This window comes from Plectrocnemia conspersa, unplaced genomic scaffold (genome assembly GCF_051122295.1).
Source record: "Plectrocnemia conspersa isolate PC_06_02 unplaced genomic scaffold, ASM5112229v1 ptg000004l, whole genome shotgun sequence".
Lineage (NCBI taxonomy): Eukaryota > Metazoa > Arthropoda > Insecta > Trichoptera > Polycentropodidae > Plectrocnemia > Plectrocnemia conspersa.
The window spans coordinates 20,210,511-20,354,689 of NW_028277168.1; the positions used below are offsets into that span (position 1 = coordinate 20,210,511).

At 31.4% G+C, this 144,179-nt stretch overlaps 12 protein-coding genes and 1 long non-coding RNA gene across 18 annotated transcripts; 7 read left to right on the plus strand and 6 right to left on the minus strand.

The window, feature by feature from the left end:
• Nucleotides 1–14,738: 14,738 nt before the first annotated feature.
• Nucleotides 14,739–18,625, plus strand: Tdh (L-threonine dehydrogenase). Its single transcript, XM_088185031.1, has 4 exons — nucleotides 14,739–14,882; nucleotides 14,957–15,481; nucleotides 18,086–18,352; nucleotides 18,413–18,625. Exons 1-4 carry the CDS (start codon nucleotides 14,765–14,767, stop codon nucleotides 18,535–18,537), a joined length of 1,035 nt encoding a protein of 344 aa, XP_088041157.1. The 5' UTR covers nucleotides 14,739–14,764; the 3' UTR covers nucleotides 18,538–18,625.
• Nucleotides 18,599–21,504, minus strand: LOC148236223 (DNA primase large subunit-like). Its single transcript, XM_088185026.1, has 3 exons — nucleotides 21,069–21,504; nucleotides 18,953–19,855; nucleotides 18,599–18,892 (listed from the first exon to the last, which is right to left on the minus strand). Exons 1-3 carry the CDS (start codon nucleotides 21,406–21,408, stop codon nucleotides 18,678–18,680), a joined length of 1,458 nt encoding a protein of 485 aa, XP_088041152.1. The 5' UTR covers nucleotides 21,409–21,504; the 3' UTR covers nucleotides 18,599–18,677.
• A 1,038-nt stretch (nucleotides 21,505–22,542) lies between these two features.
• Glg1 (Golgi apparatus protein 1) lies at nucleotides 22,543–28,685 on the plus strand. Its single transcript, XM_088185011.1, has 7 exons — nucleotides 22,543–23,303; nucleotides 25,637–27,330; nucleotides 27,404–27,551; nucleotides 27,667–27,893; nucleotides 27,962–28,145; nucleotides 28,223–28,329; nucleotides 28,413–28,685. The coding sequence occupies exons 1-7, from the start codon at nucleotides 22,595–22,597 to the stop codon at nucleotides 28,575–28,577; spliced, it is 3,234 nt and encodes a 1,077-aa protein (XP_088041137.1). The 5' UTR covers nucleotides 22,543–22,594; the 3' UTR covers nucleotides 28,578–28,685.
• A 2,852-nt stretch (nucleotides 28,686–31,537) lies between these two features.
• On the plus strand, nucleotides 31,538–37,430 carry LOC148236225 (carboxy-terminal domain RNA polymerase II polypeptide A small phosphatase 1-like). The gene is made up of 4 exons (XM_088185034.1): nucleotides 31,538–31,716; nucleotides 36,275–36,558; nucleotides 36,630–36,965; nucleotides 37,125–37,430. Exons 1-4 carry the CDS (start codon nucleotides 31,548–31,550, stop codon nucleotides 37,290–37,292), a joined length of 957 nt encoding a protein of 318 aa, XP_088041160.1. The 5' UTR covers nucleotides 31,538–31,547; the 3' UTR covers nucleotides 37,293–37,430.
• A 2,899-nt stretch (nucleotides 37,431–40,329) lies between these two features.
• Nucleotides 40,330–51,310, minus strand: Als2 (Amyotrophic lateral sclerosis 2). 3 transcript variants are annotated; one of them, XM_088185002.1, is made up of 9 exons: nucleotides 48,062–51,310; nucleotides 45,864–46,195; nucleotides 45,580–45,794; nucleotides 43,187–43,517; nucleotides 42,893–43,122; nucleotides 42,645–42,824; nucleotides 42,344–42,531; nucleotides 42,118–42,281; nucleotides 40,330–42,058 (listed from the first exon to the last, which is right to left on the minus strand). In XM_088185002.1, exons 1-9 carry the CDS (start codon nucleotides 51,132–51,134, stop codon nucleotides 42,011–42,013), a joined length of 4,761 nt encoding a protein of 1,586 aa, XP_088041128.1. In that variant the 5' UTR covers nucleotides 51,135–51,310; the 3' UTR covers nucleotides 40,330–42,010. The 3 variants fall into 3 exon arrangements, 2 of the variants coding, with proteins under 2 accessions (XP_088041128.1, XP_088041129.1); XR_015809427.1 differs by lacking the exons at nucleotides 40,330–42,058; nucleotides 42,118–42,281; nucleotides 42,344–42,531; ... (2 more) ...; nucleotides 43,187–43,517; nucleotides 45,580–45,794 and adding an exon at nucleotides 46,775–46,901 and having other exon boundaries at nucleotides 45,976–46,195; XM_088185003.1 differs by lacking the exons at nucleotides 40,330–42,058; nucleotides 42,118–42,281; nucleotides 42,344–42,531; ... (3 more) ...; nucleotides 45,580–45,794; nucleotides 45,864–46,195 and adding an exon at nucleotides 46,694–46,901.
• A 1,845-nt stretch (nucleotides 51,311–53,155) lies between these two features.
• Mpp6 (M-phase phosphoprotein 6) lies at nucleotides 53,156–53,984 on the plus strand. Its single transcript, XM_088185046.1, has one exon. It carries the CDS (start codon nucleotides 53,225–53,227, stop codon nucleotides 53,741–53,743), a length of 519 nt encoding a protein of 172 aa, XP_088041172.1. The 5' UTR covers nucleotides 53,156–53,224; the 3' UTR covers nucleotides 53,744–53,984.
• GrlHz (Gustatory receptor-like Holozoa) lies at nucleotides 53,971–59,224 on the minus strand. Of its 2 annotated transcripts, none has more exons than XM_088185028.1 (8): nucleotides 58,887–59,224; nucleotides 58,748–58,822; nucleotides 56,276–56,442; nucleotides 56,018–56,204; nucleotides 55,781–55,956; nucleotides 55,541–55,721; nucleotides 54,439–54,651; nucleotides 53,971–54,371 (listed from the first exon to the last, which is right to left on the minus strand). In XM_088185028.1, the coding sequence occupies exons 1-8, from the start codon at nucleotides 59,088–59,090 to the stop codon at nucleotides 54,126–54,128; spliced, it is 1,449 nt and encodes a 482-aa protein (XP_088041154.1). In that variant the 5' UTR covers nucleotides 59,091–59,224; the 3' UTR covers nucleotides 53,971–54,125. The 2 variants fall into 2 exon arrangements, with proteins under 2 accessions (XP_088041154.1, XP_088041153.1); XM_088185027.1 differs by having other exon boundaries at nucleotides 54,439–54,654.
• A 1,676-nt stretch (nucleotides 59,225–60,900) lies between these two features.
• On the minus strand, nucleotides 60,901–63,883 carry l(2)34Fd (nucleolar protein 10 lethal (2) 34Fd). Its single transcript, XM_088185016.1, has 11 exons — nucleotides 63,670–63,883; nucleotides 63,351–63,611; nucleotides 63,149–63,289; nucleotides 62,874–63,082; nucleotides 62,577–62,805; nucleotides 62,377–62,503; nucleotides 62,078–62,246; nucleotides 61,766–62,006; nucleotides 61,557–61,691; nucleotides 61,239–61,489; nucleotides 60,901–61,164 (listed from the first exon to the last, which is right to left on the minus strand). The coding sequence occupies exons 1-11, from the start codon at nucleotides 63,733–63,735 to the stop codon at nucleotides 60,948–60,950; spliced, it is 2,046 nt and encodes a 681-aa protein (XP_088041142.1). The 5' UTR covers nucleotides 63,736–63,883; the 3' UTR covers nucleotides 60,901–60,947.
• A 1,730-nt stretch (nucleotides 63,884–65,613) lies between these two features.
• LOC148236230 (protein crossbronx homolog) lies at nucleotides 65,614–69,726 on the plus strand. The gene is made up of 6 exons (XM_088185035.1): nucleotides 65,614–65,787; nucleotides 65,992–66,164; nucleotides 66,238–66,302; nucleotides 66,366–66,466; nucleotides 68,209–68,396; nucleotides 68,465–69,726. The coding sequence occupies exons 1-6, from the start codon at nucleotides 65,734–65,736 to the stop codon at nucleotides 68,721–68,723; spliced, it is 840 nt and encodes a 279-aa protein (XP_088041161.1). The 5' UTR covers nucleotides 65,614–65,733; the 3' UTR covers nucleotides 68,724–69,726.
• Nucleotides 69,401–70,476, minus strand: LOC148236231 (UPF0598 protein CG30010). The gene is made up of 2 exons (XM_088185040.1): nucleotides 70,309–70,476; nucleotides 69,401–70,234 (listed from the first exon to the last, which is right to left on the minus strand). The coding sequence occupies exons 1-2, from the start codon at nucleotides 70,420–70,422 to the stop codon at nucleotides 69,719–69,721; spliced, it is 630 nt and encodes a 209-aa protein (XP_088041166.1). The 5' UTR covers nucleotides 70,423–70,476; the 3' UTR covers nucleotides 69,401–69,718.
• Nucleotides 70,477–72,278: 1,802 nt separating this feature from the next.
• Nucleotides 72,279–77,903, plus strand: kat80 (katanin p80). Its single transcript, XM_088185014.1, has 15 exons — nucleotides 72,279–72,395; nucleotides 72,676–72,806; nucleotides 72,875–73,208; nucleotides 73,954–74,152; nucleotides 74,233–74,383; nucleotides 74,455–74,623; nucleotides 75,475–75,600; nucleotides 75,680–75,748; nucleotides 75,869–76,004; nucleotides 76,070–76,369; nucleotides 76,432–76,588; nucleotides 76,651–76,773; nucleotides 76,851–76,963; nucleotides 77,040–77,114; nucleotides 77,527–77,903. Exons 1-15 carry the CDS (start codon nucleotides 72,362–72,364, stop codon nucleotides 77,774–77,776), a joined length of 2,367 nt encoding a protein of 788 aa, XP_088041140.1. The 5' UTR covers nucleotides 72,279–72,361; the 3' UTR covers nucleotides 77,777–77,903.
• Nucleotides 77,904–97,852: 19,949 nt separating this feature from the next.
• LOC148236233 (protein big brother-like) lies at nucleotides 97,853–111,043 on the minus strand. Its single transcript, XM_088185041.1, has 4 exons — nucleotides 110,711–111,043; nucleotides 104,136–104,315; nucleotides 98,783–99,007; nucleotides 97,853–98,713 (listed from the first exon to the last, which is right to left on the minus strand). Exons 1-4 carry the CDS (start codon nucleotides 110,882–110,884, stop codon nucleotides 98,600–98,602), a joined length of 693 nt encoding a protein of 230 aa, XP_088041167.1. The 5' UTR covers nucleotides 110,885–111,043; the 3' UTR covers nucleotides 97,853–98,599.
• LOC148236234 (uncharacterized) lies at nucleotides 106,589–107,366 on the plus strand. 3 transcript variants are annotated; one of them, XR_015809430.1, is made up of 5 exons: nucleotides 106,589–106,726; nucleotides 106,795–106,838; nucleotides 106,920–106,984; nucleotides 107,084–107,184; nucleotides 107,256–107,366. It is a non-coding gene; the product is annotated as an uncharacterized LOC148236234 (long non-coding RNA). The 3 variants fall into 3 exon arrangements; XR_015809431.1 differs by lacking the exon at nucleotides 106,920–106,984; XR_015809429.1 differs by lacking the exons at nucleotides 107,084–107,184; nucleotides 107,256–107,366 and having other exon boundaries at nucleotides 106,920–107,057.
• Nucleotides 111,044–144,179: the final 33,136 nt, after the last annotated feature.

The following is a 144,179-nucleotide window of genomic DNA, read 5'->3' on the forward strand; positions in this document are numbered from 1 at the left end:
TAGGTCGAGGGAATCAGAAATCGAATGCATTTTCTTGTAAATTTTCAAGTCATCTGCATATAATAAAAAATCTGAATGCTCTATTGCTGTTTCTATGTCATTAATGAACAATAAAAACAACAATGGACCCAAATTGGATCCTTGAGGTACTCCAGTAGGGGTCTTATATCGTTCTGAAAAGGAGTTATTATACTTGACGAATAATTTGAGAATAGATTTATGAGATCTTCAGAAAACCCGAAATTAGATAACTTTTTTACAAGTAAAGCATGGTTAACTTTATCAAATGCTTTTTCAAAATCTGTGTATACGACTTCCACTTGTACACCAGAGTAGAGTAGTATAATGATCAAATCTCCAAACAGCAAATGAATCACTTTCATAAATCGTGTTTTATATCTGTGTTAAATAAATATTTATTACATTTTAAGAATTGAGTATTCATAAGCATGCAATAATTCATAGGTATTAAATAAAGCAAGCCAGTAATTTGCAACGTTTTCGCAGAAACGTAAAATATTCAACGAAACAGAAAGTATGTTTTTCACCTATATAATGTTACTGTACTATAATTTAACGTTAGCCAACGCGGAATTTCCAGATATTTTATTTATGATGTTTACATATCAAAATAATAAGTATAATACCTAATATGATCGTGATAAATATTTTACATGGAAAACTAACTTTACATTAGGATTTAAAAAAAATATATTAAATTATGTTGTTTATAAATCACTAAGTCCAATGTGTAATAGTTTTAATGTTGTATCGCCAATCTGAATTATGTTTGAATACCAGGACAGATTCTTCCTGCTGATCTCTTATGAAAATATAAGACAACAACTATATAGGTTTATGTATCAAGACCCTCGGATTTTTTAATCAATATATTGTAATTTATTAAGAACTAAAAATAAAACTAACCGTTTTCTTTAATCCAAATATTCGAATACCATATTTTACTATTCGTTATATTAATATTTGTCCAACTATTCATTCATAATTATAGTTTATTAAAAAAATGAATTTCTAAAAACACCAAAAATCAATCAAATCAGTTGTGTATTACAACAATGAAAGTAGTCATTTTGTTTCAATGTACCGATGGATTATCAACAGCCAGATTGTGCCCTTTATAATTTAGTGAAATTGGTATTCTTATATTTATGTTATTTATAACAGCAGTAGCCATATTTACTAATAGTCGACAATAAAAATTTTAATTTACGAAATTCTTGAAATTCCTCATATTTCCGAACTAATATTGTGCAGCTGTGGACTATTTCAATGACTAGTATAGATTTTTTATATAATTTGTATTTTGAAGTTAGTTATATAACTTTGTACTGACTTATAGCTTGGAATACTTACTGCAACATTTAAAATTAAAATAAATAGTCTTGATACTTTTTATTGATTTCTTACAACATTAGTGTATTAACCTGTATTCATTATTAAAACTGTATTTTTATAATTTTTCATAATTTATATACTATTCTAATATAATATATTCGAATATTTTATTGTTTACTATTCAATATTCGAACTCTAAATTTAATTAAGACAAACATGTGTCGGGGTTCTTCTTGAAACTCGCACACTTAAACACCGTAACCACAGTAATAATAATGATGAACGTGATAAGAGACTGTAACTGAACGTACCACCACAGTAGCTCTCGTCATGTTCAAAGGGGAAAAAAGGGAACAAGTGAAAACGTTGTAATTACCAACCGATGCAGAGAAAAAATATTGCTCTATTGCGTAATGGTCTCGGAAACAATATGTCAATTAAAACCGTTGCATAATTCGACTTTTAAATACGTCCATCAGGCAAATGTCACTTTCTAGATGCGTGGACATACTTCGTTGGTCGAATAAACGAGTGCAATAATTAGCTAGATGGTCGCTGCATGGTTTTGATTCGCCAGAAAGTTTTCACTACATATGATATGGAAGGCCGGTCTCCAATGGACTAAGAGGACCATCAAAGCGAGAGAGGAACGAACAACGGACTCAGAGGACCATCTACTGGACATCATTCCCCCACCAGCTTCTCCACCAGCACTCGGAGAAAAGCGATACTCGCCCACTTATATATTATATATAATGTAACATATCCAAATCTTTTCAACAGAACCAGCAAAATATCAGTCCTTTAGTTTTCAGAATGATAAAAAAATACGACCTTTCGCAATAAATATATTTTTTTTAATTCCAGTTAATATATAAATTTACAACTGATATTATTAGGTTGCATTATCATTAAATTTGATATACTTATATCTAATGAGACTTCAAGGTTTTAAAGGAATACTGAAAGATGGATTTTTATTGATAAATGCCAGATGCGTACGGTGAGATACGTTCCCTTTCACTCGCTCGCGTGTTTAGTGATGAGGGTGAGTGAGAGATAAGGGCGTGTGTTACATGCGTTCCGCACGCCTACTTCTGCTCACTCACTCTTGTCACTTAACACGCGAGCGAGCGAAAGAGAATATATATTTTTATTATATTACTTTTGCTCTTTTTAAAGATAAAATATATAAAATAAGTATTAAAATATTCGCACCAATGAAAAAATTCCCTACTCGACAAAATATACCTTGCTTGATTATTGTATGAGTCTCATGTGCAAATGTGATACAAAAAACCGCAAAATTAACAAAAATAAATAAAATCTTCGACGAATATAAAAATATTATTTTGAAAATTTCTATCAATGTTACACAATCAATAGTGTTAAACAATCACGGACCTGCTATTTTCGCCAACCTCGAAACATTTTGGTAATGTGACATCACAGGGTATTATAATTTATGCTCAACATGGCCAGCGTGTTACAATCGCCCATTCTTGGTGGGCAAAAAAATACACCTCACTAGCATAACCATCGTAACTGGTCTCGCACCGATGCGCTGCAACTTCGAAACAACAAAAGTGTTTTTTGATTCAGTGGAAAGAGGCGAATCGCAGCTAGTACACAGAGCATGGTCCACTGACACTAACCATTGTGTGTCGGCTTTTGAGCTCTCTTTCACAACCGTAGTCCAGCCTAAAGATTTCTATCGAGACAGGAAAGGACTTTGGCAACTGCTTCCTACCAGAAGAAACGAGACGAGAGCGTTTCTTAACTGAGTCCAGATCGTTAATGGCCATTTTTTTTATTAGCGGCGATTCGCTACACTTTAGCCAAACTGTCAGTACTCCATTTCCACGAGGAAATTTGGAAATTCAATCAATTATGTTCAGTCAAAATATTTACGAAATCAACACTAAATTAATTTAAAAAGAAAAACAATATTTAATATACTTATTCCACATGAAAAGCTACACCATTTTTATATGATATTCTAAATTTCGAATCCGGTTTCGTCAGCGTTTTGTTTCCATATATTTATTATAATATAACATTTCAGCAACTGTAATATGCGTATTGTTAAGCCGAAGGTAAAGAAAATTTGTAAAAAATTTAATTACTAGGAATGAATGAGATTTCGGAGTTAAACATATTCTTCACACAAACCGCTCTACTTGCTCAAAATTCCTTAACAGCATAATATCGCTACCAACATTGCGGCTTAATTTGTGGTGCAGTAATCCACTTAAATTCAACGTACTTAAAAAATAAACATGATAACTAGTAGTAAAATTTTCGTCTACTGTCTTAGCAATTGAATAAAATAAACGATCTCCAACTAGTGTCATCTCTTTATTTAAAAAAAAAACAGTTTCAGTACAAATATGGCTCGTTTATAAAACTATTATTTGTAGGCATTTAAATATTTATTATAAAAAAAGAATTACAAATATATATATGCATTTGTTGTTTTATTTTAATAATTATCGTTCTGTAAAAACAAATCGCTTTTATTGAGTTTTTAGTGAAATAGAAATTTTAAAATCAGGTGAGTCAAACACATATTTCTAAATATACCTAATTTATAACTATTAGAATATCGAATAGTTAACGATAAAGTATTCGAATATATTTATAAGGTTATGAAGAATCGAAAAATACGGTTTGAATAATGAAGACTATACAATAATATATTTATATATTACCATAAAATTTTGAATAATGAATACTATACAATAATATATTTATATATTAAAAATATCTAATTATCTTTACACTCTACATTATTTAATACTTTAAATCGGTGTATAGTCTATATTACTTAATTCAATGGTATAGTCGGTGATTTATACCTGAAAGGCCTGGGTTCAAATATCATATTAACCTTTGTATTTTTGTATTTCTATCGTGTCTTTGAGATCAAAAATGTTGGTTATTATTATATAAAAATAATTCTGATCGATTTTTAGTAGGTTTTCTTGATTTTCCTAATCTCACAGATAAATTTTGTAATTATTAATTCAAATGGAACTTTGGCGTACATATAGTGTATATAAAATTATTTAATAATTAGCTATCTCAATGATATAATTCCACAACTTCATACAACCTTTTTTGCTTAAAAATAAATTTGCACGAATATTTTGAAATGTTTTACAATCGCTGCATAAAAAAATCGTATGTACGTTTCAGATGTTTTAAAATATGCATGCTTTCTTTTAAGTTTTTAGTAGAGGTCGGACATATTTGAATGGCAAAAATTGTTTACAATTTTTCAACTACTCTAATCGATATTATTTTTGCTATTTTAAGATCTACAATATTATTCATAAAGTAAGTAACCGATCCGTGTGGGAATCGGCAGATAGCAAAAATATATGGGATCTTTTCACAGATTTACGCCATAAAATTTGTCTGTCGGCAAACTTAAATCGCGTTTTTTGAATAATCAAAAGAGGTTTTTTATCTTTATATTCTTCGAAATATAAAAATTTAGTAGCAACAGTTGTTATTGACAATTTTCTTTAAAAGCGCAAAATTTCATCGTAACTCAACGCTATATAATCTTAGTATAATGATCCGTTTTGGCCTTTAGCGTCCAATAATATATATTATTATAATCGCATGTATTATTTTTATTTAAATTTCTCAATAATTCTTGAAAAGTGACTATGAGATTTATCATTTCTTGATAAATTAAAAACGTCGAGAAACCAGAATGTCTAAAATAAAATTTCAGTCATTTAGGGTGGATTAAATTATTTTATTCTGTGCTCTTTTTTTATAAAAACGCTTTTGCGTCATAGTTTGAACAGCTGGAACAGCAATACGCTTGTGAAGGCACTGAACGACCTTTGATTATGGTCCATTTGGCGATTCATTTACCTAATCCATCTCCGATCGTCACGCGCATCAGCATAACAAAATGCACTTAGTATGTACCAAATCAAAAATACTAATATTTGCGATAAGTAACACTACTAGCAATTTTTGTACTTTTATGCTACTTTCAATGTTTTAATTTAACTATCTCACAGCAACACACAACAGACCGTATAAAAATTACGATACGTTAAACGTTTAAGATCACGAAGTTTATATAATAATTGTAAAAACATTTTCCATTGATAAATGAAATATTAAACATAATTTTTTTCCTTCTGCTTCTCTTAAAGCTTTCGTATGAACATATTGTAATTTTTTGCTACATAGTGAGAATTATTTTATGATTTACTCGTAGCTATAATCTTAAAATGTATTATAGATTACAAAATTTAAAAATGTGCTTTCTTGTCTAAATTTAAGCATTGTGTATCGAGAGAAAATATTTAATTGAATCAAAGTTAAACATCGTTGCATTAATAAATCTAAATCGTTAGAAGCCGTTGACTTTAAAGAAAGTGAATGCATGCATTTTACTTTTGATTGCATTCGTGTTCACATACGTCTCGCTAAAAAAGATTGAGAACATGTTTCGTCAAGAAAATGTTTCTCAATCATCGTTATTGTTTTGACACATACACTTTTCATTGTTCTTGAGTGGATCCGTGACATAATGAAACGCTTTGACAGTACTAACTCGGTTAAGTAATCGAATTCTTAAAAGTTAAACATTGTTATAATATATTTATGATTATTATCTTTTTTTAAAGTTGTATCTATATAGAACATGTTTACATTTACATTTTCTTAATTACATGATAATTCTTGACGCGGTACGTTTAACGTTACAAATGATCTTTTCTCTTTTGACATTAATAATAAAAAATATAGTAAACAAGGAAATTATTACTTCTTGTATCCATTTCCTAAAATATATTCTTGGACAAAAGTGCGGATATAATTTTTCAATACAATGAACAAACTGCTTTCGTTATTTATAATAATATAGAAAACAATGGTTATCTATGTTATTAACACAGCTTTGCAAAAAAAATTACATTCTTATTTAAATCAATTAGCTCAAATTCTAATTAAATAATGGCACGTCGTTAAGCAAATAAGTAAATAGTATGTGTTTTTAGATTTCTGACGTAAAAATGCGTCACCAAAAATGAATATATAAAAAATACACTACCATTAGACCTTTCTCTGACAATGTAGTTAACGTGAAATAACCGAGAATTAATTGGTGAGAGTGATTAAATAACAGACTTATTTATATTCAAATGAGCGATATATGTACATATATATTTTTTATGAATTCATTATATTTGAAGTCAATTATAGTCAAATTAAATTCATTTTTTAATGTTTTAAAATCACAAAATGAAGATTAATCTATTGTCATTAAAATGCATTAATTACATTTTAATAATCCACTTCGTGATAATAAAAGCCCAGACAAACAGCGAAAGTTACCTCTGTGCCAAATTTTGCACGATGCACAGTTAAGGTTTTAATTAATTAATATTCATCAGATACGCATGCCTAAATGTGGATGTGGATATGCGGTTTTAATGTTTCATATGATAGCAGTGAAAGTGTGTACGTGTAAACGTACATATGTTTATGAAACTGTAATATATTTTATAATTATTATCGTTGATCTACTCGTTTTTTAAGAGCTGGGTGCGTCGAATGACCTTGTGTAAATTTACATATCTTTTATTTATAAATTTCTACTTTGCGTTAATATTTTCTAAAATAAAAAAATAGTTTACCTAGGAAATAAAAATAATAAATTGCATTGCAAAATAGCAATAAATTGTTAGTATAAAATAATAATGTTTTTTTTTTGTCACAAGATGGAATTTTAAAACCGAATTTTGAAAATGCCGCTCTGAATTACAGTATTCCCAGAAATGAATTCATGATTTTTTACAAAAATAAATATTTTTTTCTTTCATCAAGTTTTCGTGCTATTTAATATTAATTTAACTACAAAACTAAATTAAATAAACTAAAATACGAAAAACATTACAGAATGTATAAAAATAAAATATCCACTGAACAAAGACCCGATCTTGCTCATATTTTAGATATAAATTATCTGAAATAAAAAATAATCTCTCACTTACTACTGAACTCGGTTGTATCGGTTTTTAATGGTTGTCTCAATTCAGTGTCAATGTCTTCAGATTTTATATTATATCTTCAACTTTCTCAAGAAATTAAATAATTGATTTTTTATGACAACATATAACGCATTGTCTTATAGTTTATGTCCAATAGTTTTTCCTATATACATATTTATCATTAGAATATGTTTCTATGCTAGAATTTATTTTTTGGAATGTTCTATAAATTCTGCAAATATAGCTAAAAATTTGATGTACTTGTTCCAACTCCAATTTCAGATATTGACTTAATGATGTCTAGTCATAGTACATATGTATATATTTTATGTTACAGTGAATGTTAATTTTTCAGTAAAAATATATTTTCACTAATAGAGTAGACTTTTACTAATTAGGCCAGTGGTTATATATCAAACAATTTATTTCAAATTCACTAGTCAATATTAGTGAAACTATATTGTTAAAAATACGTTCCGAACATTTTGGCCTTAACAGGTAATACGTTTCCCTACTGTTGTTGGAACACAATTTGACAACCAATGAAAGCTTAAAAAATATAGTTAGCTTAAAACTATCATTAGTTAAAGTTGGATATTATGGTTAATTCGTTTAGGCTAGGTTTGGGTTTGAAGATTTTCCTAAGCAACATAAGATGTTATGTATAGGTTTATAATTATAATTTTAAAGCTCGTGAATAAAATTATACTGTAAAAAAAGAAAAAAAATGTGAGGCAATGATAAAGCGCAATGCATGCCAGTGCACATCTCCCCGTGTGCTATGGAGAAATACTAATCAACTCTGTTAAAATATGTAGTGCTACGGGGGATGGGGGGCCCCCTCACCCGGCCGTCACAAGCTGTGTGCCCACCCATAAGGGTTGGACTCGTAGGGCCTTATCACCAGTAACAACAGTGCACGCAATGGATTCAATGTAGTTTATACTTCTGTCCGTTTGCTTGTAAAATATAATTCAAATTTATGAATCAAAGCAATACATTAATTACTTTGTTGGCTTTTTCAAAATCTTTTTCAGTAAATTGGCCATTGATATATTTAACGTATATTATCAATCACTTTCAATCTAAATATTATAGCTAAAGCATAACAAATTATTTTCCCAAGTAAAATATATTTGTATTTTTTTTTGCGGTTAAAAAAATTTTGCCCCAAAAATTCATTATTATGTGACGAGATAAAATTTATATATTATTATAAATATTTTTGATGTAAGTGAATATAAAAATATACACGAGTACACAAAGCACAATTTGTCAATGCCTTTTCCACCTTCCACTGGTTCTAATCAACTTCCTGTAATTTAAGAACAATTCACTTTCACATTTAACAAATATAATTTTATAATGTGACAATTCGCGTTACGTACTGAAGACCCTATTGTTTTTCATATGACAATGTTCATACTTTGCAATACATTGCGTGACCTATTACAAATTAAGAACGTTATGGATCAACCTTACCACTTGTCGCAAATACTGCTTATTTATTTGATAATAGTAGCTTATAGTTAAAAACTCATTCATGCGTTTTCATCGCTTATAAAATAACATGGTATAACTATGCGCATTTAACGTGATAATTAAATAATTAAAAATTAGCATAATGCGCATAATACATAAATATATATAATACGTGAAATCAGATTACGTGACGTTTGTGCGAGTTTTCTAGATTATAATTTCAATATAATTAAATTAAATAAATATGTATGTAAATTTCGAAACAATTTGCCAAATTTATTTTACTTTAAACCAATTTAATATTTTATTATTCTGTGTATAAAATAACTACCTAAAAATTAAGTTTACATGTATAATTACACAGCACGTATAATCCAAATACATATGATGCACTAACATATATTTGTACAGTTGCACGTCTACGAAATTTCATGGACACAAATGGTTTCATATTTCGGTTATGTCGAATTCTTAAATTAACCCAAATATGATCACTGTTTAATTATGCTTATTTTTTTAATATTGCAGCTCAACGCATATATTATTCATTAGGGAATATAAATATTATCCATTTTTATTTCCCACAAAATTCCTACAAGGTATACTGAGATATTTATTTTATTGTTTATTTATTCAAATTGAACTAGCAATATCGCGATCTAATGGATTACCCCAATGTGTCATGATGGTCAAAAAAATAAAACCATCCATACAAAAAAAGATATTTAATATTAAAATTACCTTTTAAAAAACATATGTTATTACTTACATACATACAAGAGATTTTTTCACCGTTTTGGTTAAAGATAGGTTAGTAACAGTGGAACAGTAATATTGCAACTGATCTATAGTTATTTATACACAATTTGTCACCCTTTTTATGAATAGTGGGGACTTTTGTGCATTTTCAATACAATTCCCGCGAGCCGCGTTAACAAGTATACTTGGGAAAGCATTTCTTAAAGTTACTGGTATGGAATTTTCACAACCTAGAGATTCTGGAAGCACTCAGTTTTTGTGTGCCACCTAATTACCGAGGCTTGCATTCCTGAGTATTGTTTAAAGTACCCTATTAAATAACAGAAGTAACGAACAACTCCCCTATAAGCATCCGAATTTTTAACTATCAATCAGATAGTATTGATTTTATTCTCATATAGATACTTACAGCTGGTTTATGCCATGCATATGTATATAATGGGCATTGTATTAACATCAAACTGGGTCTGGAATATTTTTTTATATACTGTATATATTAATTTGTTTTTTTTGCATGAAGAATGATAACCCAAATAATTACACCAATTCGGCCTCTAAAAATATATAAGTTCACCTTGCGTGGCCTAGTGCATAACATTATTTCCTTTAAGAATGAATAATCAGTTCATTAAAATTTTTAACAATTATTACTGCACCACTTAATTAATCTCATCTTTACTCCAACTATATATAATTCAAAATAAAGTGAAGCACTTTTTTCTGTAGATATATGATTGGCTTTTATGTTTTAGTGATTTAATAAAAGTGCGCCTTAATCAGGACTACTATCAATTTCGGAGTTAAATAAAAAAGTTCTTAAAGTTAACTACTGACACTAAATAAATGCTAGGTATAAATCCAAAAAATATATGGTTTTATATAATCAGTGATTTGATCTATTATTATTACAATATATACATTAAATTTGCAGGAAATTTAATTTTCACAGTTCTGTTACAAAAAAAAACAGTGAATCATAAAATTACCCCGAAGTAGATGAAAGGAGGATATTGCATTCGAATTCATTGTTATGTTTAATATTGCTCATATTTCAGCTAATTACAAAATGTTTTGCGATACATTTCTCGCTAAATTATTGTATAATCGAAAATGTTAATGTAATGGATTTTCCGAGATTTTTAATATTGTCTGAGACACGGCCTGAAACATTATAAAATAATGGCTTCTTAAATTGCAGCCACTCAAACACTATATGCTACATCAGTGATGCGATTAAGTTTACTGTTTAACGCTCTCCATGTCCCATGCTCTTAAATTTGACCCAGATGAAAATTGACCTTGATTCTTAGTTTGGCTATTTTGGCATACATATTATTATGCATATTAAATATTCGCTGAAAAGAACACCTTAATACATTTTTTAATACAAATTCATGTATAATTAACCATGAAAAACAAGTTGTCAATAACACATTACGTATTAGTTTAAGAGTAAATAACTTTAACAGTAAACAAATTAAACAGTTATTATGCACAAATGCAACCTCCAGTGCATTTTTCGATATTAGAAAACCATAAATCTTACATTGAAAGTATTCATGCGGCCATGAGGAATAATCATGTTATTTGGTAATTATACCCGCTCCGTTTATGTGAAGTTATTATTTTATTGCGTTTCTTGACCCTATAGGATATTGCAAATTGTTCGCATCATTATGTGATAGACAAGATGATATACAAAACACATTTGTTATACTAACAGGAGTGACGATTCAAAGTGGGACGTCAGCAGATCAGATGTGGGATAAACTCGGACAATTGATTAATGGTTCGGTGAGATACTAATTAAGGTATTTATACACGTTATCCTGTTGTTCAACAGGAAGCTCCCTCAGCCTATGATCTGGGTGGGACGCTGACCTGCCGTACTGTTTAAAAAAAGTTGTTCTGCCTCGGGCGTTTGTAGTACCGAAGTTATGTAGTTGATTGTACTGCAACATTGTTCAACAGTATCCAGTGGTATAAAAATTTGCGCAAGATTAGATTGATGACGCAACAGCACATTAAAATTAATTTTGCACAATATAAATATAATTTAAAAAAATATACAAATTTCGTATATTTTACGTTATTTTAGTCATTCTTTTTTGTAATATATTAAAAACTATACTTAGTACGTATAAATTCCATAAGGCTTAAAAAATATTATCACAAACATCAATGGCGTAGCTAGGGTATGTGCCGCCCAGGGCGATGCTTAAAATTGCCGCCCCGGTTACATTTTTTGCAGGGTCATAAAATCAGCATTTCTTAAAATAATAAATTGGTTATTATTAAGCTCTTGTTATTCGTGGATTTATATATGTTTTAGTGCATTCAGGGTTAAGAACTACACTAGACGATCCCATCGCGAATATGCCGCCCCCAAGCAAATTCCGCCCGGGGCGGTCCGCCCCTTCCGCCCCCCCCCCCCCATAGCTACGCCACTGCAAAACATTATTTCATTTAAAATATATCTATTAATCGTATAAATGTGAAATTTTGAGTTCTGACTTTCAGACTTTCGAGTGAATCTTTAAGTTTTGTTTTATTATATTAAATTAAATTGAAATTCATGATTTTTTAATGTTTGTTTTACAGAGAATAAAACTAAATCTACTGAGCTAACTGACATCGAAAACAATTAAGATAAGCATTCTGGTATATGATTGATTGGTTGCATTGGTCTAGTTTAGGTAAAACTTTTTTTGTAACTCGTCTATAAAATGTAAAATTGACAATTTTTAAAAGACACGTCAAAAAATATCCGTGTTAGTAAGTTTTAAATTGTTGTTTTTGAGATTTTGTTACGTCTTTAAAGCAATTTAAATACCCTCACAAATCAGTAGTGAACATTGTTACTTCAAAGTTCATAAAAATTGACCATTATTGCTTAGGAGAAAATGTTTTAACCATAAATACTTCCGTCGAAAACCTGGGAGTGATGTTTAAGCAGGGAGGGAGATTTATTATGCACATTGCCAAAACTTGCAACAAAACATTGAATATACTCTGCTTTGTTATGCGGAGCGCGTTTCACTTTAACAATTCTTTGGTAATTCACGTTTTATACTATATACTAATTTGTCGCGTCATTGACTCCATTGTCATTGACAATGTGACTCCATTGACTGGAATCTCAGAAAAACAAAGTAGTCCTTGTTTTTGGAGAGGATTCAGATATGGTATTCTTGTGCGTCTTTGCTACAATTCACTGTATTATCGATGTAGCATGTACACAAGCACTTTTTTCAGTTGCTGAAAAGCTCTATATTCTCCATTTTTATCTATAATCATTCTCCACATTTTTTTCATAATATACTTTTGGAAGCAATAATTTTTTTATGTCGTTAATTAATTAAATGTCGGCAATTAATTAAAATAATTATGTCAATAACGGTATTGGCTGTTTTTTCCTCGGTAATACCGGTATTATTGCAATCCACTACACTTAATATGACACTAGATGCTAATATTTAACTGTCTGACTTCTCTAGGACCTATGTATAATTATTTTTATTATTTTAGCAACGAAATTGCACATAGTGAAAACTCGTTTTTTAATATCTTTAACCGCAGCCTCTCCTTCTACATTTTTCATTTCTTCTGTTTCCATCAAAGAGTAATGATGCCATCAGTATCTATAAAACGAAAACTTCTACGGAGTGTTGGAAATGGCATATGAGATTGTATTGCTTGTGAAATTATAAAAACTTTCTGGGGCACAAATTGGATAAAAAAAAACATGTAGCACAATAAGCGGTAATAGTAGTGCTAAAACTAACCAGTTTCTTAGTACTAGCGATTCAATTTCAAGTTCATATTCAATAGCTGTACAACAGTGAATATCACGCCTTCCACTTTTTATCCAAAACACACAGACGCTTTACTCACACAATCGAATTATAGGAGTTGACAACCAGCTACTGTGATATCACATATATTTTATTTTGTGCGAAATACTGAAATATTTATTTTATAGCCGGATGTGACACAGGCGAAAATCCTTGAAATGAGCGTTGCTGAACGAATATTCTTACTCGCATACTTCTCTCTCGCATACATCTGAATACGTAGACAATGCATTCACAAAATTATTGCAGTACGAATTTTTGACGTATTAGTTAACAGCAAACTGTTTTTGGATTCTTTACTCTCACAATTTGTCATAGTGACTTTTTGAAAATTGAAAATGAACTACCAGTATTCTTCTTCTACATCATAAGAAAGTGATAGTCTTGTTGGAACGAAACTAAAGAAAACTGCCCAAAGTTTTTAATTACATTTTTTAAATAATATATAATACGTGTAAAATTGTTATCGACTTCTGCATACACTCGTCGAAGTATGCCGATACGTGGTAGTTTCCTGATAATAACCGTTATTACAGCGCAGGTAGAAACAAAAACAACACACAATCGTATTGTCGTGTGATGTATGTATATGACTTTATTCTTGTGACTCGGCTCTAGCATGCGTGAATATATGTGTGTAAAAATTGGAAGGCATGGCGTTCACTGCTCTACAAAAACTGGTGGGTTTTCATAATACTAAAAGAAACACGACATACACGAGTCGTGCTATTTTCTATATATATTTGCTGGTTTTTAACCCTAAAAACATAATATAAATATAATTAATCATTGCTGAGACAAAGTTAATTTATTAGTTAGACAAAGCAAGTATTCAATTTGCTGTTCCTTGTAGTTTTCTAAGGACTGAAAATCTGTCACAATAGCAACGAGACCAAAGTGTGAAAAAGCTTACTTACCGCACACATAACTGCTTTAATTATATTAAAAATATGAAATGCTCTTATACTATTGAATAAGGGAAAGAAATTACTTCAGAGAGCATATAAGAGATTACAACTATCCAAAGTGTTCAATAAAAATTATGATTAGGGAACGAGTAATCTTGATAAGCAAGAAAAACATTCTCGAGCTGCGAATCTTCGCTTCAAGAAAGTTGAATCAACCGACAAAGCGTCCGTTCATTCATCATGTTGATAATCCCTGAACTGACTGAGATGTATGAACAAGTACCGTGTGGTCCAATCAAGGTGAACGTGCGCTAAACGTTTCGCTAGTAGGGGCATAATCCCACGGTGAGACTGTCAGTCAAGTTCAGGAACGCGACCCGACATGGCCATGAAGGTAATCCAAGTCCTAACCAGAAGATTGCGACCCTTCGCTCCCATAACTGGAAATAGGTTCGCCTCTACGAGCCCCACTGGAAAAAGTCCCAAGATATTAATCACAGGTATTGAATTTTTAATATATTTTATTGTCGATGCACAAAAACGCACTATTCTTATCAACCAAATATTTTCACAGGTGGTCTAGGTCAACTTGGTATAGAATGCGCGAAACTGCTAAGAAATAACTACGGCACAGAAAACGTGATACTATCAGACATAATTAAACCGAGCCTTGAAGTGGCCAATAATGGACCGTACATATTCGCCGATATCCTGGACTTTAAAGGACTTCAAAAGGCGGTGGTCGATCATAGGGTCGATTGGCTGATCCACTTCTCGGCGCTACTGAGCGCTATAGGAGAGCAAAACGTTCCCTTAGCGGTCAGAGTCAACATTGAAGGAATGCACAATGTGATAGAACTAGCTAAGCAGTACAAGCTCAGGATATTCGTACCCAGTACGATAGGAGCCTTCGGACCCGATTCGCCCAGGAATCCAACTCCGAATGTGACAGTGCAAAGGCCTAGGACTATTTACGGTGTTTCAAAAGTTCATGCGGAAATTTTAGGAGAATACTATTATCACAGGTTCGGATTGGACTTCAGATGCTTGAGATTCCCAGGTGTGATCTCTAGCGACCCACCAGGCGGTGGCACCACAGGTATGTGAATATAACTATTTTCTTAATAAATATGTTTATATTGTGAAAGCTTGTTAAAAACGCACGTGATGAGAGATAGACTCGAGACTCTTTCTCTACGTATAATTAGAAGGCAATTATTCCTTTCGCTGAAACGGCGAAAGTGATAGATAATAACGCGGAAGAACATTATCGAGTTAATTTGAGAATTTAGATTATGTTTTAATATATTATGTTCCTTCATGTTAATACTTTAACCTTATCATTGATCAAATGTTACTTGGATAAAAAATAACATAATTGCTATGGTACTATAGTATACATAAAACATGTATAGCGGAATTTAAATCGTTACAACTTTTTATGCAACTTATGAAAAACGATATATTAAACGGTTAGTCAAAAAGTTACAAATCTAAAAACCTGAATGGCCTTGGAATATTATTAACCCTTTGTTGTCCAAAGTTTTTTTAATAAGTGTTGCTCAAGTTCAAACTATTTTGAATGAATATATTTAATTAAATAATTTAATTATCATTAAATATAATAATAAAAAAAAAACATTTCTTCTATTATATATTATATGTAATAAATTTTGTTTTGGCATAATTAACTTTAGAAGTTAAATTTTATATTTATAATATACATAGTATTACATTAATTAAAAAAATATAAAATATTCATTTTAAATTATAATCATTTATTTATTACTAGAATTTTATTTTTTTAAATTAAATGGAATTTTAAGAAATGAGTTTAAATAACTTGAGAAAAAATGTCCTGCCAGTAAAAAACATATGTCCAATACGTGTTGACAAAGGACTCCATAGGGTTAAGATTACGATTATTCTTAAAACTATACCGAGTTTGCTTCCGCATTGAATGAAATAAGTAATTCTTACAGACTATTGCAAATTCCATAATGTTCAATAAGCAAACTTTTTTTAACGCTAAGCTATTATATGATCTAACCATTAAATAAACGTCTATGACAGTTCTGCGAATACTATTACAATCGTTAAATAAAACATATCAAAACAGCGTAAATAATGAAACGATTAACAGCATCATGATTATTAATTATATCATTGTGTATTAACAATATTAGTAAACAGATTAAGGACGTTGTTGTGTATTGTTTTTCCTCTCCAACATTCCACCTGATAAATATTGTACCTTTGCTGTCTGCATTTTTCAATTTTCTTTTGTGTACATTTTAAGTTGTATATATGTTTGCTAATCAGAGTCAAAATGTGAATTTTAAGTAACCAGATACTTATTTTTTATAACATTAATTTTATAATAAATTCGAGCGCTCCGGTGATGTACACTTAGTGTACATTTAAAAATGTTTTAAAATATAGTGGTTTAAAATTTGAAAAACGTGAGATAATCATTATAATATTAGTCATAGTCGAAACAATTAAGCAAATAGTATAAATGTTGAAACCCTGCATTGGACATCTATGTTCACGAACCTAGCAGCCGTCTAGAAGAACGCCGCATTTCTACTACCCCCTCCATAGATATATGGTTTACGCGCACGACTGATATAAAACCTGACTACACACTCAACTAGACTACACGTCGACGCTCGGACTATTACTTCTTCGCTACACTGACTTATGCATCGCCTCCTGTTCGAGCAATCACCTCCAGGACTACTATTAGAAGGATCTATCGACGGAACAGTATATTTTTTTAGCAAAAGTTTATAATAATTAAATTTTATTAGCAAACGTTTAATGTTGAAAATTATCAACTGCGAGTAGATGTTTTTGATGATGTGTCCATATAAGCAGTGGAAGTGCCGCATTCTCTATTTTATTTCCTAATTAAATTAACTCTTTTTTTCCATATATGGATATAGAAAATATAGGACATCATCCATTAGCCACTTTATTGTCTTAAAACTGTTTTTTTACATTCAATACCTGATTTAAAATCAACTTTTCACACTTTTTCCAATACGGAAATACAACAAGCAAGCGATATCATTATGATAGTCAGGAATGAAGCTCGTAGATTTACAAACGCGTAGCAATTTTACCATAATGGATGAAGACTACAAATTCTACACAACAGCGGTTTGAATTTAAAAAATATTATATCCATTGTATATTCACTTTCTTACATTTATATTGCTATAATCTATCGTTGCTATTGTCCATTATCTTTATTCTCGATTAATTTAATTGTTGTAATCTACATGAGACTTTTTTTAGTATTATTATATACTAAAAATGAAATTGACTACTTATATCAATCACAGTGTACGTGAAAATACATTAAAACTATCTACTGAATTACTTTTAAATGTTTAGAATTGTAGCAAAAATAGCAAAGATTTTTATTCTAGTTTTATTAATAGGTTCATGGGCCAACACATGCTCATTATTCCTATGACTATAAACAACGACTTCCTGTTTGAATCCACTATTGAATATTGGTTTTAAGAAGTTAAAACTAGGACCTGTGATATTTTACCTACAATTTCTCCCAAGTTATATCTCACGCATATCGATGTATTATTCTGCTTTATTATGAATTACGATACTGAGTTAAATAGCATACTTATGTACAATTTTTACATAAATCAAAGTTTTAATCATTATTTATTTTTAGATTATGCCATCGCAATATTCCACGAAGCTCTCAGATATGGCAAATATGAATGCTATTTGAAACCTGATACAATGCTGCCGATGATGTACGTGGAAGACTGCCTGCGTTCACTGTTAGAATTCATGCGAGCACCTTCCGAACTGCTCAAACGAAGAGTGTATAACGTGACGGCGATGAGTTTTAACCCCGAACAGCTTGCTGCGAGTCTAGCTAGACACGTGCCCGAATTAAAAATAACATACAGACCAGATTCTAGGCAGCATATAGGTAAAGATTAATCTAAAATATAATTTATTATCAGTTATTTAATATAATATTTCATTTAAGCCGATTCGTGGCCGCAAGTCTTCGACGACAGTGCTGCTAGAAAAGACTGGAATTGGGATCACAAATATGACTTGGACGCGCTCGTGGATAGGATGGTGAAAGATGTTACAACTAATTATATGTAACTCCTTTTTTGATGTGATATTTAATTTTTATACAAAAATGTAAAAGGATATTTGCATAATAAAAGTTTGTAAAAATGTGTTTAAAAAATTTTAATACGTTAAAACTATATAAATTATTTTATTATTAATTCTAAACTAAATTATTGGCTTGATGTTTGCGTCGCTTGTGAATTATCGGATTGTGAACGATCAGGCTGTTTAATATTTCCAGAGAGAACGTTCCTACTCTCTATAAAGTAATGGTTGGGATGATTTATGCCCAATTCTAGTTTGGTGTTATGTTTAATATCAAAACATTTTCCGCACGCTATCTGATAATGTCCTTTCTTCGCCAGTTCCCCTATTTCGAACACCTCTGTAAGAAAAAGATAATATAAAGACGAAAATCAGACAATAAATAAATTTTCAACTTTACCTTGCGGAGGAAATCCGTACGTTAAGAGCTCATTCTTGAGCACATTTGGATCCGAATGCTTAAAAGGACATCCGTGAGAGTCTCCGGGACCGACGTTTCCCGTTATTATCTTGGGGCAACTATAAGCTGAATAGTTTTTTTTGCTGCCTTCTTTGCCATAGTTATATCTCACGCTATATGCGTAAGTCTTTTCGAACTTATCGGGCTCCATTATCTTAGTGAATTCGCCCCTCCAGAACTTGAGAGCGTCGTCCATATTTAAACCGGCCGCTTTCAAGAACAAGCCGTACTGAAGCCTGCCGCCGTGTTTCAAATGATGAGCGCTTCTCAAAGTCTCGTGCAGTCGCCTCATACACGGCGGGAAAGATTCAACACTTGCGGCGTCTATACTTTCTAACGGGAGCGCTGAATCTGAAGCGTCGTAAGTATCGCCCGAGTACGAATCGTGCGCACCTTTCAATATCGGCAATAGTCGCTCGTCGGCTTCGAGTTTCGGCAGCTTGGCGACGGCGGCGGCTAGAGATCCGCTCAAATGAGCTCTAAATCTGGAAGCGAGCGCCGAAGCCAGTTCTTCGCCGGGTACATGAGCATATCCGTCTTTAATAAACACTCTACGGTTCCGAACGAGATCGAGCACCTCAACAAACTTAACTTTATAAAAATCCGCCGAGTCGACTTTCGATCCGGAGCGGGACGGTGTCGATTCGCGGAGGCGATCTTCGACGGCAGCTTTTTCCGCTGCAGACATGGGCTCGTAACGCAGATTCTCCGACTCGAGGAAAAGCACGATTTCAGCAGGCGATAAGGCTGAGAAACGCAAACGAAACAGTTCTAGTTCTCTCGAAACGTACCAGCGTCTCAGTTCTTCGGAGCGACAGTAAACAAGACGCAATGCGAAATGACCTGTTTGAATAAAAATTATAATGTTAAAAAAAAAGTTACTAAAGCTAAAAATAAAGCTTCTTTACAACCATTTTGATATTTTTTACGTATCTTATCTCACGGGAAAGAACATTTTTGTGTCGACCCATTTAAATCTACTGATCGATGAAAGTTAAATATGGTGACGCATGTCTGTCACACCAGGAAATATAGGAGTGGATTATGAGGTAGGGCACACCAAATAGTTACATCAGAGTCAATTGAAGAAAATTGTAACGGACTTTGTCGAGTCAGCGTAGACAATGAAGGATTTTGCATAAGAGATAGGGCTTCCTAACCAGTTAAACCCAAAATCCATTTACCGTATTTTCGGCGATTTTTTAAAAATCAAAAACTATATTTTTTAACTTGATTAACCAGTTTTTTTACGATTATTTTCAAATTAAATAAAGAATATTAATTTTTTGTTAAAAATTATAAATAGCTCATAATATCGATGAACAAATTCCTAAGTGAAGCGACAGCAATAAGACTGCTGTTTTTCAGAAAAACCATTCCAAAGAGTTTCTTTAGGTCATATTTTTTTGTGAAAGGCTAGGCCAATACTTTTAAGCAGTCAGCTGGATACGGCAAAGAACACTTTCACCGTGGATAGCTTCTATAGAAGTCATAAAAAAAATCGCTAGTACTCATTGGGCATCTAAAAGTGCCCATAAGCCTTTGAGCCTATTAATACGGTTATTTAGTTTAATTTAAAGCTGTACATTACTTGAATTTATTAATCCACATAAACAACTTTCGAAATGCTTAAAAATAAAAAAATTCAAATGCGCAATCAGCTGCGGTGAAAGGGTTAATCTGATGATGAGGACGAAATGTATAATTTGAATGTAGATAATGATAAATTTGATAATAATTTTTATTATGAATTGTATTTTTCAGAAATATATATTAAAATAAGGAACTAGTTTTATTATTAGATAAAAAGCTGAGTTAGGAAAATTTGTGTAATGAAATTAATTTTACAGTTTAGATAATATGGTGAACGTTGTAAAACCATTAGATTTTCTGGGTTTTTTACTACTTTTTATATCTGAACAATGCAAATATATTAATAGTATTTTTATTTTTGAAAATCTGGCCACTTTATTATATTAAATATTTTATTATGTTAAAAGAAATTAAAATACAATAAGTTGTGAAATAAGAATTTAGTTTGGTAGTTAGTATTTACCTATACGATCTCGTCGCCTAGCGAGCCATTCCACTTCACTGCCGCCTTTGGGACCGGAAGTCCTCTGACAAGAGCGCAGCGCCTCCTTGAGTCCGTCTCTCTTGAGCCTATCGAGCGCCGCCTTCCTCCACTCTTCCCCGTAGGGCTTCGCCCCCGAGGCGCTAGCCGCCGCCAAAGCGCGAAGCACTCGCACTCGTTCGGCAGCGAGGGCTTCGAACTCGCGGAGCGACATAGGCCCCGAAGGCGGGGCGCGATAGAACTGAAGATCTAACGGTGGACGATCGCCTCCTAGAGTCGTCGCGGCCGCTGAGGCCGCGCGCCTTCGCCCTTGGAACTCCATTGTAGATTCGTCCAAGTCCCGCTTTCGCGCCTCACAGCTGCCAACCTTACGAAACGTCACTCGCAATATTTACTGGTAACACTAAATACACAAATTTACAAATAATAATAATAATTAAATAGCTAGAATTTAAATCAAATTTTGGTCAGAATAAAAATCAATTTTCAGTCAGAATTTTATTAGCAAAATGGTCAAAATAAATATTTAATGGTCAGAATAAAAATAACACATAGTCATAATAAAGTAACTTGCTGCCATAGTCACATATTTTACGCAGGAAACTTGAAGTTAACCTATTTTATTATTTCATTCCAATTGTGGTACTCACATATGCGTCTTCGCTTTTTGAACAGTTATTCATAGATTATATGACGCTGAACAATTACAAGATATACCGAAATGAGAACAAATCAATACAATATCCTTAAAAAAATATAAATTTGTAATTATTAAAAATAAAAATCATGTTTTAAAATGAATTTTGTTTCATTTTGAAATGTTACACTTTGATTAGCATTCACCGCAGTGGTGGTCGTAGCGAAGGTCTAATAGTTGGCGTTGACGAGAGTCAAGATGTAAACGACAGATGCCGTCGAACAGTTGTACCAATCTTAAACGATAACACTATTGTCAACTGAAAAAATCGAATCTGACCATGTGTCAACATAAATCTTATCATTTAATATTAATTCTGACCGATCCGATTTCAATTCTGACCAATTAATAAAAATTATGACAATCTTATATTTATTTTGACCACTTAATATTTATTCTGACCGCTAGTATTCTGACCGATGTATTCTGACCATTTAATATAAATTCTGATTCATGCAATATAAATTCTGACCCGAAAAATACGAGCCATAATATAAATGATAAAACATACAACACTACAGCTCTGTAACAAATAAAGGCAAGAGTCTTCACAAATAATTTGCCTCTATTTCTGTCGTTCAATTACAGTTGTTTTTTCTAAATCTACCGACAGGAGGCGTATGAAATACTTTCATAAATTATTAGCTGTATAAATATTTTAAATGAAATTAAATGTGTAAATTATATTTAATTAAATCTGTAATTCTGTAAAATTTTGCGAGAAACGATATAATGTTGCCATAGGAGTAAAACGTTATTATTGGCTACACCGTCGCCCGTCCGTCTATTTGACGTTCGACCGGCGTTCGAGATGTGGTGGCGTTGGGCCGCGCTTTTGTGCCTCGCGGCCCCCGCGTCTCCCGATCAGCTCCACGCCGACGAGTGCAAAGCGCTCGCCTGCGACGGGAACGCCGGCAACGGCGATGGCCTCTCGCTGGTGCTATGTCTGCACGACCTACCGGCCGAGACTCTGTCCCGGCTGCCGGCCTCCTGCGAGAAAGCCGCTTGGACGAAGATCGGCGAGCTGGCCGAGGGGTCCGCGATGCGACGGGCAGCCGCGCCCCACTGCGCCTCCGAGACCGTCCTCGAGGCTTGCGAGAACAGAGGCGACGAGTACCTCGGCTGTCTCCTGGACTCCAAAGCCGACGTTCGCGGTTCCGCCTGTCGCGCCTTCGTGCAGAAGTTGGAGTGGCTGGCTTTCGGCGACTTCAGACTGGTCGCGCCGTTCGTCAAGCACTGCCAGAACAACGTGGAGAGCTTCTCGTGCGGCAGGCTGAGCAAAGATCGCGGCGCGCCCTTCGGCCAAGGCGAGACCCTGGCCTGCCTGCAGGAGCGCATCGAAGAGCTCGACGCCGCGTGCAAGAGGGAAATATTACATCTGTCCGAATTGCAAGCCGACGATGCCAAACTCGACAGACAGCTGTACGCCGCCTGCGCCGAGGATCGGGCCAGATTTTGTCCCGACTCTTCGGGTTCGGGATCCGCGTACAAATGCCTCATGCTGCACAAATCAGATAGATGTGAGAATTTTATTATGAGATCCCACTAATTTATTCTCAATACAATATCAATTCCACTATTTTATAGTTTCTTCAACATGTAAATAAGCATTTCAACAAAATCTCCAATCATCTTTTATTCAAATGCAGCCTTTTTAGATACAATAGATTAAAATAGTTGAATAAAATCAATCAAACAGATTTTTTTTCTGTGAATAAATCCCATATATTATCTAGTACAATCAAATTTTAATCGCATACTAATAAAATTTAAATGTTTTAAACACTACAGCGTATTTAATGAGCAGCGGTCAATTCGCTATTTTTTGGTGAAAAACAAAGACAAACGTATGTCTAATTGCCAATGAATTCTAATTGGATTCTAATCGGAACAACAATTTATTTTTCATCCGGTTTGTGACCACTGCTTTACGGTCAATTACTTGTTGATATTCGCACGACATAACACAGATTTTTTCAACTACATAAAATGAAAAATGCCCACTCGAAATGTGTACGTAAATTTAAAAACAAAACTTTTTAGATTAAGAACCGTAGATAACAATTCACACGTCTGGACTTTGAGTTTCCAAAATCCATTGATAATTTAACAGATTTTACAACGAATTTTACTAATTTAACAATTCCAGGTAAAATGGTTGCGAATTACCAACTTTTTTTACCGTAATATAATAATGTAAGTATCACTAAGTAACTTACGAAATATAATACTGGAATTTTTATCATTCAAAAAGGCTTCAGAAAATTCAAATCATATTGGACATGACATACATGCCTTTGGACTTTAAGGGTTAATGTCCAAAATATATATATATATATATATTCTCAACATATACAAATATCTACAGTTTTTATGTAATAGTGCTCGCATGCAATCAGCCCATAGATTAGGTATTAAATAAATAATGTGTAGTTATGTAAATATGTATATATAATATTTTTCATGATCTATTTTAAATTACGCTAATGTATTTTAAATGGCCATTAGCTTTACAATTACAAACGACCCATAAGTCCATCACCAGCCTGCGACACATTCTCGATCTCATCATGATATTCATTTTACTGGTATATTATGAGATAATTTAAAAGCTATGCTAAATAAAAAATTTAAATTCTATTTTTATATTATATGTTTTATGTTACGTATCCTTTTTGTGTTTATCACAAATCTGACACATTTCTTCTAAAATCGTCTAAAACTTCACAAAGTCTTGGACCACGTTCAGTTTTTAGTTTTATTTATCGGGCCGCAAGTAATTAAGAGAATATGGAGCTCTTAACCAATCGATCATGATCAACTATTAAATCACAAGATAAAATCTGATCAATTTCATAGATTATTTTTATCTTATGAAACGTGTACTTTTAACTGTAAAAAACTAAAAATGGCAACATAAAAAAAACAACAAATAAAAATAACCACATTGTGATAAATTTTAGGATTTTTTCTTTAAGCCACTAATTTGACTTAAGAAAATTAGTCGCGAAGTAAAAAAATTTCCACCAATAACAATTAATTTTGCACAAGAAAATTGGCCGCAAAGTAAAAAATCCCTTAATAACCACAAATTTATATTTTGTTGGTTTACTTTTAATCCGGCTACCCCACAGAAAAAATAGGTTTGGAACTTGTGATATAGGGATGTAAAAAATAATTCAATGCAATCTTAACTACTTTTATATCTGTATAAAGGTTTTTGAAAATAATTGCCTGACTTAACAGAAATCGTTTTCAAATATCTTGGGAACTTTCTCCATATCTTCAATAAGTCGTCCACATCAGATTTTCCATTATAAACTAGATGCTCGGCACTCACTGCGTAGTCATGATCTTGCCTTTATTTTTCTAATTGTCAATACTGTGGACAATTTTAATACCCGTACAATTTATGCATGTTTTTCTCCATTGTTAATTATGCGAAGAATATCTATTTTTAATTTAAATGTATGCATTTTATGAAAATGTTTTGACACTAGAAACACCTTTTTTCCTCTTCTATGAGGATTTATTTGGAAAAAAATAAAGTGAACTCGCAGAAAAAAAATAATAATAGACAGCTATTTACTAAATGACAATGCTATCTTGTTAGGGTACCTTCATATAGAGTAGAAATATATGACAATCATATCTACGGTTTGCTTTATTGAGAGATGGTTGTAACCTGGACATTTTTATCAGCAATATATGTCGGTCATTAAAAACCACAATCCACTGTGGTAACTGGTTATTAATAGTCAAATTGATAAAAAAAAATTCACACGAGCACAAAACTCGATTCAACTTCAACTAAATTACAATATTTGTTTGCAATAATATTTTTATATTTCAGCCATGTCGAGGCAGTGCCGAGACCAATTGTCGAGGCGGCAAAAGCTGATCGCTCAAGATTACAAAGTCAGCAGGGGACTGGCCAGAGCGTGCAGAGAGGACATCAGAACGTATCGATGCAGAAGAGGCATTTCAGAAGACAAAGATCTTCGATTGGCTCAAATCTTAGTTTGTCTCGAAGCCGTTTCCAAGAATAGTAGTAAAATATCGTCCGAATGCAGAGCGGAAATGATCGATCACAGAAAAATGTTACTGGAAGACTACCGTCTATCTCCGGAGATAATGCACGACTGCGTGAACGACATAAGCAAATTTTGCAGTCCCATAGAATACGGCGGCAAGACTATACACTGCCTGATGGAACACGCGAGGCAAAAGCGGAAAACGGCCAGACTGGACGTGATCTGTCAGAGGGCTCTCGAGAATTTGATCGAGCTGACGGATGCCGGCGAAGATTGGAGAGTCGATCCTGTTTTGCGGCAGGCCTGCAAACCGGTAGTCGACGCGGCTTGCAAAGAAATATCCGGAGGAGAGGGACGAGTGATGTCCTGTCTGGTGGAAAAGTTGGGAAGCGCATTTATGACCGAAGAATGTGGAGCTGCAGTCGTTCAGATTCAATATTTCGTGGCCAGAGACTTCAAACTGGACCCGCAGCTGTACAGAGCATGCAAGAGAGACGCGACGGCTTATTGTCACGCGAAGAAAAGCTGGGCTAACGAAGACGGACAGATGGATCCGGAGAGAGGACCTCTGATTTTACCTTGCCTATACCGATACGCTTACCAAAACAAACTCGACATTCAATTATCGCCGTTCTGTTTGCAAGAAGTGAGACGGGTCATGAGACAGAGAGCCGTGAGCGTCGATCTTCAACCCGAGATCGAAGAAGCTTGTCTCGACGATCTCGCGCTATTGTGCTATGACAAAACGGCCAAAGGCGAAGAGATATCGTGCTTGCAAACTAAACTAGAAACTCTATCCGAAAAATGTCGATTGGCAGTCTCCAATTTCACGGAAGCTCAAGCCGGTCACGTCGAATTGAACCCCGTCATCATGAAGAACTGCTTCAACGTCATGGAAAAATTCTGTCCCACCGTCTTACGAAACGGCAAAGACGAAGGCGACGTCATGGAATGTTTGATATCGCATAAGAACGATCCGACAGTTCGAACGGAGCTCAAGTGTCGCGCAGCTATCGAACATTTCCAGTTGATATCGCTCAAAAACTATCATTTCACTTTTAAGTTCAAAGAAGCGTGCCGTTCGTACGTCAAGCGGTTTTGTTCTCAAGCCAAAACTAAGAGCGAAGTGATATATTGCTTGAGCGAGACCATTCGAAACGACACCATAGACGGAAACAGACACAGCATTCCGAAAGATTGCCGACAGCAGTTGAGAACGCAGCTATTCCAACAGAAAGAGAACATCGACTACGACCCGAGACTGGCCGCCGCTTGCAAGAACGATCTTAAAACGTTCTGTCCTAAAGTCGAACACGGCGCATCGCAAGCTTTGGAATGTCTGCAAAACATTCGAGGAAAGCTGAGTCTCAATTGCCAAAATGCGCTGTTTTCTGTTAAAAAACAAGAGTTAAACGACAATTCTGTAGATTACAATCTTATCACCACTTGCGGTCCAATGATATCGTTGTTTTGCCGTGACACCGACCCCATTAAAGTATTGGATTGTTTAAAGGTAATATATACACTTATTCGTATTGTGTAATTAGCATTTTTATATAGTAACTAATGCATCGAAACGCTTTTAGATTCACAAAGAAGAAGCCACTTTTGATGACAAATGCAAGACTATTGTCGTCCACAGAATGATCGATCAAAATTCAGACTATAGATTTAATCCTGCATTACAAACATCTTGCAAACTAGATATAAAGAAGTTTTGCTCCAGTATAATCGGTAAATCTTTTTTGAAATAATTAGCATCATCGTTCAGTTAACGAAATTTTAATAAAAATTGCAAATGCAATTAAATAAATAATCATTCGATTACGTATTTTTATTTTCGTTAAAGCAAACGAACCTCAAGATAAAGAACTTCAAGGAAAAGTAATTTCGTGTTTGAAGAACAAGTTCCGTGAATCGAAATTGAGTTCCAATTGTGAACATCAAGTCGCATCCGTGTTGAGGGAACAAGCGCTCAATTATCACTTAGATCCTTTGCTCAGTACGATGTGCCATGTAGAAATTGAAACTATTTGTAAACCGACAGATAGTTCCGACACCACAGCCAACGGAGAAGTAATATATAAAAATATATTTATTTAATAATAATTATGTCAATATATTACTGATCTATTATCTTTTAGGTTGAAGAATGTTTGAAACAAGCATTTTTACATAGAAAGATAGCTTCTGAAGAGTGTCGTACGGAAGTGGCAGCCTTGATCGGCGAATCGAGGGCTGATATCCATGCCGATCCATTGTTACAGCGAGCTTGCTCTCTGGATCTTTTAAAGTGGTGTAATCATTTAGAACAAGGCAACGGAAGACGTAAGATCTATATGATCGATTGCTTCGACTATTGTATTTATGTATGACAAAAAATAATTAGATATGGATTTTTTTAGATATAAAATGTCTACAAATGATTATGACAGATGAAAATAAAGAACTGGAAGTCGATTGCAAGACACAGTTGACTAAACGCATGGAAATGTTTAAAAGCGCAGCAATTGTAAGTATATGTATTATTGATCAGAAGTATTCGAACGCTTCGAATAGAATCTAATGGTAATTATGTTTGTTAACATTTTCCAGATCATGGTGCCGGAGGATTTTCAAGATTTATACGATCAAGTAGTCACGTCGCCTGCCAAAAAGTATTTTTTGATTGTTTTGCTTACGTTCGTCGGAATGACGTTCATAGCCGGCTTATTTTGCGGTAGAATCACACGTAGAGCTAAATACATGAAGCGGAAATAATAACCGTCGCTATCCGTCGAGTGCTCCAAATGATTTTTTATATGAGTATTTTTTTGATACATACAAAATAAATTACGAATTGTGATATTTGTAAATTTATACAAAAGACTCGATTAGTTTCTATGAAATATATATATATATATATAAAACTATTGTATATATAATATGTGTGTGAAAAATATTTTAAATAGATTTGTCCATTTTGATATACATTTTATTCGAAAGTGCAAAATGAATTATGTTAAAAGCGTTTTACAAATTTTCTAAATATCGAATCTGTGATTTTTATTATTTTTAATCACTAGAATAACAGTATCGAAATTCTGTTCCTATAAATATTTTCTCGATCAAAAAATTAACTATTTGTTTATATTGTAATTTAAGTTAATATATTTTTATTAATTTGTTATAATTATATTTTAAATATGATATAAGAACCATTTATTTAGGCGCCAGTAGCCATTTTAATTTATTTATCAACCTGTATTTTAGAGTGTTTTTATACTTTTGTATGTTTTATTGTGTAAATCACAGCCAAATCACTTAAATTACTTTGACCACATCGACTGTTTGTTTTTCTTGTCTTGATAAAAATTTGAAATGTTTACATTAATGCATGAAATGCATTTTAATTGTATAATATATTGACAGTTGAAATTAATAAATTTGTGTGAAATCAACATTTTATTTAATTTAATACAAAATTCTGATACTAAATTGAAAACTGTGACTATTATCTCTACGAATCTATAACTTATACAAAATATACAAAATGTCCGAGCTTGACAAGTTTTGTGAATATTTTCAGGTCATCGAATGAAATCGGAAGTCATTTATCTAATGAACTGTTAAACATACTTTATGCTAACCATACTATAAAAAATTTGAATTACTAGATTAAACAAAACCATAAATGCATAAATTAAAATTGAAATCTGTTGATCAGGCTTCAGTTGCGGCAACGTTGTGTTTATAGTGTTTTAAGAATGGCTGTGGCAATTCTTAATCTCGCCGATTGCTAGGTTCATTAACCCTTTCCCGGTCATGCGCGAGTTAACTCGAAAATTTGTATTTTGTGAATTCTCATCTCAAAAATCTGCATATTTCTCAGGAAAAATATAACTTTTTCTGTTAAAAATTTAATTTGTACGAATATTTTTTACGACTGCATTTTTTTGTACCGCTACATAGGAAAGGGTGGATCCGTGACAGACGTTTTTGAGTTATTTTTAAAAAAGTACTGTGACTGGAAAGTGGTTTAGTGATTCATTTTCTATTTTGCGAAAGAAGAAATTTCTATAATTCGCCAACTGGTGTCTGTTTATGGCAACGTTATAAACAGAAAATGGTGATATGAACTTTAAGCAGGATAAAATAATATAGAGAAAGAACGCTTATGATGAGGAATTAAATGTAGCCGTAAGTGTCACTCATTACAAAAAATTGTATTGTTGGGCGTTTAACAATTTGTGTATGTCAATGCTTTTGAACTGTTTTTGTATGCAGCGGTTGTTGATATATTAGGTTATTAGGTAAAATAAAAAAGAGTAGACTCGAAAATTCTATGAATCCTCAGACTCGCCAAATGCACTTACTGCTGTTTAAAATTTTTTCATCATTGCCCTTTATATCTGGACATAATTTTTTTTTCGGTTTATTCATATTAAAGCGAAAATGAGACTTAATGGAGCCAGTGAAGAGGTTTTTGGAAAACAGGCTGTTCGGCAACTGAAAGCAATTACTATGTCAGCTAACACTGTCAAGCGCAGAATTGAAGACATGGCTAAAGATGTCGAGTTATGAAAATAGTGAAAAGCTCGCCATTTTATTCAATTCAACTTGCAGAATCAACAGATGTAAGTAAAAACCAATTCTACTTTGTGAAGCTTGCATACCTGGCAGATATTTTTTCGCTGTTAAATGAACAAAATATATATTTACAAGTGCAATTTAAAGACTTGTTCACGCAAGTAGAGGTAAAGTGGATGCATTTCAAAAGAAAATAATATTGTGGCAAACGCGGTTGGCTAAAAGAGGTTTGGAAATGTTTTTAAATTTTGATGACTATTTGAAAGAAAGTTTGTAATTACCATTGTTAATTTTTTTTGGTCGTTATTATTTAAAAAAAAAAATCTGTGCAAATATCACATCGCTACTGTTCACAGCTTGGGATTTCTTATGTCAGACAGACACACATATTTTCTGTTTTATTGTAAAAATTCTGCTCTTCTTTGTTTCTTATGAAGAAATGTTGGATTTCTTGTAAATAATCCTTATGAATAGATAGTAAGGCTAGAACATTCAACCGATATTCACCAGTCGATTTAAAAAAAATGTTTTTATATGTTTTATAGTTCGGCACCAACTATAGATACAAGTGGCAAAAATAATTTTAATTATTAAACATTAACTAAAATAATTTTAATTATTTTGTCAGTTCGGAAAATATATCTACTAATTTATTATCCTGTATATATCGGGATAAGGCGTTGATGTTGGGTAAATCACTAAAAGTAAAATTTTCATACATAACATTAAAATTTGGATACCAACTTCTCTTTACTTACCACTGGATAATATCTTTTAATATTTTTTTATGTATTCACTAAGAAAACGTTGTCTATTTTATTTTTTTTAGGATTTACAGTATAAAATTATTTAAATATTTTAAATCTGTTGAATCGGTCACAAATTTCATTAATTTTTTTATCCTACGGCCCCTAATTTGGGAAGCACTGCTATATATAATAGCAAATTTGAATACAATTCATTGGTTTCTCAACTTCGCCTCTATTCAACGAAGCCCTTTTTGATGAACTACAATGAAAAATATTACTCGGTATATTTGAATACGAATGAAATATTTATATAATTAAAAGTTGAAAAAAAATGTCAGGTGGGGTAAAAGGAGTAAACAATAAAGTCGGCCATGGCCGCGAATCGGCGGGTCGCGTTGGTAGTTCCGCATTTATGTCGGGACGGTTGGTAGCGCGAGCGCGCGTGTGGCGCCGCCATCTTGTCGGGCGGCGGGCGGGCGGCGGCCCCATGGAGGCCGGGATCATCGCCCAGGCGCCGAGGCCGGAGGAGCGCCCGCCCGCGGCGCACCTCGGCCGTCAGCCGCAGTCGCAATCGGACAGAGGTGGGTGCGCCGCCCCTTTTTATCGGCTAGCGAGTATAAATAAACGACAAATTGCGCGAACGCCTCGACGCCTAAATCGGTCCTTCTCCCGAGGCGAGAAGCGAAGCTCCCTGTCCGCGTCCGCCCTTTGCGTTCACCACGCGCGACGCCCTCTTATTTACGTAACGAAACTGGAAAAACGGAGGCGGCTCTCCGTGCGTTAATTCCCCGTGACGTCACCGGTTTCGCGTCTCGTGCCGATTCGAAACCGCAAATGTCAAATGTGTTCACGCGCTGTCCTCTGGTGTGTTGCCGTGTTGCTGGCTGAAATCGATTTGACCTTGGAATTTCCCAAATATCGTCAAGCGATAAAAGCTGGTCCTAACGCTCGCTTTATTGACCATGCAAATAACTGATATTTTTTTAAAACGCAACGACGCAATTAACCTTTTATTATACGAATACGATGATGAAGCAACTTGTGCGAGTATCATTTTCAAGTCTTCTATTTTATTTTTTACTTATTCTTACTTTCCAGATTTTGTTTTTCTGCTGCCTAATCAAAATTAATTGTGTTTTTGCTTTTTCTATAATATTCTGCTTTTATTTACAAATGCTTTGAATAAGGTCGATCTAATCATTTTTGTTGAAGCTTATAATTTTTAAATATCATAGAGCTACTTTTAACATATGTACAAATATAAAACGATAAGAGAAAAACCATGTCAAGCTACCATAATGATGCAAAAAATTCAGTAAAATTTGAAACAATATTACTGAAAGTTTTACCAATTTGTCTATATTCAGTTATATTCTTTTATTTCGTCGTTTCAACTTCATCATCTAAAATAATTTAAGAAACCAATATCTGAAAACTTAAACGACCAATCACAGGGCACAAATTTAAGAGCACATTATGATTACACGTTAAACGAGGTTATTGCGCACTGACTCTTGTATATTAAACACTTATTTTATGATTATTTTAAAATGCTGTATATTTTAACACTAATGAAATTTAATATTTATTTTTGTATGGTGTGGAGTTTTAATTCTAGGATTGGAATTTTTTCAAACTATTGCTGTAATTAATAGTAAAGCTAACCGTTTTTTATAATTCTGGGATTATAACATCTACATTTTCACAAGTGAGCCAAAGCTACGTATTTACGGTTATTTTTCTTCCTAACGTCTTCTTCGCGCCATCTTGCACTTATGTGTACTTTTGGCCCAATAACTTCTTCAGAATCACTGATCATCCATGTTTTCTACATATTCGCTAGAAGGTGTTTTTTTCTCTTTCATTCATCTTGTAACAATTGCAGTAAAATCACAAAACAAAATAATTACAATTTTGGAGGCGGTAAAAAAATTCTACAAATGCTTTCTTGCAGCGGCAAAAAATAACTAAAATATCCGATGCTCACTTAAAACTGTGCGGGGCTAGACCAAAAATCCCAATATTGGCTACTTGCATAGCAACTACTTGGTTAGTCGTTTTAAGCAAGTACATCTTAGAAAGGCAAATTTCGCCATCGATATACGTATCAATTTTAGTTTCCTTTTTCCCCTTGTTTTATTACTTATGGCCTTTAAACATATTCATTAATTATTAACCTGGGATTTGCCACCAATACTTGGACCTACGGATACCACCGGTTGGGAGTCACTGAGACACTGTTATTGATAAGATGCCTGAGAAACTGGTATCAAAATATGTGACGATGTATCCACAATTTTCATTGTCAACGGTATCAAAGTTGAACAGTCGTGCGAATATCACCACGTAAATCATCCGTAAATGTTAAAAATAAAGAAATTATTGTAGAGGTCATAAAGTTAAATATTTGTTGTTTTTATGAGTAAACGTATTTCACCATCATTTTATTATAATCTGTATTGTTATTTTAAAAATATGTATATTTGGTGATACTAAACACAAATTTATTTTATATTTAATTGGTATGCGATCCACAATTTGCCGTTTACTGATTTTATCATCGTGAATATAAAAAACAACTCATTACGCAACTGTAGTTTAAATTTGACGCTTAGAGAACGGACAGCTATCCAGAAAACAATCCAATTATAGTTGAAAAAAATCTGTTTTGGCAATACGAATTTTCAAAATTAGCTTTGGGGCAGACTAAAAACGAAGAGAAATTGAAGACTGGTGAAAGTCTCGCCACCTCGCTGCGTTAGGAAAGGTTAAAAAGCTAAACAGTTAGTACCACCCAAATTGACTGATAGTTTAAAACGGAAACGCTTGAAAAAATACATTTTTGAAACGATTTATTACCTGTAATAAAAAGTGGATTCTGTATGATAACAGAAAATGATCCAGACAATAGTTGAATGCAGATCAAGCCTCAGGACACGCACCTATGCTATCATTGCACCAAAAGATGATAATGGTCACTGTTTGATGGACCGCTAAAAGAATGGTTCTTTAGTATTTTTTTAAACCAGGAAAATCAATTACAGCTATTTCATATTGTCGTAAAATTCATTATATGAACGAAAAATTAAAAATAACAGCCAATTTTAATAAACAAATATGGATCAATTATACTGCATGACGTCGCTCGACCATATGCATAACAAATTACCATTAGAAAATTTAATTATCCAAATTATGAAATTTTACAGCATCTCTCTCTAACAGGTTTTCACCTATTCACCACATGGAATTATATTTAAGGAATGCGTAAGTAATTTAGAGGTTCGAAAACTTTATGGAAGCAAAAAATCGAGATTTATTTAAAAAGTAGTATTTTTAATTTGGTTTCTCGATAGAATAAGTCCTTAGAAGTAAGTGGAATTTATTTTGATTAAATAAATTTGCAAATGTTGAAAATATCGCATTTGTAATTTCACTTACAAATTCGGCAATTTGCAACTTAATACAGTGAAATCTCACTATAGCGAAGCTCAGGACCAAAGAAAAATTTCGTTATACTGAAAATTCGTTATATTGAATGTAAGGAAGACATATTTTTATTTTATTTTTAATTACCATATTACTACGGCACCAAAATAACCTCTTACAAGATTGAAAGATCGTTTTTTTGTCTATTTTTAAGGATACTGTAATGAACACAATAAAATTTGTTAAAAAAAATGTTTTATAAAAATATTTTGAGGGTCGGCGAAACACCCTAAATGTCGTTTGTAAACGCATCAGGTACACGCCAAGTGAAGGACGAACTGAATTCTGATAAATATTGCGTCAAGTTGTAATGTCATTCTTAAATTCTGATCAAAATATTTCGTTATACTGAGATCAGTTCATTAAAATGAAAATATTGAATGAAGATTCGTTATACTGGGAATTTTGTTATTTCTGTATTCGTTGCATAGAGATTTCACTGTATATATAATTACTGGTTTTTTTCGCAAACAACTTTCCAAAATCTCTGACTTTTTCCGAAGTATATAGCTATAGGAAGTGGAAAACATTACTAAAAAATATATTTATCTTTATTTTAAAAACTGAATTCTTAACCAAAATTATACAAAGTACAACACAAACATATCAAATTAAAATTTAATTATTAATTAAATTGAAATGCAATGTGTGTGTATGTATACATAATATGTGCAAGCGTAATAAAAATTAAAGTCAAACTAGATGATTCCAACAAAAAATTTTTTTTTAAATCCTTTGAAAGTAACATCTAAATACTATATATCATCCACTGAATTTGGTAGAAACTCACTCAACTATGATTATAAAAAAATGCTGGAAAATGACTTAAGTGTATCATTAATTTTATTTTTCAGTTAGCGAGTAGGTCATTGAGAGTTTCGTCCATATGGTAAATCAAAGTCAATGCTAAAACATGCGAGTTAAATCGTCCATGGGGACAATGGATCACATATTTTTGACGAGTATACTCCTTCATGGGGATTAAGCGGTTTAAAGGACTGGACAATTCGTCTATTAGAATGTCATAAATTACCCACTAAAAACTAAAAAGTATACCCAAAAATCGTGAAGGGTGGATTTATTAAGTATTAAACGAGCTCACAGCATAAACACAGAACAGTGGATTTTGTGTGATTGTGTTGTCGATGGAACCAATTGCAAGCGAACCACTTTAATGGATTTGGAAGTCTACATTGACATAGAATCACATTAGTACCAAAATGGATTTCTTGTCTTTCATTTCGAAATTTTGTAAAATCCTGAGCAACCATGCCTTACTTTTTCTGCAATAACCATTCAAATTATAGTCCAAAATACATGGTTCTCAAAACTGACTTGTTAGAAAATCAAAACAAGTCATAAAATAGGTACAAAGACATAGAACAACTTTTTTATTTAAGGAACACGTCTGATAATCGCTTTTTTACTACTACTATACCAATAGTGAATTAAAATATATTTCAATTTAATCCAATAGTTTTCCCATGAATGTATAAAATGCATTATTCTACTCGAGAACTTTCACTTTTACAAATTGAATTGCATAAAATTAACATTGTTTCATAAAAAGAAAGTATTTTTGAGTTATGTACTTTTAGAGAAATTCAATCTTGAAATTTATAATCTATGTTTTTTTCTTGTATATAACAGTTGCTGTAGCTGAACATAATGATAATGAAGCGACTGCCTGCGTTCTCGGGAACACCAGTAAGAAGTCGAGCGGCAGTGGATTCCTGCGATCGCTCTTATGCTGCTGGGGCGGCGGTGGCGGTCGCGGCAAAGGTCCGCCGGCGGCGGATGGTGCGCCGTCTTCGCCTCTCGTGCTCGCCTCGGATTCGTCCAGATGGCTGTTGCCGCCCGTCAGGCATCAAGACATGCACAAAAAATGTATGGTTATAGACCTAGACGAGACGCTTGTACATAGTTCTTTCAAGGTGAAGCATAAAATTTAATATACGATTCGTCCATACGCGCCCCGTTCTAATTCGAATGGTTATTCTTCCAGCCTATAAACAATGCTGACTTTGTCGTGCCCGTTGAGATAGACGGCATCGTCCATCAGGTGTACGTTCTGAAGCGACCTCACGTGGACGAGTTCCTGCGGCGGGCAGGAGAACTCTACGAATGCGTGCTTTTCACTGCTTCGCTCGCGAAGTACGCTGACCCTGTGGCTGATCTTTTGGACAGGTGGGGCGTGTTCAGAGCTCGACTGTTCAGAGAGAGCTGTGTGCTCCATCACGGCAATTATGTCAAAGATCTGAACAAACTCGGCAGAGATTTGAGGAGGGTCGTCATCGTTGACAACTCACCCGCTTCGTATATATTTCATCCAGACAATGCTGTATGTTAACAATTCTTCTTGCGGTATATACTCATTGAATTAAAACGGAAAACTTCAGTGAGATTGTGACAAATTATAAACATGTTTTAATTCGACGAGTAATACTGTTCTATGAAATGCATAATATACATGAATAATAATGGTTTACTCGTTTGACAGATTCCCGTTGCATCGTGGTTTGACGACATGACTGACTCTGAACTATTGAATCTTATTCCGTTCTTCGAGAAGCTGAGTAAGGTAGACAGTGTTTACACGATGTTGTGCAATTCTAATCGCCCATACAATGGGTCGAACACCCCTACCAGAGGAAGCAGTCCTACGTAGCCTTTCATCTATAATGCATACAATTTATATTGAGTGATATAATAATTTTAGACGAAGAATGTTTTGTATAAGTGCCAATTTTGCCTTGTGGATATATATATATATATATACACTATATATATATATATTGATATATTATACTATTTTACACGGTAGTTAATATACTTTTATCGCTAGACAGTGTAATTTTTACAAAACTGGATCAGTGTAATGAAATTTGTCCATCGTTAGTGCAATGCTTTCACGAATCGTTGTTATTGTAAATATATATATTACAATGTGATAAGCAATATTGTTGATGGTTGGTGTATTGATAATATTTGTTTTTGAATTGAAATCGACGATTTTTAAACTTGTTCGATGCAGCCGACGACTTGTCCATTTACATGTTGATTTTTCTGTATCAGTATTATGTGTGAAAAAATGTTTCATTTGCCATAATCGATCCCTTTGGGAAGAACTCTTATAAATGGTGGAATTAAAGAATATTTTTTTATGGAGAACATCTTTTAGAAAAGTAGCGTCCAAGATCGGCAAAAAACTCAGTGCAATCGGTTCATATTCCTGCATGAACAAACCTTAATCTAACTGTATTTTATAATCCTCGTTTATTATTATATCACATAATTATGTACCTGGCTTTGCACTGCGATCTTATAATTTTATCTTTTTTTGTCAGTATATAAAATATAAAGATATGGCACGTGGAGGCTGCTCATATATACGTATATTTAATTTAATATTGATTATATATATATATATATATATAGTTGGCCATTTTCTTAATGTTTCAATGTATCTTCCCTTTGCTTCATAAATGACGTCTTTGTTATATTATTTTACGTCGATCATTCCATTGTTAACAGAAAATGGTGAGCTATGGCATTTTTAATATTTTAAAAGATGTTTATTAACGTTTATTGAAAGAAATATTATTTTAATATATCGACCAGTTGATTTTTTCCGCAGTTATTTGTGTGCAGATAGTTCTTATTTTAGACGCGAGTGCAAAAAAGCGTTGGTCATATTTATTTGTTATTTATTATATTTAATTGCTGATTTTTTTTAAGCTTTTAATGCCAACTTGTTATTGTTGTAATTTTTTTTGTGTATATTTTTTTAAATCGCTTTATAGAGCAAATTTACTTATTTTTCAATGTTATTTTATTTTGAGAATGCTGATAATTTAACAAAATTGGTAATTATTTAATATAATTTTTGTCTTCATATTATAAATACATATAAATTAATATATAGTTTTAAAATAGTCTCGATATGTTGATAGTGATTAATGGCGCATTATATATTTATTCGTTGTAGTATTTTTTTAATTTAATATAATTAGGGATGATTTTCTGGAATGGACAATCGTAAAAAGTACGTTGCCATATTTGCCACGTTGCATCATCTTATCGGGTCGATTTTTTTCAGTAAAATTGCAACGGTGCATGGAAACTGCTATACACTGACAATTTTGTCTATATCAATTATATCAGGGATCAATATTTACCTACTGATTATTTTCTACTATATCTATGTATACATATTGTATGTATATATGCGTTTTAATGGGGGAGTGTAGTTGTATATTTACCTTCTAGGCTTATCAGTTTTTCGCTAAATATAAAAATCTTATATATTTTGTAAGACGCGAGCTAAATCTATATATTATATATGTATTACAATTTTGCTTTTCGAAACGAGTCTAAATTATAGTAATTGGTGAATGTCCGACTGCACTCTGAAATGAACTCTATATATGTATATTTATGCGCTATGATTTAGTGGCCTTATCATATACTTTTAAAAAATTAATATTAATGGTGTAATTTAAAGGAAGAACTGATTTCAAGCATAATAATTATGTATATAATGAATAAGTTAAATGTGTATTATTCAATATGTTTATGGCAAAAAACTTTAAATAAAAAAATAATGTACGCATAACGAAATTGTATTATCTCGCTTGAACTGATGTATCTATATAACTAATTTCACTTTTGAGATGTGTAATAATAATATATTGTATACAAAAAAAAATGTAATATTTTTTACTATGCGCGATGTCAGATTACATTTAATGTTATACCATGTGATTTTTAAAATATGATTATTTTGTGATATTGACGTTCTTTCGAGTTATTTTTTTATATGCCCACACCAACGTAGTATCTCACTCTTGTTATTGGCGACTATCAAGATTTTTTAAATAAGTACAATAGTTGCTATCTATAGTGTGTATGTAAGTGTCTCCACCTGATTTGAAATGCGTCGTATTGTTAGATTTTATATTTATAATTTTAATTACATCAGATCTAGTAGTTACGTTGTCCGATTGTTTCGCTGATGATGATTGTTAACGCGATATGATGATTATATTTTATTTTTTAATTCAGGTACGAGTGGTGCATCTCCGGTTATTTTTTGGCATTCGATGCCCATGCCGATTTTTTATAAAAATGAATTTAATTAAATGTAAATAAATAGTATCACTACAAGGTAATAAAATAATAATTATTATAAATTAACGATGTAAGATGAATAAAATGTAATATTTTTAATTAAACGATACGATTAGGTAGATGTGCATTTGTATCGGAAAACAGCATGATTGTACTCGCGTTTCCCGTCATCGTTCATTCGAACACTACAGCATCACACACACTCACGTTTGCCGTCATTAGGTTTTGAAAACAATGATATATTTGATATGGCTAAAATTACGACGAAATTTTGACCTGTTCTAAGAGAAAATATTTTTTTTATAACGACGATAGGGTAACGTTCTTTTAAAATAATGGAATCGAAGAAAAAATTAATGTATTATATATGAATATGATATATGAAATTGAAACAAAGACTTTAACACTAGATTCGAAATAGCAGCAAAATATCACGTTTAGGTAATATTTACCTATTATAATGAAAATTTGTATTTATGGTGTACATTTTGATATGATGTTGTACAAATGAAGTAAAAACGTTTGGTATGTTATTTTACAGGAATGAAATAAATAGTATTAACACAAACAGCTGGTTTTCTTGATATAATGATAAAACGGTTTTATTATATGTATTTTCTTATATTATACGTTCAATCTTCAGGTACATTTACAAAATAAAGCTTTTCGTGATTTGTTCAAACATGTCAGGATATGTGGAATAACATTAAAAAATGCATAAAATATTGGGTCATAGTTTTGATACAAGTATGTTAATATGGATAGGCCATCTTTTTAACTAGTAATTTAAATATAGAAAAAAAATCTGTAAATAATTTTTAATATGTGCATAATATAACAACTGTCTTAAAATATACATTTTTTAAATACAATAGATAATGAGCACCACAAAATATGGCTATGACTAATCACTAAAGTGGAAAATTGTGAAATATTTCACAGATACACAGTTAAATTATGATTTGGACGCAACTTTAAAAAATCACAATATGTATTTGCAATTAATCACATATTGCCAAATCATATCAATATATAAGTTTTTGTTGAACAATGTGTTCTTGAAAATAATGTAAGGTTTATAAAGTAACGAGTAGCTCTATAATTATACAAAATAACAACTTTTAACAAAAAACTTATTAAGCACAACAAAAGTTCAGTCTAACAATTTGAGATCTAAGATTGTACAAAATGAACGTCAAAACATTGGAGATGTGAGCTTGGATATATTTCGAAAATTGGGAAAAATTTAAATTTCACAAAAATATTAGCGAATAATACAATACATACTATATTTTTTTTAATCTTGATTGCTATCATTCTGCCTCAACAAAATATATTGCATTATAAGAACATATGTAAACAACCTATTTTTTATAGTTTATTCAAAATATATTACAAGTAAGTATACATATCTTTCCCAAATGCAGTGTAATACTCCGTGAAATGAAATTTCTTTTTCCTAATGAAACCACTGGTTGTTATCTCGTTTATTTTAATGTTGATTTTGTAAGAGTAACACATTTCATCGAATTATTTATTAAAAAAAAAATGAATTCCCAAATTTTCCAATGCTCAAATTTCCTGTTTACATCTCGATAAAAATACATAACCTGAATCGTTATTTATCTATTTGGTAACATTTTATTTATAATAAAAACAGACACTTAAAATTTATCACTACAATTCAGTGTTTTTCATACGCTATCTTAACATTAACTTGATCTATCGTCTTTGAATCAATGATAGTAATTTTAAAATACAATCTAATTTAAAATGAGCAACTCTGTTGCAATTTAATATCATACATAGTTTCAAAGCTACCCAAGTATGGTTAAATTCATACACGAGAATCAGATTCATAATTGATAAATTTGGACACACCTAAATAATGGACATTATTATATTTACAAAAATACCGCACAAATGATCACCCCTGTATTTTTTGCCATTAAACACTTGCCCACATAATTAACATTGACTCAACCAAAATCTATAATAATTAATCAAAAATAAATATTTTCTCTTAAAATTATGTTATATCATATATAACAGTAGACGCGACAAGTAAAAGTTACCTAATTTAATGAAATAGAACAGATATGCTTAATGTAAATTTCATGACTCGCCTTTCATTCTTAGTTTTTTATTTAGGTACATATTAACTTATATAATCATTTTATAATAACAACACCTCTTTGGCATCGATATTTGATACTTTTCACACCTATTGAAAATAATATTTGTCTGCAATGAGATTTAATCGCAGATGGTAACTTTCTCTTGCAATATTTGATAATAGCATGCCTGAAAATATAAAACGTGTTAAAATAATCAATGAGAGTGTTTTATTATTTATTTATTACCTTCAACGTAGTGAACATTATGCCGAGCTCTCCGTTTTGCATGCAAGGTTCCAGAAAGTCTTCGATGAAGTGAATCTCCGAACCGAGCTGCAAAATCCTAGCTCTGACGACAACAAAATGAAAGACAGGAAACAGCTCATCCATTGTCCATAGATAATTTTCGCCTAAAGAGATTAAATCGATAAGATATTTATTGATTTAAAATTGTTTTAAATTGAAATCATACCTAATTGTTTCTGAACAACAGTCGTCATCTGCTGGAATGTATTTTTAATGACGCGCAATTTTTCCATCGGCGAAAATGTGGTTTTCAATTGTTGCAACGTGTCGACTGCTTCAAAAAACAGCTGCTCTTTAATTGGAGTTGATGGCACAGACGTAGGCGGCTTAGTGACGTGATCGATCCAGAATTTCCTGATGATTCATAAAATTAAATAAATTAATAGACTAATAAGGCTGGATCAAAATAAATAATATCATACAAGATATTTCAATTGCTATGTAAAATATAATATTTAAATACTTACTGATCAATGCCGAGAAAAGCCATTAGAGTTATGTCCGTCTGTCGATTCCACTTTAAAAGTCGTTTCCAATAAGCGACATCTTCTCGTTGATGATGCAGTGCGTATAACACGTGCAGAGAAGAATGAACTCGCGGAAGCAACAAAGGCTGAACCACGTTTGAAACAGAAACAACTTCACCGCTGTTGATAAAAAGACACGTTATTCTAACATGTTCCATTATCATTTAAGTTTTTTTTTATATTATTACCAATCTAAATCATCATCGTCTTCGTTCAATACTAAGTGTTCGCCTAGTGTCGGCAAGGCCGGAAACAAAATTTGTATGATTGTGTACAATCTAGATGCTACGCATGCCAACTCCGATACGGCATGCGATAATAACAGAGGATGAACTCGCACACCACCGTAAGAAGTGCAAAAAGCTGCACAAACACCAGCCACGAGACGTCCGAGAGGATGAGCAGATAATTCGCATGCCTGTTGCAATAAATATAATGTAACAATTTAATACTATTGCATGATTTTAAATATTTCTACTCACTTTATTCAGATAAGTTTTGATCTCGTTGAACGAGTCCAGAGTTAGAGTCGATTGACCAAATGTAGGAATCATGTTCAATTGCTCCGTGTCCAAGTTAATGCTTTTCATCATTGCACTTTTCGCATATCCGATGCTGCTGTCTTTGTTCGCGTGCGATAGTGACACAGCAACATTTTGCCATACTTTTTTGTTGCTTATTGGAGTCCGAACGTTGACTATGTGATTTCCCAGGGGTGTCAGAATCGAATCCGGTATGCCGATTTGTTGAATGCATTGTCGGAAGAGACCATTCCATTTTTGATTCGGAAGAACGCACAATTTTCCAAACGAACTAAAAAGTATTAATTATGATTAGGGATTGCAATAATACCGGTATAACCAAAATAAAAATCAGGCAATACCGGTATTGACTTTATTTTAATTAATCGATCGAAAAAATAATCCTAATATTGCTCGCATGATTCACCATGTTTACAAATTAGCAAAACTAAAGCATTCAAATACCCCAGCAACTACTGTTTCGATATAATAAATTACAAATTATTTTAATTAAAACACTTCATTCAATATAAAAAAAATATTTTCGAAACTTTTTATAAAAAATATTTACAAACATCAAATCTTTTTTTTTGGAACAACAAATCTAGGACAACGTCATCTTTGACAAATTATCGTCTTTGATCGACTGCTTCTGAATGCCTCCTAAATTTTTATACCAGAGGCTCTTAGAGCACCACTGTCAATTTATTCTAATAAAATATATTTTTATATTACTCATTATTTTTTGTCAGTTATGATTATCCAAAAGAACTTTATGAGAAAGAAGTGTGTAGAAAATTGTAACAGATTTATATGATTGATAATTGTGATATTTTTGTGGTTGAGGTGTGATTTATTTATATTATTTTAATTATTGCATATTTAATAGTTATTTTAGAATATCGCAATAATATTTATTTTCGAAAAGTTTATCTCTCGTATACTTATTAATTTCTATTCATGTTAAAAATAACAATAATTAAATTTGAGATATAAATGTTTATGTAAATATTATAGAATAAATAATCCTTTTAGTCCTAGATAATTTTCCCCAACATTTGCAAATTATTTTGTTGAAAAAATCATTGATTTGCATTTTTAAATAAATTATGTTTTATATGTGTTTTAAAAATTTGAAACTTTTTCTGTGTACTCTCAATGATGCATGGTAATAAAAATCAATAATATTTAGTTGTTTCAACAATAAAAAAAGATTAAATTTTTCATATTTATTCATTTACTATGTAAAAAAACCCACGCATCAACATATTTTAATTATTACTTATATTTAAAATATCATCTAGTAAAATATATCTTTAATTGGTAACAGAAAAAAATAACATTAAAATAGCTTTATTTTCAATTGTAATTTTTATTTTAAAAAAACATATTTCTCGACAATTTTTCAAATACGTTTTCTATTTAAATATAAATATTGAGACGAGATAAAAATAAATTCGTGTATGTAATACCTGCTTTTGTTTTCACTTCGCCAGCCATCCCTATCATAAAAAAAGGAGCGCAGCGGCGCAGTTAATTCTCTGTTACAAAATATAAATACTGGGAACTGTTATGTATCGTTAGACTTGCCTGAGATAAAGCAAATGTGTTCCTAATATGTTGGCATATCGCGCATATCGTACAAAAATATCGAACACGTTAAATTAAATTTTAAAAAATTGCGCCGAAATATCAGCCGTTGGAATTTTGCATAGGTAGGGTGGGCCGATATTTTAGCTTTCTTGGACTAAAAGGGATAATATTATTCCACTTTGATATTCTACCCCAATAAAACTACTTATGTTATTCCTATACAATGAGCATCATTTTATTCTCCGCTTTTGCTTTTAAGCAATCTGGGCATCGTCGTTTTCGTAGTTCTAAACCATGGAGATATTGTTTTCAATAAATAAGATGTACAGATTTCAGAAAAACAAATTATTACACCAGTATTGCAATCCCTAATTGTGGTTAAAGACTCCAATCCGAATATTTGAATACAGATTATTATTAGAATATTTGTCCAACTATTCATTCACACATATTTCTAGGGAAATATTTATAGAATTTTATTATCTAAATGAATATTACGCTAACTTTAAAAAAACATTCTAGAAATACAATTTATCAAAGCAGCTAGTCAATTTTTTCCTCTATATAACATGCAACAGGACATTGTGATTTTTTGGTTTTGCAATATTTATCATATCTTTATGTTATATATGATAGCCTTTAATATTACACCAAAAAGCCGGCGTAAAAACGGTTTTATGCAACACTAATAATAGTAGTTATATTTTACAAGTTCAGAGCATTTTACGCAGATGTGGGTGTTTATTATATAATACACATACCTCGGTTTCGAATTAGGCGATAAGGCTGGATTAGACACGTTCATATGTAATACGGCACTACTTATTTTGACTCCATCAGTCCAAGCTCCGTTCAGAACGCCTTCAATTTTATCACCACTTGAAAACGTTAATGTGCCTTTACCGCTAAAGACACCAGCAGATCTAAATTCACCTTCGTAATGAGTCCCATCTTCAAATATCATAACTCCATGACCCTATTCAAAAATCCGTACATTATTTAGCAAACCGATAAATCTATAACACTTAAGTTGACATGTACTTACCGTTAATACGTCATTAGCGAACACTCCTTCGTAATATATACCATCTAAGGTCACTATAAGACCGCATCCATGCTTCTTATTATCGCTCCAACTTCCGAGATACTTTTCCCCCTTTCCAATATCATCCATGACTCCGTAACCGTGCCGTACTCCTTGCACCCAATCTCCCATGTAAATATTTGCCGTGGCACACGTAAAGTCACCTTGTTTTCTAACGCCGTAACCGTGAGCGAGTCCTTCCTTAAAATATCCTTCGTAAATATCACCAGAGACGTATTTCATGACGCCGAATCCGTTTTGTAAATTATCCTTCCATTGACCCTCGTATGTTCCTAAATCATTAATATTGCGTCAGAACTTTAATCAATTTAGTTTAGCATGAGGATAATTAAAATGAGCAATATATAAAATAGTCATTCTATAAAACGAATTGTTTATGCAACATGCAACACTGTTGGTCAGAGAAGTGAACACCCTATGAATAACTAAAAAAATCCGAAGATTTACCTTACACAAATGCACAAACAATTTTATGGAACAAAGTATTTATTTGAATGCACATGTCTCTTAAAATAATTCCCTGTTAAAGAGCAACTGTTCATCAATGTCAGAAATGTAGATAAACTCAGATAAATTATATGTAAATGTTTAAAATCAGAGACATATCACATTTACTACTTTTGAGTAAAATACAAAAACAAATTATGTAACATAAACCGAGGAGTATTTCTCTTAATTATAAAACGATTTCATTTCATTTCACAGCATTTTATAGCAATGTGGCGGCCAGCACGTGATACAGACGGAAAATATAATGAAACTTCAATAGCACAGCAAGATATAGAGATGGATCAATGGAAATTCTGATAATTCTTCCATTTCCTCAAAAACAAAGAATATCATGTAATAACTGATAATCCGAGCGAGGCTCTGCTCTTGGTCGGTTAAGCTCCTGGAGAACCGGTCAGTATGCGACAACTGGGTGATGGTCATGTGGGCGACATGCTTTTTTTTCGTTTCTGGTAGCTCTCAAAAGTTCTTGAATAAAAAAATCAAACGGTTTAAATAATATTTTATGATTAATTATACACAAATGATAAGTAAAATATATATTATATATCATGTTTAGACCGTTTAATGTTTTTATCTTTTAGCTCGTTTCTAAGAAATATGACTAATATTTTCGTATGTATGTATGTAATATGTAGTTATTCATGGTAATTAAAAAAAATAAGGCCATAGTAATAAATAAAACGATAAAAATAGGATTTGCATTTGTCCGTCGCCGTCGCCCAGTGACAGTATCCGAGAACCGATACCCAAAGTGCTTGCAGAGATCACAACTCCGCAGAAGGTCTGCCACCTGGGCTACGCCCTTAGTCGATCCAACTCCCCACAGGCTACAACTATGCAGAGAGACTCCTATCAACGCTCTCAGAATCGGTAGTCCCTCTCAGAGGCTCTCAGAGGGCCTGTCCTTAACAGAGGGCTTGTGGTACTACGCCTAAGCCCTTTAAAAGACCGATGCCACATTTTTCCACGCAGCAAAATGAAAAAAGTAACTTCTTACCAGATAATGTTTCATTTTGAACCGTTTAGAAAGTTTGTTCAAATAAAAAAGATTAGTAAACATACTAAAAAACGTATTTTAAATGTTGGTTCAGAATATACAGGATTTAATCTAACTGTATTGTTAAATTGTTAATTGACAGCCAAAATATATTTATCAGATTCTTTCAAAATGCCATAAATATTATCGAATATTAAACTAAGGATGAACAAATATAGTTTGGTGATGTACATTCAGTTAAAATTGTTTCAGAATATCGATCTACAGAAGGGTTTTATAGAAAATCATATAAATCATATAAAAGAAAATGATTCATTCTTCAATGATGATGTTGGATCCGACGAGTCTCGCAAAAGTAACAAATGCCAGTATACTGGACTTTGGCAATTAAAGAACTAAATATCGTTTTAAATTTGTTAGAATCTTCTTATTTTTAATTTCTTCCCATATCAATCATTCACGTTTAATTCTAAGTTTAATTTCAATTAAAAACGGTATTAAAAATTGTGATAATATTCTAAAATGATTTTTATGAGCATAAATGATTCACTCAATCGTCAAGTTGAGCTTTGAGTGCTTAATCATTCTTCCCACGACATGTTTCAATTATTCAATGAACTATATTTACCTATATTTGGCATCTCCATTTTTCCGTGTCCGTTTAGTTGATTGTTGTTAAACATTCCATAATAATTTTTACCATCAGGCCACTCCACTTTACCCATACCGTGCATCTTTCCGTTAAGCCATCTTCCTGAATACTTAGCTTCTTTATAAAACTGACTCTTATTCGTGAACGTATAAATCGCTGTTCTAACCAGCGGCGGTTGAGCGCAATGACTTTTGTTCAAGTTCATCTTCACGGCCGACTGCAGAGCTTGTAGCCACTCGTTCTTTTCTTGAGAAGTGGGCGTTATCACCGTGATCGTCTCCTCGGGAGTTATCAAATGAATGCCGTTCTGGACGGAATCGTTATCGGCGACGGGTTCGACCCATAGAGTAGCCAGATTATGCACATTTTGAATACTACCGTTCAAATGTAATAATATATCGTTCAAGAGAACAAACCAGTGAGAACTGAATCGTCCGCAATGGTATAAGGACAGGGGTTGATTTTTTGATTCGCGTATGAGTCGTCGTTCCGGCGTACGAAGCGATTCGATCGTTTTACCAGTCGTTTCCCAAAACGTTCTCGTAGCCTCCGCTTCTTTCTTTTTCTTTTCTTGCTCGTCGTTTAGAGCGTCCCATTTAGAAAGAACTTCTAATAATTTACGCTCAGTGAACGCTTTAATATCATGATTCGGATTGCTGGAGTTGTAGCGGAGGATAGACTGCATCATGCATTTATAGGTGTTCAATCTCATTAACGGATGTAGTAATGCGCATGAAATAACAGCTTCGGCTATTTTCTTCGGGTTTTTCTGCATATTGGACGGTAGTTTATCATTGTACATGTTTTGCAATATATTCGGTATATCAATATGTGTTGAAATTTGATAAAAACCACCAATTGATAATATATCGCTTATGCAACTAAGATATTTTTTATATAATGATATGTGTTCATCGCTGTTTTGTATTAGAGTCGTTTCCACAGCTTTTTTATTGTAATCTGTATACTTCCAGAATGATAAAACGTTAACGGCCGTGAAATACATTATATTGGCATAACTGCTGCAGAGCTTATCGTAAAATTTAGAATCGGAACCTAAGAGATTTGTCTTTTTTAAGAGCGGTTTAATGAGCAGTTGATGTACTAAGATCGTCTCTTCTAAGAATTGTTGCTCTATTGCTAAATCTTGTACTAAAGGACTTTCGTCGCTCGGATGCGGATAGTTATAAAAGCAACTGATAGCCTTCGACGACGTTATACGATTATTAAAATTAAGATCGCTCGATAGACAAGAATAAAAATCTTTGCGTTTTTTCAATTGTTTCGTCTGAACGCAATGTTTTGATTCCGTTAATTTTTTATGTACAACAATCGATTCGTTCAATTTTATTACATTCTCCGTAAGTTCGTTCTCGTGGTTCCCTTGAAAGAATATGTTACCGTTGAGTGTAAATATCAGTGAATGATTTTCTCCGCAAGCTAAATCTCTGGCTCTATCCGTGTTCGTATTTCCTGCGAATTGAATCGGACTGCTTTTATCTTCGTTCGAGTCTGTCGTGACTTGATGCCAAAAGTTCCTACCCCAAATGAAGACTCTCCCGTCCAACGTTAAGACCGCACAATGCGATTTTCCACACGATACTCTATGTATCCCTAAGTTTGCTAATCTAGACACTAAACTCGGCTGCATTCTTTTAATGTTATCGCCAGTTCCGAGTTGACCGTGATCCGCGCTACCCCACGCCCATATCTCGGCGTTCAATAAATTCTGACCGGTCTTTACGATGATGTTTGCTTTATCGTTGATTGCGCTCTGAGAGAACTCCTTATCGCTCACCGTACTGGAAGACATTTGAAGATCGTCTAACTTACAACTAGTTAAAGAATACATGATCGAGTTGAGCTCGTCGCCGTTCAAATTCTCAGCTGCACCGGTATTCTCGTTAGTCTCGCTACTGCCGCTCATGTGTCTCGAAAGAGTGGCTACTTTATCGCCGACAGTTTTAACTCCGACGACGACCAGATTCGTAAGATTAGATACGTTTTCTTTAATAATTCTCGTCGGCTTTTCGGTACATTCTACTAAATAATCTTCGCCTGCTGAAACCCACGAGAGCTGCTTAGTTAAAAATTGTTTAGCCGCTTCGGTGTTAATGAAAATCATATTATGCTTCTCTTCCTCAGATTTTAATAAATTCAACGAGTTATTACTCCTATTTTTTTCACTATCCGTTTCAGATTGCATGTTGGAATCGTTGACAGTTAACTTGCATTCGTCGAAGTGTATTTTAGTCAATTCTGAATCTTCAGTCGAAGAGCTTGAATCTTCAGTGTGCGTTTGTAATACGGCTTGTTTTTCTTGAGCCGCAGAAGCGCTACTAGTATCTTCGCTCGACTTACTCATCTGAATTCCTAGTGGACACGTTTCAATCAACGACAACTGAGATCCGGGAGATGATAATCTACTGTTCCGACATTCCACGCATCCAGAATAAAACACGTCTTCGTTATCGCTCTCGATCTCATCGTCGCAGACGTTCTTACGGGCTACGACAATAGCAAATTTTTCACCAACTGCTGCGTGATACACTGAGCGGCCTTCGAAGAACGTAACTTTGACTGGAGCTTGAGAATCAATGTTTAACTGTGGCATTAATCCGGAAGCCCATAACTGACCGGATTCACTTATATACAACATGCCGAACCCTCCTGTAAATATTGATTTAATTTTGACTTTACGACTGGGTGTTTTGTGGCCGTGTGGACAATTCTCTGCTTCTTCTCTGATGACGATCTCTTGGCGAGCGTTGGTCGCTTCCGGATCGCATTTGAACAACTGCCCATATGAATCGAGATAAAACAGATGCGAGCCGTCAGACGTGATATCCGTCGCGCACACATTATGGATTTTGTCAAATTCTAAAACTTGCACGGATTCGTCCAAATGCGTTTTATATAAATTTAAATTTGTAGTTAAAACAAACAACACATTGTTGACGACGCATATCTTGTACGGTTTTTCAGTGAAGGCCGATTTTTCGGAGATTTCTAAAAAGTTCAATCCTCGCCATAAACAAACGTTCTCCATTATATTTATTTATTTTATACATTTATTTTTTTATCTACACTTATAATTGATTGGCGCGCGTCGTTTATATAAAAAACATTATGCGATCGAATTGTTTAATGGCACTATAAATTATGATTCACAGAATTTAAAAAGGGTTATAAAACAGTCACTATTCGATAAGACGACATTTGAATGACTCATTTTCCGCGGCCCAAGTCATTCATCTGACAGTGACTGTCATCAGGTGTTGCCACTACTGATATTAAATTTACTTTTCACACAAAGTTCATAATTGATTCAATCATAATTGACTGACCATTGCTTTAAATTAGAATATTACTTAACCTTTTCTTTACTGTGCCAAATAAATCCGCTAGTTACTGTGCTGCGTAGAATATACACGTGCAAAAATGAGTGATTTCAAATTGGAATATTCATAAATATCGCTTTAATTATGTATAGGTGAGGTCAACATGAAATAATAATTTAAATTTAATTACTGAAAATAAAAATTCTATAAATCAACACAGAAAAATGACAAAATAAATAAGAAAAACTTGATAAAAATTACTTTTAAAAAATTTTTCAGTCTTAATGTTTTTCCTTCATCTTTGCAGAGACGTCCTTTCAGTTTTTCCCAGAGGAGGGAGGCAAAAGTTGGCCAGTCAGTGATCATCTTTTTAATATTTCGATTTCATTAAGATTCAAAGCATTTCATTTAATGACATCTATTTTTCTGGCCGAATTCAATGAGGGAAATGCCCCCACCTGCATCTCCCACACCCCCAAATGACGTCCTTGGATGGTTGCATAGCCTTTTGGGTTTACTATCTAAATATCTATGTGTTACATATTAAATAAATATATATTTGAAAGTTGTTATTTTCTCCAGAAGCTAATACCCTACATTTCGTTAAAAATATATTTAATTATTTTATTATGATTATGTCAAATTTGGCTAATATTACCGAAGTAGTAAAAGTATGTTCCTGTTTAGAATCTACGACAAAATCAACAAAATCGTTCCGTAACCGTCGCAGTGAAAACGCTCGGTTATCTACGTTTATATTAAGAGTTTTTATAACAATATTACGACTTGCCAAAAGTGAACATCGAATATAGTATACCTAAGCCGAATTTTGACCAATAGGAGAGTGCAAAAAACAATTATCTCTTCTCAGAAGGCAAAAATTCACGTCAAAAGCAATAAAATCCTGCCATCACCGTCACAGTGGGAACGCTCCTTAACGAACGTGTTGAATTTCTCTTGGATAACGAAGACGCAACGGAAATGTTCGAATCGGAATCAGAGGAAAATTATTGCAATTACGAAGCAAGTACTTTTAACGTTTACATTTGCTACTATTCTTTATTATAAAATCAGTAATAACAAATTTTCATTCTTTTTTGCTCTTATCAAATATGCCAAATTTATCGGAGTGTAATGAAAATACAAAACATCCCTATAAGTGTGATATCAACATTTTTTTATGATAAAAAATATGACAGATATATATATATATATATATATATATATATATATATATATATATATATATATATATATATATATATATATATATATATATATATATATTATTTTGCAGAGCATGATCAATAATAAAAGATAAGGGATGAGAGTCGTCAAGAACATGAAACCAAAATATAACGATACCAAGAGAAATATTAGCACAGACAATTTTTTCACATCTATTCCTTTAGCTCAATGTCTATTACAATACGATTTATTTTTTACCGGTACATTGAGGGCTAACAAGCAGGAAATACCGAAGGAGTTTTTAAAGGATAAGTTGAAAGAACTGCATAGTAGTATGTTTGGTTTTGCTGATAACATGTGCTTGGCGTCATGTGTTTCAAAAAAATTCACACGGTGCTGTTGCTCAGTACAAAAGTTTTTAATACATATAAGGAAAGCAGCAAAAACAAACAACCACCGGTGATTGATTTTTATAACAGAACAAAAGGCAGAGTTAATCTAGGGGACAAAATTTAGTTTTTATCTTTTTTAGTTTTTGTATTTTTTCTACTGGCAATATTATTTTGACGTTTGACGTTTGTCCGAACCTCGTGCGTTTTACTGATTGACGATGTCTCGAAGAAAAGAACAAGTTAAATTATCGAAGGGAGTCCTGGAGATGCGTTTCATGAAACGTACTCGTGAGCGATACGAACGCGAAGCAGAAGCTGCCACTGCCGCTACTCTGCTCGCCGCAGTTGGAGCTCAAATAGAGTCTGGCAAAGGACGAGCTCCTAAAGAACCGTCGTTTTCTAAGCTACTCGATCTCACAGACGGACGTTTCTCGTTTAGAGGCATGAATCCCGCAATAGAGCTGCTCATGAATCCCAAAATCGATGAGAAAGTACCAGAAGTCGATATAACAGATAAAGAAATGGCCGCTGCTAAAAATCCCCTAGTTCATTCTATGGCTGCTAAATTTGTTAATAAGCGAGAAAAAGATGATGCCAGAAAAAGTGAGAAACAACAAAATAGAAGAGAAAGGCAGGTTAGGATACCTGATTCAGAATCAGTAGCGAAACCGCATTTCAACGGCGTAAAGAAACAGAAAAAAAGAAAAACGCGCAAATATGGAAAATCTAATGAATGATTATTTTTTATATCTATTGTTTATTTATACTAGTCCAATTTGAATGTATTGTGTTGTATATTATAACACATATTTTATAATATAATGAAAAGGACGTCAATGGGAGTAATAATGTACAATAGCAACATTTTAACGGAATAATTTATTATTTCTTAAATAATGCTAATAAAGTATTTGCTATTCAAATATGTATCTATTTTAATTACATTTAAAAAATTAATAAATAATTTAAAAATTAAAATTCAATTTTATTTCAAAACACTTTTCTAATAATCCATAAATATTAGAAGTTAAAAACATTTGTACTATTAATAATTAATTAAATTACGCACAAACACATATCAATTATCACATTGTAAAACATTTTAAAATATTAAATATATCATATTTCAATATAATGGCACATTCCCAATATCAATATTATTGCACTGATTATCATAAACGTAAAACACAAGTATCTTCCGGTCACCGGAAGTCGAAACAACCTGGCCGACAATTGCAACGATGACGCGTACAAAAGTACGGCGTTCAAATCTTCTTGAGGCGTCTCTTGGTGAAGAAAAGGCCTCACGATGATCTCGTGCCCGACACATTGTATCATAGAACAAGTTCTCGTTAATCTCGCAGCCTTCAAAAAGTAAACAAACTTATGACCCACCGTTTTATGATTGAAACAATTTATCCAAAATACTGACTGAAATAAATGGAATAATCGCTGCCAGAGTCCAAAGTATTTGGTTCAGTATACTTGTGATGCTAATTGGAGATACATAAGAGTTGACTTTATCCAACTTTAATAAGCAAATTAGGCTTGAGAACGTCCAGCATATATTCACTATTAGGAAAAGGCATACTCCGGGCGCTAATACTTCATTCAAATGCCGCAGAAGCTTTTTAAATTCCGCAATCTCCTTTTAGAAAATGAAATTCAATATTATGGATTATAATTAAGGTTAAAGGAAAGAATCTCATAGAAAAAAATTAGGATGGTTTCATACATTTCTCTCACAAAAATTGAGAGATCAATTAATTAGTATATTATTATTTTAACATTATAATTAGTACTAGTTACGTAAAAGTAATAAAATAAAACGAAATCTTCATATGGCAGTTTCTTCTAATACTAAATATTTAAAATGATGGATAAAATAAATAAATATACTTGGATATCAAAACAAAAATAAAAGCCATTTTTCAATCCTGATATACAATGAGCCTACAAATGTATTAAAAAATAAAGATTTTATTTTGAGTAGTGGAAATACAAGCTTTTAAAAAGTATACAAAAATTTGCTTTTTCGTGTAGCTCTAGAACACTTAAAGCCCTTTCTATTAATAATTATTTAACAGATCGATTTTGGGCCACCTGCTGTGTGATAACAGGCAGTTTTTCGAGAATTCCGCGGAACGCAGAGTTATAAGGCAAAATAGTTTTGACTTGTATTGCTACATGTATTATCAATGGTTTTTAATCTGTGCGTTGTTTAAAATCAAAATTGAAACATAGTTAATTTACATCTAATGTGTGTTTTATTTTAGAAAATGTTTAATAGCATTTTAAACTTCAGTCGTCGGTGGGTGAAAACAGTTAATGTGGAGCAAAATAAATGTATAATATAATTTATGGCTTTAGCATGTTAAAAAATATTTGCAATGTTATTTTACGATCTCAGAATTGGATTGCTATATGATAAAAATATTCTAGAATGCTACAATAATCTATTTTATAACAATTGTAATAAAATAAAAAAAATCTAATAATCTTTCCGGGATCTTATCTTTTTTTTAAAAACATACCCTCATCCAATCCAGTGGTGATATTGTGCGAGTCAGTAAGCGATTTCTCAGATATTGCAAATGTGCCGTTAAAAGTTGAGCTTGTAAGCAATAATTCGTTACTATCGTTGCCTCTACCATATCGTGACACAGCGTGCTGATTATGAGTACAATTTTAGCTGATAATTTCCATTTGTAATAACTGAAATAATTTTATTTAAAGCAAATATTACATAGATATTATTTTAATTTGACAAATACTTTTCTCCTATCCATTGAAATTCCACTGTTACTTTAGCTAGCATCAAACAAGTATTAACCAACGATAGTAATATCCATATCAAGCTGAAAATGATGTACAACCATAATATTCTCAAAAGCTTTTTTGGACTCGTATACGGCGTTCCTTGCGATGGAAAAGACGACAATAGAAACACCTGAAAAGTTTCATATTTAACTATATTATTAATCTTTAATAATAAAGAAAATATTACTTACTCTTTCCATAAGATTTTGCAGATGTTCATTATCAGATATTCTAAATAAATATATGGCATATATATAACCAGCGAAATGTAGAGTACTCGGTAGAATGTAACTGAAAGTCGGACTTCCGTAGCATAATTGCTTATGTTCATACGGCTGGTATATTGTTAGATTATTATATATCAATCCTCTATCTCTTCTATAACATAAAATGTTTTAAAAGCATAATTTTTATTTAATAACATAATTTTAAATTAAAGATGTGCTTACCGAAAGCATGACATGTATTGTAAAATGTAGCCTAAACACACAAGTATAGTGATTTGTAATGTATGATAATGAGATAATAACAAATAGAACTTGGAGTTTTGTAATTGATCCAAAGAAGCAGGTCGAAAGCCCATCACAGCCAAAAATCTCAAATATGGATATAAAATCTGAAAATGATAATTATTGTGTTAATAGGTATTCTCTAATTTATTTTAAAATTCAATAGGATAAGCTAATAAAGATACTGAAATTTAATATGTAAGTATCTGTAAAATATCTCTACTGAGTTTAGCAGTTCCCAAATTCGTGAGTTGTGAAATGTGAGAAAAGTATAATTAAATATGTATCTATTATATTTTAATGTAAAAAATAAAATATTCATAATTTCATAGAATGTATATATTTTATTAAAACTGCTGTAATAAAATTTAAATATGTGCCATATTCATAGACGGGTTGAGATGAAGATAGGCTTTAGGCCAGCGTATGCCACGGCTTCTAATTTTTTACACAAACATTCATGCGTGCTAGAGAGTCACAAGAAGAAAGTCGTATACGTCGCACGAAAATATGATTGTGTGCTGTTTTTGTTTCTTACTGTGCTGCAATAATGGTTATTATCGGGAAACTGCAGCATATTGGCATATTTCGGCGAGCTTATGCAGAGGTCGATAATAATGTTACACATATGATATAATATTTAAAAAAATTAATTAAAAACATTTCAAAAATCAAGAAATTTTTTTTTATATAGTGATACAAATTATATACTAATAATTGATATAGATTTTTATAAATAGAAAATATACTTATTTAAAAATACAAGTAATTACATTTAAAAAATAAAAATTCAAAATAAAATCACGGTTAAGTTGTAAGTAAAAATACTAAATTTTTAAAGTTGCACATTTATAAAAGTCTACAAAAAAATATTAAGCAAACAATCAACTTCTTTTTGTACAGAATCAATCAATATCCTTTCTACACATCAGATACATTATTTTTATCATTAATAACTAATTCAGCAATCCTAGGCATAATTGTAGATGATGCAATTCAAAGATATGTCTAATTGAATGCGATTTCAATTTTTGGATTTTATTGACACCATCTTTGATAATGCTTGTTCACAAAGATAGGTTGTTCAGATTGGCAGCAATCTTTTAATAGCCCTTTCACTCAATTATTTTATTTATTAAGTTATTGCTTTTGACGAGGATTTGTGACTTCTGAGAAGAGATAATTGTTTTTTGCGCTCTTCCGATTGGTTTAAAATTCAGTTTTGAAATGCTTCATTCGATTATAATTTATTGTAAGTTGTAATATTAATATAAAAAGTCCTAATATGAACCACAAATCTACTGCGACAGCACGATTTTATTGCTTTTGACGTGAATTCTATACAGGGACGTCGTTCGAGGAGTGGCAGCTTTTAGCAGAAACCATTTGCCCCCCTTTGAATTTGCTCAGAATAATGCTTGACATTTAACGAAATACTATGAATCATAATGAAATCGAAATATTAAAAAACGACCACTGACTAACTAACTTTTGCCTCCCTACCTGGAAAAAGCTAAAATAACGTCCCTGATCTACGAAACAATTTTAAGTGTTCTCTAATTCTTAGTGGTTTCTGATCGTGTGCACACTCACCAAGAAATTTTAAATTTTTTAGCAACATTGAAAAATTTTGAAGGAAATGTTACGCCTTTATATTGATTTTTTGCACCCTCTGAAGTTGGCGCCCCAAGAGACCGCATGTGCAGCGTGCCCCTTGGACCGGCCCTGGTGAATCTTCACCTCGGCTGGAACTCCCTGGATTTTGAGGCTCTAGGCTTCAGCCTAGTTAGCTTATAGGTAAAAAATACTTTTTTAAGTTAAAGATTCATATGATCTAAAAAAGAAGTCTTGATTTTATAGATAAAATATTAAATTAATTACAACTATTTTCATCAAAAAAACCTCACTATAGTCATATGTTGTGTCTATATTTTTAAGAAAGAATAGAAAAATTTCTCACTACACATTCTAATATTTGACTTCTAGAATTTATATCCGAAGTGTTCAACAAGTTTATGCAAAATACATTTCCTTTTAAAACAATTCCGTCTGACAAAAGCTGCAAGAATTAAGTACATTTATGGATATACTTTTTCTATTTCTATATATTATATAAAAAATAAGAAAAACATTTTTTTTTTATATTTTCAATGTAAAACATATTTGTTTTCTTTATATTAACACGGTTGTAATCTTGATATTTTTCTATATTGGTTTAGTTTAGTTTGGTCAAGCAATGTAAATAATATTTATGATACCAGCAGGAAAAATATTTGGTAAACACTGCCTTTTAAATTAATTTTATAATTATTATCTATTAACGATAAAATTTTACAGTAATTAAAGTATGCGATTCTTACATTCCTCAGTATATATTAAGTCTTAACTATAATATCATACACTCAATAATACCTTTGATTTGCAGTAAAATAGAACCGCTGAAGTGCTCATTAATGTAGTATCGGGATTTTCTGTGATTTCGCCAATCTACAATATATAATTTTATTTTTAATTATGTATTAAACGATTATGTACCTTAACTTTAACTCACATCAATACTGTTCATGTCCAAGCTAGACGTAGTCGAATCGCTCAATGGACGTGGGATGTTATCGTCAACATTGTCCTTCTCGTAACTGATTCTCGGTTTGCTAGTTGAACTGCTAGCGCCATTCCCGTAATTGGTTCCCATCGTTTTTACAAATTCATCCTGATTTGAGTAACATGATGTGTTTACACGGGTGCATGCTTTCATTAGATACGACTGATAAGCGTTTAAAGTAGGTAGGTTATATTTATGCTCAGTTAATTTATGTTGAATATGAGAGAAATGAGCCGGTGAAGGCTCTACTAATGACTGCTTTTAAAACAATACAGTACATGGTGACTGATTGTTTGCATACGAGCGGTGCATCAACTTGAAGATAACCTCCATTCACCGTCGAGTGATTAGTAAGAAAAATATTTTATAAATGCTCAATTTTATTATTTATGTGTTATCAATTATATCGGATGTATGTGTAAGTAAACAATATTTTTTATTAAATACAATTTAATAATGATCATCTTTCTATGTTTACTCTTGAGCATTGATAAAGAAATTATATTTTCAATGCTTTTTATATTTTTTAATATTTGAAGAAAAACATTACGACAGCCACATGAGGAATAAGTAGATAAAAACGTTTGATGAAGTGTTTCCATTTGCAATAACCATAGCGGGCTTTCGAAAACCATTATTATCTGTAACAAAAAGTACTTAACCGCAATAATTAGCTTTATATATTTATTGTTATTTGTATCTTTTGTAGACATTTGGTAAGCGACCACAACGGTTTCACATATTAAGATTCACACAGAAGACATACTCTAGATAAGCATTCTTTCCTATGAGTAAACATATAAAAGATTTGACATTTGCTTAGATCAACATTCACCTCAGAGAGCACTACTCGTCTCGTCTCCGACTCACTTATTATTTTATCAACCCTTTCACAAAAAAATCGCCAAAGCTAAAAAATGTCATCAAAAACATCGCCAGTACGCATTGGGTTCCTAAAGTTTCCATGAACATTTGACCCTTGTAAATGGTTATTTTATATAATTTAAGACTAAAAATCGCTTAAATTTATTGAACAATATTATTTAAAGAATTTATGACCTGAAAAGTGCCTACCACATATTAGCAAAATGTTAAATGGCGTGTAAAAAACTAGACGCGGTAAAAGGGTTAGTTTATTTATTGCAATTATTCCACTGCAACATGATAGGCGTTAGCCCAATGCGTACAATAATCAACAAATTCTAAGTAAATAATGAGACACCAAATTGAAATACTGCAGTCTAATATATATGTATATATATATCTTATCAATTATAAAATATCATCTGTCACTATGCACAACATAACTCAATTGTATTTTAATTATATATCACGATATTCATATGTGGGATTAGGAAAATCTAAGAAAACCTAATCTGTGATGATCAATTTGAAATATAATTATATACTGATCACTAATTTCGATCTCCCAGATATGATATAAATTAAAAAACATTGCATTCACGTGGGATTCCAACCAGTCTTGCAGGTATTAGTTATCAACTTATATTGTCTTTTGTGCTTATGCTTTTTAAATATATAAATCAGCTCATCCATTCGCCCTCAGCGTGGCAACAAAATGCCCAATAATTTACTTTTATCATGATGCAATGTAACTGTATGTTTCTGTTAAAGATTTACACTGTTGCTAAAGCTATAATTTTGATATAAATGTGCTTATTATTAAATATATTTTATTTCTCAAGACAATTTTCTGAATAATTGATCTATAAAGTTTATTTTAAAGGTCATTATATAATAATTACAATAATCAATAAACGTTAAATATATAAATGTTATAACGATTCACCTTGATATACATAAATACATTAAGCCTATATGTATGTGATGTTACATATGACCTTAGATAATTTATTAACCAATCGCAATCCATTTATTATTATTAATTAAAAACATAAAAATATTATTTTAGTAATAAAATTATCAATTCAAAGTCATCTTATTTATTTACATTTTTTATTATGAAAATCTCTCAGATAACAAAACAATTCATCTTCTCCCCATCTTCTGCTTAAAAGCCGGTCGACTCAAATGACTCGTTGTTCTGTAGACGTTCTTTCTGTCCTCCTTGTGTTTCTTGTTCTTATCGGCACGATCTTTAATCTTTTTATCTTTGAACATACTAAACTTCATCTCTCTATTTCCACCAAAGCCAGACATTTTGACGTTATTGTTTTCTTTTTTCAATCTATCTCCCAAGGTATTTCTAATGAAAATAAAAATAATTTAATGCAACATGAATAAATATTTAAAAAATGTAGTAAAACTCTCAATTCATACTTATTGACTCTCGTAGATATATTTCGAATCGATTTGAATCCGCCTTTGAATTCTGGATTAGATTTCAATTCATAAAACTTGGGTTCTGATTTTCTATTTTTCCTCTCTAACTCAGCTTGGAGTTTCCTTTCGGAATCAAACTTATCTTTAACGTCTTTCTTCCATGTATGTTCATCGTCAGAACTACTATCGGCATCAGATTCATCATACAATTCATCGTCGGAATTTTTTCTTTCCTCCTCTTCAATATCCTTTAAATAAAAATATTATTAATCATACATAAATGTATAAAAACTGAAAATAAATCAATCAACATACTTCCATAGGTTCTGGCTCCGCAACTCTAACTTTCTTTGCCGACTTAGACATTTTAAGTGTCGATAAAACTGGATTCAATAATTTATATTCGTCGGACTCTTTATTGACTTCAAAATCTGGATTTGCGAAAAGTTCCTGAATAATAAAAAAAAAATTATATTAATATATTTATTAGTAAAAGTTAATACCAAAAAAATAATACTGCATACCTTGAATCTCTGATCTGACAATATATCGTTTGCTTTATTTTTCTTTTTCTTATCGTTGACATCTTGCATCAATTTCGCAGCTAGTTCTTTATTTACTGGTGGAAGATCAGATTTTATTTGCAGTCTAGACGGTCTTTCTTGTTCTATCTTTTCACGTATTCTACGCCTCCTGAATTCTTCAAAGGCGAACGGATCGGAGATTGATTTAGCTTTCTTATATAGCCGCACATCGATAAAGTATCTGTAAAAAATAAAATAAAATATTGCAAACCATAAATTATATATTTTAATATGATTAACTAGATATATTACCCGTGCATGTAAGCTCTCAATAAATTCGTTCCCAACAAATGACTCAAACCCAATGCTTCCAGTTCTTGTTTTGTGACGAATTTATAGTCATCGTAAATGTTTTGTGCTGATGTTGTCTCCAACTCTTCAGTTAGATTATCTAAGAAGGCACACCAGCGTGGAGCAGGACCTTTAAAACAAATATTTTATTCAAAAAAGTTGCTATACTAAGTTATTTTTGAAATGCTTAATTCATCCTCGGGTGTATTTTCAGATTATTTAAGAGTCCATATGATGATAAAACATATTGTATCACTAACCAAGGGATGGAATATAATAAGTCAACATTTTAGGATCTTCATTCGCCATGAATAAAAGTCCAGAACCAGGAACTATGCACAGATTATTCAAGTCATGCGTCGCTTCTATACTCGTGTACTGTTTCGTCTGCATATAAAAATATAAATTAAATCAGAGCTCAATTTAACATATTTCAAATAAAAAAATAAGCACAATATACCGTATTTTTATCCCAAATTTTCAACACTGAGCTATCCATTGAATATATGTAATCCATATCACGATGAAAACGCACATCTTTTATTGGTAATCCGTTCATATGATCCTTTACTATGAGAGGCTTATTGGATCTTATATCGTATAATATAACATGACCTGTCGATGTACCTACTCCTAAATGTAAGCCACCGTGACTCGTCAAAGCTGTGACTGAAGGTATACCATCAAATCTACAAAATAAATAATTCATAATTAATACCATTGCAATCAAATATGTATAAGTAATAATAATCATCACCTATCATCTAAATCTGCACAATGTAAAGCACAATCTAAAGCCGCTTGACAAGAACGTGATCTTGGATCCCATGCTTCTAATTTGCCTTCTTGAGTACCGAATACGACTAAGCCGTTTTCCGGGTTGATAACACACTTATTGATACTAGATGCGTTCGTAACGAACGGTGCCATAAACTGTCCGACTTCTAAATTTAACCGATAAGCTTCCTAAAAGTTTAATAAATCATATAAAAAACATTAACAATCTTATATATTACAAACAAATCTACATACTGAAGAAGCTCCAACAACGTAAACATCGCAAGTTTGCCTATGATAAGCCAAGTCTCTGCCAAATCGAGGCACTCTCGTTCTGTAATGTCTTCCATGTGCAACGTGGAATTCGATGTATCTATCGCATTGTAAGAATAACATCTGAAATTAAAGCAGAGCAATTAAAACCACACTATTAAACTATCTAGCAATAGATGCTTACTTTTGAATAGTCTTCGCTGAGGACTTCGAATGTGACGACTTCAGAATCGAGACACCTCTCAAATTTTAATGATAGATTATTGACTTCGAAACATTTGACTCGTGGTTTGTATATGCCGGTCGCCATCACGTATTGACCGTCCGATGACAATTTTATGGTAGTGCTCAAGCCGGGCATGTTGAAGTCTTGTATGAGTTCTATCCGCCTTCGTACATCCAAATTTTTCTTTAACAATGCACGTCTTTTTCTTTCCGACAGCCACTATAAAATATAAAATTGCATAAGGATCGCCTAGTATAAAAATATGACCAAAACATACTTCTGGAAGCGATTTTCCGGCACTGAGGTTATAAATCTTAACGTTATCAATTTCTGAGACTTGCATATTTGTAAATTAAATACGCATTAGTTTACAAAATTGATTTTAATGTAAGTTTAATATTCAACATAACGCTGTATCGTGGTATACGCATAAAAATAGTTTTAAACTCGAGATAAACACATGTCAATAGTTTAACTGTCAAACGAACAACGTGGGTTATGTGGCCGTAGCAACGATAATTTTGAGCATTATTTTTTTTATATACATATATGTCAATGATATCGTTTTCTGTTCACACAATCCATTCAAGTTTAAATATATTTATTTAATATTATACGCTAATATTACACTTTTTATTAAAATTAGAAAAAGTATACAAAATAAATTTATAAAGTTTCTCAATTTTAGATAATTCTCTGCTGACAATAATTTAAAAATCTTCTCCCTTTTCACTTCTTTCAGAGTAAAAGGGATCAACTTGCAAATCGCACTATTCCAGTTGAAGATCAGATCGGACCTTCATAATGTGACAGTCAAGGGTTTGGAGTACAGAGTAATATATTCTACAAATCTTCAAATCGGCGATCAAAATCCGCCTTTATTTTATCAATGAACATTATGTTTAATACCCTAACCCTAATTATTTTTCATTTCTTTAAAATGTTCTTTGCAACTAGGAAAACATGTAAAAGCATCATTAGTAAAGTTGATTTAAAAAGCTTTAATTTGTTTTTAAATCCATTCAAATAATCGAAATAATTGGAAATATTCTGTCGCTTGCCTTGCAATTTTAAATTCAACTAGTTTAAATGGTTAGTAATATCAGTAATAAATGCAAGACCTGAGAAAAAATATAGAATCATGCATTTGATTTTCAAATTCTCTTGTGTCTTTAAGAAATATGAGTATTTCTTTTTGATTGAAAAAAATACGCTCCAGACATTTTCAGGGTTCAACCAGCAAACATCGAAATGCAAAAGCAAATCGCCAAATGAAGCATACACCTCACTTAATAAATAGCGAAACTTATGATGAGTTAAAGTTGCATTACCTCCTCGTATGACGTTAGATATTTTTATAACTACTTGCATGCCATTGAAATGTTGTAAAAATTTTCCATAGAGGGCTTCCTAGTGAATTATGCAGTGTACTGTTGGACATTAATTATTGTTTTGTTTCAATAGGCCACAAAAGCCGGTTTCAGGCCCCATCATGGTTTTGGTTCCATCAAATCGATGCATGAGTATTTATCGAATGCTCCAAACCTCGTAACGGAGTTTTGAACTTCCTTAAAAATATCAACGCCTGTTGTGTATCGGGATACTGCTTAGAACTAGAAAGTCCGCTACAGCGGACTGGTTAGTTCTATAATATGTTCATTAATAATCGAATTTCAATATACGAACATGATTTTATTTATTAAAATGCATTGATATATTTTTAAATAATTTATTCAAACTCAACCCTATGGTCAAAAAAAGTATTATAATTTATGATACACGCAGAAGTTATTCTTTGTTAGTACTGTTAATAATGATAACGTCCAGATTTTATATTCAGTGAGGTCTATTTTTTTACATATTCCTGTTCGATTGTTGGTGGCTGATATATGATTTCTGAATCATTATTGGACCTATGTTTTGGTTTTCAATGTTCAATGGGAGGACCGTGAAGTTTTATAAACATTAAATTTGATTAATAGGCTGATTATCGCAAGGTTGACTTTGTTCCGAAAATACAAGTTTTGTGTGAATTGTATAGAAACAATAACTTACGCAAATAGCAATTTTCCAGCATCCCTAATAAACGAATAGTCTGTAGTAGGAATTCGCAAGAACGTGCACAGCATTTGACATAATGTGAAACGAAACGAGTTTTTTGCACGACCGTTGATTCCAGGGTATGTAATTGTATGTAAACTAAATAATTATAATGGCGACCACAGCTTAGTCGTTATGTGTTGTGTTTAGACCAAAAATGTGATTCATGCTAATGGAGCTGTCAAGATAGCCCGATTAAAAGTTGATTTTCTTTTCGACTTTAATATAGTTTAAGGCGTTAATGTTTTGGTCGCGAAGCAATAAAATGTACGCCACAAATTCCGGAAGTTCAAAGGTACGATTCACCCCAATAATTACAATACAGCCAAATTATGAAATTATCAGTGAAAGCTTTCCGTTTTCTCCATCATGTAACACACGGTGTAAACACTCATATAAAGATATATTTGTTTATAGTGATTCAAATCATTCGTACATCAATATACATGTATGAAACCATTAGAAATTAGTTATTAATTATTGTTATTTTATTCAACAGAAGCAGGATACAATGGAAAATTTTGTTAAATCTGATATTCTAAAAAATATATCCACACATAACAGAGAAACGACGAATGATGACTTATCGACTTCTTCAAAATCTAATTTACACCCTGATAACGTGAGATTATATTCTATTGTTCAACAAGAATATAGCATTGTCGCTGAATAGTGAGTATCGAATTTTGCTTTATGATTATTATTTTATTTAAATGTATAGTAAACAATGCATTATGTATCACAGTGAGATGCTTTTGAGTGAAAATTTACATGGAATTTACGTAATCCCTTCGTTTGAAAGCTCTTTTCGTAAGTATTTCATTATGTATTTTATTTTATATTTTCAACTGAATTAAACCGTATTTTTTTCAGTTTGGTTTGGAGTGATATTCGTTAGATGTGGATATTATGAAGGCGGTGTATTTAGATTCTCTGTTGTCTTACCAGAAACTTTTCCAAATTGTGAAACTCCTGTGAGTATTATATATAACTTGATTATTTCTATGAAAAAATCCTACAAAAATAGCCTATATAAAAAATTTAAATGGAAGAAAAATAATTTTATTTAATTTATTCAACCCTTTCATAGTTGAGAATTAATTTCATTAAATTTGTTTTTAGATATTGTTTATGTAAATATATATGAGACATATATATATATACAATAAAACCTCGACTTACAAATAACTTTACTTACGAGTATTTCGAGATACGAGCAATTTTAAAAAAAAAACACATTGTATTTACCAATTAAATTTTTTATAATTGGAATATCTTTAGTATATAGAATGAAGAGAAACGGACCAAGTATACTTCCCTGAGGTACACCATCTGGTATTTTGAAATGTATTACTTAGCAAAACAGCGTAGCTTCGATTCTTCGGGTGAGACCGTAAAATGTGGATAATAAAATAGGGAGCTCCGTATTTTAAGTTTATACATTAATCCGTCATGCCATACTGTATCAAAAGCCTTTTCTATATCTAGCAATAAAATAATAGAACTTTTTAATATTAAAATCGGCAAATATATGCTCTGTTAGTATGTTAAGTTTATGCGTAATCGAATGATATTCACAGAAATCAAATTGTTCATGAATGATTTTGCTATTAAGAAATTTCTTTAATCGAGATAATATATTTTTTTCAAATAATTTTCTAAATGACAGCAATTAACTGATCGGGCGATAGTGAATTGGTATGTTATCTGCTTTGCCAGGTTTTTTATCGGTTGAATTTTTGCCGTTTTATAGATAATTGGGAAATATCCAATTGGCTTTATGTGATCACGCCCAAATCAACTGGAAACAGAGATTTTATTAGAATTTAATCCATTTAATTATTTCACAGAAAATCAATCTGTGAATGAATTCTACAAAATCATATTTGAGAAGTAATTAGTACAAAGTAGGGATTATATTGATAAGAATACTACTTAATAGCTAAAGGAATTGTCAGGTCCATCAACTAAACTTCTCATCTATCTATAATTGGACGGATGGATTAACGCATATATCATCATAAAAAGGTCGCAGTGGGAACGCTCTGTAACAAGCATTCCCACTGCTACGGCGACGGCACGATTTCATTGCTTTTGATGTGGATTTTTGACTTGTGAGAAGGGATACTTGTTTTTTGCACTCTCTTGTTTGTCAATATTCAGTTTAGATATGCTTCACCTGATTCTCACTTATTGTAAATCGTAATATTGTTACTAAAAGTCTTTATATGAACGGCAACAGCCCGATTTTATTATTTTTGACAATTCTAAACAGGGACGTCATTTGGGGTAGGGGGATCTTTTGTTCTCTATTAAATTCATTTGGCCAGAAAAATGTGTCATTTAATGAAATTCTATGAATCTGAAGGAGTATCCGTGATCTCTGGTTCCTCGTGGTCCAGCTTGAGTCTGTGCATCGTCTATTGGTACTTCGATGAAACTTGGACAATTGGGATAGAAGACCAATTTAGGACCAATAGTGTGATTGTTTAACTACATTTCCGTATATTATGAAATAAATTGTAATTCGTGGGCGCACATCCAATAATATTCAAAGCTTAAATATGCAAACAATATCTAAAAATATACTCAACAATGCTTAAAAATATATAAGATTATAAACCCTAACTTGTATTAAATTATGAAGTTTTTTGTGGGATTTTTCTGTAAAATTTTTCCGATCGCCACTTATATTTATTATTATTATTATTTTTAGAGCATTATGTTTCAATCGCAAATATTTCACCCGTCAGTTGATCCTAATACTGGAAATCTTAACTTGAAAGAAGTATTTCCAAAATGGACAAAATCGTCTAATCACATTTATCAAGTATTGAAATACATTCACTGGATATTTCAAAATGTCAATGTCAAGATGCCGTCTAATAGTGAAGCTTTAAAAATGTAAGTAGATTACACGCCGACTTCTTTACGCCTTATTTATAATATTAATTTTAATACATTTTTTTCAGATATAAGACTAACAAAGTGTTGTTTGCGGAAAAGGCTAAAGAGAGTGTTATGTCGAGTATCGATCATTTGTACGATGAACCGCCTACTAACGATAAACATTACATTTGCTTCAGTCCGTACGATCCCTCCGTACACGACTCTGTCAAGACTTTGATGTTGAATCAGTCTAAAAGTTCAGACGAGTCAAGCCAAGGACTGTCATGGGTTGAACCCGGTACATTTCAACCGTTCACCAAAAACGACAGTGAGACCAGATGAAATTATGTCAAAAAGCATAATTTGCTTACTTATGAAATTGAGGATAGCGCTTTATGATACTCAAATGCGTTGTTTTTCATAATTATTAATAAAATAAAATTTATTGTTATAATATAATTGAGTATACGTAAATTTTAATGTTTAATCTAGGACGAATATAAGTACAAAGTACTCCTTGATATCAATAGAGGAAAGTATTAATTTTGTTGCCATTGAAATAGTTTATTTGTAAGCAGTCTTTTTTTATTATTGTAAAGACCCATGTTTTATAATTCATTTTTTTATTTAGCATCTTATCTTATTTAAAGAAAGTATTACAGTTATTACGTTGTAATAATTAATATATAAAAAATAAGTTACAGATGATACTCCTATTCTTTTAGACGATTATTTCATTAGGACTGCAAAATAAATGAATTTTAACTATTAAATCATAACTTGATGTACTATCATTTCTCATCTAAGACTGAATGTTTTCAATGAAAAATATATATTGCGGTTTGCGATTACAAATTCATATCCATATTAGTGTTGTTTTGAATGTTTTAGAATTTAACATTTACTGATAGCTTCATATTGAATTTATATAAAAGCCAAATTGACTATTGTTATAATTTAACATTGTATTTAAAATTGTGTTAAGCTTAAAATACATAATAAAATAATAGGAATATAAGTTTTATTAAATAATCTTTATTTACTTTTAGGTTTATAAGTTTGGTTTATTTGATTAATCTATTTTATGACTAGATAAAATTCTCTCATAACAAAAAAGTGAAATTTATATCATTATGTAAGAGATTTAATATTTTTAACCAATATATAAAACGTTGACAAATATAAATATTGTACCTATGTATATAAAATGTTAAATTTAATATTAGCCTTAAAAATAGTAATCATTTACTATAATATACGAACAATTATTTTAATTAACATAAATGTATGTACGTGTATATTGTACTGTGATCGATAAATAAATTTATATAGACTAGTCATGAAAGCTGTGTTTTATTTGATGTTTTCAAGATAGTTTTATACCACTCTTGATCGATGGTAATCAACCGATGGTCCCAATTCAAGTGTGTCGGCGGTAGATTTTCTCCATTTTCAAAGACAAAGTGTTTACTTAATTCAATAGCTAGTTTGGATCTGACGAGACCTATAGATCCCACTTTTTCTGAAGCCGGATGATAGACCCTTCCTGTATCGGGAATCATGATCAATTTATTCGGTATGAATTCCGTTATTAATAAATCGCCTGCATGTCCATATGACAAAATATACTTTTCCTTGTCTTCGACCGTCTTTTTTATGATATTTGTGTATACAATTGGATAATCGTCGCATCTGACAAAGTTTCTTTCTCGTCCGCATAGTGACACGTATGGAAATTCAGAAGTATATCTATCAGTATTATTGAGTTTTAAATTCTTAAAGAAAAATTGTAGAAACTTCTTTTCTTTGAAACACGACGTGAAGTTTTTCATTTTGGAGTCGTCTAAAAATAGCTGTAAATTTTAATAAGCTATTGTTGAGAACATAACCTTGAATGGTTTAAAAATAATTAATAAAAAATACAAACCATGCCCTGATGATCGACATAATAGAAATACTCTCTGATTCGAGGCTCTGGTTCTTGGCCTTGAACATATGATAAAAATCTGATAAAGTTGATTCTACTATTGTTCCACTTCATTTTGAAATAACAACAATCGATCACATGTCAAAATTTAATAATGTTGCCAGCGTCAAAATTCTACAATCAACTGTTGATTCAAATTTAAAAAATAAAATTAATACATATATATTTTTTTAAATATTCAATTTAAAAAAATCTCTTTAGACGTTTATAATTCATTAAAATACTCCTATTGACTTTAAATAATAAGATTGATTTATTTGTCACACCAGAGAATAACCGTCACGCCCGTGTTAACCGTCAGTACCGCCAAGTTTTAGCCATAATAGAAATCTATATGTAAATATAAATATAAACAGGCCCCATACTAATACCACCGTAAGAATATTTTAAATTAGTATTACATAATGTTGTATATGAAATGATTTTAAAAATGGTACGCATTTGTTTTATTAATTTACTTTACTTCTTCTTCTTGATAAGCAGGGCTGGCCCAAGATTTTTTGTACATTTCGTAAGGTGACCACATTTTATACATATCAAAGTAGAACACTAAAAGAATATCATCTCAGAGCAACGAACAAAAATTTCCAGATGACCTTTTTTGCCAGTTGGACGGCGCTGTTTATGCTTATATATTTAAAATAATTGGTGCCCCCAAGTGACCGCCCGTACAGCCAGTCCCTTAGGCAGGCTCTGAGGGACGTGAATAATTCTAAAATATAAATCAATCTAACGTAGTTTTGCCTATTTGGAAAACCTTTGTCTTTATACAATATTTTATAGACTTTATGATGCTAAACTTTTTTTTAATTCGACATGCATTAAAACGATATATTTATATTTCTTTTAATACCTAGCAGTCTAAAAGTGAATGTCTCCCGGTTTAATGAGTAAAAAATTAAAATGTAATTATATAGGAGATTAGCATGACGCTACGCTAAAAATACCCCTTGTTACTACCCACTATGTTTTCCGTGACTCTGTTAGGCAATCAGCATTCGCGTGTTTATAAATTTATTATGAAATGATAATGTTTATGAAAATATTTTATAGTAAGCAAATTTGACAGTTTCAAAATGTCCATTTGCTGTTCAAACCCAAACATAACCCAAACAAATACAATGGTTTATTTGTTTTGGTTAGATTTGTATTTGAACAGCACGGGAAACACAATTGGCGAGTAACGACTGGTGGTTTTTGAAGATCGCCGTACTAACTAACGAGTACCTTTTCAAATTATATTTTTACACGAAAAACTCATATTATTGCTATATATATATATATATATATATATATATATATATATATATATATATATATATATATATATATATATATATATATATATATATATATATATATATATATATATATATATATATATATATATATATATATATATATATATATATATATATATATATATATATATATATATATATATATATATATATATATATATATATATATATATATATATATATATATATATATATATATATATATATATATATATATATATATATATATATATATATATATATATATATATATATATATATATATATATATATATATATATATATATATATATATATATATATATATATATATATATATATATATATATATATTCTGAATGCCTCTCAAAATTAAAGTTATAAAATAAATTTTATTATTTTATTCACGCGCTGCATGATATCAGAAGTGGCATAAATTGTCATTTTATTATTTTTATTTTGCTTATTTTTATAATACACCATTTTACAAAATGTATTTTTATTAATTTTGTATCATTTTATTAATATTATAACGCAATTTAATTATAAATATGTGGCATTGTTTTTATTATTTAATTTTTATACATGTATTGAGAAAGATTATTATAATTTACGTGTGGCAACATCGGTGGAGGAGCCCGTCTCCCATAGCATGGTGCAGCATCTTATGCTGAAACGGTTCGGCTTCGGCTGAAAATAGCCATTATTTCAACATGGGAACCAACACAGAGAGATCTTGGAAACTTCGTGAGTTTTTCATAGTCAAATTTGACCCAAAGCAGTCGCCGCTGTTGTGCATTTTACCATTTTGGATGACATTCACTTAATTTCTTTGAAGATATGTCAATATCTTAAGATTAGTCATACCATTGTACAATTTCCAACGCCTAATCTTCGTTTATGTTAATAAATTGCCTCAATACTGTGTTGACATTGGATACGTAAAGATTTGTTTAACACATGTTCTCAATATTTTGTTTGATATTTTATTTATTTATTATTTAAATTAAATTATGTCGTATTTCAGAGGAGTTTACTGCTCACAATGCCAACGTTAATTGCTTGGCTATGGGCCACAAGTCGAATCAAGTCTTAGTGACGGGCGGTGATGATAAAAAAGTCAATTTATGGGCTATCGGTCGAGAAGGCTGTTTATTGGTAAGCTTATCGCTGTATATTAAGTCGCTATTTATTATATATAAAAACGATTGTATTGTCTTTTAAAGAGTCTCAGTGGACACAAGACGCCAGTAGAATGCGTATGCTTCGGTCATTCCGAAGATATGGTCTGCGCCGGATCGCAGAAGGGAGATCTCAAAGTCTGGGATTTGGAGGCTACCAAGTTAATCAGATCTATGGACGGACACAAGGATGCAATCAAATGCATGGACTTTCATCCGTACGGCGGCTATTTAACGACGGGCTCTTGCGACCAAAACATCAGACTTTGGGACACGCGACAAAAAGGCTGTATTTGCACTTATAGTAGTCATAGAATGGCAGTCAATAGTTTGCAATTCAGTCCCGATGGACAGTGGATAGCTTCTGGTGGAGAAGAAGGTATTTTTATATTTTTTTACTGCCTTAAATCCCTATCTTATTTGGGAAAAAAAACCTTTCCCCCCAACAGTCCAAATAATCATAAAATTGATAATATACATATTAACGAATAAAACTAGATCATTTTAATAAATAAAACTTTCAAATTTTAGTAAGATATATTCAAGTAAAACTAAGAATAATTTATGATTTAAAAAAAATGCCATTAATTTTTAATTAAAAATATTCAAACTCTGATTTTCTTATAAAAAATCTTCTTAGCAGTTAAATAAAACGATTGTGAATAACAGTTCGTAATGTGGTATTTTCCTGTTATCTGGAGTCATTTTTAAGTTATATTATTTATTTGTTTAATTATTTTGCTATACAAATACGTTTTATAACAAACAGATGCGAATGAGCAGCAGCGAGTAAGCGTTGTTCAGAATAGTGAACACCCCATGAATAATTTAATGAATAAAATGTATTATTCTAGTCATTTTTGGTCGCAATAAAAACGTGAATTATATATTGTGTTTTTGTATTAAAAATAAACAATATTATTTTTAAAAATGACTAGATTACAAAAAAGTACCCAAAATTATTATATTTTACTCACAAAATTTTCATTGTGATAATTAAGTTGGAAACCATTGTATATATATGTATTATGAAAACAATGTAATAGCAGATTTCAATTCCTAAAAACTAGCGTTTCACTATACTTCTTTGAATATTAATTAATTGTTACATCAAATTGTCTTAGGTGCTGTAAAGGTCTGGGACGTTAGAATCGGACGAGTTTTAAAAGAATTCAACGAACACGCCGCTCCAGTTACTTGCGTTAAATTTCATCCACATGAATTCTTATTAGCTAGTTGTTCTACTGATAGAACCGTTAATTTTTGGGATATGGAAAAGTTTCAATTGGTATCAGCGACAGAAAAACAAGCATCATCTATTAGGTGCTTATAAAAAACAATTACTCATCATAGTTATACGATGTGTACGATGCTTATAAAATATTACTTTTTTGTATGTTCAGACAATTATGGTTCTCTGAAGACGGTGCATGTTTATTGGGAGGAGGAGTAGCTGGTCTTCAAATCTTAGGTTGGGAACCTGCTAGACAATTTGATATTGTGCCTGCTTCGTGGGGACAAATATACGATATGACTGTAACCCATAATAAATTGGTTAGTTTTATATAAATTGTAAATAATTATAGTTATCAATTGAACAATATATATTTATTTAAATACTTTAGATTGCCGGATGGTTCCATTCGACCAATGTTGTGTTAAACGTTGTTAATTTGCAAACTGTGCATCCATTTGGAGGACCTCGACCAGCCGAACCAGTGATAGAATCATCTCCGTTTCAAAAAAATACATCGATTAGGAAAAGCTTCTCTAAAGAGCGTCCACCAAAACAAGGTATGATTAATATTACAATACTAATTTTTATCTCTGACGCATACCACACAACCCATTAAAAATGATTATTTCTTCAATGGTGATATCAGATCAGGTAATTCTCGCCAAGTTAAAAAAGGCCAATACCAGATTTCAACAACTAAAGGTTTGAAGCGAAAATGTATATTCTTGAATTCAAGGAATTTTAAGAAATCAACTGGATAACTAATAGCTTATTCTTCATCTGTTATTTTTGTTAATTAGCTGAAATAAATGTGCTGCAGTTGCATTGACTGGTGCAAGTATCCTTCGCTTTTGCTACCATATATTGCAGGCAGCTAAATAGAAGTTCATAATAAATAAGTAATGGTCCCAAAAATTTCAAAACAAAATCTAGTTTTTCATCCAATAAATAGTCTGATTCCGAATTATCCATAATTTTGTCAACATAACGACTGAAATTTTAATCTTGTGAATCCATTTTCGAATAGATATTTTTATTTATTTATTAACTTCCTACCGTAAAATTAAAATAATTTGAATGTTACCACTTCAGATGAATTTGCTAACTTTAGAAACAAAGAAAAATAGGGATAATTTTGGTTTAGTTTAAAACAATGGTCGATTTTGTTGTTTCTATGTTTCGTCCTCAGTTACGATATGATGCAAAACAGGGGTATTTATTTCTTGTGTAGTCAGTGTTATACATTCATACGCATTTCGCTTTACTATCATCCCGTAATAAGTGTGGTACCCATGTCCCATGTTTCCAAACCTTCCAGATTTTTTAATGAATCTTTGGACACTCGACTCTTATAACATACAATTGCATGTTTTATGCTTGTAATAACCGTATATATTTAAACTTACAGTGGTCCATCGAAAATCGCTGCTGGATGAAAAGACAGTCGAAGAATCTGGCACCGAAGAAGAAGAAATACCAGCTGTGATACCAAATTATATTAATTATACTGAAATATTTCATCCGAGTCGATCTTGTATGTATATCTGATTACGATAATGGCATGTTTATGTTTCAATAACATTGTAAATATATAACGTTAAATGTGTTTGCAGTAAATCGCACCCCTCCTCCCAGCACGAGCTTGATAACACCTCCAGAAAGTCTGTCGTTATCAGGTTCAGGTTAGCACACTTCTTCTTTTTTGCAAATGCTATGTCTAATTTCTGTCGCTGTGTTCTATTTATATATAAATATAATAGTTGAAACTCAATAATAATGTATTGATGCCTATTTTTTTAAAGTCACTAATCAGCAACCTGCGTCGCTATCGAGCGATATGCACGGATTAAATATTGGCATGACAGATCCTCCATCACCTACATATCACTCGGCGCCGACATCGTTAAATAGTGATGTACCGACTCAACTCTCGCATAGGTAATTTATAAGGATTGTGTATAAAATAATTATATCATAATATATAACTCTATCTAAATATGTAGATCTTACGAAAGCATCCACACACCGCACGAAGACTCGGACAGCGACCATGTTAAAATCATAGATTATATACCTCAGAAAGTCAACGCCGTTCGATCGTTACGACGTCAACATTCGGACGGAGAAAATAAAAGCAAAACTAGCAATCCTTCGATAATCAACAATGGTAGCTCACAGTTGAGAAATAGTAATAGCGAAATGTCTTTGGGGAGAATGCCGCCACCTAGATCGCTCTCGTTTAGTCGAAACATTAGAGACATGCCTTCGGCTTCACATCGAAACTATTCTTCAAACAATAAAAGGTAAAAATTTAAATGTTATCAAACTCATAATTTCCATATTAACCTCGCTTATATTTTTTCAGCACAAATACCAAAACTCCGTCAGTAGAAATTTATGTAACTCATCCGTCACAGCCGACCATGCACAACATGCAAAGTCAAAATCGATCACCGTCACCCGAGTTTATTCCAATAACCACCGATAGACCAGTCGGAATAGATCTCGAAGAATTTCTTCCGGTAAGTTTTTTAGCATATATTATATTAGAATTGATCATTCATTATTGAAATATAATTACTAGAAATCCAAAACTGGCTATGTACCTGCCCGTGGCGAATTGTCTGAACAGGAAGCGTTGAGCATTATGATGCGAGGACATGAACCAATGTTGCCTGTTTTGGCGACAAGACAACGCTCCTTACAAGTATTACAATCACGATTACTTTCGATTGTTGTTACTGCGGCTATGTTATTAACCTGTGTCGATTTGCTTTCTGTTAGATATTTCATTCAATGTGGATGAGTAAAAGCTTGAAGGTCGCCCTGGAGGCAATTGCAAGCTCAGGCGAATTAGCTGTAATCCTCGACATTTTAAATGTGATAATTCTGAGGCCGTATGTATATTCATAAATATTTGTATCATATATATAATGTGCTATTATTTAATATGCTTAATATTTTTTATTGTAGTTCCATATGGAATTTAGACATTTGTGCAATATTACTACCTCAAATAAACCTTCTACTACAAAGCAAATATGAGTCGTAAGTTATAATTATATTTTTATAATATGTAATTACTATTAGTACTTAAAAGCAGAAGTCATCGTAAGAAAATGAAGTGATCTCCAGTGACTTCTCTAGTCATTGATCCATTTGATCCATATACATAGATACAGTGGCATCAAACGAATAGAACATTTTTGATGACATGATATTTTTGTTCGTTAATACGTAATAAAACCTCTTGTAAATTTAAACTTAATATGGTGTTTCACAATAATTTTGTGAATGTCCTATTAGTTTGACTGCCACTATATACTACATACATTAAATATTTCATTAATCTCGCATATAAAATAAATTATCTTCATTTTAAGAATAGTCCTAGTATATATTATATAATTATTTGACTATTTAGTTATTATTAGATTAATGATTAATATTTGTTTTATAGATACATGACAACTGGTTGTTCAGCTCTGCGTTTAATACTTCGCAACTTCGCTTCAGTGATAGCGAGCAACGTCCAAAGCGGCGGCGTCGGTGTCGATATTCCACGAGAAGAACGAATAGCGCGATGTAGGCGGTGCAGAGATCTATTGTTCGACATTCGTGGGACTCTTCAAACTCGCAGGCCAAACCATCCTCGGTTCACTGCCTCCTTTGCCGACCTTCAAAACTTGATCGATCAGAGTTTCCAATGACTTTTAAACACCATGACATATCTCTCACTTTTAATCTTTGATTTAACAGACTTCCCAACGCAAGGTAACATCGAATAATATTCCTCGGGCAATCATGACGCACTTAAAATCAATTTAATGACAGAAAGATAGTTTATTTTACTCAAGCAATATAGCACAAGAAATACTTTTGTACCATTCAATATACTTTTTAACCATTCCTGTAAAAGTTATATATATTTGAGTGAGAGATAATAATGAAATATTTTCTGATGAACTTCCAGTATAAACCTATCCCAGTGATGTTCATATATCTTTTTTAACACAAAATAATTAACGCATATATTTTTTAACAATATATGTATATATTGTGAAAATATCAATTTTATTAAAACGAAAAGTAATAACTTGTGTATATAATACTTTCGTATTCCTAGTTTATATGTCAGGCAATCAAAAAGATTAACCATTAAGATTATGTTTATGACAATCGTCTCATATCAGAATTCGGTACAAGTTTTACTTTTATGTATTTATTTTATAATTTATTTCGTTTTATTCTGGACCAAAGGTAACAAAATTAATGGTATTTAATACTGAAAGTGTAAATGGAGCTTATGAGCGATTAAAAATAATTAAAATAATTAACCAGTGATATATTTACAGACGTTATCTCAGCATTTATGATGGCAGCGAGTGAAGCTTATGTTAGATTATTTTTGTATAAATATAAATCTTTTTGATTTGCCCGTGTTTTATGTAAACCAAACGTGAATTGTTTAACATGTACGTATTCAACAATTGCCTTACTATATTAGTCTTAAACTCATATTAAAATTAACTATGCCCTAAATAACCATTGTATTGTTATATATGCAATAGGGGCGCAATTTTAAACGAGTAATATTAATAATTTATTTTAGGATACTTAATTGTGATTAGTTTAAAATGAAAACGGATCATTTTATTAGCAATGGTGAACAATTTCTGGCGTCGCATCCAGGAAGGTTAATCGTTTGGCTTTTATATCAAACGGTGGATATAATATTTATATTCGCTCTTACTACGAAACCAAACAAAGTATTATCTAGTGATTGTATTTTTACTCGTTCATTTATATTCTTATGTATGAAAAAAAGATGTACAAAAAATTCTATATTAAATATATTTACTAAATAGATGTAATATATTAACAAATTTAAATGAAAGAAGTCTAATAACGATTTAACAATATTCTAAAGCTCCACAGCTTTATTGTTATTAAATATAAAAAAATAACACTATTAAATCGAAACGTGCTTATTTATATTATGACGATAATCTGCCTTAATCATATTTTAATTACATATATACAACTATGGTGATTAATAATGTAAATAAAATTATTTTCAAATATTGCAATTATTAGAAACTATTTTCATAGCATTAATCGATTAACGTAACACATAACTAAAATTACAGTTGACTATTATTGATTTGCATGCAATAAATATTGTATGTTTAAATGCATTTATTTTTTGTTTTTCAGCATATGTTTTCAAAAGTTGCGTATCTTGGATACTGACAGTTTTATTTGTTATTTTGTGATGTGTGTTCTGATCTCGATACGTAGAAAAATATTACGAACTTCTGTAAATATAAAAATATTTTGTTTTTTCCTTTGTGGTTTTTGTTTATTTTGGATTGATTTTTTGAATTCATTTATGTCACAGTGGCTTTTGTGATAAAAGTGTAACATAACATTTTTGTGTGCGTGGATTATTTCTGAGACTGATTAATTTTTAATCATTCCTTTTTTGAAAGACATTTAAAATAACAGTAATTCGATTGCATTTTTATATAAAATTGTTGTTTTTTATTCTAATAAATATTTTTATCAAAAAAAAGTTTTTTGTTATTTTTCCTATTGTGAACTAATCAATTTAAAAAATCACAACAAGAGCTTTTGCTTGGATTCGAGTGGAGAAGAGCACACGATATTCAGAATTTTTTTGCTGGCTCAGGAAATTTTAGTCTAAATCAATACAATTTTTTGTATTTAGTAATGCTTTAATTCTGTAAAAGAAATTTTGTTATTTCGTTCACTCTTATTCAGTGATTTTCCTTAAACTGCTGGAATAAACAGGTGTCGCCTAGTGCTTGAAATAAATTCAATTTTTTTTATAGAGAATGCGCGTCTTTTGTGAAATATGTTTATTAAATTTAAACGTGTAAGCCTATATATTTAACGCTTGTTTATTATTTTATGTTATTGTCCTCTTCATTTAGGAGAGGTGGTGGCAAAGTATGTTTACGTTTTGTAAAAATAATTTCTTCTTGAAATATTTATTTAGGATTTCAAAAGATTTTTGTAATTTATTCGCAATTGGTTTAAGACCGTAAGTACTAGTTAAAATATTTGTATCGTCAGCGATTTGCATAGTTAAACGTGTATTTTTTTTATTTTTGGGATATCGTTCGTACACAATATAAAAAGGAGCGGCCCGAGCAAACTTCCCTGAAGAACTCCAGCTGGAATTTTACACTGGATCGAGTGTTCAGTATTTAGTGAAACAACATAGCTTCTAATTTTCAGGTATGAGTGTATAGTTTATGCATCAAACCGTCATGTCATACCGTGTCGAAAGCTTTTTCTATATCTAATATTAAAAGTCTCGTACCCTTGTTCATATTAAAATTAGTGCATATGTACTCCGTTAAACTATTAAGTTGATGTATTGTCGAGTGATTTTCGCGGAAACATTGTTCCTTAATAATTTTCAACGCATAAGGATTATTTTTTAAAATATTCTACTTAATGATAATAATAAACTGATGGGGCGATAACTAATTGGATTTGTAGGGTCCTTATCGGATGAATTTTAGCGATTTTTTAACGGTTGGGAAATACCCAAAATATAGGCAGGCGCTAAAGATGTTTGTTATGTAATGAATGCAAATACCAGGAAGGTGTTTAATCAAGCAATTCAAGGATATTTTTAAGTTATCAATAACATAAAATTTTCCGTGAGTTAATTTTGCGAATTCTACCGCGGATGCTTTGTTTCTCTTATTTATCTATTTACTCCATTTTCAGTTTTAGTGTTTGAAATGTTTAGTAAGTTCAAATGATACAGAAAAAGCGTCAGCTAACATCTCTATCTTATCTTGATCCGTGTCAGCTATGATATTTCCAGTTTTTAACCATGGAATTTTTGTGTATTTATTTTTAAGCAATTACTACGTTTCGTTTGTAATGCTCTGAATATCATCAGTCAGTTTATTTAATAAAGTTTTTAACTGCGGAAATTTAGTTTTTTGTTACTCCTTTCTCATTTTATTTTTAATTTTAATTAATTTAATAATCGATGGAGTAAGTTCGATATAATTATGAAAAATTGTACGCGTCGGTACTGATAATATTTTAACTTATTCGATTACTAATGTTGAATAAATAATATCATCGTCGATAGTTTTAGTGTCCATTGGAGCATAGTTCTGTCGCCTAACCACTGTACGGGACTCGACAATACTCCCGAAACCCTTCCAATCAGTATTGTTATAAGCAAATACAATTTTATGGACAATCTCAACCTCATCCTCTAATATAAAAATACAGGAAGGTGGTCCGAGGATAGAATTTGGATGTATTGCATATCTGAGATTTTAGCATTACCCTTAACTAACGCAATATCCAAAATTTACGGTGTCATGCGGTTAGTAGGGTAATGCGTTGGTGATTTTGAAAAGTTTGAAATAGTATCCGTATCGTGCAAGTAGTTAAATGGCGTCGTCCAGGATCGATTCACACCGGAACAATTCCAATGCACGCGTCTGGCGTTGAGATCTTCGGTTAAAATAACACCGCATCACGATCATTAGAGGTTAATATAGTACATACTCTGCGACAATTATTATTGTCCTATGCTTAATTTGCATCGCGATGGTTTCCATGTTAATTGTGTTACTGTTTATGCGAATGATTGGGGCTTCAATGCTTGAATGAATCTTTTCTATTCTCACTCAAACAAAAAAGGAAGGTAGTGGTAGTGAGAATACAAGTACAATTACATTAAGCATAAAATGACACTGACTTCTGTTGAAATTTTACTGGACAACATCGACTAAAAGGGGCTCTAATATAACGATAAAAAATACGTACTGATATATAAAAATTATTGAGAGATACTCAAAAGCAAATGAGAATCAAAAATTTTCGTTATATATTAATAAACATGATAATCTATATTGTAAATATATTTTAATGTTACATTTTTATATTCTTAAAAGTTTAATATTCAACCATTATAAATTAATTTACACGTCATATGTTTCAGCGCGAGCCCCTCGCTGTCGTGCATATGTTTAGTCACGGATTTCACATTTAATCGCGCAGGCATTGTAATTTGAATGTTAACACTTGCGCCAGCGATCCGTCGTTAACTGCACCTGACCCAACACTGTTTTTTCCATTGGTTCATTTTGCATAAATAATTTACATATTCACGCATTAAATTTACACTACCATGATCGATATCAGCAATCCGCTTTGCAGTAGGAAATTAACACCCTGAAATTTATTACAGGGATAAATTAAAAAAAGTACAAAGGCGCACGCCCTCTGCGTTATGAATTTGCATTTACATAATGTGCGCGCGATTATACTCGGACAAAATAATTTTACATTTTGAAATTTACATACCTAGTTTATTGATAATAAATATATTATAATAATATATTTTAGATAAAAACATAACAGTTTTATTTTATCTTATTTATTAATTTAATCTGATCTGCAGCTATTGAAAATGAAATGCATGCATCTAAAGTGGGAACGCTCGTTACTGAGCGTTCACACTGCGACGGCACCGTCACAATTTTATTGCTTTTGACGTGAATATTTGACTTCTGAGAAGCGTTAATTGTTTTTTCGCCCTTCTATTGAACAAAATTTAGTTTGAACATACTTTATCCGATACTCTCATATTAGAAGTACGTATTAATATCGGTAAAAATATCTTTCATATTTTTAAAACATTGGGTAATGTGCAAGTGCAGATAAGCTATAGAGCGATATACAAAATGCATTAGCTCTCTGTACATCTTCAGCTTATTTTCTTCTGAGATATGAGTTGCCTTAGACTTGCCCTAATGAAAGTTCTAGAACTATAATTAGTCTTAGAACTTTCATTGTGCATGTTAGATTTGGTCAATTTGTGTTGGTTAGGTTTGTGTTTGAACTGAAAATAGACGTTTCGCAACCATTACATTGAGTTTCATAGACATTTGCATATAATTTTACTAGCGCAGTTAAATTATATTTTCACTAGTAAAAATATATCTCTATTGATGAAAATGTATTTGGAAGTTAAAAAGGGGATAAATTACTCAATCTACCCCATCCCAAATGACGTCCCTGAAGTAGTGATATCTGTATATCAGCGCTATATATAAAACAATTACTAATTCGTATCTCTCAGACACGATATAAACATATAGGATTTGAATCCAGGTATTTTGGGTATAAGTCACTGACTTATAACACTGATCTATTGTGCTGTTTATGTATATTAAATGTTGAATAAACATTTTGTATAAAGGTCATCATGATTACGATGATCAAATTTGTAACTAATAAATATGAGCCTAATGCGTTACAACGGGGTAAACATTTGATGAAGCTTCATTATCTTTAAGTGTATTCTAGATGAAATAAATTAAAAAATCGAAATGCAAATATTGCATATAATATAATATGACACCAATATTTTATGAACTTTTGAAGCCAAGATTTACAATAATTAGATTTAATATTGTTAACAATATCAGTAATATATTTTGTATTTTTACGTATTTATTAGTCTTAATCTATTAAATTGTAACCATTCATTATGTTGTATTAAAATATCACAATTTTACACTTGAAATGGTTAGAAATCATTTTCATGTACTATATTTAAACTTATACTAGTAAAAGTATACACAATATCAAAGTGAAATTAATATTTTAATATACAAAAAAACACGGGTAGTATTGCCAATGAATAAAAATAATTGCATGCATTAGCGTCAATTAAATTTGATAGCCGCGTACCATTCGCCCGGTAATCCTGGATTATCCTTATCCACCCCTATTCAAATTTTTTTGCAACGCATCCCCTATTTTTCATAGCAAACGCTAATCCAGCGGCTTTATTGAAATGAAGTCCTTAAGCGCAAGTAAAATAATTAAGCCTGCCTACTGGTTCTTCCTCATAGCAAATGTTTGTAAAGGAGTAGACGCTTTTACGGCGTCTAGTGCACATTAAAATTCGTTTGTTGACTTTTTTACACTAATAAAATCAGGAATAACTCATTTTATGACACATTAAAAACAAACACACCGCTCCGGCGGATGCTTTCTGTGTAAACATTCGCGAAGACTGTCCGCCTGCGCTCATGATCATCTTCCTTCTTAGTTTGTGTTCATTAGTCAGCGTGTATTTATTTTTAATTGCTCATGATTATTGTATCCATTCATAATAAAAGGAACAAAAAATCACATGTGCGTGAAGTGTATGAATAACAAAAATATCCACTCTTCACTTTGAGTGTCCTCGTGAACAAACCATTCGTAATGGCAGCCAAATCAGCGCGTGTGTTATTGACAAATTTGAAGTGATTCGACAATAGTACAATACGTTTTTATGTTTGGATATAACACAATACGTTTCGCATACATCAGAAATAGGGTTGATAACGTTTTAATTTTTTGGAAATTATTTACTATATTACATACATTAGAATTCAATGTATAGGATTATTTATTTACGAATTAAAGCTTCATCACACAATTCGGTAAGGCAAATAGAAGGGCGTTCCATCTTTGGGAAACGCAGCACTTGCTACTTATTTACAGAAAGCTTTGTGAATGTGTCGTTCCAAATCCGCATTGTGTTTTGTAGTATTTCAATAATTGATTCTTGTATTTGTAGTAGTAAATTAAATGTATCGGACGAAAGGCGCTCCGAACCTAAGTAAATTTGCTATAAATATTATGCTCCGTATATATATGTATATTATGGGATGCTCTAAAACTCTAAAATGTTCTAAAACTACATAATAGCATAATCAAATATGTATAGCAGAAGCGCCTATGCTTTTAACCTGCGCTTTGAGGTATGGCGCCTTATTATTTACTGTTCACATATACCTTTCAATATTTATTTTTATTTAATAAGTTTTAAGCATCTATTGACAAAATATGTTTCAATTACTTTTTTTAGTTTCAAGTCTCAAATATTTCATATAGGAGAAGACGAAATATTAATTTTAAAATATATTGTTTGTACAAAATTCAGTTTATGTATTAAATATTTACATATACATATAATAGAAAATAACAATTTAGCAAATAATAGTAATATAATCATGTTTTTTCGATTTTAGAGACGCGAATTCTTTCTGATAAATTGTTAAATGGATATTAATGCTAGACTACTTAGGTTTTCTCAAGATATCGTAGATCAGAAATAATTTTTATTTAACTTGAGTTTTGAAAAAAAAATTTCGCTAGTGGCAACGGAAATTGGCAGTGTTAAATTTTTTTTTGTAAGCTTTGTGAAGGATTGATCGATGATGAGGAACCAGGGAAAATTTTCCGGTATGACTTAAATAACTAGGTACCATCTTTTTGACATTGTTTTGTCTGACTGGAATTTTACATCTAGCTCCATACAATATTTCTTTAAGGTAGCATTATCCAATTCTTTAAAATTATACAAAAAAAGATTCATTTTTATTTGCTAATTCAAACATTTGATTAAGGGAATTGCTCATGTGATCTAAAATCGTAAAAAAATGATCTTAAATTGCTGCTTTTGTGATTTGGTTTCGTAGAAAAAGTGACTTGGCTTTTTAATTGGGTGAATTATAGGAAATTCAGGCTGTGTTAATTTTCTCAGCCTCTAACGTCATCGCTAGTGAATATATTGAAACATTCATCATTTCTTATTTGCATTATATAAATTTAGAATAGTTTAAAGGCACTGACGCATTCGAATAAGCTTTGGGTTTTGAAGCATTTTACTTACAATATCAACCATTGAAAGCAAATCATGCCAAATATATTTGGAACATAAAAATTTGAAAGAAGATGAATGAGACATATTTTTTGTTGAGAATAGGGAAGAAATAGATTTTTAATAAATATTTGTAATTTGTAATGTAATTTGAAGATCAGATGATAATAAAAATATTATTTTGGGATATTCCCACAGCTGTTATTTTTATCGCGCAAAGAATACAATACTCGATTAAAATGAGAAAAGCTATTTTAATTTAATACTCTTAGCTATAAAAGTAACGTAATCAACTACGGACCGATCATTTGCTTCTGTCCTAAGATTTTTTTTAAATACATACACATATTTTTATAAGCTCGTATATTATGTAATGTATTTGACCTTGCACAATTTTAATTAGTCGTTAATATATTCATCCGTGAAATTCTGTAAATACATAAAAACTTAAACTGAGACGATCGATCGAAAATATAAATATATAGTATTAACAATTTATGATCTCCTAGATACGAGTTCATTTGGAATTCGATCCCAGGTCTTTCTAGACTTACACCACTGGCCTGTAATGCTGGTTATAATTCATTGCATATACGCGCATTGTTGATTTCACTGCTATGGGTTGTGTGGTATAAACCCTTCGATTAATGATATTTTATTGATGAATAAAGCAACATTGGATATGTCTAAAAATAATACATTATTCCGTAATCAATTCGCTGGTTACAGAACGTAATGTAAAAAATAAAGCCATTTTTATCAACTGTTATTCCTCAGATTATTTAATTGAAACAAGTTTATATAATAATTCGCTACTTCGTAATGAATTATATATGTTTAAAAACTCTATAAAAGGATCAAAAGATTTTATAAAATTGATTTAAAGTGTCACTGATTAATATCTACTGTACTTCTGTGTGAAATATTTTACTTGCAATATTGCATTAGGCGATTGCTTAATAAAGATCATTTATCTTATTTATGATTTTTATCATATATTTTTTATTGTAAAATAGTGTTTCTTAGCAAGCAAAAACATCAAGTTTAATTTCTTGGTAAAGATTAATTTGTTCATTTGAAAAATAATGACTTCATGTATGTAAATATTAAATAACGGAGGAAATGGATACATAAAGATCATCAAGAAAATCTGATCAAATAAGATTTTCATTCATAAAAGGCTCTGTTTTAGGTTTCTTTGCGTGTCACTAGTCTTCTTCAAAAGCATGTCATTGGTTCGCAATCTCTGATAGTTACATTTGATAGTTAAATTGAGTTCAAAACTTTCTATAATACTAACTTTTTAACAACTATAAAAAAGTAAATCAAAAGTAATTACAGAACAATGTTATTTTTTTATAATGTTACCATTTCTGTTAAAGAGCGTTCTAAAAAGCCGTTGAATTAATAATAACTTTTTTGACCAAATGACTATATTTATAGAACTGAAATGTATTATATTTTATTTTTTTATTATACTACTAGATACATTGTGCTCTTTCCAATTGAATCGAAATAAAAAAGCTTCCGCCATGACAGCTTTGCTAACGATTCGCTGCGCATCGCTTTGGAGTGTGCCATTCATCTTAATTTCGCATCTGAAAAAAACTCAAATCCGACATTTTCGAGATTGGTCCCCCCTAGTTGGCCTTTGTATTCGGCACAATGATTCCACGGGGAATCTGATATTTCCATAACACGTCATTATTATAGCTACGTTGTTATTGATATACGCTAGTTGAACATATTACTACACATTTCGAGTTTTTACTCTAGTGGGGCGGCAAACTCCACTGAAAGGACACAGAGGCGATTCGTGGCACAATAAAACTTTTATAAAAATCCGCGTTTATAACTAATATTTTGTATTAAATTAAAATTAAAGTCAGAGGTCAGCTACATTTTTTTTTAATATAACAAATAATAATAAAAAATCGTTTAATTATGTAAAAAATCATGCATTAGGTTGCTTAGTAAAAAGTAATATAAAATTTAACACAAAATATTATTTGGTTAGTTTTTCGCCGCCCTTGCTGCTTGTGCCTCCATCGTGGGGTCTCCACTTAGCATTATACGCTGAATGAGATATTTGATATTTCCCTGATGCTATGTTTGATAACATTGAGAGCTGACGATACGCCTTTTTTGTCAAACGTGTAAATTATCCCCTCTGCGCGGACGCCAGTGGTCGCTAACCAATGGGAGACCATTTTACGAATCCCCGGTGTCCACGCTCTTCTCCCCATCGTCGAATTAACATAATGTATTCGCATAAAAATAGAATTCGGGTATATTTGTTATTGTCAGGGAATTTCAATTGGACTCGTTGGCTCCTGTTTGTGTGCCAAATGAAACGCCATTTTGAATTTACTCCCATCTACATACATAAATTGTAAACGATGAATAGCAAATTTTATTTAACGAGGAGTTTTTAATATATTTCTGTAACTAATAATTACTACTTAAAAAAGTACTCAATAATCAAAATTATCCACTTTTATATTTTATATCCTCTTTTAAGCATATGTTTCGAATCTGACCAATGAAGAAATTAGAACTTATGTTTACTGTAAAATGAAAGGATTTTTACATTATTTATGCTGTTTTTTTTCGTAAAATAGTTATGGAATTATAAAAAAAAAATTCCATTTATTTGTTTTTATTTAAATTGTCTAAAAAAAGTTTCCCTTAAATTATAACTACTTCTTATTTTTTTATTATATTTTAATAAAATAATACAATAATTGTATTATTTGAATACCATATAGTACAAAAAGAAAAGGTTAGTAAGTAGTTATAATTTCAGGGAGAAATTTTGTTTATAGGTAGAATTTAAAAAAATCATATTTTTTATAGTTTGTAGTTATAATTTCAGGGAGAATTTGTTTTAAATGGTGTTCTTTTAATTTTTTATACAATAACAATAAATTAAGACTTCATTAGTATGTTCGCAATTTTTAAAGTTGTTATCGATAAAAAAATTACATTTCTGCCTTATTCTTAAATTCAATGACTACCTTATTTTGCAATTATGTTAAAAAATAGATATGCATATATTTTAAACAAATAAATATTCTCGCTTATTAAATAGCTTTAATATATTATTTGGGATAATTTGTCTCAAATTTCTAACCCCCGAACTAGATAGTTTTTTTATTTATGCAAAAATTAGCTGAAGTAGCGCATTATTAGATAATTTTTAATATCTAATATGTACGGTCTAGCTCGTTTTTAATTAATCATTACGCTGTTCCTCCGTGAGATAAGGAATATCTAAGAAAATCTAATCTATTATATATTAATCCATTGAAACGAATATATATATTCACTAATTCCGATCTCAAAACCAAGATAAAAAATTAAAAGAACTTGGATCTTTACAGGATTTGCACCTATACTATATTTGCGTTAATATAGTCAGTTTGAGAGCTATCCATTTCATCATTATTCATAGATGGCAAGTTTGGGTTATCGCCTCTACTATTAGCTCTAAAGCACACGAAGTGATAATTATTTTTGCGACCTTCTATTGACCAAAATTCGGTTTAAATGTACTCTAATCAACCTTTTTATGTCTAAAGTCCATAGTAATATCGTTAAAGATAGCTATCATATTTTTAAAACATAGTACTTCTTCTTCCACTTATTTTTCACTGCGAGAAATATTTTAGATTTGACATAATGAAAGTTGTAAAATTTAGTTTTAGAACTTTTTCCGAAGTTACAAAGAAAATGAATTTAAAAAAATGAAAATTGCAGCTCGTGAATTATCTGTAGCCCTCAAAATATCTGCATTATTTCGGTTATGAAAGTTGTGATGAACCTCTACATAATATTGAAAAAAATCGAAGTTGAATTCTTCAATTGTATAGTAAAGAAGTCAATCAACGCAATTGAAGTTAGATTTGATAACCTGAAATATCATGGATCCTTTTTTAAATTTTTGAATACCATCAATGGTTTAATAAATGTTGTGTCAGATGCATTGATGGAAAAGTGTAAAAAAATAAAAACCAAGCTCACCGATAATGAATCATCGGATATTGATGCCATTGAACTCTGTGAAGAATTGAAATTACTCTGGAGATTGGTTAAGCCACATTCTTCACCACAAGAAGTCTTAAAAGTAACGATTAACGAATAGAATTTAAAAGAGATATATTCCAATGCAATTCGAATAATTCTGACAATTCCTATTTCTGTAGCCTCATTAAAAACCATTAAGGTCACAAATGACTGAAGAAAGATTAAAAAGGCTTTCAATATTATCTATTGAAACTGAGATGGCATATGAGCTCGACTTGCAAGAAATTGTCAATGATTTTGCAAAATTAAAAGCAGGAAAAGTTAAATTTAAATGACATTTATTTATAATATTAATATATAATTAATATTTACGTATATGTATATATACTTATCAAGATCATCAAGAGTTGATACTTATATCCTGTAAGCGCATTTAAAATTGATATTATTTTTTCTTTTGTATATTGATTGTAATAGATATCTTTTAAGCCCATATTATTTGACAATAATATGGGCCTTTTGGATCATTTTTATGTAGATTATGGCTAGTGAACATCTTTGTCAGCAATTTACACATATAATATGTAATGTAATTCAACACTTTACCTACCGCTCACGCCAATTGGCGTCCTGAGTGTGCCGAAAGTTAAACACCGCAGACGCCAATTGGCGTCCTGTGTATGTTTTCGTTTCCATGTCAAATTAAAAATATATGTTTAGTGTTTTATTTGCTTTTTTTTTAAGAGATGACTAAATAAATGTATGAATTTTTATTTTATTTTAATTTTTTTTTTAATTATATTTAGACAAATGCATAGGTTTTATAAATATATTTTATATTTCTTTCATCAGGCAGTTTCACTACCAGACAAACTTATGTATCTTTTGATGTGGTCCGAATATTTTAACAAATTTTTCTAGACATGTTATAAATGTAACAATGCATCAATTCAAGCCATTATTAAGTGGTTCTAAACATGTGGTTCGCCGGAAATAGAAATTAATTATTACATTTCCTTATTATTAGATTTTAAAATTGATTGATGATTTTAAAATTATAAAAGCAAATAATCTAGGAATTTAAATAAAAATAATTTAAATTGAGTTAACCAGCGGTTCTCAAACTTTTTCAAATTTCTAAAAACTTTTATCCAGCACACTTTTTTTTCGGACGGTGTAAAAAAAAATATGATATTTTATTCACAAACATATAAATATGTATATTTAAAAATAATTTATTGGGTAAATGGGTTTATTTATAAATAAAGTCAAATTACATAAAATTAAAAAATACGATGTACATATATAAAAAGTACAAGACACTAAAAATTTATCATATCATTAACCATTATATAGTATTGGATTACTGAGAATCTCAAGATTGTCAGATTAGTAAGATTCTATTGTATTTTTTTCTATCCTGTTATAAGGAAATTCCAACATATTTTTTGTGAGTAAATATTATCTCCCGTCAGATATTACTGGTTTACTGGAAATACCGAATCTCAGTGACACATTATTTTAGAAAGTGGGAATTTTTTCGAGTTATTATTTTTGAATTATTAGCACGATACACATAAAAACTTATGGATAAGAATTAAGTTTAAGTTATAGTATCGTGTGAAGTGCATCTGGTTTTCGTGTGCTCGAGTGAATATTCGAAAAATATTACGAACTGTTTATAAAACATAGTTTTTTAGTTAGATACGAGTGTAGAATCTACGTGAAAATAATTACAGTTTATGTTATTTAATATAGTGTTAAATATATATAGATATTCCAAGTGACAATGAAAATTATAGTGATAGTGATTCAGACTCCTCTTTTCATGAAAGAAATCGTCCATATGCTATGATGCTCATGAGCAATGAGGAAGATGAACAAGAAAAATATTTAGAAGACACTTTACAAGACACAAAACTTTATTGAAGATGACTTGTTTCCCGTTATTGCAGAAGAAACGAATAGACACCATAATCAACACATCAACAGATACAAACTGCAAATAAAATCTAAAAAATGGGTGGATGTAACGGTACCAGAATTAAAAAATTGGTTTGAGTTGATATTGCTAATAGGCCTGGTAAAAAAAGGCTCATTACACCTGTATTAGACAATAAATCCACTAATAGGAACCTTGATATTTACAAAAACCATGAGTAGAAATAAGTTTAATCAAATATTACGTTACCTGCGTTTTTCCAATAATGAAAATATTCCTGATAATGTAGGATTACTGTTCAAAGTACAAAAAATAATTGATTATTTCTCCGAAAGATTAAAAAATATGTACAAACCAAGCCAAAACATATCTGACAAAAAATATGTACAAACCAAGCCGAAACATACATGATCCCATGGTGTGGAAGATTAAATTTTCACGTATACAACCCCAGTAAGCTCACAAAGTACGGTATAGTGATAAGAATGGTATGTGAATTAGTGTCAGGATACATATCGAAATTTAAAATATATTCAGGACCTGGAATTTCGTTACAAGATTAAATACATTACAAATATTAAGCAACCAGAAAATTAAAACATTGTATAAATCTTTAGAAACAAAATTTTACCTCTATATAAAATTGAATTTACAATTTATATTAATTATTTTTTTACATTGGTTGTTCTTATATCAAATCAGTTATTCTGATATATATAATATGACAGAATAACTGGAAAGTTTTCTTTATATAACATCGCCTTCAGATTTTTTTGGACACCAGCTTTTTTAATAATATAATCAAGATTTATTTAGTACTTTTCCTCAATGAAGATTGTCTTTCCCAGTACTATATTGAAAATCATTAAATGAATCCGTTTTTAGATTTAATTTTAAACTACATAAGATTATTCGTAATATGTTTATCTCACTGCAGATATTATTTTGCCAGAGCTAAGATGTATACTATAGTTATGTTTCGAATCATTTTTCGCACACTCCCCGCGTGAAACCGTTTGCAGTCTCAATTCGATCTCCTTCTTCTCGATTTCATCGAGCCCATTGAACAGTTCAAAACTGTCATCAATTACTTATATAAAGTTTACATTGCCTTTTGTAAGGCGCTGCTCATTGTGCCCTCTTCTCACATCCTCACAACAAGCGGGATAAACGTCGCCGAGTGTGCGACATGTATAGTCCTAGTCTAACAATAGCCCTAGTCCTAGCCAACATCCTTAACAAAAGCTTGCTCCTAATGCGTTATAAACATTTTTTATCGAAAAGTTTAAACCCTTTTAAATAAACTATTTCACGTTGTATTAACCCCGTCGGGGGTGAACGAAGCAAAATAAATCCGACGGCTTATCCCCGCTGGATACAATTCATAAATTTACAATAATTCAATGCCTGAAATGCTATAGCTCCTGGTAAAAGGATTAAAACGTTTGCTTGCACAACAGCAAAACATAGATTCGTTACAAACTTTTTTTAATAGTAACATACCTGACGATCATTTGATACTTTGAGATTTTTATGGGTTCAACTCAATATCAAGACCTCAAGTTTTCTTATTTTTTTAATCTAGAAATTCTTGTTTACATTCGATATGATATTTTTTATATAAAAATGCGAGTATCGCATGTCCTGAATGCGCTACCAACAATTTTTAAGGCTTCTTTTTCGCTAAAGAGTATTCACTTTTTGATGAATTTTATTGCGTAGAAAATAATGTTTTTAATTACAATAACACATATATTTGCTACAAGCTAGGGTTACTAAATGTATATATAAAATTATGCTAATACCTAAAATAAATTTATCTAAATATATCGTGAAACTCAGGTCCAAAAGGGTTGCTGCCATTGCGGCCTTAAAACCGATATTTAACAGTAAAACGCATTCACAAAAAAAATACTATTTAATCAGTTAATTAGACCGGTAATAATATATTAATCTTAAAAATTTCATAGTAGATTTGTAATACATACAATTTAATAACATTGCCATATTCATACCGAAAAATATTATAAACATAATAGGCAAAACCATATTAACCCACTAATCTCTAGAAATAGTGACTTCGATAAAACCAAAGCTAATTAATCATAAACATGAAATGCTAAACATATTTTGCTTTAGAAGCATAAATTATTTTTTAGGTATCTCTAGGTATATAAATAAATTTTACATTTTTATTACTAGTTTTATTTTATCTTATTAAATTCCTCTTGCAAACTCGAAAATGTTTATAAACAAGCATATTATATTTAATTGTAATGTATATTTATTTTTAATCTTATAATAAACATTTATATATAAAAGCTTATTATAACGTAAAATAATATCAAATAAAATAAAAATATACGTTTCTTATATCATATTATTGAAAACTGAAGCAGTTTTTAAGTAATGAACAATATTTTAGATTAATTTTAATTAATTTAGATTAACTATTTTTACTGTTTTTGTAGCACTGATTACCCTTTAACATTTTACAATTACCGGGAATGTATAAAATTTGCGACAAAGGCATTCGAAAGATTTTACTAAAAACTTTCCTAATTTGATCCAGGTAAAAAGTACCACATTCTTTACTTCTCTTACTATCTATCAGGTGTAAAATTGTACAAATAAGATATCGTCTTACGAGAACTCATCAGGTATTGATATATTATACACCAACAATGAAAATGACACCCAATACATCACAGTCATTGACACTTTTTTTTGTGAGCTACCATGTGTAAAGCCTCTCGAAAGCGACTACTTTGATACAAGATCGCCATAGCGCATTATACGCTCAATGGTTTTCTTCGGCATGAATGAAAATATAAATAAACATAAAAGTTACCGTGTATTGTTGAGAATTTATAAGAGTGTGGAATTTCTGAACACAACAGAACGAAATCTATAAATAACATTATTTATTAGATTACGCATCGCCCTCGACTGTGCGAATTTCTTTCATTGGGATAATATAGATGATAGCCAGTAGTTGAAAAAATATATTATTTTCAAGTATGTCAAAATCGTTTAATCAATAAAAAATATGCATATGAATATTCATTTTTATATGTATATTTATATAACAAAAATGTGTCATAATGCAAGGAAGAATATATTAGTAATAGATATTGTATACATATTTTTTATTTAAAGTACGTTTTAAGTTTTTAAGCATAAAGACTTCTCTTAGGATTAAGATTTTTTATTGTAATATAATCATTCACAGTGAGATTATAAACCGCAAATAAATTTGATAACACAAATGAAGTAACGAAAAACCACAAAAATATTTTGATTTTCCCGGAAATGTAATACGTTTTATTTGTTATTTTATTACAAATAAAATATTGCAAAATAAATAATCTGCAAATTTCATGATATTCATAACAGATGAAATAATAATTAGAAGTAATATAAAAATCACCAGTATTTTTATTATGTTTTAATGATTTTTTTTCATAATACAGTGAAATCTCAGTACAGCGAAGCTCACGGGACCGAAGAAAAAATTAAAACATTTTGTATGAAAGTTTTTCGGAGACAAATTGAAGATTCGTTATACTGGGAATTTCGTTATTTCGGTATTCGTTACAAAGAGATTTCACTGTATTATAATAAATAAATATAAAAATATATTTTTTTAATTTAAAATTATACTAATAAATTCCATGTTAACATGTAAGTTAATTATTTATTATGTATTTTCACTGAAGAAACGTTTTTTTCGTAGTATCGCTCTATGAATGCAATTTTATGGAACATATTAACATTTTAAAAATGTTTCATCGGATCCGTATCGGAGTTTGTTTTGTGCTGATTTGCATTTAAATGAAATATATATATAAATAAATTAACCGCGACCAAATTATTAATCTGATTGAAATAAAGCTTGAAACAACAAATACAAATAGCTTATAACTTCATAAAAATTAGCGACGCACGCCTATTTTTGAAATAACTGTTAAACGAAAATAAAGGGTGGGCCTTTCTAACATTTTGTTTCTTTCGACGAACGATTTCTGCGAATTCAGTCATAGTAAAAACCGCCACAAACATTCTATTCACAAATGTTTTTGGAAAGCATTTAAAAAAGCGTCTCATTGTCGTATTTCTAAACACAAAGGCGCATAAAGAATTATGGATATAGACCGGCACTAGTCACTTATGCATATTTTCAAACATCTGGCACGGATCTACCCTTTCTTATGCAGCAGTTATAAAACATAAAAAAATATTCATACAAATTTAATTTTTTTGTCAAAAATGTTTCTATGAAAATTCTCATAAAAAATTAATTTGAACGATTTTTTTATGTTTTACATATTTATAGGGTGACACATAACCGGCGAAAACGACTACCCGTGTTTCTCAAGTATATATTTTTTTAAATTTTATTCGAAAAAACTATACGAATATTCGTATAGTTCAAAATTGGGCGAATACCAATGAAAACCCTACTTCTCATGTATTACAGTAGTCCTTCCTTTATAATCTGGTAATCATAGATATACTTGGATTTTAGACAGATTACTTTTTTACTGATGCTCTTGTCATAAGCTTACGGTGGATTCATTGTAGCGGTTTCAATGATTCAATAGCTTTTTTTTATTGTTTGGCAATGATATTTCTTGGTTTCAATAGTAATTTTCTTGACGTCAGTGACAGTGTTCTCGCCGAATATCCGATTTTGTACTGCGAAAATTTCATCGTTTGCCGTACGAGACCCCACCGTATTTCCAATTAAAATTTGTTTAATTCTTCCTCATCTTACGTTACTGCATTGTATTGAATTCTTAATAATTAAATATCATATTATCACGTTAAGTTGGTTCAAATCAAGGTACTTATCGCAACAATTAGATCCGTATTTGTTTTTCACACGAGGCACTAGGGTGATTTACTATAGTCTCTAGCTTCCGTCGTGCGTGAACTCGCTCACTCGCTCACTATACATTGTAGTTTTTAATAGCCTTAAACGGGGAGAGGCAGTAAAGATAATTGTTTCGTAAAATGTTACAAATTTAGCCTCGTCAACAGCACGAAAGCACGCGTTCAGGGTAATAAATTGCGCAACAACTGTCGCGCCTCGAAATCGATACCCCTACAATAGAAACAAACAGGAAGTACCTCCAAAGAGGGTTACGACAGGTGAGCACTAATTGCCGGTCATTATCGGCGATCCGGCCCTGTGTTCATGGGGCACGAACTCACTGTGTCACGGCCGATGGTCATTTGTGAAAACGCCATAAATTAGTAACAATTTAACGGCGAGAAGCACCCCGATCGTATTATTACGATCGCGATAAAGCCGGACCCGCACGTTTGATATTTCACGCGATCGTGTTAAGTAGATAATCAGAGCTTCTTAATAGTAATGATACGCTTCAGTTATCGCCTTACATAAAAAAGTTGTAAGTGATTCAATCAGAATATTCATTAGTTATGGAAGAATAATCTCATAAGAATATTATTTTATCATTATGCCAATACTGTTTTTTTATAGTGAAGCGATTGGGAAACAGCGACATGCAAAGCTTATGGAAAGAATAAGGCGCATTAAATAAGTAATTATATGAGGTGAACAATGAATGAAGTACAACCACTTCATATTAATTCTAGGGAATGAAATGTCAAAGTGAACCGCAGCATGTGTACTTTCACTGCAATGTTCATACAATAATCTTTTCGGAGATATCATCTGTTGAGAAAGTAATTGACAAATTAAAAAAATACATGTATATATTCAGATGCGGCGTAAGAAAAATGAAAGTTAATTTGTTTTATACTTTAAAAGTAATATCGTTTATAAAAACGTCTTTATTAATATATAAGGAATACGATTACTATGCATTACTGAAGTAGCTATTGATCACGTCCTCTGTTCTTATCTGTAAAGGCTATGATTGTATCACTTTCCGAATCTTCTCTGGCAATGGTGCACTGAGATTTTATATGCGATAATGCATATCTGTTGGGGTTGAATTATTGTATGTTTTCTGTCCTTAGCCAGCTGTTCTCCATTACTTGTTTTACGATGGGTTTAATAATAATAATATTTTATGATATGAATAAAATGCACAAATATGTATATCAAAGTTATGTTTATTTACAAATATCACAACACATATTAAACATTAACTAAATGTAATAATAAACTTAAAATTAAATAACATGTGTTTTTTTCATATCAAAAGAAAATTTATTTCAGAATTTAAAGAAAAATATCAAGTTGATGATTAACGATAAAATTGAATTACTATTTTTAATTATGTAAGAAAATGTTGACTAAAAGTTATTTTATTTCATCATACACGTATTACCGATTACGTACTTTTATACACATCTAGGAGCACTCATGACTACATTTTCACTGTCCACTAAGATCATTATATAATATTCCTACCCCAAAATATCTGAAGTTTGAATAAACTATATTTAATACACGCACATACATAAATCTTGAGTGCATTGTCAAAAGAATACATGTAATTATTATTTATGTGATACAGTGTACAGTAACTTCACATTCTACGTCGCTCAGACGCAAAATTAATAAACGTTATACTTACAAACGTTAAATTAATAAATATCGATTAGGTTATAATGTCAGTTTTTTAAATATCATAATCTTTTCACATGATTCAAATATAAAAAAATTATAATACTTCATTCGTCATTTTTTCATTGCTAAGGTTAAAATCAAAACAAAATGACACCAATGCAGCTTTCAAAAATTCTGGATATTATGGCACGTTGTTTTAGATGGTTTTGCCATCACATTCGAGTCCAGAAGTTCTAGAAAAGGCCAGATCTTGGCGCCGAGTATTGACATTAGGAGAGAATAGCTCCTTGCGAGTGCGGTTTCAAAGAAGAACCATGCTGAGGGTGTCTTGGAGACTGCTGGTGGCATCTCGGCTGATGATGAAGGCCCCCTGCCATGCGCAACTGCAATTTAACATATTATTAATAACAACATACTCGAAAAGGAATATTGTTATAAAGAATTGAATTTACCTCCATATCTTGGTGCGCGTGGTCTCTGTAAGCTCTTTGCTTCTCTTCAAAGTCTCTCAGACGCTGGTTATAACGCTCGATCTGGTCTCTCAAAAGAGCATCTTCTTGCGCTGCTCTTTCTGTGTCTAATTCAAGGCCGCCGGCTCCATCAAGACGTTCCAGATCTAGCCATCCCCGCCACGCCACGCAGACTCCGTTCATTATTAATCTTGAGACTAAATGAACCTATAACAATTAACACATATTGATTATGATATATAAAAAGATTGAAATTCATGTTCTTATATGCGTTTTTTACACGAAAGCAAATTAAATAGCACTTGTATGTAGATATATTTAACATCCATTTTTTATACAAAAGCTATACTTCATCCACAAGCGTGGATGTTCTTCAAACATCTGACGCGTCAGGTGGTCGCGTGCCGAGAAGGAAACGAATCTTCCACACGCAAGCTTTTTTTTTAATAATCCCAAAGTTGTAGGATGCGTAAATATATCAACGGTTAACTACATTTTTGGCGATCTCAAACATTAACATGCTTAAAATTTATCGGAAATATATAAACAGTATGAAAATCACTCTCAAGAGTAATAAATTGAAAATCTGCTCTGCTTGCGACATTTATTCGTTTTCCCTGCGTACAAAATGGCGTCGGCGTCGCTCCCCACCACCGAACGAAGTTTTATTGATCGGACGACGCCCCTCGTGAAAAGCTGACGGGCGGCGCTAATTAATAGGCACTCGGGAGAGCGTGCCCCCTTTCGAGTCCCTATGAATATCTAACGAGATGTTTTGTATTGTCTGGAAAATGAATACAACAGAGCCATGTATGGTACATAGTTTAGCCGAATTTTGATTTTAAACTAATGAAAAAAACACCACAGTTGAATTTTCACAAAAATGGTTTTAATTTAATTACCATATAGATAATAAATTAGTTTGATATTGATATGTACTAAATTTATTTAGAACTTCAGAATTTTTTTTAATATAGTTTTCTCAACTTTATCTGAACTTATCTGAATACCTACAACTATTTTAACGAGTGCTTACGGTTTTAATTTTTTCCACTCAGAGAGTAGGGCTTGCGACCCGGGTAGAACCAGAACCAGATACCCGAACTGTTATTTTTAACTGGTACCTAGTTATTTTACTTTTAATATAATAGTTTATTTCTTCATATGAAATATACTACATTTCAAACAATTTTCAAGATGCATAATTCTCCAGCTATTGCTCTATTTTGCCTAACCCATTTAGAAATACGTACATAATTTAATAATAAATTATAGCTTTGTGTCAGTATATAATAGTGGACAAAAATTACCCGAAATTGAACCGGGTACCCGGTTAATTTATGCACAAAAAATAACTGACAAACGAATAATGAATTTGGCCGGGTTTTAGGATGCACTACTCGGGAGAAAAAAAATACTCGGAAAAATGAAAACGGGCATTTTTTATTTTAGGATAAAATTTTGTAGTTTTATCGTGTACCACTATTTAATAAAATAATACATTTGGGTGTTTTTTGTGGGTGTCTTTTAAATTATTAATGGTTCAACAATATATATTTTTTAAGCCCAATGACAATAAATTATAAAGACCGCGCCCTTTCATTCAGATTTTCGTAATAATTATATACATGCACTACGTCGAATATAAATATATATTAAATAAATCTAGCTTTTAATTTGTTTTATTATAACTATTATTTTAGCACTGTTAAAAAATATTTCTCACGATATAAATGTTAGAAGATCTATTAGTAATGTACTTATCGGTATTTTGAGCGTTTCTTTAGATTATAGGTAATAGAACTGACTTAATAATTAAATATTATGATATATTTTCACTTATTGGTACACAAACTATAAACACCTAGGTAATATAAAAAATACGACAGTAAAAACGTCACCGGCTCGTAAATTACCAACTTGACCGAAGAAAGATAAAATTTTGTCACCGAAAAAAACACATTATCGCAATAAAAATACCCCATCGGGTTAATTAAGGTAAAGAGTGTATTTTTTAAAATATATATGAAAGATAAAATAAATTTAGAAGCCTGGAACAGACAATTAAAATAATTATCCGGATGTAGTAGTCTACGTTATCATGGAATTAAATGGTTTCCAATGAATGTAAATTGATTATTTGGAGATGCAACTTGCAAAATTTCAAAACAGCATCTAGGCTCAAGAGTTATATCTCTCCTATATAAATATCCTTTCATATAGTAGGTATATTTACAACCTTTTTGATTAAGAGGGAGTGTTTAATTATAGATTCCAGGGGTTTCAAATTATAGATTCCGGTTCAAAAATGCTGCAAACTAAAGTGTCATAGAAGAACGCGAATAACTGACGGATCTTCAAAGTAAAATGCGTTTCTCATAACAAAGCGGAGCATCTCGTTTGCTCTACACAGCATCGCTAACGTATAGAGCAAACTCTTGAGTGATTCTGAGATCTTTAGTGGAAGTTTCTCTAGCTAAAATGTTCCCACTGAAATCGTAGGAATAAATTGATGGCGAATAGTATCGAGATGGATAACCGGACGAAACAGAACCTAGATTTATAATTAATTTTATATCGGCAACTATTATTTGATAAATAAATAATTCTATTAAAGTTGATGATCAGTAAAATAAAATAAACTATCATAACGTGTATTAATAATTATTAAATATTTATAATATATAATATATTATAAATATAATAATATAATAATATATGTAATGAATATTTAAAATTAAAGTCACAAAATAATGAGCGCGTTTGTATCTGTGAAATGTATTGTTAATATTTTTTTAAATAATAAAATAGTCACAAGTAAAATACATACGAATGCGTACAAAGTCGGGTGGAAAATTCAAAATGGCCGACTGATCCCCCTTTTTCCCCCCCTTCCAAAAGAGAGCCGGGAGGCAGACGTAACCCCCCGCATTCGAGTTGCGATTCCACCCCTTTTTGGGGCAAAACAATTGAACGGGCATATTTCACCCGGCGCGACACCAGTTCCTCCCTTTGAGGGCACATCAAAATATTGTGCGTTCTTATAAGGGGCCGTGTGCGCTTATAAATCTAATAAAACACGTCTCGGTGGATTTTAACAAAGAGAGTGGAAGGGGGTTATGGACTTTTGGAAATGTACTCAAATATGGGTATCAGTAGCGTGCCATAACTTTTAAAACAGGGGACTAGGTATGGAAAAAAAAAACATTAGAAAAATGTCTCTATTTCAACTATACATTTATTTATTTTAAATCTTCCATTTTAACCAGACAGACATCCAATGCGTTACAACGGGGTAAATCTATACGAACTGGATAAGTGAATCAGACAATGAATACCTACAAGTAAGTATTAACTACCAGACAATGTCTACTTCATAAAGAAAAATTGTGAATAAATTTAATGAACCTATTACATACCATAAATTATGGTGTTACCATTGAATAAATTGGAACTAATTACGTGAATTTTCAAAATCATTTATTTATATGCAAGGGCAGTCCTTCTATCGTTTTTTGAAGAAATTTCTTAATTACTCTATGGAGTAAATTTGTCTGATTTTGTAATTTTCATGTAAAACTTTTTCTTCCGACATTAGTGAAAGCGTGAAAAACCTGGCGAACTGATGATTTTATGTCAAACATGAGAAGGTACGTTCGACTGTTGAAATACTGACGCTTCAACGCTTCATCCTCCAGTTCTATTTCCTTTAAGAATTTTATAATCTTCGGAACCGTTTTGGCAGAAAAATGCAATAGACTGTATATGGCCATCAATTCACATTTCAATTTTGAAGAACCAAATAAATCTCCATACGTTCAGAAGGGAAATTAAGATATACATTTTTAGAAGCAACTTATATTATAAACTGAAGTTTCTTTAAATATTAACTCCATTTATTCTACTACAGTGGTAATTATCGCAGCAGATACTCTTTGTTGATATTAGTTATATCATCTTCTCTACATATTTTTTTAGTGGCTCGAAAGCTTTTTTGTCTTTTATTAAAAATCGAAATCTTTCAACGATAATGCATAACATTTAGCGGTCATAAACGTATTTGTGTCCCAGTTATCTGTATCATTGACAATATTATCAAAAAACTTGATTAGTTTGAGTTTATCCTCATATAGAGTTGGAAATCGTTTCTTAATCTCAGATGCAATTAACGCGTTAATGCGTCTCAGATTTATCCAGAAAATATTTGTTAAAATATGTCATTTCAGTGAAATTATATCGAAACACATTTTCTTTGTTAAATATATATTATATTTTACTAGTGAAAATATTATCTGGCAGGTGCTAGTGAAATTATATGATTTAAACTTTTCCATATGTAGTAATATATACATTTATTTACATGCGATGTGTGAATGTTACAGAGAAGATATATTTTCACTAGTGAAGTCTAAAAACATTTTCACCAATAGATATATATTTCTATTAGCTAAAATATAATTTTACTGATGGGCGCCAGAGAAATTATATGATGCTCTATGAAATTCAATTCGACAGTTGCGAAACGTTCATTTGCTGTTCAAACCAAAACCTAACCTAATGAAAGTTCTAAAACTAAGTATAGTTTTAGACTTTCACAAGGTCAAGTCTAAAACACAACTTCTCCTTCGACCTCAGAATTACGCTAAGCTTCCTGTACGAGCAATCACCTCCATGACACAAGCTCAAAGACAAGCTAAAAATTGGAAGCTGTGGCAAACACTATTATACATTTTTTATCTTATGTTTTTGTAGCGCAGTTCATGGAATAAGAGGTGCATGGCAATCTACAGCTGATTTTAATCCAGCGATTCTTTAATAGTTACGTCAGATAAATTAAGGAATCTGCTGGGAAAATTCTACATATGTTTGAAATATACGACATAATAAAGATCAAAATTATTATTCGAGACGATTTATAAGGTATTTTGCCAACTAAACAGAAACTCCAATTATAATATAATACAACATCAACGCAAATTACACCACACAATAATTATTGTTCTTGAGAATACACTGAAAAAAAACCGGTGTGCAATTGGTAATGCACGTCGTCGGCGAGAACAGACGTCTAAATGACGTCAATCTGTGCATCTCATTTGCCGGTAACGACGGAATTTCCAGGTTGACGTCCTTTTACCTAGCGGACTTGCTGACAATTACGTGATCCGATTCTATTTATTAGGCAACGAGCAGTCAGTTCCGGTTGCTATTGCGGGATAAAACGGTCGCTGGGAAAAACCGAGAAACTGGTGACTACTACTACAACTATGAACGATTCTATTGCTGCATCCGGAACGATTTTATATATTCTAATGTGAGTGTGAATGTAATTTACCTTTCCTCTTTCCTTCTGAAAGTCACATTCCCGATCTGCATAGGGTGCATGTGAAAAGACTAGCTGGAGGTTCGTTCCAGTGGCTGTGAATGCTACTTCTGTGTGACCTTCTCTGCATCCGTTCTGGAAGCGGACTTGCCTTTCTTCCAAAGGTCTGTCGCGGTAACCAGTGTATCGGACCTAAGTAAAAAAAAACAAAATAAAAACAATTGAACAATTACCGATAAAATATATTTTTTTTTAAACAATACAGTTATACTCTTTGCCTATTTATATATAACTAGCTGTCGGTACCTCACTATCGTGAGGTACCGATAGCTAGCGAGTGTGCGAATACCGGACCCTCAACTTTTTGGGTTTTAAATATAATTTTTGCTTCGTTCTGATTTTTTAAAACATTTTTTTAAATTTAATGGTTCAAATTGGACATTACTATTTAGGATTTTCAATGATAGACAAAATAGTTCAATCTATAAAAAACTACTTAACATTTTCAATTCATTTGAAAATAGGTTTACAACTTGACTAAATATTTCCAGAAGAAAACATTTTATATTATTTATTAGATTTACAACGTTAGATTTTATCGTTATATTAAAACTTAGATATTTAATGATAAATCTAAATATTGTATATCATTTATGAATAGGTTTAAAACTTGGCTAGATAATAATAAATTAAAAATTGTACTATGAAATTTCAATACAGCGAAGCTCACGAAACCAATGAATAAATTTTGGTGTACTGAAAATACGTTATATTGAATGTAGGGAAGATCATATATTTTTATTTTATTTTAAATTACTATATTACTACAGCATCAAAATAACCTCTTATAAGGTTGACAGATCGTTTTTTGTCCTTGTTTAAGGAAAATGTATGAAACACAATAAAATTTGTGAAAAAAATGTTTTATAAAAAAAGTTTGAGGGTCAGCGAAACACCTGTAAATATTGCTTTTGAACACATCTGTCACACACCAAGTCAAGGACGAACTGAATGTGGAGAAATATTGTGTAAAGTTGCAACGTCATTCTTAAATTTGGATCAAAATATTTCGTTATACTGAGATTAGTCTTCGTTATAATGAAAACATTTTGTATGCAAGTTTTTAGGGGACAAATTAAAGATTCGTTATACTGGGAATTTTGTTATTTCGGTATTCGTTACAAAGAGATTTCGTTGTATTATTTTTTAAAATAGGTTTGTAACTTTACTAAATATTAATAAAACAAAAAATATCAAAATGTTTTCAACATAAAAAATATTATTGAAACGTAACATTTTGTATCATTTAAAAGTAGGTTTACAGTTTAATAAATAATTATAATAAATAGCATCGGCTACACATCCGCTCAAAAATATTACTGATATGAAAAAATATTTTGTTACACCTTACTAACGCAACAACACAATCGATCATATAAAGTTAGTGCAATGTGAGTGATTATAAGTCATTGATTGTGTTTTAGGGTATTTTATGTGTTTGAGTGCCAGTTTTAACGCTGCATAACACAATTATATCATAAATTTAAATTTTCGTAATAAAAAAGTTTTTTGGTGACATCATAAGTTACTTTATAATTTAAAAAAAATATTTCTATGTTTTATGTGTAAATATAAAAGTCAGTTTTTAATTACATTTACTAATGAGAAAGAAACAATAAACTAAAGATATCAAGCACCTAATCTGTTACTTTAGACCAAAAGTGCGTTTTGAAAATATTAATAATTTTGAAACCTTTGTCTTTTTTGATTAAAAAATATTTTGATTTACATATTTTTTAAAGTAAATGTTTTTCTGCGCAGCATTATATATTTTAATAATTAATGAGTGTAAAAAGTTTTCACTATATTTAAAATTAATAATGAACTAATGATATTTAAAATCTATAATAAATGATTAATATTTAAAATCCATAATAAAATAAAAAATATTTTTAATGTTGAAAAAAATATTTTGAATAAATATTGAAATTTTATTCTGAAACTTTTAATTTAAAAAATATTTAAATTAGTGTTATACATTTTTGTGTAGTTTAGTTTCAAAGGCGTCAGTAAGATGGATTTTTGCAATACTGTGCGCTTAGTAGTTGGTTAGTAATGAATAGTACTTTTTTTGAAACTTTGCCCCTTTTTGACTTTTTAAAGCAAAGTTTTAAAAATTCTCTAAAAACTAAAACTTTAAATTGCCAACGTTCGCCAAAATTTAGGTACATATTTTTTCTGTATAGAGAAGCTAATACATATCCACATTATTTATATTATATTTTAAATCTATAAACTAAAAAAATATTTTAAAAAACATTTTTTTTTGTATTTGATGATTTTTATACATATTTTAATAAATTTTATACAATTTAAATCGTTAAAATAAATTTCGCTCGTTAAAATCAATTTCGCTCGTTAAAATCAATTTAGTTCGTTCTCAAGCGCGGGACTTCCCAAATTTGCTTTGACAGTTCTTCTGTCAGATCTGGCAAGAAATATGTTATAATCGCGGGATTTTTGTTACAAAGTGACAATTGAAGATGATTCAAGTGATGCAGCATTTGAAATTATAGACAAAACTATAAATTGCGGGTGTGCCAGTAAGTGTTTAGTTATAAATGAATAATATAACACGGTTATTCTAACAAAATTACTATTGACTTTCCAGGATCTAATATTAAAAGACAAACAGCGGTGATTTGGCAATTAAAGGTATACATACCGAAGTTAATTAAACATATTGCAATGCTAGTAATAATAAAAAATATATGACATATTGTGACAATTTTGTAGAAGATGAAAAGATGCCAATCTACGTGTTTAATCCTCTACAGTACATCCATCAATTGTGTTCTTTGGTTGTCGTTTAAATTTAATTTATGGATTATATTAGTAGTAATAATGTGTTCAATGTTTACTCGTGATAGGAGTCTTATTGTTTTTTAATTATTTTTCAGAAGCAATGATGGAACAATTTGATGACCTATATGGCTACAACGTAGAATTGGTATATATAAACAAAGAGTTAATCTTCTCGTGTTGAAGTCACTGTCAGCAAGTATTATCTTTTTATAAAGAACATACTACATAAGTTTGATGTAACTGAATATCTTAAATTTGGCTATTCAGAAAGAGGAATGATGGCACAGAACAAAAATTGTACCTATTTTGCCACATCGGAATTAAAAATAACCCACTCTTAGATATTTTGGCTATCGATTATTCCAGGTATGCAATCACATATTTATAATCATTGTAAAATGACGTTTATTAGATAACATCCAAGAAACTACACATTTATAAGCTGTCCGACAGCGCTGATTTGATCGACATTAACTTTCAATCCTCACATACTAAGGATATATTACACGTTCATGTTTAAAACATAACTGGTTAATTTAAAATTCTTAAAATCTAACGTATATGTGTATTAAATCAGCAAGCAATGATAATGTTAATGTAATATAAAAGTAAAACTCACTTTTCGGCCTCGGAGCCCGGCGACGGGATTTCAAAATTTGAAGATTTCATTACAAAGATTGTTTTATGATCGTTTATCTAATTTAATCAATGTATTCTTCTTATCCTCAATACATTATGTATATATTTAATTTTCATAGTTATAACACACCTAGTTAATTTGCAATCCGATTATTTATAAAAGCAAAAACTCACTTTTAGGCCTCGGAGCCCGTCGCCGGGAATTCAAAATTTGAAAATTTCATTACGAAGATTATTTTATGATTGTTTATCTAGTTTAATCAATGTATTCTTCTAATCCTCAACGCATTATGTATATATTTAATTTTTATTCAGTCAAATGACGAATTAATGAAAATTATTGTCGCGTAGCAAAATTTTATTATTAAATAATAATTATTTAAAAGTGTTGTCACGGTACTGTCTATTTGAATTTAAATGCTTATTTTTCATTGGTCGACGCTATTTGAATATTTGAATGCTTATTTTTGATTGGTCGAAACAACAGAACGCATTACCGGCGGCTCGAAAATCAATCGGAACAAATTCAATTTTAATTTTTAATATTATTTATTATTATAATTAAATATATTTCCTTTGTTTACGTGTATTGTTACACACCGTTAATACAAAGCGATACGATTTACAGAGTAGATAATTGAACGGAGAATGTTTCGTTTAAAGTTATGCGCGTCCGGAAGCGACGGCGGAAGCGGATTAGAACAATTATATATAAGATAATAGCAGATATTCTCTCAAAATACCAGCAGCCTTTCACCTGCCCCGATATGGGTATTTATTTATTCATTGTAAATATTCCGTTACAACTAATAGGCAATGCATAACAACGAGGTAAACACAGTGAACAACTACAAAGTATGCAGTGGGACAAGTCTGTAAATCAGTGACACAGAATTTATTAATTTTAAATTATTACAACAGATTACTTCATTTATAATAATTAATACACTATATTCATCTCTGAGATTATGATAATCTAGGGAAGAAACGTATATTTAAATAGTCAGCAATTCCAATCTTACAGACATGATAAAAAATGGTAAACAATTAGGCTAATAATATGAAATTCGAACCCTAAATAATCATTGATCTTACCACTGGTAATCTTTTTGCTTTGTTAAAACACTTAATATCTACAAAACTATACTATTTCGCATTTAAAGTACATATACCAATCGTTTTAAAATTTGCTTAGTTGTACTACAGTACCCTAAAAATAAAACAATAACTTTCGTTATGAGTAACCTAATTAAAATTAATAGTAGCTGTGACGCTATCGGTAATTTTATGTTATGTGTATTAATTATGTAAATAAATATAATGAATCGCGAGTCCAGGGACGTCATTAAGGGGGGGGGGCAAATAGATGCATTTGCTCCCCTTGAATTAAGCCAAAACTAAGCACATCCTGCAATGCAATATCCCTCATTCTAAGCCAGAAATTTTCGGGTTATCCTTAAAAATGTAAAAAAGACCAAGGACGTCATTTAGTGGGGGGGGGGCAGGTATATACATTTGCACCCCTTGAATTCGGCCAAAAATATGTATGTCCTACAATGTAATCTCCCTCATTCTAAGCCAGAAATTCTCGAGTTACCCTTAAAAGCTTTTAAAAAACAATCTCGAATCTGCCATTTCAGTGAAATCCTATCGGAATATATTTTCACTAGTAGATATGTTTTAACCAGTGAAAATACAATTTATCTGGCCGGTGCTAGTTTTCCATATGTAGTAATATATACATTTACATACTTCATGCGATGTTACATTAAATATTTTCAATGAAGTTATATTTTCACTAGTGAAGTTCAAATACATTTTCACCGGTAGATATACATTACTAGCGAAAATATTATATGTTGCTCTAAATTGTATATGAAACACAATTTGACAATTTGCGAAACGTCTATTTTCTGTTCGAACCCAAACCTAACCTAATGAAAGTTCTGAAACTAATCATAGTTTTAGAATTTTAATTTGGTCAAGCCCAAAATACCACTCATCCCTCAGGGGAAAATAGGCGAAAGAAATCGCATCTCACATATTGCTTTATAGTTTATCTGCAATTCGATATTACAATATGAGAGTATTGATTCAAGTATATTCAAACCGAGTTTTGGTCAATAGGAGGGGGCAAAAACAATTATCACTTCTCAGAAGGCAAAAATTCAGGTCAAAAGCAATAAAATCCTTCCAAAGAACGCTTCCCACTGCGATGGCGCCGTTAAATTATTTGTTGTAACCTGACAGGCGTAGGCCCAATGCGTTACAGCAGGGTAAATCTGATCTGATCAATCAGATATAATGAATGTTGATACTTTAAGAAAAGAAAGATTGATTAGGACTTTTTGGCGGCGGCCTTTATAAAAATAAATGACAATTTTCCGATGTGATCAACAAATAAAAATTGTTGTGTACGCAGATTTAATGCAAGCTAATTGTGCATTGTTATTTACCGACAAAGTCATTCGCAAATATGTGAATGACTGTTAGTGAACAATACACAAATGCTCATCTTCAATATAATAAAAATATTTATTGTCTGGAATAATCACTGATGTAAGAATTATGAACCCATTGATCGCATATTATAAATGTAATTTTGCGTTGATTTATTTATAAGCTATGATTTTTCAAGTGCTGCGAATAAATGCAAATAAATATTAAATACCAAATCGTATACATTAATTATTAATTAAAGCTATAAATGTATCATCTGCAATATTAATCGACAATGAAAATTGATGTGGTTATTAGGTTATAAAAAATATAATATAATATAAAAATGCCACTTTTCTTTTGATGTAGTATTGTTTAATCTTTTGATTACATTTAAATTCATACTAGCACATATTTTTATCATACAATGCCCATTGTTATCAATTCGGCGGAATTTCGGGTGCGGTCAAACCAATGCATAAATTTGAATTGAAGTGTTTATTCATTATAAATTATTATAATAGCATTATTAATCACTATCCTCGTAATTGACAACAAAAAATAATATATTATTATTGTTTCCTTATAACTAGAAACAAAAGAATCATTGATTTGTATATTGAATTAATATAAAAATAATTTACCTCGCTCTCTCGGCTGAGCCTCTTGAACAGATCGTCAGACTCGAATTTGGCTTTCTGGTCAGGCACCACTCTCGGCATCTTGAAGATAAATCTCGGCTTGGGTTGCTCGTACAACCCCATTGAGTCGAAGGGTAGCATTCCGGCCAACGCTGCTGCGTCGCTCATTGAGTGCATAGCTTCGTAGATTAACACAGAAAAACTTTTTACTTTGGTATCAAACTATAACTGTTTACGCGCGGTGAGATTTGACAGCGTGCTTTGGATTCAAAAAAGACAAGCGTTCCGCGCGAGTGCCAGTGGCAAACTGAAACGGGCAGATTCACAGCGAAGAACGCCGGTGACACCCCGCCGCGTTGGATGGAGGGGATAGAGCGATTTTCATTGGTTGGGCGGAGCGGAATGGGCGTTGCCGTTTGATCCAGAGGGTTGTTCGACGCCAGTCAAATTTCCCGGGATGATGGGAGCGTTCCAGAATGGAAGTGTTTTCATGATGGTAGAAGTAAATAATGATGAAAAATCAGTTGATGAAAATCGATATAATCGACTTTTATTTAATTGGTTTGGATTCGCATATTTTTATTTTTTTTTAATATAAAATTAATATAGCATTTACATAAGTTTAATTTTGTACAGTATATATTAGAATTGTTTACACAAAAGTTAAGTATGTGTTTAGATATATTATCACATACTTATTAATGCTAGATATTGAAAAAGCATTTGACACAGTTTGATTTACAAACTCAAATATTAGGTTTCTCTCCATAAAAAAATAGATTTTTCATTATTTTATAATAGCACATATGTGTATACAATATCGAGTTCGTTTTTAAACAATAAAAAAATGTGTTGATTCCTTCTATTTTTGCCATATATTTTATAATTAAAGCTTTGTAAAAGTATCTTTGAAACCGTCACTTTTTTAAAATTGAGCTTACTTATTTATCCTATTATTATTTCTGCAATCAATAGCTTCTCCGTATCCTAATCATTTTTATTTTAAAAAATCTCTTTTTTGCCAGAACCATATCGCTCAAATAATATTTTTAATCTTGGTTTGCTTATAAGCAGTCAATAAATAAATATAAATTATAATATAATACAAAGCTAATACCATAATGGTCATTGACTCATTCACTATTTCACTAATCTATTTATTTGTATACAAAATGTCATCCAAAATCTTCAAAAATAAATGGTAATAAGGTATCCAAAGTTTAGATAGTAAAAAGGCTCAGCAATATGTATCAGTATAATTTATAAGCACAATAACACGAGACACATTTATATACGCATAAAATTGTTTTAAGAAAACAATGGTCGATACTCTTCTAGTATTTAATGTAACTCAATATGTGCTTTGAGTGATCTATTTTTGATATTTTACTTCAGACTGACAAATTCATAAATACAATTTCTCACGTAGCGTAGATGTAATTTAAAATATGATTAATACATAATATTAATTTATGTTTTATCCCGGGCTGTGGAATCGTCGGAAAAATTTTTTTCAAAATTAAAAAGTTTCGCAAGGTCTGACTCCGACTCTACTATATTTATACATAATTTTTCATGTAAATATCAATTATCAACAAAGAAGAAAAAACAAAAAAGAATTATAATAATATTTCTTAGGATTAGTGCCGCGCCATTGTATATGTCTACGCCGGCCGGTGGCCGGTCGGCTGTTGTTGGGTATTTGATTAAGTGTATAATAACTTTGTTTACTTCATATTATCGACTTACATGGCGTACGACTAACAATTAAAAAATATCGGTCAGTGTGGAAAGAGTTAAAAAAGAGTCGGAGTCGATCGATTTTTTGCGACTCCAACTCCACAGCCCTGGTTTTATCTTTCCAAAGTAGATATTGTTTCGGCAAAATTGTTTTGGCTTTCTCTTTCACTCATTTCAATGCAGGTTAAAAGTAATTCAGCATATTTATTATATAAGATGCGTTTTAAAGAACTTAAAACTTATTTCTATAGTTTTAATAAATGCTAAATATTTGTTAGAACATATGTACATGGTATCATATAATAAAACGCAATAATTATGAGAATTAAAAATATATTAAGATACTCTTAATGAAAATATATAATAAAATAATGTATTTTTAATTAAAGAAATTGATAAGTTTATTTTACATATCATTGAGTTAGGTATAATAAATCATCAATTATAACACATTATTTTTGGGTATTAAAAATAATATAAATTTCATGCAGATTTATTGATCTACATAAATAAACAGCCGTTAAAACATCTTCCTATATAAAAAAACAAGCATCAAAGGCAGGGAACGTGCTATTATTGCATGAAACGACCGGCTATTAAAAAGGATATTATTTTTTAAGTCGTTTACCTAAACATTTTTTGCCATAAGCTCATCCTTGAACGGATAGACCCGTCGACAATTTTTAGATGTTATCATCAAAGGCGCCGAAATCTTTGGAAGTGTTGTTTATTGCACCCGTACAATATTGCTGCTTCGTCCTTGTCGACCATTGTTTTGTAACTTTCCCAAAATGAATATTTCACAGAACAATTCAGACAAAATTCCTTCTTAGCGACAGATGACAGGAAGAGAAATTTAAGAATATTCAATTATTTCAAGTAGCTTTTTGATACCATCGACAAGAAAATATAAGTGATATTCACAATATGTTGATAAATAAATCGCTGATTTTATGCTTAATTTATTATAAATATGCGTATCCTTCAAAATATATATTTACCGTCTACACTTGGCCTATATTCAGGCGTGTTAAAAAAAAACAACTTCAAATACGAACGGAATAAAAAAAATGACAAGCTAATGATTCGTCAGTTGAGAATAGGCACGCGACTTCCGTCCCTCGAGGGCCCAAAACTCCCTAATGATCCAATTCTTAGAAGGCCTTGCAAATTTTACGAACATATTGTTTCAGGTAGTTTATAAAAACGTTTTTGGGTCAGCTCAAAAAAAAATACACCGGTCAATGGAGAAGAGTCCAAAAATATCCGGATGTCATTTTCGTCGTCAATATAATGATAAAATCGTGGGTGGCAAACGCCCTTTGTTTTTTCAAATGATATCCCTTGTCTATTTAGCAGAGCTTTTCAAATTATAGATTTCCGTTTCGAACGTATCCCAAATTTTTATAAAGTGTTTTTCGGTGATTTTCAACAAGGATATCGCTTGCCGTGTCCTATTGTTGTCGGCAGAGATGAGAGTCTGTGCTATCGCCCCTTATCTCCGCTTTGCCTCCTTTTGTCCAATAACATTACATCTATTATAATTTCAAGTATCAATATCTAATTATATTTGGGTGCCGACACTTTAGGTGCATCGGCCAGGTATGCTACCCAGGTAAAAAAGCTACCCTTGAGATCCATATCGAAATCTTGACGTATTTGTATCGCTTACACTTTTTTCGCTTTTACGCTATCGATATCTAAGAAGGAAACGCTGCAACTAATCACTGATAAGCAACGATTATTTTATTTAAAACATTTTAGCTTTAAAGTGTATAAAACCCTGTAGGTTTATTTTAATATTATAATTGTTCTAACAATGGAAAAAAAATTGGCACAGAATATAAATCAAGAAGCGCTAAAAGCTTTTACAAAAATATTTAGGTAAAAATACAATAGTCGGCAGATTTATGGCAAGTTAAATACTGCGTTTGAGAAATGTGTATGAAAAATAAATTTAAGATCCATTTCGTATATAAAGATTCCGAGAATTTACCAACATTAATAAATTATGCACGAGTTACTACATATATTGCAAACAATCGTGATTAATGTATCATATTGCGATCAATATCCAAAATGTTTAACACTATTTTGATCTTTAACAATCAAATCGTGGCTACGTCATACTGCTATGTAAATTCAATAAATAAATTGAATCACACCATAATATTGTTAAACAAAAACAAATTTGTCTTCAAATTGTATCCGAGGGGTTCTATCGTAGGGCTCCGGGGATTTGATATAATTAATAAGGTCCCATTAGGGTTCAAAGGGGGTGAACGACAGTAATAGTTACAGCGACAAAAAATGAAACTAAATTACAAAAAGTGCATCTACACGTGTATCCAGCGGCCAGCTGTTGCGGAACACCACCTGAAAGGGTCATTTTAACCCCTTCGCGATTGGGATGTAAAATTATTGTTTTATTACTCTCGCGCTGCGCTTAGCCGACAAAGGGTTGTCATCATTAACTTTGGGTCTTCAGTCGTATACAATCATTTTCAATCATCATACGTGATCTTGCATCGATCTGGCAGTTTATGGACGTAACGAGTGATGGACCAGCAGCATTCATAATGTTCCAAGACGGATAACCAGCCATCGGAAGCAGTTTAATTGATCGTTGAACTCGCGACAGGGATCATCAATATTTTTTTTAAATCAGTTGCATAATACGTAAAAAGAATCCTAAGAATCGAGACTTTATTTTATAAATCATTTTAAATATTAATTTAAATTTATATTTATAAATAAAAATTAAATATAAATGCATTCTTGAAATACTAATACGTATGTGTACTAACCTAATTATTACTATATATAGTAGAAACTCTCCAAAACGCCGTTCCAGTAAAATTTTTGGAAATAGAACGTCGCGTATTTAAAAACATTTCTTATAATTAAAATAGCAGCAATGTTGAAAACGTTGAGAGTTGAACGGACTATTTCTACCTGAATTTCACAACCGTTTGGAATGGTCATTTTTTTACAGGGACGTGATTTAGAGGGGCATGCTTGAATTTGGCCACAAAAATTAATGTCATTTAATGAAATACTATAAATTTTAATGACATCAAAATATTAAAAAAAACGACCACTGACTGGCTCAATTTTGCGCCAAATTCAACAATCCAAATGTTTTAATATAATATTAAAAATATTTTTTGTGCGGAATAATCGGTGTTCGCAATACTCCGCAAAATTCGTGTCCAGAAAAATCACGGTAACGAGCATTCCCACTGCAACAACGACATTATTTTATTGCTTTTGACGTGAATTTTTGTTTGTGAATAATTGTTTTTTGCGCTTTCCTATTGGTCAAAATTTGGTTTAGATGCACTTCATTCGATTCTCACTTATTGTGAGTCGTAATATTGTTATAGTTCACATCTTAAAAGATATTATATTCAATTTTGGTGATTTATAAGATGATGATGACTTTATATGATCACTTTACGATCATACTATCAATGAGTGAAACAATCATTAGAAAATAATCTCTCCAAAAGACTAGAAAGTACATTTAAAAACAGAAGCTCAATAAAATTGTATCTATTTATACATACGCCTGAGACTACAGACTATCCATTTAAGATAAAAAAAATTCTGGCAAAAAATAGCAGATGACACACAATCCTATTAAGAAAAAGTCTTGAATCAACTTACTCATCGATTGACTAATGCAAAAATCTATTAACATTTTACAGGAGACTGTGACTGTGGATAAAACTACGGAATAATCTTTGTGGAAGGCCAATAAAAATATAACAATATCAGTAATTATGCAATAAAAATGAAACTATATGCAAATCATTCATAGAAAATCTTACAACCACTTCAACACACAAAGAAACATTTATTTAATGATATCTAGATATTACAATAGTTATTCTACTTTCGCTAATAATGTGTTGTATATAATACAATTAAACAAGCTACATTTTCATTAAGAAATAGATCATGATTTGTGTGAAGTTTTTATTCTTATTGTAAAATTTATTTGTTGAATATATCATCTCATATAATAAAATCTATCATATATCACCTAGGGGTCGACTAGGTTGTGGCAACAATGCGATTTTTTACAAGTTCTCCATGTCACAGGACCTTGATCATCTAAACATGATCCGATGACAAAAAGATATTCTATCAAAACATTACACCGGCCATATTACCTGCGCCGAGATCCTTTTAAGGCAAATTTTTTAAAATCACAACTTACAATAGATGGGCTGTACGGCCAATTTGATCCCAGATTAAGTCTTTTTATTACAGCGTTCAATGAAAAATAAAAAAAAACTTTGAATATAATTTATATACATATACGGCTAATCCCGCCCTGAAAAGGATATCCAAAATGTACACACCGCCCGAACATCCTGGGACGCGCTATGGAAATAAAAAAAACGGTTGGCCACCCCTGATCCAGACGCGCCATGTTCGGCGATAAAAAGCAAATTATGTATAATCTGGGAAGCCTTGTTCCTTATTCCTGAACACATATCCATCGATTGAGGATGACGGCTTCTCAAGAAAGATATACGAAAATTGTTTTACGTGTTGTTTTTGCTTTAAATTGTTTTACACGAACGAGATTACGTCGTTTATGAGAGCTTTATCTGACAATTGCGCGTGCAAATGAAGTAAAACAGAGATTAATAAATATAGGACTTTCCCATAAGTCCGACCGCAAATTCTCACATTTTTAATCTATTGTTTTTTGGTTTAACCAAAATAGATTTTTATATTTTTTAAAATAATAGTATCCAAAAACTACCATTATTTCATGTTTAGGTGTTGTATACGTATATATTCGCGTATAACGCATGAAGTTAGGTACAAGTGAATAAATAAATATTAATAATGGTTTTAACCATGGCTAAATGTATAGTTTATGTTCAATATTAATTAAATTTTATATTGATAGTATAACAACATGTCCTACTTTATGGAACACTATTAATATTACGCGTCTTAATTTATACAAAATAATTTTATGTAACATTTTATACACATGCATACATAAAGCTTTCACATCGTTGGGATTTGTCGATTGAAATGCTATGGGGAATTGTATGCCGTGTATAGTCACCTATACTCTATTTGCGTTAACACAGTCAGTTCGATATCTATCCATTTTATCATTATTCATAATTGAGAAAGAGATTACAAGTTTGGGTTTACGCCCCTACTATTAGTTATAATCTAAACTGAAGTGCAAAAAACAATTCCACCTTCTCAGAATTCAAAAATCTACGTCAAAAGCAATAAAGTCGTGCCGTCGCCGTTGGAGTGGGAACGCTCGGTTATCTAGTGTTGTCACATTGCGTACCGTGTGCACAAATTTGTGCGTTTCAGAAACCTTGCGTTGCGTCCGTGTGCACAAATTTGTGCGTTTCATCATTTTAACTTCATACGAAAAAAAAACACGTAAACTGCGTATTTACTGTAACGTATTTATTAAGGGATTTACCTACAGATGTTACTAATAGCATGTTAACTAAAAATAGTTCAAAAAAGTAGAAATCTTAAATTCCAGAGGCTCACAACTCGGGGAAAAAAAATTCGTTTCAAGATGTATGTTTACATATATATATGTATATACAATTTTTGCTATGGAATTATCTCACATATTATTTATTAGAAATAGTGAAATCAGTCAACACCAAATTGCGAATAACGTATCAGTAATATATTAATTAATTTTTAACACTTAACGGTCGATTTACGCGGCGATATTCGCAAGACACCCAACCGTCCAATTTCGAACAAATGTAACGTTTCCGTTAGGCTAAACGCACGCTGTTATAAAAAAAGTCACCGAAAAATACCACCTTATCGGTTTGATTCAGGTAAAGATGGTAATTTTTTAGAAATATGTTTTTTAAAATTCTTATCTACAAAATTACAAAAAAGCCAAAATATTCAAAGGCAACCGCATTAAAAAAAACGAAATGTTGAGCCAGACCTAATATCCAAGTACATATTATCAACCCGAAGCATTATAACAAAATAATCAGTGATTCTCAACGTTTAATTGCGTTAATTTATTTTACAACTTTTTTACATTATTATATTTTGTTGGGTTTCAAAATATATTTTTGTTATGTTTATTTATTTCTCACTCCTACATTTATTGATACTATTTTCTAAGAAATAAGATACAGTAAATCAAATTCAAAATTTTATTTATATAAAATATAATGTTTTTTTATTTATTATTATTTTCTGCTATATATGTATGTACATTTTAAGTTTCTAATAAATCGGTAGTTGAGGTGTCGTAGGCATTTAAACACAGATTAAGCAATCCCTAATGTGATGTTTTATAATATTATAATACTTAGACCCAAAATGATCCCGATCTGTTCAAAGTAAATAAGCTGTTCTCAACATGTTTCCAATCGCCAACACATTGAATACTGGGCATTATTCCTAAAAACGGAGCCGTGCAGCGGGGATTATTTGCGAAAATTAGGACTTTAATTAATTTGTGTAACTATCCAAGCACATTGGTGGTTCGAGTGTGCATCTTTATTGGATGCGAAGTATACAGTAAGTGTGCGTTTTTCATTATTTGCACATTGCGTACCTTGTGGTAAATATATAATATATAATATTAACGCAATAAAATGTTTAGAATCACTGATATTTTTTAATATATTAAATATACAATATAAAATAATAATACATAAATTATGACAGAAATATAAAATAATAATACATAAATAATAAAAGATTGCATTTAGCGAAAGGCAAACAATACGTTTGTTCGAAATTGGACGGTTGGGTATCGTGCAAATATCGCCGCGTAACTTGACCGTCAAGTGTTAAAAATTTGGAATTGATTGTATAGGTCACAAAATTAGATATTTTTGGTTTTTATTATAAACAACAGTATTTTATCATTATTTTTTTATTATCTTTATTGTTTTTATTCAAAAATAATATATTTGGTTATTCTAAGCAAAAAATTATATTTTATTTTATTGGTACGCGATCCACAGTTGGACGTTTACTGATTTTATCATTGCGAATACCAAAAACGATCATCATGAATCTGTTTTTAAAATTTGACGTTAAAACGTTGACTAATTAAAGAGTTATGATGTTTTAAAAAATAAAAAAAATTCGCAAATAATCCCCGCCGCACGGCTCCATTTTCAGGAATAATGCCCGGTATTCAATGTGTTACAGACTTACAATAAGTGAGAATCGAATAAAGTACATCTAAACCAAAGTCTGACCAATAGGAGAGCGCAAAAAACAATACTACGATCAGGGTAATACTGAATCTTCCTAAATTAATCGGTTACCATTTGTTAATATAGCTAAATTACAGTTAATATAGCAAATCACTGAATACTGTATCGTAGCTAATTGTTGATTAGACAAAACATTCGCCACCAATTAGGTCACAATCTCGTCTCGTTTAGGTGAGAAAAGTATTATCAGCCGCAACGGATTCGAGACTATCCAGCGTGGGCCGGTTCCCGTGCTGATAACGCCCGTGGGATTTTTCACCATTATTGTCCGTCAATATTTTTCGGTCTAGACCTGACTCAGCGATGACCTTCCCACGGCTTGATATTATCCGACATGTATGCAAAAATAACAAGCTTCCGCCATATTGAACATATCTGCGGACTGCTACCCGGGGCGAGGCTGACCGCAGGCCTCATTTGAGACAAGCCATGTGTAACGATACAGCAAAACTGCGGTCTGTGTAATGCATCCATTGATCCGAAACCTGAACTTGATAGAGTTCGACGAGACAAGTCGAAAAATTCCACGGAGAAGCCGGCCGACATGATCGAATGTCGTGATTTCGCACTCGAGAGGACTGACACACGATACGCAATCGAGAGGTGATATGTAATGATTTATTGCTAAATTGAATCCGACTATTGCTTAGGGAAATATTTATTGCGACCTCATGAGTGAACTGTTGAAATGATCAACATTTTATTAGTAGTAATTAGCAAACAAGAAAAAGCATTAGAGATAAAATGTCTTTTGATGGCTAAACCTTATCTTTCGCATATCATCTTGGAATAGAGGACCATCTGCCGTACTGTGTCAAACGCCTTTTCAATATATATTAGGAATATTTTTGTGTCTCTTTGATGTTTCCATTGCGACGGCGCCGGCACGATTTTGGTTTTAATAATTGTTTTTTACGCTTTCCTATTGGTCAAAATTCGGTTTAGATGTGCTTCATTTGATTCTCACTTATTGTAAGTCGTAATATTGTTATAAAAAGTCTTAATATGAACGTTAGATAATCGAGTGTCGGCACGATTTTATTGCTTTTGTCGTGGACTAAAATAGAAAAGAATAGTAAATATATATAATAATTACCTCTACAACTCATATTATGTAACGATAGTAAGATAAAAGTGGATCTATACTTCATTTCTAAACACTCTATAATTAAAATTGATGATCACAATAGTAATTAGCAACTATTCTGGAATTAAATTCTAGAACCTAAATATTCGAAATCAGCATTAAGAATATATTTTTCATTTCAATAAATAAAAATCGTGACTTATGACAATAGATGTCACAGAACTTCGCCGTTTGTCTCCAATGAAATCGGTTTGGGCGTGTCGTTTTGCAACGAAAAAATAATTGAGACATAAAAGAATAACAATATTCTACGAAAATGTTATTTATCACTAGCACAATGGGCGAACACTATAAAGAACTACCGGAGGCACAGCGGGTGACGATTGACAAAATACTCGCAGCATCCAATTTGGAGATCGACCCTCTTCCTTTGAATACACAAAAAAATGCCATACACAGAAGCACGCAGTAGCATTTAAATAATGATAATAAACAAATAAAAACTCGATATTTGTGATATGTTTTATATTCACTGATATTCTTCATACTAATTAATACATAGCTGTTTCATAGTATATAACGATTGTATTAAAAAATTCTCAACTATATATAAAAAAGCCTCGATAGTCTACTTGTGACTGGCTTTCTAAGAGGATTCAAGAGAAATATCAAAAGCTATGCAAACATGTGTTATTACTGTAACGATTTTCGGATTGAATAGCTTAAACTAACCTTGTCAATGTGATCGATGCAGTCGCGGAATTCGAGTAAGGAGAGTGTAATTATCTACCCGGGTAGTCGGAGGCAAGGAGAATGGCTGAACCGCGGGGCCTGACGCGCCGGGCCCGAATTAAATTGGACTTATGACGTCACAAAGGCGTTTTCGCCCCTTAATTTGACACAAAAAAGACAGCGGGGAGCCCCCTTCAACAAATCGTATTGTCACAAAGCGACACGCCGTGTAATTCCGACATAAAGTCACATATGAAACATTTAATTGGCACACAAAGGCAAAGACTCAATACGTACTTGGATTAACACGTTAGGTACAAGATGTTGAGCCCATGCTAAATTTTAACCATTGAATATGATGTAATGATAGATAGATCTAAAGAGCAAGTAAGAAGTAAACTTAGATATTTCATTTTCAACCGCAGTTTATCTGATCAAATGACTTATTGTTTCATTTTTACTGCGACAGTGCCGACACGTTTTTGTTGCTTTTGACGTGAATTTTTGACTTCTGAAAAATAATAATTATTTTTTCACCCTCCTATTGACCAAAATTCGGTTTGAATACACTTAGACTTTTATGTCAGAAGTCTGTAGTAATATCGTTGTAAAATCGAAGTGCAGACAAAATATGTCTGTACTTCTTCTTCCGCCTATTTCCCAGTGAGAATTAAATTGGCATAGTTTGTATTCTGAATTAACCTAATAAAAGTTCTGAAACTATAATTAGATTTAAAACTTTCATTAGGTCAAGTTGGGTTTGTTTAATTCGTTTGAACAGCAAATGCACTTTTGCAACATTTTAGAGCAGCATATAATTTCAGTAAATAATCAGTAAAATTATATTTTCGCTAGTAGAAATATATATATATTTGCTCGTGAAAATATATTTGCACTTCACTAGAGAAAATATAACTTAACCGGAACATTCATATCGCATGTAAATAAATAACGACAATTTTATAATTTATCATTTTTCTAGCACCTGCCAGATAAATTATATTTTCACTAGAAAAAATATATGTATTTACCGGTGAAAGTGTATTCCGATATGATTTCACTGAAAATTTATTTTCAGGATAGGTTCTAGACTGTTTTTTTTTCTTTGAGGGATAATCCGAGAATTTCTGGATTAGAATCAGGGATGTCATTTCAGTTTTTTTAATATTTCGATTCAATTAACATTTGGAGCGTGTAAAACCTTTTTATTATTTAAATAAACTTCCCTGATTATACGGAACGGTGTCCCAGATAACCGAAGTAAATTACTGATAGTTCCCTTATTTGCTTTCTGTTCCTTGTGATTTGGCCCAAATAACCAGCTGTCCCGATAAACTAGTGGTTCAATTAAACGGAATCGACTGTATTTACAGTTCGCTTTCAATTTAGAAATACAGGCTGATTCAATTCGAGTTTCTTATGAGCAAAAGGCGTTGACGATTTACTTAGATTAGTTATTAACCCTTTGCATGTCGAAATCTGCTTTTGCTACTTAGTGATCGTTGCTGTAATAATCGTATATATTTTTAATGGGCGCGGTATTTGATTCGGGGATAATTATAATTTTTTTCCCGAAACTATTTTATTTTATTTTGTAATATTATTAAATTGATAAAAGACTTGGCAACTAAAGTGTTAACTTTATGAGAACATGACTAAGAACAGGGGAATATAGTCCAGCAGAACTTTACACATTAATGTGTGTTTAATGCCTAAAATTCATGCGCCTCTCTAATTTTACGATCTGAATAAAATAAGTCTATAAATCTCAACGTCTGAAGAGGTGAAACAAATAATTAATTGTTTGATAAAGTAAAACATGTTCTCCAATAATTCTGCTGGTTATGATTTTTTACAAGAGAATTTAACCCTAAGCTCGCATCCAGGCAAATTTACGCCAAATTAAAACTACGAAATCTTTGACGTTTAGGGAGAAGCAGCTGCTTCCACTTTAATCATTATATCTGGTCCTCTCTTAAATCTCCAAGAGTTATTAACTCAATTTTCCACACATCTTGAGGATCCTGCAACAAAATGTATGACCATATTTTAACTCTCTTAATTTGATTTAAAATAAACGCATGTGCTACGCATGACATTAGGAAAAAATATTTTGTAAATGTTTGAAATAGTTAAGTTTAAGAAACACTGATGATTAAACACTTATTATTTGTGTTCCTAGTTCATAAATTTCTAATCATTAGCCATGATTAAAAAAAACTATTGAAGAGAATGAACACAATTGTGTGTGCATATTTATAAAATGATTTATCACATGAAAGGTCCATACCAAGGGGCAGTTGCGCAAAGCCCTCGGGGGCGGAGCCCCATTTCACGCACGCTGCGACCGTTTTATTCAATTAGCCCCAGTAACCCTTTTTTATACCAAATTAATATTCCGTCCAACTGTTATATTTAATTGACTTACATATATTTTATCGATTCTATACGGATGCACTTTCTTACAGTTTATTATTGTTCTGTTACATAGATGCTATTTTTAGATAGGAAAATATGAAGCTATGTTATAAATATATATATATATATATATATATACGAAGAGCCGTGTTTTACATTCAGGTTGTACAAACATTTTAGCTGTGTCATTGAAAGCAGATACAAAAAAGTATCATGCATGATCCAGGATCCCTTTGAAAGCTCGCCGGGGATTAACACATACGATAAGGATAATGAACATTACATGCCGACAAATAGCCGGTACCGTCCCCAAACGAATCAGTCACGCTTTACACGATCGGGACTCTTTGTACACCTTGTGCAAACAATGCGAACGTTGTTTAATCAATTAATTAACCCGTTCGCGCCCCTCCTCTGAGGGCATCTGGGGTTGATACGCGAATATGGAAATTAGTCGCTAAACGACCCCGAGTACAATGCCGTGATTTATTAAGGACGAAGAGGAAGTTTTTAGTACGGTCGGACAACCAGTCGGACCAGTTTCGGCCCATTGTTTTTGGCTACCGAATACACGTCTGATTCGCAAAACTGCTCTTTTTTACGAATATGATTAACCCATCCCGTACGGAAGGTAGAAAAATCGCGAGCGTTCCGAACCGGGGGCCTTTTTGTCCCCCAGACTATTCTCGAAATTATGATACTTTTTTAACAGAAAATTGTATACCTAATCATCTAACACGTGTTTCTATGCATATTTACTTTCATAAAACGAATAAAATATCTTTTTATTAACATTTTTTGCAAATTACAGTCATATTTTTCGGCGACATTTCTGGCCAAAGAACGATCGGCGATTGAGGGGCGTCTACAGCGTTTACTTGTCGATGCATGTTGCAGCGTTTCTCAAACACTGACTAATAAAATTATTATTATTTAATTAATTTTAAATCTATTAAATTTTTAGCAAATTAAATCAATTAAAAAATTAGTAAAACATTATATTATTTGTATATAACTTATTATTGTTAAAAATAATAATTGCACAAGAAATAAAAATAATTCACATTTTTTTAAATAATGTATTTATAATATAAAATACAAAATAACAAAATAATATATTTATATTTAGGATAATAATATAAATATTTCATTTATTCTACGCTTGAATCTTGTAAACAATTTGGACATGACAATATTTTCAACTGGTGTTTGTGAACTGTACATATCGCTTTTTTTTGCAGGTGGTGCAAAAAATCGAGTCTTTTTGTCCTTATTTCTAGGGCAAAAGCTGCACCTATTTCTCCTAACCTGTTCAACACGATTTTCGGGGAATATTGTCAGTGGAGTAACAGTTTCAACGTTAGTTGCTTGATCATAAAGTGTGAAACCATATTGAATATGTTTATGAAACGATATCCCACTATTTTTTGAAAATTTATGTTCTCCTTGGCAAGTTCCATGGCTAACTCTGTTGACAACAGTGTGACCGATTGTTTTTTTTTTCGGAACATATGAAACCAATGTGATGTCATCGGTAAAGTCAAAACGACTAAATAATTCCTCTCGCTAGCGTGAACGCAAAAATTCTTGCGGTATTTCACGCTTATTTTTTCTAATTGTTCCTGTTAATGTTGTTTTCCAAAAGTCTTTGAGCAAGGGGCACTGACGAAAATAAGTTGTCAGTAATGACACCACGTCCAGTTCCAATAGAAGGAATAATTAGATCAGTCACTACCCTTTCACCTTGGTTTCTCTCTCGTACTTGCTGCTTTCCCATGTATGGTTGTATATTTAAAATATACGACGACTCTACATCAGCAGCAACCCATATTTTTATTCCATATCTGCCGGGCTTACTTTTGATAAAAGCACGAAATTTATCTTGCGATTGTTGAAATCGTAATTGTCTGGTGTTTCTGTCATCAAAGCGAATTTTACTGTATAAATATACGAATGTGTCCCTTGAAATGATCGTAGAAAAAAAGAATTACTTAAAAAGCTGGTTAGATGTCCATATTTCCTTTAGTGGTAGTCTACGGCCATTGCATCTTCTAGAAACTATCAATACGCTGATGAATGCTTCTATTTCCGGTTGGTTGGTGTGGTCTTGATTGTCATTTCTAGAGACCCGATTAGTCTCCACTACTACTTATTTCTTGAATCATCGCTGCAGTCACGAAGAGAGCAAAGGTTTCCTTTATTGTAGTCACATTGCTAGCCTCTGTTCCAAGTCCTGAAGAAGATGTTACGATATTCTGGATTCGCGTTCTGGAATTGTATCGTGGAGTTGAATGCCATTCTAGACCAGATCTTGACATGAACGTGGTGTCTTCTGGTGTAAATTCATCATCTTCGGTTTCTTCATCTTTTGATGAAGAATCGTCAGCTTCGTTATTGATTACATCATTTACGTCGGTGGCATCTGAATCCAACTCTTCAAAGTCGATATCACTGTCAAAAGATTCATTGACATTGACATCATCTTCACATTCGTCTAAAAGTCTTTCTGTATCTTGTCTGGACGACATATCCCAGTATTTTATCACAATTTATACCGCAAAAAAATCACCAAATACGTACATTACAATATACAGAAAATAACAAAGTGTATAATAAATAATACTTCCTACATGAAATAAAAGGTATAGGATGATGGAATTACAAAAATAAAAATAATAAATCAGCTTTGCAAACAACGAAACACGGCAAAAGATAGGGAAACACTGATTTGCCAGCACGTGGCTTTCTCCAGACAATGATTCTTCTGAGAAGGTGATGGTATACCAACAGCATATAGCTTTCTCGTTCTAACTCATTATGGAAACCGACCGTCGACACATTCATAACTTTCGAGTGCGAATGAGCTCAAATGTTATCCTCTATACCTGCCCTTCTTGGAATTGCAAAACTGACGGTCACTCACAAATAATAGATATTTTACCGCAAATTTATATTTTAAACCGTTATACGATTTCGAAATTGACTCGAAACAAATTTTACCTATGTATAATCCTTAATTACAGGATTACATAAAATGTGGGTCTATTAAAGGTAGTAATTAAAAAGTTACAGTGAAAAACAAATTCTTGGGGTACTTTTTGGCCCCCTTTTCGCCCAGGAAGGGTTAATTGAGGTTGCTGCAGCTCGGACCCCATGTGAATTTCAACAGCGTGACCCAGAAGTTGAATTGAAAAAAATGAGCTCAACAATTCACATATGAGTTCTAGGATGTATGTTTGAGAACAGGTAGTTGTAAAACGTCCCCAGAAGCTGGCGACAGGTAGATAATCTGTATGACACACAACAGACTCAGTTGCATAATCTGTTTTTGCGAATAAGTTTGCACAACTTCTTACATAAGACGTTGGGTAAGCTTTACTAAATTAAATCTACTGTTTGTGTTATATGATAAGATATTATACTTGTCATTTTATAGTTGAAAAAAACTATTTATAGACGCAAAAATATTTTTAATTAAATGATTCGAGTATCATTTGTGTGTCATATAAATAATAGCATAGCTATAAAATAAATTATTTAAATCAATGTGTAATTTAATGAATATGGCAGTAAGAAATTAATCCCAGTAAAATAATTACATATCCTTAAAAAAAAGCAGCATAATAATAACAACGAATAATATTTTGTAGAAAAAATTTTACATTTTTAATTAACTTTCAAAAACCATAATTATAATTTAGAGCAGTGCCTCTCAAATGTTTTAGTACCATGACCCAAATTTTAGAACGAAAACCTACTTAGTTTTATTTTATGAAATGCCCACGCCCATACCTGAAATTAAAATTTATCCCCCCTATATTTTTAAAAATCTGCAATTTTAACATTATAATTTTAAAGTATACACATTAGTCGAATATTTTATTATTAGATCAATATATGAAATATGAAATCTAAATACAAAAAAAATTCTAACCTATGTTAAAACTATCTTTTGAAGCACTACACAAATATGTACATTTTTAAAATTATTCATTATTTTATAAAACAGGACATTTTACTAAAATTTTACGTGCAAAAGAATCAGTATTCTAAAAATATACATATTTTTATAAAGACGTTGAAAACGAAACAATGAAACGCCTTTTATTAAATGCTGCCTACTGACTGTGATTCCTGAGTAATATGTAATTTTTTTAAAGAAATATTATCCATTGCAGTCTCATGACGTGGCAAAAAATCAATGTAGTCATAATATAGTTAAAAAAAAATATAGAGAAAAAACATTTATAAAATGACATTTATATGAAAAACAACAGGTTTTTGAGTAGTTTTAATTATATCGACATTAAAATAAAAATAGATTTTGTAAATATCTCGAATAAGTTCGATAACTAATATAATTTTAAAACAATGGTACACTTTTTGACGTTGCTAAGAGGTGGTGTCGATAATCCGTCAATGCTCGGCGAGTTTTAAAGTGCTCTAAAGAGTCGCGATCGCGTCCTTTGTTCTTTCCGTCGCAGTCAAGACCTCAATGCTTGAGAAGTTGGATGATATTTGCACGAGACATCCAGCTTCTCATCGAGCTTGTAAAACAAGGATGTTTTCTGCGATAGCTATGAGGAACTAAACAAAATGTGCGATGGTGCTTATCTATTTAAGATGTGCACCATATTTTTTTTAAATAATTTATAATACAATTTAGCATTTTGAGTATTTTTGTAATATTGTTTGTTAGAGTGTACGTATGTAAAATGTTAAATAAAACTTGTTTGTATAACGGCCATCGTGACGCATTAGAGAAAATCTTAATTATCAGATTTAAAAATAAATAAAAAGAAGGCTTTAAAAAATGTACAAATTTGTAAAAAAAAATAAAGATAAAAATGTATATAATAAAAATTAAAAAAATTAAATAAAAAACTATTTTTTCACACTTTTTATACCCGGATATTTATCTAATTATTGTGGCTTTTGCCAGACAGATTTTTGTCAACTCCTTGGCAAAGAAATTCACCTAATAATTGGTTTGTTTCTTTATTACTTTTTTTTATTTAATTAAAAAATAATTAATAGAAAAAGAGTTGTTTTTAAATCTCATGATACCAATAGTTAAATTATTTTCAGCGCCTTGTTTATATTTTTTATATCAATTCAAAATTAGTTATTTGCTTTTTTTCATATCATCGCGTCAAAGGTGCAACGTTTGTATTTTTTACATCGCGCATTCTGAAAAGTTTATAGATCTGTAGCAGATCGAGTGGAAATATTCGTCAAAAGGGCCGCCTCCCTTTGTCCGCACGGGGGCGACTCTGGCCCCTTCCCCGCGCCAGGAGCCCCCATCAAAACATTGACATGATTCCGAGTTAAATTCCTCCTTTGACACAATGACAACTCCATTCAACGAGTCATTTCAATGGCACCGTGACAAAGTTTCGGATCTCTTCGCAATTGTGTTCCTGTTGACGTCTGTTCTCAGGTATACGACGAAATCATATCAGAATCACAAAAAAAGTTATTCGGCAACTACTGTATCGAAATGACACAGAGCATTTTTCACACACTCGTGAGCGATTTGCAGTGGCAAAAAATGGCTAGAAAATATATATATATATATATATATATATATATATATATATATATATATATATATATATATATATATATATATATATATATATATATATATATATATATATATATATATATATATATATATAATAATAATAAAAAAAATCATATATACTCTATCTTTCATTGTATATACGAATATCCTTGACATACATTTTGCTCTTTTGTCTTAGCTTTTCAGTTGCTCCTTTGGAATTTAGGAATAACTTCAACATTGTTTGAAGACAATGGTTCAGGCAAAACAAACATATTTCTCCCCCCAGAACCGTTTGAAATTGCTTCTTCGTCACAATTAGGAGCAATAAAAGGGAAACTCTTTATGGCTTCTCTTTTTTTCTGCTCGTTCCAAATGGATAGACCTGTCCGTTCAACAAAGGGCGTCCAGTCGTATATTATGTACAACATTTGAATTTATAGAACTGTCTGGGACGGCTTTTATTGTCTATAATTGTTGTAGAATGCCTTTTTAAATTTACCGTCCAAAAATAGTCATAAAAGGTAATTTACTGTTCGGCAACGAATCACCAAAGGAAATTTTAGTCAAGCCGATTACTTTTTAATTCTCTGCGAAAACATCAAACAGTATTCCAATGATAAAATTTAACGGTCTGTTAATCGTCATATAAATGTAACGTTTAACAATGTCCTGTTTAAATTTTGAAAAAAAAATGAACGGTAGTATTTACCTACCCTTTAAACATAACGAAGGGTGAGGGGAAGAACGGACGTTTTATTAAAATTCGTTTGTGCTATGATTTAATCGATAGTTACCCAAAATTTTGATATGTGTCAGTTTATTTAATTTTAAACAAGTCTCTGAAATAAAAATAACATTCGGCATTACATTTATATGATTACACAAAATTAAACAATTTATACTATATATATTTACGTTATTTTAAATATTACTATCTAAAAAATCTCCTATTATGTAATGAAATACAAAGTACTGGTTCATAACTATTTTCTTTTTAACAAATGAGTAAAATATTTTATTTTTTATTTTTTTTTTTTTATTTTTATTCATTATTTAATATTTCACTAACTGTTTTAATTAATCATGATGCTGCCTCATATTAACTCCACTTTTGGATGAAAATAAATAAGCAATTGTCATCTTATACCGAATTTTGACCAATAGGAGAGCGCAAAAAACAACTTTTGACGTCGATTTTTGACTTCTGAGAAGAGTGAATTGTTTTCGCGCTCTCCTATTGATAAAAATTCGGTTTAGATGTTCTTCATTCGATTCTCACTTATATGAACGCTAGTAACTGAGCATTTCCACTGCGACGGCACGATTTTATTGCTTTTAACATGGATTTTAAACAGGGACTGAATGTCATTTAATGAAAAATACTATGAATCTTTATGAAATCAAAATACTATAAAAATGATCACTATCTAACCTTGAAAATGTTGAAACGACGTTTTGAACAAGCGTGATTATTGACAGCTGATTTACAGTGTTGCCAACTTATGCAACTCGATTTGAATCACCATGCCATATTCATATTACTTGCTGATAATTCCCTTTTCAAAAAATATATTTGCGTTTACACAGTCAGTTCGATAGCTATCCATTTTATTATTGTTCATAATTGAGAAAGAGATGGAAAGTATGGGTTTACGCCCCCTACTATTAGCTCTAAAGCACACGATACGAATAAACACTCGATATACTTATCATTACTCCGATTGATTGATAAATATAAAAATATAGTAATGATTTTAATTATAAATTTGTTCAAAATATTAACTTGGCCAGAAAAATACGTCATTTAATGAAAAATACTATGATTGACAAACCTTTGCCACCTCTGGAAAAAGTTGAAACGACGTCCCTGCATTTGCCACTTTGAATACGTGTGATTATTGACAGCTGTCTGATTTAGAGGGCTGCCACCATTTGCAACTCGAATTTGGATCACCGTTCCAATTCAACACGATACACGATTACTTGATGATAATTCACTTTTCCTAAAAATATATTTAACTATTGTATATTTGCGTTAACACAGTCAGTTCGAGAGCTATATATTTTATTATTATTCATAATTGAGAAGAGATGGCAAGTTTGGGTTTACGCCCCTACTATAAGCTCTAAAGCACACGATACATATATACATTCGATACATTGATAAATATAAAAATATAGTAATGATTTAAATTTCTATATATTTCTTCAAAATATTAACTTAGCCAGAAAAATACATGTCATTTAATGAAAAATACTATGATTCACAAGCTTTTGCCGCCCCTGGAAAAAGTTGAAACGACGTCCCTGCATTTGACACTTTGAACACGCGTGATTATTGACGGCTGTCTGATTTAAAGGGCTGCCACCATTTGAAACTCGTATTGGATCACCATGCCAATTCTACATGATAATTAACTTTTCCAAATAATATATTTAACTACTACAATTTGGTCTAACACATATAAATTAACCAACAATAATATTATAGTATTTGCATCAAAGAACGAAAAAACCGTACGATGTAAATAGGTACTATTTCCATATAGTAAATTTCTATATTATGTAAAAAAAATGGTAAAAGAAAAAAAGGGGATGTTTAAAAACACAATTCAAATATCAAATAAGGGACAAATATAATAAAAGTATATAAATACATACATAAATATATTTAGTGTTTATAATATATCAAAGTAATAGAAAAAACAATAATAAATTCAGTGCGTTTATAATGATGTTGAGAACCATTGGTGTTGTGTAAATTACAATAGTGAACAATTAACTAAACACTATTTACAAGGATAGAGCGAAACATTCTTTCTTTTATCATTGCATTCTTGTGCGTTTTATTTTTCAGGTAGTGGTCCCAACATTTAAAACAACACTAAATAATAATTAAAAAGCATTATTTTTGTGATTAAATTAAATGGACCGCAGTGGATTCAATAAGAAAATAATTTTTGTCTGATAAAGGTTAACGTAAATTGTAAAAATCTTCTTATATAGTAAGCCACTCAATTTTGACAATCTGGTTAATACCCAACATAATAAATTAGTAGAGCTCACCTATAGCTTCACTGGTTATTTAATTTGGCAACCGCTGATTTAAATTTATATCATATATTTGCGAGACTATGGTATACTTATTTGATTTTAGTTTTACGTCTCACATTACTTCCAAATTCAGATCGTCTGATCAAAGATAAGGTTCTTAACTTATAAGAAGTATTCATTGCTTATGCTATTTATGATTTAATATCTACACCTAAAATTGAAATAGTGAGTAAATAGCATCTAACAACATAGAATAACATAAAAATTGAGGCATATGTGTCGGTCACGGTCATTTCTGCCTTTGAAGAGCACAATTAATAGCTGAAGAAGAAATTAACCGCTTCGCCTAACAACAGACAGAGGGCCATTTACTGTCATCATCATTATATCATTACATTAGTCTCATTTGTATTGCTCAATACTAGCAAAATCTTGTAATTTTGATAATTATGACAATTAAAAAGTAAGACATGTTTATGCCATCAAATCAAATACAGTAAAGTAATCACGTAGGAATCCTTGGCTGCTATGAGTAGGAGGAAAAATGATCAGCTTTTCTTCGAAACTCAGTCAAGGCTATGCGTGACCAACCAGGCCGTTTCCATTAATGGCTAGTTCGGCGAAATGTTTGAATATTCACTGACCGTTGGTCACTATGTGACCGGTCAACCAAGGACAGAGTTGTGCAAAACTGAGAATATGTTCGTAAATAACAGATGGAGATAATCAAAGTGACGCTTGATGGAAACTTTGATTCATAATTTACATAGGTTAATTAAACATAAATCACTGATCAATTATCATGTACGTTATTATGTATTTGTTCATTCGAATCAACGCTTATTAATAACGTGGTTTAGAAACCACATAGATTAAATATTGTTTTTCTGATTTATGATGTTTTAAATGTTTAGTACATGAAACTTGTTTTCACCTAAATTATTGAATCTAATTACTACTGTATTTATTGAACTCTATTCCATAGATACACACACAATAATATGCAATTTATATTGTTATAAGCAGAATACAAACTAGTTCTACCATCATACGTCAAATTATCGATAGTGTAATGACTCGTGCGTCATCGCACGTCTATAATTACTTGGTAATTACCGGTTTATTGCATTTTTTTGCATATAAAATTACTTGTACTACATATCACGTAGTTCGGTTTCAGTGTTATAATCATAATATTTACATACTGTTTATAGCAGTCATCAGCGACTGACGAGTCGTTTGGCATTTCCTTTAGCAATCGCATAAGGCGATAACATGACTCACAATATGAAGTTTCCCAGAAATCATCGTCTTTCGAATTAGTGAATCGATTATCAACCAGACGGGTTTTTTAGTCGCATCTTTTGACGCTAAGCTAAAATAACCGGAATTGTGCAATATTAAATTTCTCGGAATCGGATATATATATAAAGTATTGGTTTGGCATAACTTATGTTATAAATAACATGTTATGAATGAACTTGTTTATTATTGTAAGTATTTTTTGTTCGAGTTTTTGAGGTTTACCAATATCCTGCTTTTTTAATATAAAAGCCAGGAAGCGGTTAAGATTACTTTAAATTAATTTATATAACACGCATGTGCATATAATTATTTTATTTATTATTTAAGTTCTCATATGTAAATCACGTTATTTTCATGATATTTAAATTAATGTGATTTTTGGTAATAATTATTAATAAAAAAAATTAATGATTATCGATATTTTTAATACAAAAATTGGTAATGTTGGTTCATGGTGTAAATTTAGTAAACATCTTATGGCTCTATTTTGTAAAATATGTTATTGTTCTAATCTATATTTAAATGCATATATATGTTTTTCATTTCTCAATTTTCTCGAGAAATTTTAGCAATATATAGTACGTGATTATCAATAATGGACGTGAATAATCAAAGGACTAGAACGGATTTACTGTATATGATACAAAGCTACACAAATTTCGGGCTCCGATTTCTAAACACTAGTAACTCACTAGGTTTAAATTGTATCGAAAAGATCGCTATGTATGAAACGTTTAAAAGCATAAAATTCATATAAATAAAATATATAAAAAATAGTTTTTTGCTTCAAAACATGCGATGTATCAGTTCGATCGGACCCCCATACGAGCCATTTTGAGACTTTCAGAAGAGTTAACGCTCTTAACTGATTGGCTTTAAAGATTAAAAATTCAATTTTTAGTATCGTATAGAACTACCGAGCACCCCCTACGTTCTGTATGAAAAAAAAAATATGATTTTTTTTTTACAAAATTGCGGCCAATGTAAAAATCAAAAGAGTCATAACTTTGCAAAATTAAATCTCACTGAAAAATGTTGAATGCAATAAGTGTTTAAAACCTTAATTTACATTTAAAAAAAATGTTTAATTATTTTTTTTTAATGAAAAACGAATCTTACGGTATATTGACCTTCAACGATTACGAGTGCTAAGGGTACCAATTCGCAATAACAGCTGTTACTATTTTACATTTTTCATATTTCGAACAATATAAAATAAAAACCTATTTGTACTATTAAAAAAATAGATTTCGCTAATTTTATGGCGTAACTTTGTGGAAAGCCTCTATACATTTTTGCAATCTATCGATTCCCACGCGGAGCTGTTTCGTAATTCTTAGATTACCAAAGCAAATATAAGGCCGATTAGAGCAGTCAGAAAAATCGTATTTTGCCATTCAAATACTTCCGATCGCTACTGAAAATTTCCAAGAATGTATTGTATATTTTCAAACATCTAACCCTGATTCACCCTTTTTATACAGCATTTTTAAAAATATGCAGCGTATGTAAAACATTTTAAAATGGTTAATTCAATTTATTTTTTTACCAAATAAGGACTGAAATATGAAAATTCTCGATTTGTCATTTTTTCATGAATAAATACTATGCATATAATAAATGCCTATATATAGCGTAATAAATATAAATTTAGAGTTTTATAAAACTAAATAATATTATTGTTATAGGAAAGATCTTTTTAATAAGTTTGTCTTACTTAGAAGAATCCTTAGGTCAGTTTGCATGTTTTTTTATTTAAACTCTCACTATTTATCTAAAATATTTAATGCGTGCTTATCAATTGTGTATTTCCTCACTATCTGGAAAAAGCAAAAAATCATTTAAATAAAAACACAGGATAGAATCTTTACGATCAAATATCGTCCCGTTAGACTATTATTTTTGCTTTAAAATATATCTTATTTCGCTTAAAAGAATCTCTCTAAAGTAATATATAAACGAATAAGTTCGTTATCACGAAATGCATTTAATGACTTACCAACTTAACAGGTTAAAAGAATACATTTATTCTAACTTGAAAAAATAAAAAAAATACAGGCTTTTGTACGATGGGTTAACATATAAATTACCTGAATATAAAGCCACAGATTAGCCTATACATATAAAAAGCTCATAAATAAAAGATCGAAACTATGTTGTTTCACTGAATACTGAACTCTCTATACTACATAAAATTAATTTATATATAATATTAGGGCAAGTTATCTTGTCTTGCCTAAAATGTTTTTTTATTAAAAAGAAAATAAATAAATCGAGGGTTTATTTTTTCTTAATCAGAGTGCAAAAAAATCTAAATCTCGTTATGATCATAGTGTCATCTGCATATAATTGCATCTGCTCTTAAAAGAGGTCCAAAAATTAAGCTCTGCGTAAAACAGTTTTTGATTTAACAATTCTTTATAACCTGTTGACTTTTCATAGTATTTATTATCCATCCATTACTATTTTCTAAGTTTGCTACAATCCGATCAATGGCCGCCATTCATCTCGTTTGAGTCACACGAAAAGTGTCAAAGGCAAACAAACATGTCAAAGTCAAAGCCATGTTGTTTGCGCTACCTGTGATATGTCTACCAAAGTCGACAATAAGCTTTCAGGAAGCTTCAGGGGCGTATTGACAGCGAATTTAACAGGAATGCCTATTCATTCGGCGCAGATCAATATTCCACTTTTGACGGACAAAGCGCCCGGGGGCCCTTTTGTCAGGCGCTGACATACGACTCATTGGCGTTCGGAAATATATTTCACGTTAATAATAATCGAGACTTCGATAGTCAAACCGGTGATTTATATCTTCCTGCTGTATTGCGCATCTCAATAACTCAAACATTGTCTATGACCGAATAAAATAGCTTTAATTATAATTACAGATCAAAAAAATAAAACTCATTCCTTCACAATAGTAATTGTTGCGAATGACAATAAAAATCGCGTATCAATGGAACAACTCGCGTCTGATTAATTCACTCGCCGTGATGCTGGGGCCGGCGGGGAGCCCGCAGCCCCAGGGAAGGAACGCCCCCCACGGGGTACTGCATGTGTGAATTCGCAAATAAAAACATTCGACGTGCAAGTGCGTAAAACGCTTTGCAAGGAAGCAATAGTGCGTGACTTATTTACGTTTCAACCTTTTGTGCCTCTAATAAAGTTAGTAAATATCACCGTTGGGCACCCTTTCGGCTTCTGATTCCCGGCGGGACATCATCACCATTTTTTGCAATTTTTTAACGATAATTTCATGTGTGAATTTGTCAAATATGATCTAATAACTCACACTAAATATTTTCATTATTTAGCAAGGAGCACCAGTGAGCACCAGAATTGGGAAAGATTAAAATATTGGTAAATGTCGGCTGTCAATGTTAGTTTCTTTCAAAAAAATATTGGTAAATGTCGGCTGCCATTGTTAGTTTCTTTCATTAGAGATTTCAAAAAAGTCGTTTCTGTATTAAATAGAAAATCAAGTTGTTATGTTTATTATTTAAGTCATTCTGAAAACTGGATTAACTATAATAGCCTCCAAGATAAACTCACATAACATTAAATAATAATTACTTTATTCTATGAAATAAGAAATATTAATTCTGATACATATATGAATAAAGATTTCCTTTGTAAATATCAACACATTAGTATAGAAACTTTAACTACACATCAAGACTCGTTTCATCTTGATCAGTCAAGTCGGTGCTGTGCTATCTCTGTTTGTGGACGGTCATGTGTTTAACACTCGTTGTCATTGCGATTGCAATGTAGTAAAATATTAAAATTACTTATATCTGAAACTCTAAGAAATCTGTCAGCGTAACATTAGCGAATATATTCGAAACCTATAGAGATGCTACTCTTTCGAGAAAAAGTTTTTAAGGATCGATTCAATTCTAGAGATGAACTTCGCTACAAATGCTTTAAGTTATACAAGCTGTGGTGGTAAAAGATTGCCAATCGAGTATCAGATAATGTTTCTTATTTCTCAATGTTTTCCATTTATGGCAAATGAGAAATTAATCTATTGCGTTGATGCGAAAGTAATTGTAGTTTTTTTAACAATAAAAAATGATAATATTTTAATTATGAATCACATTACATCTAGAGATGTTTTGACTTATTTTACAGATATTTTTTTAGCATTAAAATAATTATGAAGAGAGAATGAAGAATGTTATGGATGTTTGACGGTCAGTCAAGATGTTCGTCATCAACTTTGATGGGGTTAGGTTTTCTTATATTTTACCAATCTCACGGATGAATAATAAAGTAATAATTAATCCAAATCGAGCTAGGTTATACATATTAGGTATAAAAAATTTAATAATGAGCTACTTATTTTTTAAGTCGTTAAATATTATTTTTAATTAGGGAATGTTACCAAAAGCTAAGCACACACGTACGGATTTGCCCGTCGGACATCTGACGGATTTGTCCGAGCTTGGCCACAGACGCAAATTGTACGAGCTCGGACAAATTCTTATCGGACACAAGATTTACGTGTTTTTATGTGAAATTTTGTTTACAATATATGATGTTTTACTGTCTCTGATAAAAAAATGGCAAAAAATACATTTTCAACGGTAACAATATTATGTGACCGATGGGTCATAAAGTAATAAAACCTTATTTAGATATTTTAGACAATAAGCCTACCGATGGCGGCAACTTTGGCACAAATTAATAAAGGCGAGCGGAAATGGCCCAGGTCATAAAATCACTTAAGGGACAAATTTTAACAAAAAATACTGTAAACCATCGGGTGCGAATAACACAATTGCGATACATTTTAATTACCTTTTAATTGACAAAAGCGGAGAGCCGAAGGCTGCCTAAAAATATGCACAATTCCTTCGATACTGTAAACCATATTAAACTTGGATGATTGTCGAAGATAAAAGCAAGAAAAGTTAAATTTATATAGTGCTTAAAGTAAATTCTAAATTTAAATGACATTTATTAATATTAATTATATATACAAATATTCATACATATATGTATATCTATATATCTTGATCTTTTCATACATATTCAATAGTGATAATAACTTTAATTTTAATCTAATCAAAACTATATCTTTTATTATATATTACTATATATATTATAGTATTTACGCATATATACATATATACTTATCAAGAGCATCAAGAGTCGATACTTATATCATACAAGTTCATTTTTAATTTATATTATTTTTTCTATTGTATAGTGATGTAATAGAAATCTTTCACTTGACCGTATTTTTTGGTATGGGTCATAAAGTAATAAAACATCGCCAAAACCTTATTTTAGACGTTGGCGGCAACTTTGGCGCAAATTAGCAAAGGCCTGAGTCATAAAATCACTTAAGGGACAAACAAAAAACACCGTAAACCATCGGGTGAGGATAACACCATTGCGATACATTTTAATTACCTTTCAATTGACAAAAGCAAGAGTCGAGTGTTGCCTAAAAAACATGCATATTTCCATCGATATTGTAAACCATATTTCACATCGATACTGTTAACCATATTCAACTCTCTATCGAAGAATGTCAGAAAAAAAATCAATTTTATCTGATTGGCTTTCAATTTTATTGAAGCTGAGATGCCATATGAGCTCTACTTGGAGTATTGTAGAAGAAAAGTTAAATTTATATAGTGCTTAAAGTAAATTCTAAATTTAAATGACATTTATTAATAATAATAATATATACATACATAATGATAATAACTTTAATTTTAGTATAATTAAAATTATATTTTTTATTATGTATTTATATATGTAATATTTACGTAACCAGAGTCTAAGTGCATCTTAAATTTATATACTTTTTTCTATTGTATAGTGATGTAATAGAAATGGGTCATAAAGTAATAAAACTTTGAAAAAATTTAGACGTTGGCGGCAACTTTGGCGCAAATTAATAAAGGCCCGGGTCATAAAATTATTTAAGGGACAAATTTTAACAAAAAACACTGTAAACGGTCGCTTACGCGAGCGCGATCTCTGCTCAGATCTGCTTGTCCGTGTCCGATCCGTTCGTTTTGAGCACGGACAACGGACAGACAACAGACGGATCTGTCCGAGAGTTTTAACCCCATACACTGGCGGATTTGTCCGTCGGACATCCATTTCGGACAAATCCGACGGGCAGATCCGCCCGTGTGTGGCCAGCTAAAGACGGAACGAAACTGATTTAGAGTAAAGTAGAAAATGTCCCTTATATAACTGACAAAAATATCAGTTCCAAAACAAAATACGACCGTTTAAGCTTTCTGCAAAAACTGCCATCAAAATAGCAATAACTATCATCAAGCATCAATACTCGATAAATTTGAGCATAATTAAAAATTATGTAAAATAAAATATTTTTGCTTTAAATTCGGCTATTAAATTAAAGATGAAATTGAAGAAAAATATTTTTTTTTCATGAGTAAAAAACGGGTGGTAATGTAGCAGCAACTCATCAACTAAAAATAAGCTAATAATATGAGTACTGTTAAGAAACGAACTATTCCAAAAAATATTGCTAGGGAGAAGGCTTTGAAGTTTTAATTTACAAAAATTAGAGTTAATATTTATACATGTAAATAATATTATTGTTATTAATTAAAATATTTAAAAAAACGTAAAGAAAGGCTATTACGTTTTTAATTATTTTATGAGATATTATTATAATTTTATTCTGACTAAAATATGTAATGCATGTTTAATTAACTGTCACATTACATTACATGATATATTCTCTTGTATTTTTTAAAAACATGAAAACGTTGACTCTTGTCAAGAAAAATAGTACAATCATTCCCAAGTCACTGATATTTGCATTCCTATTTTTTTTACTTTTTAAGTCAAAAAGAGATGCTTATATTTTTACAAACACGTTTTTGCTCTTAATAATATATTGGGACGGGTGAGCCATTTCACGTGTTTTTACGATAAACAAATTCATACATCAAAATTGTGTTCTGCAATATTTCTTTGGCATTCTTTTTATTTTTATAATTTAAGCAAAATACGAAAATCAGATATTTTAGTTTATAATATAAATTGTGTCAGTATATAATAGTGGTCAAATATTACCCGGAACCAACCCGAATATCCGGTTAATTTGTGGGGGGAAATACCGGAAACCAGGTAATTAATTTGGCCAAGATGCCCTTGGTGTGCACCATAACTTTTTTTAAATTATTTGTTTTAAATGTTTGTTATTGTTCGTATAATGGCCATCATGACGCATTAAAGAAACCTGTCAAGTAATTATAGTCCGAATTGTAATAAAAAATAAAATAAAATAATATCTGAATTTTAATAACAAGCAATTTAACGGGCGCGTACGGTGAAATACGTTCCATTTCGCTCACTCGCGTGTTAAGTAACGAGAGTGAGTGAGAGATAAAGGCGTGCGTTACATGCGTTCCGCAAGCCCACTTCTTCTCACTCACTCTCATCGCTTAAAACGCAAGCGAGCGAAAGGGAATGTATCTCACCGTACGCGCCTGCAATTTACTCAAAAACATGAACTATTTAATATAATATAATTACATAAATTCCATCAATAAAAAATATCTTAAAATGCTTATCATTATTTTTATTAATAATAGTTTTATCAGTACACGGTCGAGAATGCCTAAAAAAGGGGATTCGTGCCCTTTGTTTAATTGCATTCCAGGGCGGCATAATTTTAATAATGCAACGCCGAAATGTTTGGGTGTGCAAAGAATTCGACGAGTGCACTTTGCACCCTGAACTTTGCCCATTGTTCACTCTACTGGGGCAGGGCAGCATCCCTCGCGGACCCGAATCATTTATATCCCGTTTCTCCCTCGTTGTACAATCTCCGCTGGATATAAAGGATGTTTTTGTCGAGAACGTCAGGCATTCTATTTTAAAAACACTATAATAGAAACATATTTTTAATACACGACGGGACAACAAAGGGTTAATTCTGAGTCTCGTTTCCTAAATTAATTTATTAAATATTTTTTTAATAAATCGTGGAAATTAATAGATATACATATATTTAGCACATGCCTACAAACGCTAAACGGTCATATGAGATTATGTCAGTATCACCGTCACGCGTCAAAGGATTAAATGAACAATTCAGAGCTCAAATATCCTCCACTTTATATTTTGACGTTTCAATTTTACCCTCGCAGATTGGATACTACTGTGTCGTTCTAATGCTGATTGACGTGTATAAGAAAGTTATGTTTTTTAATTATTTCTATATAATATATATTAATTATGGGGTAAATTGTGAGCTCATTAAAATAAAAACTCTCCCTCTTCTACCAAATTAATATATCCTCTATTGATAGTGCACTTTGTGAAAGGGAAATGTGCTCTGTGATCCACCCCCATACGCAATTCAGACTCAAAACCATATCATAATAACTTATTAACTATATTTTACAGAAGAATTCCTATTATTTATATATAATGTAACTGCAAATATTTATATATGAAAAAAACTCTTTTTGCTTTTATGGAATTCGCTAATTTATTATTTTTTGTTGCTATTGAAAATGCTTTTGAAATACAGAGCACATACATTCAATATGTAGCATTAGGACATATTTAATATTAATACAACTATTATACACAAAAAGTCGTCTGAATCAATAATGTTTACATACGATTTCTACATTGATTAAATACGCATAGTTGCGATGCTATTAGTCTGCACTAAGCAAGAGGGGCTTCCGCTTTACTTTTGTGTATTTAACACTCAAATTACAGCTAATTTGTGTCAATCATCGCGTATTCTACGTAAAGATTGAAAAACCTATAATGCCTGAAATCAATCAACCATTGTGCCTCAGAGCAAAACTATATTTACAGACTAATCAATCCACATGTCGATTTATCGAACGATTTTTAATCAGTTTTGTCTTCAGTTATAATAAATTAATGAATTTATAACGATGTGACAGATTTGTTCATCAAATAGACCTAATTCCAATTTAATGCCGTAATATAGCGCAACGTATCCGTCAGTCGAAAGACTTAAGAGTGCTTGAGAGGGCGCGTGTTACAGATTGCGCCCTCTTTGCGCCTCTATTGTTTTATTATTGAAGCAAGGATCAAGGGAAGGGCTAGAAACGACCCACCAGACAAACAAAGGACGATACGTGCCGAATCCCTCGCGTGACGGGATCTACATTCATCCAGGAAACATGCGAAGATTTCTCATAATCGTAGTTTATGGCGATATGCAACAGACAAAAAAAAGTTGAAGCGACAACTTTTACGGTGACATTCTCTCATTAGCTTATTGGGTGGTAGAAATTTTAGGCATAAATATTCAACATAACCTTTTTAACAAATTTATTGCATCGTTATATTTGTATAAATATACGAACATGTTATCTAACTTGGAGACCTATGGCTATTGTAATAAATTGAAATGTGTGCTAAAATTTATTAAAAAAAATACTAGTGAACATTTGGAGAACTAAAATTTATTTTTAAAAAAAATTATAAAAATTACTAGAGAGTACTTTTAGTTTATGCTAAAATTTATTAAAAAAAATTAAGGAAATTATTAGGAAATATTTTTTTGTAGAGAAATGGTGTTTTTTTTTAAAAAAAATCGCACTAGTCTGCATCACTTAATGTAATTTAATATATTATCTACGAAATTAAGCAGTTTAAAATAAAACACTTAATGATAATAAAAAAATAGATTTTACCAAATTAAGAATAAAATTACCAAAATGTGTTTGGAATGTAGATAATATGATGTTATTATAATATGGAACAATATTAATAAGTATGTTATAGATTGTAAAATAAAAAGTCAATATAATGTTAAAACATAATATCGATGATTCAACTCAAAACCGTGGTTTGATGATGCTGTTATAAATGCTTTAAAGAGAAGAGTTAAATCATTTATTTATTTATTTATTAAAATTATAACCATCGTGACCTGACAGGTAAACCTAATGCATCACGATAGTCAAAAGTATAAATATATCATAATACATATAAATATAAAGTATGCATACATACAATTTTATATACGTATAATTACACACACACTCAAAGCATATAAGTAAAAACATAAAAAACAAGATAAAATAACAGACACAAATCACCTCAACAGGTGTGCATTGTCCCATACGAACTGAACCAAAACTCCATATGTGCAAGAGAAAATGTCAATATTTCTATGGACAGAATTGAGCAGATGAATAGCCTTAGCCAGAGAAGAGTTGGCAAGTGCTCCAGTTCTAGACTTTACAGGCAAGAATAGTGGACGCGACCGAGAACTATAACCACCTTCAGGAGCCCACA

Bases quoted from the DNA above. Each gene is read 5' to 3' on its own strand.
- LOC148236231 (XM_088185040.1), bottom strand. From the start codon at position 70,422: ATGAAGTGGAACAATAGTAGAATCAACTTTATCAGATTTTTATCATAT. The intron at 70,235-70,308 runs GTTTGTATTTTT...TAAAATTTACAG, and splicing joins ATGTCGATCATCAGGGCATG to CTATTTTTAGACGACTCCAA.
- LOC148236223 (XM_088185026.1), bottom strand. From the start codon at position 21,408: ATGGAGTTCCAAGGGCGAAGGCGCGCGGCCTCAGCGGCCGCGACGACT. The intron at 19,856-21,068 runs GTAAATACTAAC...TTATTCAAACAG, and splicing joins TAGGCGACGAGATCGTATAG to GTCATTTCGCATTGCGTCTT. The intron at 18,893-18,952 runs GTAAAGTTGAAA...TTTTTCTTACAG, and splicing joins GTACGGATTTCCTCCGCAAG to AGGTGTTCGAAATAGGGGAA.
- GrlHz (XM_088185027.1), bottom strand. From the start codon at position 59,090: ATGAAAGCATGCACCCGTGTAAACACATCATGTTACTCAAATCAGGAT. The intron at 56,443-58,747 runs GTATTATTGAGT...TATCATTTTCAG, and splicing joins TATTTTACTGCAAATCAAAG to ATTTTATATCCATATTTGAG. The intron at 54,655-55,540 runs GTATGTTTTTAA...ATTTTCTAAAAG, and splicing joins CACCACTGGATTGGATGAGG to GAGATTGCGGAATTTAAAAA.
- kat80 (XM_088185014.1), top strand. From the start codon at position 72,362: ATGGGAACCAACACAGAGAGATCTTGGAAACTTC. The intron at 72,396-72,675 runs GTGAGTTTTTCA...GTCGTATTTCAG, and splicing joins AGAGAGATCTTGGAAACTTC to AGGAGTTTACTGCTCACAAT. The intron at 74,624-75,474 runs GTATGATTAATA...TTAAACTTACAG, and splicing joins AGAGCGTCCACCAAAACAAG to TGGTCCATCGAAAATCGCTG.
- LOC148236225 (XM_088185034.1), top strand. From the start codon at position 31,548: ATGTCGGGACGGTTGGTAGCGCGAGCGCGCGTGTGGCGCCGCCATCTT. The intron at 31,717-36,274 runs GTGGGTGCGCCG...TGTATATAACAG, and splicing joins GCAGTCGCAATCGGACAGAG to TTGCTGTAGCTGAACATAAT. The intron at 36,559-36,629 runs GTGAAGCATAAA...TTATTCTTCCAG, and splicing joins TTGTACATAGTTCTTTCAAG to CCTATAAACAATGCTGACTT.
- Glg1 (XM_088185011.1), top strand. From the start codon at position 22,595: ATGTGGTGGCGTTGGGCCGCGCTTTTGTGCCTCGCGGCCCCCGCGTCT. The intron at 27,552-27,666 runs GTAAATCTTTTT...TTTTCGTTAAAG, and splicing joins GTTTTGCTCCAGTATAATCG to CAAACGAACCTCAAGATAAA. The intron at 28,330-28,412 runs GTAAGTATATGT...AACATTTTCCAG, and splicing joins TGTTTAAAAGCGCAGCAATT to ATCATGGTGCCGGAGGATTT.
- Als2 (XM_088185002.1), bottom strand. From the start codon at position 51,134: ATGGAGAACGTTTGTTTATGGCGAGGATTGAACTTTTTAGAAATCTCC. The intron at 46,196-48,061 runs GTAAATATAGTT...TTAATGATTTAG, and splicing joins AATGGAGATGCCAAATATAG to GAACATACGAGGGTCAATGG. The intron at 42,282-42,343 runs GTATGATTTCAA...TAATCTCTTTAG, and splicing joins TGTTGTTCAGAAACAATTAG to GCGAAAATTATCTATGGACA.
- Tdh (XM_088185031.1), top strand. From the start codon at position 14,765: ATGGCCATGAAGGTAATCCAAGTCCTAACCAGAAGATTGCGACCCTTC. The intron at 14,883-14,956 runs GTATTGAATTTT...ATATTTTCACAG, and splicing joins TCCCAAGATATTAATCACAG to GTGGTCTAGGTCAACTTGGT. The intron at 15,482-18,085 runs GTATGTGAATAT...ATTTATTTTTAG, and splicing joins ACCAGGCGGTGGCACCACAG to ATTATGCCATCGCAATATTC.
- LOC148236233 (XM_088185041.1), bottom strand. From the start codon at position 110,884: ATGCACTCAATGAGCGACGCAGCAGCGTTGGCCGGAATGCTACCCTTC. The intron at 104,316-110,710 runs GTAAATTATTTT...TTTTTTACTTAG, and splicing joins GGCTCAGCCGAGAGAGCGAG to GTCCGATACACTGGTTACCG. The intron at 98,714-98,782 runs GTAAATTCAATT...GTTAAATTGCAG, and splicing joins ACGCGCACCAAGATATGGAG to TTGCGCATGGCAGGGGGCCT.
- Mpp6 (XM_088185046.1), top strand. From the start codon at position 53,225: ATGTCTCGAAGAAAAGAACAAGTTAAATTATCGAAGGGAGTCCTGGAG.
- LOC148236230 (XM_088185035.1), top strand. From the start codon at position 65,734: ATGTTTTGGTCGCGAAGCAATAAAATGTACGCCACAAATTCCGGAAGT. The intron at 66,165-66,237 runs GTGAGTATCGAA...TATGTATCACAG, and splicing joins TATAGCATTGTCGCTGAATA to TGAGATGCTTTTGAGTGAAA. The intron at 66,467-68,208 runs GTGAGTATTATA...TATTATTTTTAG, and splicing joins TTCCAAATTGTGAAACTCCT to AGCATTATGTTTCAATCGCA.